The sequence below is a fragment of the Lissotriton helveticus genome, chromosome 9 (genome assembly GCF_964261635.1).
Source record: "Lissotriton helveticus chromosome 9, aLisHel1.1, whole genome shotgun sequence".
Taxonomy (NCBI): Eukaryota; Metazoa; Chordata; class Amphibia; order Caudata; family Salamandridae; genus Lissotriton; species Lissotriton helveticus.
Genome location: NC_136070.1, coordinates 678,164,710 through 678,308,888, shown reverse-complemented (window position 1 = coordinate 678,308,888; position 144,179 = coordinate 678,164,710). Strand labels below are relative to the sequence as shown.

The following is a 144,179-nucleotide window of genomic DNA, read 5'->3' as shown; positions in this document are numbered from 1 at the left end:
CTGAATGTAGAAAAGGAATTTTTATCTCCGTCTTTCTTCACAGGAAATATTAAGAATAACAACAGGACCGGGTAAATCTTTTGTTTTTCACAAAAAGTTTTAATGCCCATTACTGTAACAAATTAAATATCTATTTTCAATTTCACCAGACACACATTCAAAGCCTCTTTCTTTGTTTTCTGGGAGTGGGTCTCCCTTACTCAGTTGCTAACATATCCACTTCTAAATCAGCTGCCTGACTGTGTGCACTTCTAGGTCTTACAGTATTACAGATAGAGATACTACTGCGGCTAAAAACCTCCTCACTCTCTATGGCGTGGGTAGTTGTACCACTAGAACCTGTTTGGGTAGTTTGTAAAAATTAAAGACATGATGTAATCTGCCCTAAACTTTTAGCTATATCTTTGCAACAGTGAGACATTTTTTGCTGGATATGTATGGTGCAGTGACTGAGTATCCTTGTAGCAGTTTCCAATTGTTCCACACTTTTTCCAGCACTGATCAATGAATTTCACCTCATGTGCTATAACTATGCAGATGACACACAAATACTCCTTCAACTGGAATGCCCCAAATACATTAGAAACTCACCAATGTTCAGTTGTCTCAGAGCAGTGGATCAATGAATGACATGGAGCGATCTCAAATTAATTGCTTCCAAAACGGAGTGGCGATTGAAAAAATGATGGCCCACTCACCACATGGCCTGAGGATCTGGGAACACAGCCCAAAGTATCAAAGGAAGTAAGAAAGTTATGACACCCAAGTGGACACACTAGCAAGATCAAGCTTTGTTACTAAAAAAACAATGGGATGCATTTTCCCACACCTGGGATTTCCACACAAGATCCAGGCTACCATCTCTCTCGTTCTGTTTACACTTGATTACGCCAATAGCCTCTACCAAGGATCACATTTAATAACTATGAAAAGGCTACAATGGATTCAGAACTCTGCTGCCAGACTGCTCTTACTTATAAAGTAGAAAGCCCACGTCTCCCCTGCTTTGAAAGCCTTTTTCAGAAAACACCGGATTTATCGAGTCGGAAGGGAGACGCTTTGCGATATTTTGGGCCCGAATGGAAAGATGTATGGTTGATTCAAGGCATCATTGGCTTGATTTTATGAACTAGACAGGTGTTTTCTGAAATAGGGGGAGAGGTTGATTCCCCAAAATAATGCATTTGTGTCATTTTTGTTGGTTTAGATATATGGTGATCTTTTGAAGAATCTGGGAACTTTGAAATATTACGATTCAGACTTATGGCATGAGAAGTGCAAACTAGCATATGAAAGAGGTGAGCATGGAGGTATCCTGATATATATATTTCTTTGTATATATAGAGAAATAGGGGCTTTCATAGTGATGACCATTATTCTTTTGGTTTGCAGCTGAATTTAGAAATATGCCGAGGAGTGTGAGCAGGATTTTGAGCTCACAAGGAATTTGAGCATCTGGGATATGGTGTTTGTTTCGGATTTGAATAAGACTTGACTAAAAGGTGAGCTGATGGGGAATAGAGCTGTATATATTTTGATTCTTATCCCAATAGAGAAACAAAGGTTTTCAATATACTGATAATTACTCCTCTTGCATGCAGTTGGATTGTCGCATACGTTGAAGATAGAGGGCAGAGTTTGGTGCTAAGAGGGAATTCGTTCATCTGGGATATGGTCAAAAAACTTTAGGAAAGTGAATAAATAGGGACTAAAAGGTGAGTTGAGGGTTATTCAGGTATATATGTTTGTAATGGAGTCTAAGTAATAGAGCTATACATATTTATAGCTCTGTAAGCTAATTGAGTACTTATGATATTTGTATTGTTTTGACAGATAAATTACTTTTTGTACTGAGCAGTTGCAGTCAAATAAGGTGCAAGATTAGATAATCGACCAAGTGGATTCAAATTAGTTGAGGGTGAAACTTCTTAGCTTTTGGTTCAGGCAGAGCATCCTTTCACAATGGGTAATGCCTTCTTCATATACACTTATTATAATAATGAGGTATACAAATCTGTTCTCAGAAACACTTAATATAGGGCAGTGGATAGCTAGAGATAAACTAAGACAGAGATCTAATGTTTGGAACCTACCATCCGCTAAAATGAAGGTTTTTTGCTCTGTGCTTTTTCTATTATATAAATGTACCTGTGTTAAGTTGTCTAGATCAACGAAATGTTTGAAGATTGTTATATAGGTAGAGTAGGAATTCAATGCTTTAGTTGATACCATCCGCACTTGTTCAATCATATGTTTGTTATCTGTAATGTACAGTTTGTATGTTTATGGTCGGACTTTGATTTTGTATTCTTTACTCTACAGCCTTGATGATGTCCCAGATGGGGACGAAACGCGTTGGCTGTTAAAAGTATTAACTGTTTTTCAAGTTGGCTGGCATTGATGATTTTACTGAATAAAGAAAAGAACTTGACTTCAGACATCTGGAAGATCTTCTTTTAGACTTTTTATATTGAAATGTGATAGCAATTTGTTGTAACACTAAACGCTCCTTCTGGATTAGAGTGATTGTAGTGATTAGTGGTTGGTGACGGTGAACCACAATAAGTTGAGCGTATTCATGGTAAATTAATAGGTTGCAGATAATTAATAAATAGCTTCCCAGTGCACACAGGGTTGGACCCTCATCGCCTTGCTTAGTTTTGAATGTTCCCCAATGTGTCCATCATCTTTTTATGTAATGTTGTCTTCTATCTCTATATATAAAATGTTTTATAAGTGTAATTAATATGTGTGTAATTTTGAATGACATTAACAGCCTATGTTGCACCGTCAGCCTCTACAGTCTATGATGCACTATTTTGTATTATTTTTAGAAGCCTGATATGTGTTTTATGTTACTGCATTTAGTTACATAAATATGTAACTAAATGGTAACACAATATTTAAATTTGTATTCTTTTAAACTGCTAATACCTCTAAGATTCTCATTGAAGTACAAATTCCAGAATGCAATTTATTGAACATGATATATGTTAACGGACTGAGCACTTACATGAGCGCAAAACAAATGTTAACAATTTCCATATATTGTAATTACCGATATAATCACTAAATTCAAGATCCACCATTTGTATTGTGTTAATTAAAAAAAAAAACAATGTGCCACTGAGAAGATTCTGAGGTATCAGAATTCAGGGGATTTGATTATGAGGGGTGGGGAGTTTGGTGTGTTACACCCCTAATAAATTTCTTTTTTTTTGTAAGTAGTTGAGTACATGTGATTTCAGTCAGGTATGGTGATGTGTCTGTCAGATTTCACCATGTATATTGACAAACACACAGACAAAGTTGAAAGTCTTAATAAGTATTAGTTAGTTTAAAAAATATGTGGTTCCTCTCACTAAGTACACCTACCAATATACATTCCTCACCCTTTTCACTGCCCCTTAAGCCCCTCTCATACGCCCTGCATGTCGTAGAATGCATTTTAACATTACATGCATGTTTGATTGTTGGAAAACCTGAAACGTAACCCCCCCATTTTACTGACCAAGCAACGGCCCTGTCAATATTAGTGATTCCAGATACAGCCTCCTTAGTGAGGGTGCTTTCAATGGCTGCTTCTATTGCTGTTGGTGGTGGTTGACTATAAGATCACCTCCAGTGCCTGCAGCTTCCTGTCTTCGACTGGCCAGTTTTTTCTTTGTTCATTAGTGAATTTCGGTCCACCGCATACAAATTTCAGTAATGCTATGAGTTGTGATGCCCACAGTCCGAGCCTGCTCTTTTTTCGGCTTCAGGCACAGTTAGAGAGGGTTTTTCCAAATAGTTGTTCTGTGTTAGCTACACACTCCTCCACCATGAGAGAAATCTCATCATCAGAGAACTTGTGTTTCTGCTTTCTTGAGGAGTCCTCTGTTTGCTCTTCCTGTGTTGCCATTTTTCCAACAAAAGTAGCTGGGATCCAAACAGGTCTTCACTACAAGCTCCTGTGCTTCAGAATGGAAGTGCAACAATGTATTTCCTGATTGTGATGACATCGGTGTGTGTCTGAGTGCCATTTGTAATTTGTGAACGGTTGAAATCGCTTTTATCGATTGTGTATTTTTAGGAAGTGAATATTAGGAGATCTCTGTTAGGAATATGTGTGTGATCCTACATATCATATACTGAGTTACAAAATGTCAATTCCTAAGAATCACAATATACCATTGAATAAAGTAGACAATAGTCAATTTGGCCCTATGTTCTTAAACTTGCACCAACCTTGAATAAGGATTCTCCCTCAACATGTTGTATGTGATTTCATAGAAAATTAAATTTGCAGAATATGGATACAGAGGAACCATTTTACCTACAATTATTTGCTGACATTTTCAATGTGATGGCATTTGCCGTTTAATAGAACGTAGAATGTTTTTTTGAAGTTCCCTTTTGCATGTGTTTTTTGAAGGTGTAATTCGAAAATGGTCTCCCTTTGATTTTTTGGCAAGATCCCTTCCCCCTTCTCTCCTCCTTTTTTTCCTATGTGACGTCATTGAGTTGTGTTTCACGTTCTTTTTTAAATTGCTCTGTAGGAAGTTACCCCTCTAACCCTCTTTCCTTTGTATTACAACATGTATCCTTATCTTTCTCTCCTCCAACTGCTCCTCATTACTCACCCCTTGTGCATGTTTAAATGGGATACTCAACCCGCTCCTCCACCCATTTTTAATGCTAGTTGTTTACCCAGCTCCTCCTTTTCTCCCTTTCTTGTGGTTCCCATTCCCTTTCCTCATTCATGCACTTAAGCCTTTCCCTACCCTTCTTCTTCTACGTTTGTCTCCTCACCTCTTTTTTCTGTGTTACTTTTTAAACTATGTTTCCTAATCTGGAATCACTGTGGTGACAACATTTGTTTCTTTGGCTAATTGTTTTTTTAGTAAATGAATATGACTTTCAGCAGCTGAACTCTCTGGCGAAAACATGGTAGGTCAACTTGTAATATTGCAAACTTCATATTTCCTGATGGAGCTGGTAACAGGGTTATCAGCCCCAGTGAGAACTGCAGGCGTCTCATACTGACGGCCTTTGTGGGCAGAAAGAGCCTTGTGGTTTCTATAGGGCTAGTCAGTTATTCGATTTCCCTCATCTACCAACTTTCAATCTATCCCTTTTGTCATTGAAAGTCTTGCACTTCCCCTAGTGGGGGATAAGGGGTTCATAGGCATTCTAAAGGTGAAGAAGCTGGTGGACATGGCCATGCCTTTGCTAATGGAGGTTGAATCATTATCCATGTTGGAGATGAAATGGCCAATGAAGACAACTGTGTCAAAGTGAAAGCTGCGTTATAGATATCTGTGGCATACAATGGGTAATGAGAAAGTATTTTCAGATTACAATGCAGTGGATGTGGAAAGAAGTGATGATAGCATTACAGTGGATTTGGTGGAATTGTGAAGACACTCATGTTGTGTGAAAAATGTGCAGTTGATTGTCATGTTACAGGTGAAGTAGATGTTGGAGTTAGCCATAGAAATTGTAAAGAAGGAAGTGGAGATCACAGTGTTGTAGGTGGAGGATTTGTAGGCGGTAGCCAAGCTGTGGGTGAAGCATTTGGTGAATATAGCAATAGTTGTAGAAGGTGTTGAAGATAATTATGGCTGAAAAAGCTCCTAGAGGTAGGAGCCGATGTGGATAGACATATCGTAGGTGAATTTAGTAAAGAATATAGCCAAACATATCAGCAAAGCTCAAAGAATAATGAACAAAGCACATGAATCAGGTTCATCTTGAAATGGATTTTTGATCCCAGCTTTGGAAAGCATTTGGTCACAATTAACTTACATTTGGTCACAATTACTCAGTTTAATCAAGATCCTTGTTCAAAGAAATGATCCCCCTTATACTCAAACTTAAGAAAGATCAAATGATTACTTCCAACTATAGACCACCTTCACTTCTTACCAAGAATTGAAAAAACTCCTTTCAGTTTGTTGGTGATCACGTTGCATATACTAGTGAGGTCAATGGAATGTGGGGAGCAAATCCAGCCTAATCACGATTTATCTAATGCATCGTATGAGGAACACTATTTTGGAAACACAGTGAAAAGAGCTTCTGGTATTAGTAATGAAGACCCTCAGTTAACAGGATAGATCTATCTGCTGGAGTCCTTAAGCTTATTTGGAATCAGGCCCCGTTCTAAGATGAGTATGAACACCTTATCAGGTGTCAAAGGTCTCAGTTATTTTCAACTAGTTTCTCATGAAGCTTTTTCTGTAGAAATGAATGTGAGACAAACTGCACTCTATCTCTGGGTCTCTTTTCTCCAATAATCCCGGTGCACCTGTGTTGAAAAAAGGGTGGCACTACCAACCAGAATATACGATCCTTAAGTATTGCCCGGCGGTGTCGCCTCTTGAACCCATAAAGAAGTTAAACTATTGAAGAGGCAGGCGCTGGAGACTGGAAGGCAGGAAACAAGATTTTTATTCTCTCCGGAGGAGAACACAACGAAACGGACAGAAGGTATCGTTCTGAGGTGCTCTCTCTAAATTTTTGAGGCCTGGCCTCTTATACACTGTTTTATGACTTTATTGCAGATTACATATTCATGTTAAAGCTTTGATGTATGGAAAAGACATTCCCGGAACTCCCCTTTGGGCCCGTTCCCACACACATTTACAGTTGAAGTCCCCACCCTAGTCGCAACAGGAGATGAGTATCGCGCAGCTGGATATTCCGCCGATTCACGGAATGTGGGGGGTTTGATCGGATCTCATGGAGTGGGGGGCTTTGATCAACCCGGGGATCCTTTGATGGGGGAAGCTTTCTATTGTACGGGGAGGGGCAAGGAATGGTATCGGCAGAGCTGGGTGTCGGCCTGGGAACGGGGGAGACAAACGGGCACACGAGGAGAAAAGGGGGTTTGCATCTAAGGGCCGGGGATCATGAAAGGGAAGAAGGGAGGTGTCGCGCTGGGAACAGGATGAGGGCCTGGGGCAGAGCAGCGCTGAAGAGGGGTTTTATGATTCGCGGCAGGTGCAGGCAGGGGGGTTGTCAGTATGCGGGGGATGCCGGCGAAGCTAGGAGGGGGAGAGAGGCGCGCTGGCTCTCGGCGAGAGCAGGGAAACCATGGTGTTCAAAATGGCGGCTGTTTTACGCGCACAAAAAGGTTAAGGAGAGCAAGAGGGCGCCGATAATGTTGACGGTCTCAGCCCAACTTTCAACAGTCCCCCCTTTTCAACATATCTAGCCAACTTGCTTTACTCAATGTCAATTTTCATCAAATTTCTAACTTCGGTATCATACAATGCTCTCATGTGTTCGCTTCCAAAGTCCACAGTTTTGGGAAAAATACAACTCGCACATAAAGAACACATAGGTGGCAGACATTGAATTCCCAAGCACAGGCCACATATTACAACTACGGGAATCATGATAATGGTGAGCAGTCTCCAGCCCCAGCTTTTGACGGTGTCCCAGAACCAACCACCAAGCGACCATTCTTCTTGCTCTTGGTGAACTTCCGAAGAGAGTCTGTGAAGATGTTCGATGGCTTTGTACACTGAGGGTGAGTTGTCCGGTATGTATGTGCAACAGCTGGACCCAATAATGCGGCATGCTCCTCCACGGTCCGCCAGAACCACATCTAGAACGAGGCGGTTCTGAAGAGCCACCAAACGGACCGCTTGGAGCTCGGCAGTGTTGTTGGCAAAGATGCCCGCTGTGATGTTCATGGTCGTCTCGACTGCCTGAGTCAAATGTCGGATGGCACGGCTGTTTGCCATCGGGCCCCAGAGGGGGACGAGTCCTTTCATAGCATCGAGGAACTGCGCCCCTGTTGAGTCGGCTTGTTCAATGTCTTTGGCTCGTTTTTGCCTGTGGTGATTCGCTGGGGCTACATAAGTCGGAGGAAGGACGAAGGAGATGTAGCAAGTGCCCCCCCATCCTTTGGGGAGCCAGGTGTAGGCCTTCGTGCCGCAGATGAAATACATGTTTGGGGATGACACAAAGGAAGGTGGATCCGTGGAATCCAAAGTTCTGGTAAAGCGGCAAGCGCTGCGACCCACCAGCTGTGTCCCAAGTCCTTCTACACACATGTGGCCTGTGACGTTGATGACCGACAGGGCCACAGTCAGAGTGGCAGCCGTTCGTTTCCGCAGATAGGAGAAGGTGGGTCTGGTTGGATTGTTGAACACCTGCATTTCGATTCGTTCTTTAGCCGGGATGTCCATTTGGATCGAGTCGCTGGGGGTCAGCGGGCAGAAGTGTGTCTTTGTCTTGTTTCGCCCGGCCCCGTGAGAAGAATGTGCTGCAGTTCTGCTGGAGGTGGCATTGCCCGTATAGCTTTCTTGCAGGAGGATCAGCCAAGCAAGGCAGGAGCCGTGGACAGAGAAGGGTGAAGGGATGAATGGTATTGAATGTCCAGTGGCATGGGGTAGCAACCCACAGATCCAGCAGTTGGTGGTATTGGTGGCAAGATTGTGCTGGTGAAGTAGCTGCACGAAAGAGTTGTTCCAAAACTCCTTTCGCCTCTCTCTTAGTTGAGGAGAGAGCGAAATTAGATAATGGTCCTTCATGGTGGTAGGCTGAGCAGTGGTTAGGAATGTTTCGTGAGCAGGTGCATGTTCTTCCAAAATCCAGAGCGTGGTCATGAGGAGAAAACAGAAGAGGATTGTGATGAAGAGTGCAATTGTCTTTGAGCTATGGAGTCTGTCTGTTCTCGGATTTCTGTAGTGGGCATTTCCTGCTGTCCCCGTCGGCTTCTTGTTTGGCGCTTCCATCATCTTCTTATCTGGCGCTTCCATCATCTTCGTTTTCAAGGTGCTCGGTAGTGGGCAGGACCACAGACTTAGTTTTAGCTTCTCTCCAGGTAACCCTTGGTAGTTTGGGTCACCGTTCTGAGATCCTTTAACCTAGTCCGTGGCCTACTTAGCCGAAGCTCCCTCCTTTCGACGCAGGAAATACCCTTCTCGAGATGGCACAGTGGGGTCAGGATGTTTTGAAAGTTCAAGTGTCTCAGTATCAGGATAGCAGTTCAACGATGGTCGGTCCTGGTTCAGGAGCTCTTCTTGGGTGTTGACGGTGTCTGTCGTGGCCAGGGCTGGAGAGACCTTTTTGCAGTGATGAGCGTGCAGCCAGTGTTTCTTCCCCTCCACTCGAAGTGCGGTCCGAGTGGTGATCAGCACTTGCCAGGGGCCCGTCCACCGGGGTTCCAAACTCTTTGATCGCTGAAAATTTCGGATCAGCACGAAGTCCCCCGGCTGGATGGCGTGACCCGGACCCCTGGAAGCATCGGGGATGGCCTGCTGCACCTGCTGATAAAGGACAGACAAAGTTTCAGTCAATTTGTACAGATAATCAGACATTAGGACGTCCGGAACGTCATGAATGGGAGTTGGTTTCGGGGCAGACCAGACGCTCATGGGTCGACCGAAGACAACTTCATAAGGGGTTAAGTGATGTCGGGTGGGGGTAGAGCGCATCGATAGCAATGCCAATGGGAGGGCGTCTGGCCATTTCAGGCCCGTGGTAGCCACTATTTTGGCCAGTTTAAGCTTTAGTGTGGCATTGTGTCGTTCGACAAGCCCAGCAGATTGAGGGTGGAAGACTGCGTGGAATTTCTGTTTAATACCCAGCCCATTTAGGATGAGCTGGATAACTTTGGCTACGAAGTGGGGGCCATTATCACTCCATAAAACACGACAGAGGCCATAACGGGGGAAAAACTCCTTTAACAGAACCTTTGCAGTGGCCATAGCGGTGTTGTCACGGGTTGGATATGCTTCCACCCACTTGCTAAATGCGCACACCACGACGAGCACATATTTCAAGCCTTGGCATCTGTCTAGCTGGATGTAGTCCATCTGCAGGACTTCAAATGGGTGGTTTGGGACCCCAAATCCCCCCCGGGGTACTACAGTTCCTTTCCCGGGGTTGTGTTGCAGGCATATTAAGCATTGTTGGACCAGGCGTTTGGCGGAATCTGGGATCTTGTCATTGTGCCAAACCCTGGAGACAAGTTCGATCATGGGGGCTGATCCTATGTGGGCAGGGGAGTGTGCCATGGTTAATATGGGGATCAATTATGAATCAGGTAGCAACCATCAGTTCGTGTCTTTTGTCCGCCAGCAGCCTTCATCGTCTTTCAATCCCACCCGTGTCCATTCAGTCAATTCGTGTTGTGTGCTAGCCGTTTGTATGTCTCTAATTGTGTCCTTGGCGTCAGTCCAGTTTTCTGCTTGTGACCTGGTCACGTACATACGTGTTGTCGTTCTATTTTCAGCTGTCGTTCGGGCGGTGATGTCGGCTAGTGCATTTCCCTGTCCAATAATGTCTGTCACTTTCTTGTGTGCCTGGCATTTGATAACGGCACGTTTGTTGGGGAGGAGGACAGCTTCGATTAAGGCGGAGACTAAATCCCCGTGCAAAATGGGTGTGCCGTGTGAGGTCAAGAATCCTCTCTCCCTCCAGAGGAGCCCAAAATGGTGAACCACCCCGAAGGCATACTGGCTGTCGGTGTAAATGTTCGCTGTGGTTCCTGTTGCCAGGATGCAGGCTCGCGTCAAAGCAATCAGTTCCGCTGCCTGGGCAGATCGCTGGGTGATGCGGGCTGTTTCTACAATAGTTCGAGCCGTGGTGACTGCATAGGCAGCGGAAGTGGTACCATCGGAGAGTTTGATGCAAGAACCGTCCACCCACAGCTCCCCGTCGGGGTCAGGGAAAGCCGTGTCTCTGAGATCGACCCTACTCCTGGTCTGTTCGTCCGTAAGAGTCACGCAGTCATGTACAGGGTGCACATTGGGATCGTTCTCTGGCAAGGGTAACAGAGTTGCCGGGTTCAGTGTGGTGCATCTTTTCAGGGTGATATGGGGCGCAAGCAAGGTCAGTTCGTATCCAGTCAGTCGTGCACTCGTCAAATGTTGCGTCTTGGTCTGGTTCAGGAGGGTGTCGACTGCATGGGGTACCAGTACCGTGAGGGAATTCGAGAGTACAATCCCCTCACTCTGTCGGATAGAGATTGCAGCAGCAGCTACAGCTCGAAGGCAGGCAGGCAAGGCTCTGGCGACAGGGTCAAGAGTGGCAGAGAAGTAAGCGCACGGTCGTTGCTTAGGGCCGATGGCCTGGGTCAGGACAGATAAAGCGCACCCCTCCCTTTCGTGAGTGTAAAGGGAGAAGGGCTTTTTGTAATCAGGGGTACCTAGGACAGGGGCTGAGCAAAGGGCATCTCGCAGTTCTGCGAAGGAAGTTTGACACTCAGGGGTCCAAGGGAGTGGGAAAGGGATGTCTTTGTTTAGCAGAGAAAGCAGTGGTTTTACAACGAGGCTGAAGTTTGGTAACCATTGTCGGCAGAAGGAGGTGAGGCCTAATAGGGAGCGAACCTGCTTCTGGGTCTTAGGGACAGGGGTATCTAGAATGGTTTGGATTCGATCAGGGGTGAGTTTTCTTCCATCTTTGGACAAAAGGTGGCCTAGGTAAGTGACCTGGGGTAGGCAGAATTGCAACTTCTTCTTGGAGACCTTGTGGCCATTTTCCGCAAGGAAGTGCAAGAGTTGAATGGTGGCGGTAACCGCTAGAGGGGTGGTGTCGGCTGCCAAAAGGATGTCATCGACATATTGTACCAACACCACTCCGTCGGGTAACTGGACTTGGTCTAGTTGTCTTTTGAGGGCCTGGCTGTAAATGCTAGGGCTTTCCGTGTAGCCTTGAGGCGCTCGGCAAAACCTATATGAGCGGGCTTTTAGGGTAAAGCCGAAGAGATATCGGCTGTCTGGGTGGATGGGGATGGAGAAGAATGCGTTCTTGAGGTCGATGACGGAAAAGGTGGTGGCAGTGGATGGAATCAAAGTCAGGATGGTGGTGATGTCTGAGACCACAGGGTACTGGGGTACCACCACTTTGTTGATCTCTCGGAGGTCGATGATAAAACGGTATGCTTTCTCATCTCCCTCTCCCTGCTTCTTGATAATGGGCAAGATAGGGCTGTTGCAAACGTTGCTAACTACTTCCTCTACCACTCCTGCGTCTATCAGTGACTGGATAATCATTACCAATGCCTTCTCGCCCTCTGGCGATATCCGATATTGTGGGAGTTTTGGGAGTGTTGCGTCTGGTCGGACAGTAATGTGCACTGGGTCAATTAACATACGCCCTACGTCCGAATCCGCTTTGGCCCACAGATACGGAGGTAGAGTGTCAAGCAGGGACGCGTCAACGTCGGTGATGGAAAACATGTGTCGGGGAGAGCAATGTCTAAGCAGAACGGGGTTGTCGTAAAGAAACACTCGAACTCCATCTTGAGAACACCTGATCGTCGCTCGGAAGTGTTTCAGTAAGTCAAGTCCCATAATGGCGTCAGGGCTATTGGAGGAAAGCAAGAACGTGGTGTCGGTGGTGTTGTTTTCTACGTCAAAGAGAATCGGGGCAGACAAAGGGTTGGTGGAGGGCGTTCCATCGAAACCTGTCGATGTTATGAGTGAGCCAGACAAGGGTGCCCTTGGAATCAGTCGTTTAGATAACGCACTACGTGTTGCGCCAGTGTCTACCAGAAATGGAGACTTGGTACCCAGGACCTTAGCAGTGACATAAGGGCCCTGCTGGTCAACATAGAGCTCGACTGGATCCCTCCCTCGCCCTTGGCTGTCCTATGCAAAGGTGTGAGTGTCGTCATAGTCAGATTGTTGATATTGGTTCTGCCTGGGTCGATCGAACGTATTTGGTCTGCTTGATCTGTCGTTAGTCGCTTCATTTGGGGGCCCTCGTTGTTGTCCCTTAGGTCCCGTTTGCTACATCCCTGGGGTCTTTGTTTCTGATCATTTCCAGAAGAACTGGGCACTGGGATTTCCAATGGCCAGTCCCTTTGCAGAAAGCACACTGGTTTTCTCTAAGGTCTGTGCGTCCACTGTAGGAAGTCAGAGTGCGGTCCTGGGGAAATGTAGTCTTAGGGACGTTTGTCTGGTAGTTTCCCCGGTATTGGTCTCGTCCTATAGTCACCCCTTGCAGTTTGGCAATCATCACCCTCTCTTTTAAGTCCTTCTTCTTTTTCTCTGTCGCCCTATCGTTTTCATTTTTCTGATGCTCATAATATTGGGCCATTTGGAGAATCGCTGTAGGTTTGGAGGCTGCCCAACTACTCTCGCTGGCCTGTAGTTTCTGGGAGATTTCCGATGATAGGCCCTTAACATAATTCTGGACAAACAGATGGTGTCCGGTTGCAGTGGTCATGTCCTGGCCGCTGTAATCGGAGAACACCGTTTCAAACCGGGAGAAGTATTCCGATACATCCTCCTGGGGTCTTTGGCGACAGGCTGTTACTATCGACCAGTCCACTTTCTTTTCTGGGATTAGGGTTTTTAATTTCTCTACGATTTTATCTGGGAGGTCTAGAATGGATTTCAAAGGCTTTTGTCCTGGTCCCCGTTGTTTATCCAGGTCATTGAGTTGTGACCAGGTATGTCCAAACAGCTCAAGGTGGTCGACTTTCCGGATTTGCTTCCACACATCAGCTGGTAGACATAACCCGAAGAACAAGTCGATGTCAGCCAGGGTCATAATCGTTGAGCCCAGGGCTGTACCCAATTCAGTATAGAAGGCAGTGGGGTTTTTACGTAGGTCGGGTAGAGATTTCCGGAATGTCAGTATCTCTTGCCGGTCCCATGGCTGGTAGACCCAGTTGTACACTACCCTTCCCTTCGCATCTTGGTTGTTTGCATCATCGTGAGTCCCTGTACCCCGAGGGGGAACCCAGTAAGGGGCAGCCTCTCGTATCGGCATCATGGTGTTAGATTGCTCGGTTGGTGGTTCGGTCACTACGGAGGTTGCGGATTTAGCTCCCGGCTTTCGTTCAGTGAGGTGGCGGAAAACCTCAAGCGTACGCGTAAGGAGGTCCGACACATCACACTCGCCCTCATCCCCGATATCGACCTTCCGGTACAGAGTCCTTAGGCTCTCGGGACCTTTGTCTCGATATCGGTCCTCGTATGCATTCAAGACATGATAACACAGTCATACGGTAAAATGTCGTCTGTGACTCCCTGTATACGAGCTGAACATATCTGTGATGTACTCTTCATCATCCTTCCTTTCTACCAGTGTCCTTGCTATTTTGTCGATCCCCGCTCGCTCATCTTTGTCTAGTCTGTTTGTTCTTGCAGGGCCAGCCCCTCGAGTCTCATGGTCGTCTAACGTTGTTGTTGATGCGGGTTTTAATACAAGGGGTTCGGCTGGCACAGAGGCCATTGGGGCCGACGCTGTGGCGGTACCTTCGTTTGTACCTGGGGGTGGCGCGTGCTGCGCCGAGGGTTGAGAAGGGGCATATGGAGGGGGCATGTAGATGATAGGAGGACCTAACAGCAGGTCCTCATTGGCTCGTTGTTTCGAGGGTAAATCAGGGTAGAGCATGGAGGGAGTTCTAACCGGACACTGGCTTGGCGTTTCCATTTCTAGTTTCTGTTTAGCTTTCTCTCTTTCCTTTATCTCTTTTTCTAAGTTCTGGGCAGCTAGGTGGGCTGCTTTTCGCAGCTCTTTTTCCAACCTACTCTCAGTTTTCTTTTTACGTTGTTCAGTTTCTTTTCGCCACATGCCGAAACTGTCAAGCATAGTGGGTGTTGTCTTGTTTTTACCCAGGGCGGTTTCTAGCGTTTTTATTTTATCATCATCGAAGGATCCTATCAGGGGCCACTGACTTTCTTGACCCTTTTTCGTATATTTATGCCATAGTTTACTATAGGCTATAGCGGTCAATCCATGCTTCATGAACATGTCCTTATTAGGGGTGCCTTCCAGTGGGGCTGGATGGTCCATCTCTAATAAGCGGTCCGGGCTAAACAGGCTACTAATCAGTGGGGAGAAGACAGACATGACGGCTCGTAACGAGGGACTAAAAAGTCAGCACTGCCTATCTTATCACTAGGTGCAAAGACTGGACAGAATATTTCTATTCTACGTTGTTTGCAGGCAGTGAACACCTCATGGATCAAAATAACAAAAGACCAATAAATAACAATGGGGAGAATGAGTAGGTCCGCAAAGATCTGCGTTACCTACCCTTTTCACTGTCTGCAAAAAGGGTGGTCTCTTCCCTGTTTGCAGACAGGGAATCTCCAGGAAACAATAGTTTTGCGAACAACAGTTCAGTTTCAAGTAATTATTGAGTGGGGGGAGAAAAAATAAGCACGGCTGCTGCCCTACCTATCCTCCACTGCTTGCAAAGAGAGAGCCCGTTGTTTCTCCGTTTGCAGACAGCGAATCTCCAAATAAATAAAAAGAGCAATACTAGTATTTTTTAAACAATCAAGCAATCAAGCAATCATTTCGCAACTTGTCGTGATTACACGACCTTACCCGGACCGCATGGACAGTTTCTTGTCTTCCGAATCCAGCGCCCGATCGTCCTCTATCCTCTGTCGTGGCACTCCTGATGGTTCCCAGTCAGGACCGTAGATCACTCAAGAGAGGTCTGTTCGGAACCAGTGAAGTTCGGATGATCGGCTGTCAGACGAGGGTCTATCGGACAGACGCGTTCCCGATCGTTGCAGTCGTTCACTTTGTCGTCAGGACCTCTCCCACTGGATCCATGGGTCGCTGATGGGCCCCACGCTTGGGACGCCAATTGTTGAAAAAAGGGTGGCACTACCAACCAGAATATACGATCCTTAAGTATTGCCCGGCGGTGTCGCCTCTTGAACCCATAAAGAAGTTAAACTATTGAAGAGGCAGGCGCTGGAGACTGGAAGGCAGGAAACAAGATTTTTATTCTCTCCGGAGGAGAACACAACGAAACGGACAGAAGGTATCGTTCTGAGGTGCTCTCTCTACATTTTTGAGGCCTGGCCTCTTATACACTGTTTTATGACTTTATTGCAGATTACATATTCATGTTAAAGCTTTGATGTATGGAAAAGACATTCCCGGAACTCCCCTTTGGGCCCGTTCCCACACACATTTACAGTTGAAGTCCCCACCCTAGTCGCAACAGGAGATGAGTATCGCGCAGCTGGATATTCCGCCGATTCACGGAATGTGGGGGGTTTGATCGGATCTCATGGAGTGGGGGGCTTTGATCAACCCGGGGATCCTTTGATGGGGGAAGCTTTCTATTGTACGGGGAGGGGCAAGGAATGGTATCGGCAGAGCTGGGTGTCGGCCTGGGAACGGGGGAGACAAACGGGCACACGAGGAGAAAAGGGGGTTTGCATCTAAGGGCCGGGGATCATGAAAGGGAAGAAGGGAGGTGTCGCGCTGGGAACAGGATGAGGGCCTGGGGCAGAGCAGCGCTGAAGAGGGGTTTTATGATTCGCGGCAGGTGCAGGCAGGGGGGTTGTCAGTATGCGGGGGATGCCGGCGAAGCTAGGAGGGGGAGAGAGGCGCGCTGGCTCTCGGCGAGAGCGGGGAAACCATGGTGTTCAAAATGGCAGCTGTTTTACGCGCACAAAAAGGTTAAGGAGAGCAAGAGGGCGCCGATAATGTTGACGGTCTCAGCCCAACTTTCAACACCTGGGTTACTCCTTTTCTATTTTTCAGAGCAAACCTTTTGCTTCAAGGGTTTGCCTTTGGAAAAAAGTGATGCCTGGTCTGCTGCCATGGCAGGTCAGACTGTATGGCAGACGTTATGTTCATTGAAATGGCTCTGCAGTGCCGGAGGATGACATTTCAGTGAAATAACCCAGTAAACTCAGCGTGTAACTTAAAATATGTTGGGCTGACTGTGATTTGTTACCTCTGCTGACCCAGTGTTTAGACAGATAGCATTACTAGGCTGCTACAATCAGCAATTTCCAGGGGTGACTATTAGTTATTAAATCCTGGATTTGCTTCCGTTTACTGAAATGAAAAAACTGTGGCATGAATTAATTTTTTCTTAGGTATAATAAAATATGAGTCTGGTTCCAACCAGTTCAGCCAAGCACTATGGGCGTTCCATTCAATCAAGTTGCAGTCATGAATCATTTGGGAATACAAATTAATTTCAAACTCTAAATTTGCATATCAGTCCTATTTTCTTCATCATCACATCCTATAGCAAATTCCATGATTGCTGCCTTACAAGGTTTCCATCTTCAAGGCTTCAATTCCATTTTCAATTAAAGAAAGCAATATACAAATGAAGGAAATTCAAAACAGGGGAACTCAAAAAATGTGATGATATGAGCTCTCATTTTCAAAGAAAGCATCAGATTTATGACACTTTGTCTTATACTGAGTGGCCCAGTAAGCCTACGTTTTGCACCTGAATCAGGATTACAAGTAGCATACAAATTTCCCTCATTTTTCCACACACAGATTTCTCCAAGTAAACCTAATTAGGTCTCTTGGTTTTATGGTATTTATTTTTTGCCAATTCTGTCTGTATATATCCATATTTATTTTTTGGGGCATTGTATCTGCATTTATCCACATTTATTTGTGTCACAATCAAAAGATGACAGCTAGTATTTTTCCACATTTATTTAAATTGACAATGCACACATGCACTCGGTTGTTAGTACTGATAGTACTGAGGGAAACTCACACTGACTTCAGCTACAACCTAATTGTGCCCAGCTATAAACACCAGGAAGCAACTCAATTCAAATTATGCACTAGACAAGAGATATATCACAGAGGTGAGAGTCCTGAGGAAAGCCGGGGCACTGTCGATTGCCGGCTGAAACATGTCGACACCCTAGCAGAGTTGAGCAGATGGAGTCCCATTATAAGCTCCTCTACCTTGCATCCACTAATTTATTTTTAACCCTGGATAGGGGACCTAATATTAAAATTGTAATAAGGATTCCCTGGGACCAGCTTTTACTACCACTTTGTCCGTACCATTTCTCACCCTTTATTTTTCACTGACTACTCACTGTATGTTGTATTGTCTTCCCCTCCATACTGCTCGACCTCCAGTGTTGGGTAAGGACAGAGGTGTGTTAGCAGCCCTATGATGAAGCATGACACAGCTTGCTGGGTGTGAGGGCAGTTTTAAAAGCAAGGTGCATCTTCCTTTCACTCACTCTAAGAAACCTTTATTTTTATGAAATATTTTTATCTCTCTTCTTTTTGTGATTAAAGAGAAATATCTGCCTGAAAAAAAAGTAACAACATTCAGGAAAAAGCAAACACTCATAGGCAATACAGCTTAAAGCTTTTACACTCATTATTCAGAAATCAGTGAGTGTTTTAGCTTGAAAAGGCAAGGAAATTACTACAGGGTCCAGGAGGGACCCGTTTCAATGCCCATTGCTTACATCCTTAGAAAATGTAGGCAGTATGGTTATAAAGACCACATCCCTGAACACAGAGCCACAGTACACATTTTATAAGCTAAAATAAGGAAAACAGATGATAAGGATCAAATTAAATGTATTCCACTCCAAGCATCAACCAGGTATTGCAGTACCTCTTGTAATGGTGCACTTCCCCTCTTGGGGAAAAAATGTTGTTCAAAGTAAGAGAACAGAGAAGTAGTGCTTCACTGGCAAACTCTGTAAGGTGGCGCTAATGTGTTTGGGAGTGAATAAAACCAATCTGGACACTTTGTGACTACTTTGTCTTGTTTTAGTTAGTTATGCATTTATTGTCCGTATTTTAAACCTTGTTTCTCTCCTCCTGGGGCTGCATTTTGGAATAGAAAATGTCAGTGGGAGGTGGGGTGCGCCATGCACGATAGTGATGCGGCGCCCCCAGCCTCACTTCGATTTGTTGATGGCCGGCGTGCACTTATTAGTGTTTCCGGTCCGTGCGCTCTGGCAAACCGGTTGTGACCGGTGTTGCTCTACCCTACACTAGAGTATAAGAAGGCTGGGGAGCAGAGAGGACGGCTGACCAGGAAACATCCACAGATCCTCCTCAATGGGGATGAGATCAAATGGGAAAACAGCAGCTCCTACCTAGGGGTGACTCTAAACTCAGCTGGAGAAACCACAAAGAGAAGACCTGCCAGAAAGCAGCAGCCAAACTGGCTGCAATATACCCACTCCTGAAGACCAAGTCGATGCCCATGCAGAGCAAGGTGCGAGCAATCACCGCAATAATTCGACCAACTATGACATACGCTTCACCAGTTTGGAGTGGCTGCCACCCGCAGATTCGGGAAGACCTACAGAGACTACAGAGCAAGGCTTTACGGATTGCAGCAGGTGCACCTATGTTCACACGAACAGCAGACCTCCACAGAGACCTAGGCATTGAGATGTTGGACGACCATCTCCTCAAACTCAACAGGAAATTCTACAAAGGATTAGATCAAAAGGAAACCCACTGATCAGGAAACTCGCAGACATCTCTAGAAACCCATTTGACCGCTACCAGCGTCCCATTGAAGCACTAACCTTGCGAAACTGAAACAGCAACACAGCATCCAAAAACTCATCACAGCCTGAAGGCAAACGCCGACAGGTACGCAAAACTAACCGCTGCCAGACGGCATAATCGCCTCGGCAGGCAACCAAAACCCTTTCACTGTCTGATGGCATAATCGCCGCGGCAGGCACCCAAAACTCAACACTATCAGAAGGTACTTGATAGACAAAGACGAGACTCTCTGAGGAAACATGCTGACAATTCGGCAAACTCAATTGACCGCTACCTGTGGCCCATCACTGAGCTGACCATGTGATACAACCTCAACTGTGACAAAGCGTCACACATCAATAAGACAACCTAAACAGCGACTAAAAAATTCAAAATGAATGTGGAGTAATGAGGCTACTGCCTCGGTATCCAAAAAACTCACCACTGTCAGAAGGAATCTGACAGACGAAAACAAGACTGACGCGAGGACGGCCTCTCTTTTTGCCACTCCCCAGCTTGGCAACCGCCCTCAATGGGTCCGGGCCTCCGGCGGAGGCCCCTAACTATACTTTTTCTTTATTTTCCTGCAGATTTTACTGGAGGGACTGGACTGTCTCCGGGACGCTTGTTGGTGGTGGCCAGGGTGCCAACATCGTGCCTTGCAGGGTCCGATCGTCAGCAGAGAGCTGGGGCTCGATGGCAGGACTTGAAGGTGGATGAGCGGTGCTAGGGAGTCCAGTGGGATTTGGCTGTGGAGGCGTAATGCTTCCGACCAGCGTCTGTTTGCGGCCTGGGACAGCGCTGCTGTTTTGGAGTGTGAGACTGGACAACCTGGGATCTTCTTCGCTGCTGGGAACATCGACTATTATCCTACGGTGTGGAGGGTGTAGTAGACTAATTTAGGCATCCAGTAGAGACCTGGCCGCTTTAAGAGACCGACTGTTAGGTCAGTAGATTGGTGCTTGGTGCTGTAAGGCGATTGTTAGGGGCTCTATTCTCGTGTTGGCCTGTATTTGTGTTGCGCACGGACTGTGTTGTCTTGAGGGGTGCGCTTTGAAGAACACCTGGTGTTGTGGGTCTCGGTGTGATGTGAGGCGTCTACAGTCTACAGTTGATCGTTTCCGGAGGAAGAGGAGGAGCGAGGGGTGAATCGAGAGGTGAGAGCGGCGGAGATCAGCGGTCCCAGTGAGCGAAATTCCGTCAGCACGCCCGCCCGGTCCCCCGCTTCATCAAGCCGTGACTAAGCTGCGACTCAGCCCCATTTGTGGCATCATACTACGGGCTCCAGGACCAACAACTTCCCAACTTTCCAACTTCCCTTAAGCCCCACAGCCTCCCGTACTCGCCTCCCATCTCCTGCCTCGATACTGCAGTGGCCCCGCCTCCTCCCCGCTTTGCACCGTCTGGACCTGCGGACATCTACGGGAGAGCAAGGACGTGAGGGCTAAGGCGAGGCGAAGGCTGAGGCGGGGGGCTGAGGTCTGAGGCACGAGGAATCCATCTACAAGCCCAGTGGCGCTTGACTGCTTCTGCAACGCTGCAATTGCTGCTGCATCCCAACTTTGCTTTTTGCTCTTTAACTCTGCCTCAGCATACCTCAGCAACTGGCGTTCCTAAGAGTTCCTGAAAGCTGTACCAGAGTCTTTGAGTCCCAGCCATCCACCATCTATAAGCCACATGAGAGGTGAGAGCTTGGTTGGGCGCACGCGAGCGCGGCTGCCGTTAGAGGCAGCTGCTAAGTAAGAGCCGGGGGGCAGTGAGCCAGGCAGGGCTGACTAGGTCTATCCCTGCCGGAGGCCCGTCGCCGTGTGCCCCGCTCGCCACTCTATTTTTGCTTCTGTTACTTACTATTGCTGCCCATTACTTACTGCCCACTGAGGTCCGCCTTATCTGAAAGGCTTTCCATAAAAAGCTCCTCTGAAGCGACTAAAGTGACTAAAGTGCCAAAAAAGCACCTTTTTAAACGCAGTGCATCAGAGACTTTCAAGATTTTGAAAAAACTGTGGTTGACAAAAGCCTCTTTTGAAGTGACTAAAGTGCCAAAAAAAGCACCTTTTAAACGCAGCGCACCAGAGACCTCAAGATTCTGCAAAAACTGCGGTTGACTATTACACCTCAATTATCACCTTATTCTTTAATCACTTCGTAACCATTTTTTCTGAAGTGACATTGGTTTCCCGACACCTCGCTCACCCGTTACTCCACTATAATGCGCACTAGGAGTAGCTCTCAACCACTAAATACTAACCGCCCTCATAAGTCCGCCAAGCGCCAGAAGTCTAAACTGCTATATCCACAAGAGCCTGGTAGGGGCCCTCAATTACCCCCTCACCAACTGCACTCGGAGCAAGCGGAAGAGGTGGTCTGGAGACCTTTAAAGACCTCACTGGGACGCTTAAAGGGCGAAATTTTTTTACTTAACCAGCCGCAACCAGCTCGCTTGCAGTACTCACCAAAAACTAAAAACAACAGTACTGCTGACATCAGAGAGCACTTTCTTCGGATCAGCAAACTAAACCAAACTGACCCACATTCTCATCAGGGTATCCATGGAAAGCCTCCCCAACACCCCCCAGCGTCGCCTGCTCACCCCGACCCGATGTCCCTTTAACCTGAAATAATCATTCAACGCAAGACCTCAGCTTCTGCTAGTGCACCGAAAAAATCATTTTCAAGGCACCCCATCTATGATGCACTACCTCAATTGCCACCACCAGAGCTCCAACCAACTCGGCTAAGCACAAATAAATCGTTTGGAACTCAATGCCCCTTAGTAGCACCAATTCCATTTGCTCTGCCGCCTACTGAGAGCTTAACCTCCGTCCTAGTATCTAAGAACGAGCCCCCAACTCCCAAGTGGGAGAAAGGAAATTGCAATTATAATGCCGAGAACTCGACATGTGGCAAACATGACTCTATAATCTGGGTCGCTACGCTTCATGCCCCAACCAAAGCAGTAAGGCCCTCGCCATTGAAATCTGGCCTAGCACGCGAAGAGGCGATAAATTCGTTGAAGAGTCCATTGAATGACCTCTCTCAAATCCACAGTTTTGACCTTCCGTCACAGACATCCACTCCACTTCTTAGTGGGGTACCAGACTTCGCCCACGCCAGAAACAGCGATCACCTGATGGCGGCAATCAAAGTAAGCCCACTAAAAGGGCTACCAGCAACCGGCAGTAGTTATAATGCTGACATTAAAGATTACAGTTTTATCTTAAGTCAAAATAAAAACCTTCTAAATGAACAAATCAATACGTCCACCAATTTATCCTCGGCTCACAACTCTGCCATTGCAAACAACCCATTCTCAAAAGTCCCTGGACTCGGAGCCACCCAATCCCAACCCAATTCTGGAATGCTAAAAATTGAGGCACTTCTGTCAGTCACCAACAGAGCCTTGAGCTTTATGACCTGCACGCCGATAAACTTGACACCCAGATATCTATTCTACAATTGGTGGCTGACTCCATAATCGGAATCGATTCAAAACTGGATCAACTAAATTCGCTTATACGAAGAGCCCAAACAAGCATGAACGAAAATCATGCGTCCGAAGCAAATCCGAGCATGGAACCAACTGTAAACGTAACTGCACACCCAAATCAAGGCCATAAAAACTGCTTTTGCGAGCCTTTATTGAACAAACTTAAAACTCTACCAGAAATAATGTCCACGCTAATAGAAGACCTGAGGCTGAAGACCCAAGCCAGACCACATAGTCTTAGTATTCCCTCCACTCACCTTCGAAACTCTAAGGCGTTCAGAACCATGCTCTAACAGCCTATCCTGCCCTACTAACAACTATTCCAGCTCAAAACTGGAACACTCTCCGCTTAAATTGACATTAAATACTCCTTTTGAACAGCTCTCCTTCGCGCCTCCGGTCTCTGTTGGCAATCTATGTTCACAAACACCGAATGTCACAAAATACCCACACAACTCAATACTGAAGCACATCCCTCTACACTATCAAATCACCTTACGCCCGCTACCAAGGTCGAAAACGACCAAAAAGTAAGCACCTACCTATCTAGAAAAAATAAGAAGAAACTGAAGAAACTAAATAAAGCAAAAAAAAGGGCAACGCTCTAACACAATGGCTTGGAACAAACGTGGGCAAGTCCCCAATTGAGCTGATCAATAAGGCAGAAAAATTGGTAGCCTCTCAAAAAGAAAAAAAAGAAAATTTGGAAACTTTATCGAACTGCGCTCAGCCACTAGTAGACCACAAGCCTCCCGGCAATTGTCTAAAGCAAAACAACGGCCCCATAAAACCTTTTGATAACAGCTCCTTGCTTACAATTGTCACAGTACACAAACTCGCCATCAAGGACCAAAGTCCAAAAGAAGGTATAGTGGCGGGTGCCTCCCCATTGACTTGTGTGGGAGAGGAAAAAACCCAGCCCAAAGTTAATGCAAATGCAGACAGTTCTGACAGTAAAATGCCCTGTCCCCAAGAACCTTCATCGAGTGGCGAGCCACCAAGAATGCCTCGCCCTTGAATGACTAAACCAAGCACACAAGCCAACACAGAGTCCCCGGGCATTGACTTTGACGCCTCTAATATCAACCCGGCCTCACTATTTCAGGATCCTTGCCTGGGACAACAACAGTATAGAAAAATATTGCTCTACCCGGAGTATGAATCCCAGGGAAAATGGGATATCTTAAATAGAGGCAATCTCCTCAGGCTATGCCTGCACCTGCCGGGTCTAGAAAGCGTGACCTCAACGGATATTGAGACAGTGTCCTTCATAGACCCTGTCTTAGGACAAAGAAATTAGTCCACACTGGTAACTTTCTTTAACCCAGAACGCGGGGCTACGCTAATGAAGAATAAAAACCAACTGAACGAATGGGGCATCCAGGCTAGCCCTTATATCATCACCAACTACCCGTCCTTCCTAAAAAACCTCTCTGACACAGCTATGTTTGCCAACACCAGACCGGACCAAAAACAAGTAAAGCATTCATCCCAGTCATCTTCGATGTTGCGGGGCCTCCGGCAAGAGTCGAAAACAGTCTCATGGACTGAGAATCCACTGCAAGTAATTGCCACCACAGCTGGCGGCACATGAAAATGCATATTAAGACCTCAAAAATCAGAAGACTGGTCTTGGCTCTCTCAAGTGTTAGGGTAATATACCGATACCTGTGTATGGCCACAAACCTACCCATGAGACGGTCCATCATTTAAATATATGTTCTTGGAATATTCGGGGCCTCACACAGGAGAAAACAGAGCGATTAACCTCAGGTCTGCTGAAAACCTACGAAGTCTTTGCCCTACAAGAAACCTGGGCCCTGGAAAATACCATCTGGGAAGACTTTACTGTATTAGAATCCATCGCCACTCCCTCCAAGGTGGTCGGTCACGCATCCGGGGGAGTGCTGATTGCCATGAAGAACTCCCTGACTATGAAGATAGAAACACTCCATAGCGGGGACAGCGACCATGTCCTTATCAGCATGGAGATCGAGAGTCAGGTAAAGGGGAATTCAAAGCAAAAAATTATCCTTGGTTGCATCTATTTACATCCAACAAAAACGAGGCGCGAGTCCACCTTGAGCACGTTACTCCCAATAATGAACAACCTGGAAGTTCTCTACCCAACTGACCTGTGGCTGATAATGGGTGATTTTAATGCAAATTTAATGGAAATCGATTCTACCCAATCCTCCCAAATAACATCTTTCAATGCAATGTGGGAAATTCCTGAGATAAAATCCCAGTATCAGCGAAAGGACATGAATAGAATAAAGCTGGCAACAAAACTGAACCATCTCGGCCTGCGCATCCTCAATGGAAGGATGGCTACAGATCAACCGGCCGCCTATTCACTCATATCCTCCTCTCGAATGGCCACCCTAGATTACATATGGATATCGCTAATGGCCTTCCATCTGGTGTCCCAATTTTTGGTGACACCGTCTTCAGATAGCGATCACGCCATTTTAACATGCAGCATTGCCATCGGGCCACTACATCGTCCGAATATAAATCCAATAGGGACTGCTTCAGGCCTGCAGAGTGTGCGGTCAGAGAGTAACCAGGATGCAATCTAAAAGGAGGTGGATAAACTTATGACCAGAGGCCCCCAGCTACTTGCATCCAGGCGACAGCCCCCACTTGGATTAGCCATATTGACCAGCTTTAGAGACCTTTTCGCCTCAAAATCGCCAAACCACCTCCATAGGGACACTCCGACTCTGACAACTCTGTCAGTGCAATAACAACATACAAGAACTGCCAAGAGTAAATTAAACAAGCTACAAAGAACAACTGTCTGCACCGAAAATGACCATAAACTTTTGAAGGAGGACATCATGGCTGCGCGGAAAGCCTATAGGATGGAACGCTTTACCCTAAAGAAATTGGAGGATGACCAGCATTGGGTAACAGCCTTTGAGATTATAAAATCTAAAGACCAAAGGAAATTCTGGAATTGGGTCAACAATGCCAGCAAAACCACCAAACCACCTACCGCAACCAACATCTCCCCCGCGGATTGGGAAACTTACGTTAAAATGCTCTACACAGCTCCACATGACCAGATTACTAATAGCCCGGCCTTTCTTGATCAACCAGCCAACCAAGACGAAACCACCACCCTCGTCAACACACTAACGGACGATATAACCGGAACAATAAAGAAAATGCGCTCGGGTGGCGCCCCCGGACCCAATGGAATTTCGACTCAAGTTTTTAAAGCTTCTGCTGGAAAATGGGCCCGGATACTGACACCCCTCTTCAAGGTCGGAATACTGGGCGGCCCCATTCCGGCGTCTTGGCAAGGATCGCTGCTTGTCCCCTTCCATAAGAAAGGAACGCGCTCTAACCCCGATAACTATCGGATGATAGCTCTCTTAGACGTGGACGGGAAGGCATATGCCAGCATTCTTCTGTCTGCACTTATTACGTGGGTGGAAACCAACAACCTAGTTCCCTTCACTCAAACCGGCTTCCAAAGAGGCTGCCACATTGAAGACAACTTGATATGCATTGCTCATCTGATGGAATCCACCCTAGCCGTAAAAGGCAAAACCTTACATCTTGGTTTAATCAATTTCCGAAAAGCCTTCGACTGTGTAAGTCGGCAAAAATTATGGGAAAAACTTGCAAGATGGGGCATTCCACAGTCGTTACTTAAAGCATAAATCGCTTTACATACTGATACCTGGGTCAAAGTGCGAGTTACATCGATTTGGTCGACCTCCAATAAAATCTATACCACTAGAGGTTTAAAGCAAGGGTGTACCCTTGCACCAATGCTTTTTAATCTGTACCTCGCGGACCTTCCCGAATGGTTGTCACGCACTCGTGCTTTCCCTCCAGGAATAGAGTCAAGAAATATCCAAACTCTTCAATATGCAGACAACACCATTCTGCTAGATCAAACCCAGATCGGTCTCCAGAGACTGTTCGATTCCCTCGCCCAGTACTGCAATACGAACATGCTTGAGATAAATGTGACAAAAACCAAGGCAATGATAATATCACCTGGAAGAACCAAAAAGACCAAGTGGTTCATTGAAGGGAAAAGATTGGAAACTGTCACTGCCTACAAGTATTTGGGGGTGTGGATCGACCACAAAGGCAGACCCTCTGTGCATACAACCGAAATGCAGGCAGTTGCCCGTAGTCTGGAAGGAGCCTTTATAAGAACGAAAAGTGCTCTGCACTCTCAAAACCTAGTTCCATTAATAAAACTGATTGCCACAAAACTACTCTCCACTATCTCCTTTGGTGCAATAATATTCAAGGACAAAATGAATAATTGGTTGGACAGAGCACAATCATCTTGTTACCGTAGGGTGTTTAGGCTGCCAAATTCAACTGCCCACGCCCAAATTCGGAAAGAATTTTCGCTGTCCTCCCAGAGGTGGATAATGAGTGCACGCTACATTAACTATTGTCTAAAAACAAAGCATGCTAGCCCCCACTCTTTAAAGAGCTGTCTATGGTTAGTTTTCAGCAACCACAAAGCACCGTGGAACAAATATCTGACATCATGTCTAGAATTCCTCAAAGCAAAGGACATATGGTCATCTCCGTTGCCCATTGCGGCAAAAACAAAACTTCTAACCAAACAAGCAAAAATTCTATCAAGCGACCACGACGAGCAACGGGTCGCCCAGCTCCTTCATGGCCCCTGGGTTTCTAAACTATACACCCAGAAAATTCTTCCGTTATATCTGGCAGCTCCTATGAAAGTACACATAAAACTTCAATTAATTCGATTCCGCTTTGGTTTAATCCCACTGATGGCATACAAATTTGGCCAGGGGTATAGGAAAGAGGCATCGTCACAATGCCGCTTTTGCAAGCAGAAGGAGGAAAATCTTATCAACATATTGTGCATTTGCCAAAAACGCCGAGCCCAAAGAAACTTCTGGTTGCGTCCCATTTGGCTTCTTCATGACATCAGGACCTGCCAGGAAGCACTAGACGCTTGTATGAGGGGAGACTTTCCGCAGTTGGCGGCTCGTTTTGTTAAATTTATTTTAGAAATCAATTCCCTTAATTTGCTTTGTGACCCAGCTTGAGTTTCTTTTCATCTCCCGTTGACACCATTGCATGTTTTTTTATTAATTATTAATTTCTCTGTTTTTAATTGTTCAGTGTATTCTTTCACCCCCAATATGTAACGGTCATTCTAGTGTGTGTATATTGCAATGATTTTAATTAATTGCGCAATAAAAACTTACCTTACCTTACCTTACCTAAGGATATTGATTCAAGCAACTATCAGAGTGCGCTGGTCCGGCAAGTGGAGGCGTGGGCTGGGGGCGCCAAATGCGATCCTCGAGTTTTAAGGGGAGAGGGCCTGCACTTCGCAGCTCTGTGCGGTGGTTGTTGGCGCTTCTCACGGGGCAGTGACCACAGAGCAGGAACACGCGTGAGCCAAATCCAAGGTGATGTCACCGGGCCACGAAGGATCATGGGTAATATGCTTACGTGAAAAAATTACTTGGCCTCGGGCTTGAGGTTCCGTGATTTTCGACTTCGCTTCGTACTCAGCCGCCATTTTGTGTTGCCTTTACTCAGGCCGCACGGCGAACCGAGTGTTTTTGCTTTCCCAGCTGCTATGCGCCTCTTCTGTTAAAAAGTAACCACTTGTCCTTGTTTATGAAACCGATGTCAGGGTCTGGCCGAGTTTGTTAATCCATGTCTAGACTGATTGATCCCTGTCTCAGTTGACTGTTTGGGTCCCACCATTCTTCTTTGACTTTATCTTATTTGACTGGCCTTCGCCATTCTTCCCTTGTATTCTCCTATTTCACAACTATCCTTTGAAACACGCAAATACGTCCTGCCACCTGCAAATTGAATTACATGCACTAGTATTGATTAACTTGAGGGGAGGATAGAACACGAGGACTGAAAGAGGGCGTATTCAAGATACTCGATAGCTTGTTTTCAAACTTTTCCTATTCGTCAGTTCTGTATGTTTTGGGAGTAGACATTGTAAATATGTGTATTATAAAAGATTGTGCGCCACGGAATGAAGTGGCAGTCTCCTAAGAATATACCTTCTGTACTTCTTGGATAACTGTGCTTAGCTGCAGCTAATAAACCTGATTTTCTACGCCTAACAGAGTGTCTCGTGTCTCTGTCTGACAAGGCAGGTGAACCTGGAGATTACAGGCGTGTCCTGCGCCACTCGGCCCATAAGGCCCGGTTCTCCAACTGGCGCCCAACGCAGCGCGACTTCAGTGGTAGCGGTTCAGCCCGAAGGTCGTGAGGAGCCTCGCAAGAAAATTCTGGAGGATTCGCGAACCACGTCAAGCGACCCCTGTATGTCGAAAGTGGAACGAAAGTCTTTTGCAGCGCGGCTACTCCTTTCCGACGGCTGCAGACGACTGCTGCCCTGACTGTCGCCCTGCCTTGGCCCTCTGGTGATGATTGGTATCGCAAGACGTTATACGGACATCTGTTGGCGTACGAAAACACTTAGTTAAGTATTCATGGGTAGCGCCCACTCTTTTGTTTTGTTTTTGTTATTCGACTCATGCATTAGTCGAAGCCAAGGGGTAAGTACATTTGTGCTGTGATCATTGTTGTAACCCCTTGAAGTTTATAAACAGTCCAGTTCGTTACGAAATGCCTGGGCTTAGTAAGTTTAAGACATTTTGCTGTTTTAATTGTACTAGGGATTCCTAGCTAGAGGACTCCGGTTGGAACTCCCACTTATGAGCTCTATTCGAAACATGGTCTTGGTCCTATTATTTTTAATGAAACATGGATCTGATATACGAAGAAAGATGGTGTTTTGCAGTGGCCACAAAATGGTAGCTTTGAGCCTGATATATATGACAACTTAGAAGCAATTTTATTTAAGAGAAAAGCCCGGCCGGCAATGTTTGACTCTTTCCGCCTATGGCGTAAAGAAGCCAAACAGAAAGAAATTAAACAGGCAAAAAGAGATAAGAAAGCACAAGATATGACGATTTTACAGGCTGCCCAGCAGCTTAGGAATGATGAGACTGATAAAATGATTGAAGTCTCAGACAGACAGCATCGTATGGCTATAGATAGATGTTATCCTGTATTGCCTACTCCCCCACAGATTAAAGATCTTGACGAAGATCCCTAAATGTCCCATTTGCTGCGATTGCCTCCACCTTATGTACTAGGTGCTAATGCTCCCCCATTACAACCTGTCGTCCAACAACCTGTGGTTCAACCAGTTGTTCTGGTCCTTCCGCAATTGCCTCTTCCAGTATTTCTGCCTCCTCTACCACCGATTCCCGTTCCTGGGACTCCTATGCCTCAGTCTCCATCCTCGGTTCCTCTTATAACTGTTAGCCCCCCTTCTACTCTGCTTAATACATTGTCTCCCGTTCTATTGTCAGATTCCCCCGCAGCTCGAAGACGGTTGGTTGATACTGTCTCTGGTCTTTTCTCCCCTCTCTTTGGATCTTTTCACTTGACTCCTGCTTTGTCTTGAAGACAATCTCGTAGTCAACTTTCAGGTACTGACGAACGAACTGTGTTGGATAATCTTGCTCGTAAATGGATCACGAGTCGTCCACAGTATAGTGTGCCCGATATCATGAGCACCTTTTCCCAGTGGGATGAGCCTAGACAAAGATATGCTTTTAATGTCATGTGTGACACCCTTGTTAAAGGTTGGGAAGATATGGAATTGGGTCTCGCTCCCCAGAGTCTGTTAGATGTACAGGCTACGTTTGATAAGGGACTTATTGTGGGTTCTGAGGTTGAGAAGGCTGTAAGAACACTGATCGCTTTCCGGTCTTTACTCTCTTCCAAGGCTTCTCTTGAACATGATACTGCAGTTAGTCCAAAAATGAAACATTATCCTATGAGAGAAGTTCCTCCAATATGGAGAGATGCGGTACCAGCCCAGGGTGCTAATCTGGCTATCCCTGCTCATTTCCAGCGTATATGGGTACATGTTCCCTGGAAACGATCTGAGGTTTTGGCACTTAAACAGTCTCTACCGGACCCTCGTAGGAATCCTGCTGGGTATTATAAAGAGCTATCCCAGACTGTTGATGCGTGTGTCATGAATTTGTCCGATATTGATTTGCTCATGGGAAATGTAGTCCCACAAGCATTATGGGCTCGGATTCGTAAGGAGGACCATGATCAAGCTTTAGGTGGTGCGTGAGCTGCCATAATTGCCGCAGACTCAGCACAAGTAGGTGGTGCTAAACCTGATGCTTTGATTACAGAATTGCCCGGTAGGATCATTGCCTTAATGAAAACGAGGATGCCTGCCCTCTGTGTGAACTGGGATAAGTTAGCCGCGTGTAAACAGAAGAAAGATGAGAGTGTCTCCGATTTCTTTACTCGTTTCCAGGAGACGTTCATTGACCATAGTGCTCAAGATATGAGTACTGAGGGTGGACAGCGATTATTTGTGGATAAATTTGTATTTAATTTACTTCCAGACTTATCGCATAAGTTGAAAGACTCTGAGAGTTCGTGGGCCGTTTCATCGTCTGCACAGATATTAGCCACTGCTCAGTACTACGAGAATAGGGATAAGGAAGAAAAGGATAAAGTGGAGAAAAAGACTAAAGAGTTAAAAACAAAGGTTCTTTTGCAACAAGCTTATCCCCCTCATCCTGCTCAGCGTCAGTTGCAACAGCCTCCACAGTTTCAAAGATTGTTACAGAAACCAGCACCTTTTGTTCCACGACCTTTGCATTACAATGACGATTATTGTACTGAAAATGAAAATCAAGATTTTCACACTAGCTAGGACAGCCATGGACAAACCAAGGGAGTGGTATTGGTTCCAGTGGATCAGAATGGGCCTTATGTTAACGTTGTTGCATTGGGTGTTTCAGAGCCATTTCTTTTGGATACTGGTGCAATGAGAAGTTCTATCATTCACTCCAAACTCCCTGGGGCACCTTTGTCTGGCTTAACGAATGTTTCTGTAGGATTCTCTGGCGCCCCAGTTCGCAACCCGGTTTCTTGTCCTTTGCCCATCTCCATTGGTCCTTATGATTTGGAAGACCCGCTCATTTTAACGACTGGTTGCGGTGAGAATTTGTTGGGTTTGGATTTATTGAAACGTCTACATGCAACATTGTATTGTTCCCCTTCTGGTGTTCATCTTACTTTGGGTGATAAATTGATTTCTCCTATGCACTTGTCTAAGGATCAACTATCACTTGAATTGCGTTCACTTCCTTCTACGCTTTGGGCCACGGGTCCGAATGATGTTGGTTTGCTCAAAATTCCACCGTACGTGATTACTGGCAAACCTGATGTTCAATTGCCACGTATTCCTCAGTATAAGATTTCTAACGATGGCGAAAGAGCTCTGCTGGCTATTGTTTATGACTTAGTTCAGAAGGGTGTTGTTGAACAAACGAGAGGAAATATTTGCAATAGTCCTATTCTGCCTGTTCTTAAACGTACTGATCCTTCTAAGCCTCCTGTATACCGTTTTGTGATTGATCTTCGAGAGGTCAACAAAATTGTTGTCCCTCAGTTTCCTGTTGTCCCTGATATTACTGCTTTGCTCACAATGATACCTGCTTTGGCGGTTTGGTTTTCAGTTATTGATCTTAAAAATGCTTTCTTTAGCATTCCTATTGCTGAAGAAAGTAGGGATCTCTTTGGTTTCTCTCTCGGAGGCCGAAGTTTTTGATTTCAACGCGCACCTCAAGGCTATTGTGAGAGTCCCTCCATTTATAGTCAAGCTTTGAAATCTCAGCTTGACGCTTTTTCTTTGCCTCCAGGTGCTACTCTTATTCAGTATGTAGATGATTTGTTAGTGGCTGCTGACTCAGAGGATGTTTGTAAAGACGCAACTGTTTCGCTTTTACATCATTTGTCTGATTTACATCATAAGGTGTCACCTTCTAAGTTACAATATTGCCGCCATGAGGTTACCTATTTAGTTAATCTCTTGTCGAAGGAGGGAAGGCTATTGACCCCAGAACGTATTCATACAATCGCACGAATGTCTGTACCATCCACACAAAAGGAGGTGCGTGCCTTTTTGGGCATTACCTCTTATTGTAGACAGTGGATTCCGAATCTTTCTTTGTTGGCTAAACCTCTGTTAGCACTTACCCTGAAAGATACACCCCAACCTCTTCCTTGGACTGACGAATGTCAGAAGAGTTTTTCTGATTTACGTACTGCCTTGTGTGCTGCTCCTGTGTTGGGTACTCCAGATTATAGTAAGCCTTTCACACTCTACGTGCATGAACAAGAAGGTTGTGCATTGTCAGTTTTAACACAACAATTTGGAGACAAACAAAGGCCATGTGCCTATTTTTCGGCTACACTGGATCCAGTAGCCAAAGCATTGCCTAGTTGTCTCAGAGCAACAGCAGCAGCAGCGATCTCTATTCATCAATCTGCTGGATTGGTATTGGATCACACTCTTGTTGTTATGGTACCACATGCAGTGGACACTCTCTTGAATAGAACGAAAACGCAACATCTTACGAGTGCTGGTTTGTCTGGGTATGAGTTGACGCTTTTAGCTAGTCACATACATATCAAGCGATGCAATGTTTTAAATCCGGCAACATTGTTACCTATCACAGAAGAAAAAGATACACAAGAACAGCATGATTGTTTTCTTCGTACAGAGGAAGAAATGAAAGGTAGAATAGATTTGAAATACACACCACTTGTGGACCCGGATGGGATTCTATGGGTAGATGGGTCGTGTTTCAAGCTTCCTAATGGCGATACGACTGCAGCCTATGCTGTTACCACTTTGCATACAGTAGTAGAAACTGCATGTATTGCACAGAATTCAGCACAAGCAGCTGAGTTGATTGCACTGACGAGAGCGTGTGTGTTGGCAAAAGGAAAGAGAGTGACTGTTTAAACCGATAGCCAATACGCCTTTGGCGTGGCTCATAGCTTCGGTCGTTTGTGGAAGGAAAGAGGATTCTTTACTTCCCATGGGACTAAAATACAGCATGGTCAGTTGGTAACTGACCTTCTTGAATCACTTGCCTTACCTATTCAAATAGCAATTGTGAAGTGCAGTGCACATAAAAGGATCATTGATGATGTGGGTCGTGGGAATGCTTTTGCAGACGAGGTAGCGAAGGAAACAGCGAGAGATGTTAAGAGTCGTAGGTACGTTTCAGGCACTGCAAGATGGGTCAGAGAAGCAGGAATGTGTGAGGACACAGTGGAAAGTGTGAAAATGATTCAAGAAGAGGCAACTGAGAAGGAATTGAGTAAGTGGAGAGAGAGTACGGGAATGTTGGACACGACAGGGTGTTGGACGGAACTGTCAGAACACCAACGTTGGCTGTTACCAGATGCCTATGTACTGCCTGTAGTTACTATGGCGCTTGGTCCAGCTCATATCAGTGCGAATGGAATATGTAAGCTTCTGGCTCCAGTATGGCAGAATGAAGGTATTCCCAAATGAGCTGGAATGTGGTAAAGCATTGTATTGTTTGATTGATGCATAATCCAGGAAAGGGAACCCCAACTCCGGCAGGTCATTTTGCTCCTCCTACGTATCCTTTTGAGGTATTACAAATTGATTACATTCATATGGAACATTACAATAACCTCAAGTATGTTCTGGTGGTGGTCTGTGCCTTTTCCAGATGGATAGAGGCCTACCCCCCAAAGGATAATACTGCCTTGTCCACGGCCAAAGTCCTCTTGAAGGAATTCTTCCCGAGGTTTGGTTTGCCGCACATTGTCTGGAGTGACAATGGAAGTGAATTTGTGGGTCAAATTATGCAGAAGGTGTGTGCGGGTCTTGGTATTAGGCAGAAATTCCTTGCGGCAAACCACCCTCAGTCAGCGGGTTTGGTAGAGTGCTATAATGGCACTCTCAAGCTCAAATTAGCAAAGATTCAGGCCAGCACGGGCCTTGCTTGGCCCGATGCCTTGCCTTTGGCACTTCTCTCTACGAAAACAACTGTACATTCTCGTTTGGGACTTAGTCCTTATGAGGTTGTTTTTGGACGCCCAGCCAATGTTTGGGGAGTCTCTCGACCTAAAAAGTATTCTGATATTCCATAAACGTTGTTGGTTGATTACCTGCATGACCTCACCACTAAATTACGTGTTATTCATCAACAGGTTCAAAACGCTTTGCCGGAGGCTTCCTCAGATCCAGGTCATTCCATCCAACCTGGTGATTTTGTGTGTTTAAAGAACTCTCAGAGGAAAAAGAACCTGGAACCTCGTTGGGGACTGCCGCGACAAGTGCTTCTTGTGACCCGTACAGCAGTGAAGGTCGTTGGGAAGAAAAATTGGGTCCACGGCGTGCACTGTAAGAGGGTACCCTTGCCTTTACCTTACAACCAGTGGGTCCAAGAAGGCGTAGGTGACAGCGAGAGTGAAAAAGTACCCCGATTTGTACCTTTCAGTAGTGCACGCCTGGACTGGACAAGTTCCGAGAAAGAAGATGACGACGTGTTACAAGAAGCTGTACCAACACATTTGAGACTAGACACAACGAATCCAGAGACTTTGTTTCGAGACCAACCGATACCTGGCAAGACACGGTACAACCTAAGACCTAGGTTGCCGAAAGACAATTGAACTTTGTTTTCTCTTCCTTTGGTGACATTTCCCTTTTTCACTATCCATCAAGTTGCAGGGTCACGGTAGGAGTCTTAGGCTGTGACCTGAGTAGTGACATAGGTCTGCAGGACTTGCAGTGTCATAGGACGGCTAATAACCACAACTAAGTGATCTAGGAAGATTACCGTGAGCAACGCCTTAGAGAATGGATAATAAAGTGGAAGGGAATGATAAGAAAGTTACAATGAAAATTAAGTATAAAAAATGTATTGTTTAGTCGATGTGGCGTAGCATTGTGTATTTTAGTATGTTTATGTATGTTATTAGCTTGTGTGGGTTGGATTGTCCACACTATGCAGCAAGCACCTGCTCCAACTTCTGTTTCTTTACCTCTTTCTATTACCACCTCCCTGCATCAGTTCTATACACTCCCAGATCATGAGCAAATTAGGAGAACAGAATACTTCAACAATTCGTTCATCCAGTTGTTACTTCAGCATCAACTGGTAGTCAACACTACTGACTGTTGGGTTTGTGGGCTTATGCCCCATAATGCTGAGAAAGGAATGCCATATGTAGTCCTCCCGTTCTCCTACGAAGGTTCCGCTTGGGCTTATTTGGCTATATTTTCCAATGCATATCAGAATCAACTTCGGTATCCTCCTGGTGATATATATACTGGTGGAGCAGATTATAGTCATAGTCCTTTGATAAAGGGAATAGTGACTATGGCTAAAATTGCCGACATTGGTAAGATTCCTGCTGATGACAAACGAGCATATGATGGTTGGAATGTGACTCGTTACATTACTAGCCTCACTGATAGGGCTAGACAAAGAAGATCTTTACCAATCTGGACCATACCTCATAAAGGTAACTTATGTCTGCAAATAAATGATCAGAATAATAAGAATAAACAGGAAAAGATTGTTTGTTCCCATACATACATCTATTCCCCCTTGATTTCTTCACCGCTAGTACCATCCCAAGGTACATATTTTGTCTGTTATGATAGAGCCTATACATGGCTTCCCGCCTATTTTTCAGAAACATATTATGAGGCTTTCCTTCTTCCACCTACATACACTGCTCCTTCAAGTCATCATAGAAAGAGATATGGCAGAGGGGTTATTGATTCTAAAGACACAGCTGGACAAGAGGGAGGAGACTTTATCAAAGGGTTTCTTCCTTTTTGGGACCCAATGGCCAATAGCAGAAACATTAGACAGCTAGTTCGTGTTGTTCAGGCCACGATAAATGTGACTTCTGGAGCCTTGAGTAATCTGACAGCCGAACTTCAGGCGGACCGTCTTATGACTTTGCAAAACCGAATGGTTTTAGACATTGTCCTTGCAGATAGAGGGGGAGTCTGTAAATTGATTGGGTCTAGTTGCTGCATTTATATTCCTGATAATGCCCCTACAGTATACCAAGCCATTTCTAAGTTACACGTGAAATCCAAGTCTATTCATCAGGACACAGGAGATTGATCTGTGATGGGATGGTTTTGGGGACTACTGTCGATGTGGGGATGGAAAGTGTTAACTTTCCTTGGAATGATTTTAGCCATCATTTTCTCTTGCTGTCTGTGTTTGCAGTGTGGCCCGCCATCTGTGGTCTTTGTGCCACCTTGTGTGTCCCAAAGCCTGTGTCACAGAAAACAGAGAACATTAAGATGATGTTGGAGCAACAGCTCAATGACCTCATGACCATTGACATTGACTCAGACTAACTTGAGTCCTTTGTGTTTTGCCTGAGTAATGGCAAAAGGAGGGCTGAAGTTCCGTGATTTTCGACTTCGCTTCGTACTCAGCCGCCATTTTGTGACAGCCACCATTTTGTGTTGCCTTTACTCAGGCAGCACGGCGAACGGAGTGTTTTTGCTTTCCCAGCTGCTATGCGCCTCTTCTGTTAAAAAGTAACCTCTTGTCCTTGTTTATGAAACCGATGTCAGGGTCTGGCCGAGTTTGTTAATCCGTGTCTAGACTGATTGATCCCTGTCTCAGTTGACTGTTTGGGTCCCACCATTCTTCTTTGACTTTATCTTATTTGCATGGCCTTCGCCATTCTTCCCTTGTATTCTCCTATTTCACAACTATCCTTTGAAACACGCAAATACATCCTGCCACCTGCAAATTGAATTACATGCACTAGTACTGATTAACTTGAGGGGAGGATAGAACACGAGGACTGAAAGAGGGCGTATTCAAGATACTCGATAGCTTGTTTTCAAACTTTTCCTATTCGTCAGTTCTGTATGTTTTGGGAGTAGACATTGTGAATATGTGTATTATAAAAGATTGTGCGCCACGTAATGAAGTGGCAGTCTCCTAAGAATATACCTTCTGTACTTCTTGGATAACTGTGCTTAGCTGCAGCTAATAAACCTGATTTTCTGCGCCTAACAGAGTGTCTCGTGTCTCTGTCTGACAAGGCAGGTGAACCCGGAGATTACAGGCGTGCCCTGCGCCGCTCGGCCCATAAGGCCCGGTTCTCCAGGCTGCGCGTAATTGCAGTGTTCCTGTAACCTGTCTGCGGCGGTTGCCGAATGCGCTAGCACAATGGACGGATTGTTTCGTTTCAATAATGAATGTGGGTGGTGCATGAAATCTTTAAGCAGGCAGGTGCTCTAAATGTTGAGTACCTGCACATTTTTGAATTTTGAATATCAAGCACTGATGCGGTTGAACATGGGCTGCAAGCGCTAGATGCAGTCCTCTAATTTAGAAGGGAGAGTGCCTGCACTTCACAGCGCTACTGCAGGAGTTGGTGCATGTAAAACACAGATCCTGTTGAGCGGAGTTGTAGCCAATACAGCCACGCAGCAAGCGGGTGTCGTGGAGCTGCGCCACATCACTAGTTCTGACAAGGTGGTCTGTTGACTTGGCACCGCTCATGCGGAACTTGGGTGGACCTGCACCGGTGTGGCTGTGCGCTAGTACTGTTAAGTAATTAGAGGCACGGCGTGAATCAGCGGTTAAGCAGTAGATGCACAGAGAGGGGTCGGTGTGGGGGTCTTCTAAAGAGCAGTCCCGCAGTCAATTGCGCATTTTCCAGTATTGGGGCCATTGGGCGAGCGAGCCAAGCCCTTTAGTATGCTGAATGCGCTCTCCTGGCGCACATAGATTCTAGGGCTGTTGGGTGTCCCTTGGCGCCATAAGGCACCAGAGTGCCTGCTCCCATGCTTTGCCATTGACTCACGGCACACTGTGGGCAGCCTGCACCATGCAAACTAGACAGGTCTTCTCCTCCTCAGGCGGTCGATGAATAGGATGGGTACGGTTTGGGCTGCACATTGATTGTGATGGTGTGCGCTGAAGAAGCTGTCACATTGATATTGTGGAAGGGCCCGAATGAAATGGGTTAATGAAATTGGGTGTGACCTTACAAATCATGGCTTGTGGCCTCGGGGTTAAGATGTCTGACTCTCACTGTGAAGGTTGGGTGTTCATTGTCAGGTGTTTCCTTTGCTTATATAAGCAGCAAAAAATGTGTGTAGGGCCCTTTAAGGGCTGAACGTGGCTTGGGGACTGCAATATTAGCAGGTTAGGTGTGCAAGTCCAGGGGTTCCCATGGTTTACATAAGCCGCAATAACTGCTGTGGGGCCTTTGGGGGCTGAACGTGGCCAGGGGACGGCTACATTAATCCCCATGAAGCTAGAGATCTGGGTATCTCGGCAAGGACATTGAACACATGTGACGCTGGGCAAAGTATTTAATATCCGGCGCGACTATGAAGGGTTCCTCATGTAAAGCAACTGGTGTTATGCTAAGCGCTCTCATTTGAAAGCTGTAGTTAAATGTTGCTCAGGTAATGCAACTGGGGTTATGCTAAAGGGCTATCATTTGAAAGTCTGATTTCAATGTTCCCCATGTAATGCAACTGGTGCTATGCTAGGCGCTCTAAATTGAAAGTCTAATTTCGATGATCCTCATGTAATGCAAATGGTGCTATGCTAGGCGCTCTCATTGAAAGTCTAAGTTCAATGTTCCTCATGTAAGGCAACTGGTACTATGCTAGGCTCTCACAATTGAAAGTCAGATTTCAATGTTCCCCATGTAATGCAGCTGGTGCTCTTCTAGGCTCTCACAATTGAAAGTCTGATTTCGATGTAAATTTTAAAAGCCCAGTTTCGGGTCAGGCAGCCATCGCAGGCTGAGGACCATTCATGCTTAAAGTGAGCTTGGGCCAGTTTACAAGAAACACAAGGTATATATTTGGAATATTACCTGTTACTGTTATTGCTGCTCCACGAACAAATCTTTGCTGAAACGAACATACCCTTGCTTGCTAAAGATCTATGACAGCTGGGTTAGCTTGCTCGAATTCTCATTCCACATTTTGTGGTATTACTTACTTGGGGAGTTACGATTAGCGTGACAATGTGTCTGGTTAATCAGAGTGCGAAGAACTCAATGTTACGCACCCATGGTGGGTTTTATTGTTCACATTTGTAAGTGTGCCAGCGGCAGGCCTTTAGTACGAAATGTTTGCCTGTGGCAATTTGCAGCCACTGGAATGGACAAACCATTGATGTTTTTTCAGGTTGAAACATGACTGCCTTACTGTTGAAGTTACGAATGACTGCCCTACTGTTGGCGTCACATCAAGACATTCCAAGCCGTTATGATGTCACATTAATATATTCAAAGTCTTTGATGTCTTGCAAGGCGCTTGCCCCAGTGATGTCACTTAGGTACATTATCAGCACTTATGATTTCACATCAATACGTCCCAGGCCCTATGGCCACACCTTCGAGAGAACCTATGCATGAGTGTGCTGTTACACATATAAATGAGTGGTCTGGGTCAAATAGCATCTATGCACCCATCGCAGGTACACATATGCATTAGAAGCTTGTTATGTCACACAGTGCCTCTGCGCATGTGCGTTAGTACACATATTCATTATATGCCTGTGGTTTATCACACGGTACATATGCACCCTTGTGCTCATACATTTATGCATAATATTAATGTATTGTGTCCCACTGTACCTATGCACCCTTGCGCTTGTACAATCAAGCATTATATGCCTGTGGTTTGTCAGGCAGTACCTCTGCACCCTTGTGCCTCAACACTTATGCATTTAGATGTCCATGTTGTGTCACACAGTACCTAGGCACCATTGGGCCTGTACAATTAAGCATTCTATTCCTGTGTTGTGTCACACTGTACCTATTCCCTGTGGGCTTGGGCACAGTTATGCATTAGATGCCTATGTTGTGTCATACAGTACCTGTGCACCCTGGTGCTTGTTCAAGTTTTCACTGGATACGTGTGTGGTGGCACACAGTACCGAGGCATCCTTTTGCTTGCGCATTAGATGTCCGTGTTGTGTCACACAGCACCTATACACCCCCGGCTGTGGGCGTGGGTGGTAAGGGAGGGTACAGTCTCATGATGTAGTCAATAGGGCTGGCATGTAAACTTTATCTCTTATCCAAAGGCTAAGAGCACTAATCTTCTGTGTTTTATTTTCTTTATGCATGGTTGGATCCATGACTGTGATACCTGGGAAGTGATCCACACCGCAATGACTGCGAGATACCAGGGAGGTGATCCGCACCGCAATGATGGCAAGATGTGGACAAGAAATGAGACCGGAAGATCCGGAACAGGTGTGGCAAGCGGCAGCATTAAATGTGATGAGCAATCAAGAGAAGGGCTCAGAGGTGCCAGCCTGCATGGGTGAGATGCTGCGGCCCATGCACTGTATTGGTTGGGTATATGTATAGACAAACACAATTTGCCGCCAGCTGGGGTATCTTAGCAGTTCGCTGTGTTACAAAGGTATATGTACACCTCAACACCCCTGTCTTGGAATAGTATCCTGTCTTTACGTAACAACTTACAGCGCTTGTACACGCAGGTGCCATCTTAGCGGATGCTGCGAAATGTTGGGATGCTCCGTAGTAGGGGGAATTTTTCCCACTGAAGGGTCCTGGAAACAAGGAGGCAAGCAGATGGTTAGTAGGGGGAGAGGCTTATTCAGAGCCTATCCCAGAACCTCGTGGCCAGGCATATCTTGTTCGCACATTCCTTGGCTATGTTTATGGGAGATTTTGGGGCCTGTGGGGCACTCCCCGTGTAGTCCTCTGAATTGTTTACAATTTTCGGGGTCAGTCGACTATTCTAATATGGCACCAACCATGTTGAGATGGGTGCAGTTACACTAGCAATAAGTCTCATTGTCTGGTGCAACGTGTCTATAGGGCGCGTTGTGCTTCTATCAATTGAGGGCATTAGTGGTTCCCAGATGGTATGTTAATCTCCTTTTAGTGAGCCCAAGTTTAGGGGGACGGGTGCACAGCTGGTACAGAAGTCCCTTAAGGTAGCCTGCCCTGCCAGGAACCTGGCAGTATGCCTGGCACTAGTATTCGATAGAGGCACCCTGAACAGGTCCTGGAACATGTTTGTTATGGGAGGATCTGCCACCGTGGATAGGGGGCAAGAAGAGAGTGGTTTTGGGTTACGAATGTGTTACAGCACCCGGAATGGCGGTTGGGTCAGGTTTATGTCAAACAAAATTGAGCAAGCCCACCTGCCAGTGATGAAGATGACTAGTTCTGCATACAGTGAGTCAGCACAGTAGGTGCATAGTTTAAGGCTCACTTGCCCCGGCGTCATAAGTAAGGATAGGGTCTAAGGTCCCGCATTGTTTTACCATGGACAGGATCTGGTTCGTACACTGCTCTTGACTGGGTAAGGCAGTATTTCTGAACAACTTAGGGGCAAGGAGCCTAGCATGACCTTCTTAGAAGTAGGAAGGGGGAGGCCAGATAGTCTGTCAACTACACTGGCCTGTGGCTGTAAGGTCATGATTGGTGAGAATAGTTTACGGTCCTTAACGAGCATAACCATGGTCAAAAAAGGGACGCCTGAGGGGGACACAGAGGGTCTCTCATGGAACACCAGGGGCAGTTACAGCCGTAAGCTGGAAGGGTGAGGGGGTAGGGAGGTCACGCTTCCAGTAGGCTGGTTGGCCACCTCACACACACATGCGCCCAAGGGCGCAACAACGCATAACTGCAGCAGCCCCTTTTATGGAGTTGAATCTTTAAGGGCATGGGGGGCCCGGTGGAGGTATCCATCCGGTAAGCTGGACCACCTGCGCAAGGATACTCCGGTCACTCTGGTTGGAGGTTGGGACCTAGCTTGAATTTGACCTTGACCTAGGGCCGCCAGTCATTGACCTTGCCGTAGTCTCTAACAGGGATATGCAGAAAGAGAATAAACCCCTAATCCAAAGCAGTGTGGTGCTTGAATTGTTTGCGTTGGAGGTGAAGGGGGGGAGCCCCTAGGGGAGTCAGGTGACTGCCCACCCCAAGGGTTGGGGGTGAAGAGGAGGGGGACTTTATGCAAGTACCAGGCCATATTACCTTTGGCTTGAAAGATGTCGCAGGACAGGTAAAAAGGAGGAAGTAAGGGAGTGAGGACCAAAATTATAGGGGACAGCCAGATAACTGTTGGCACACCCACACAGTGATGCCAGGCTCTGACCACGATTGGTTCAGGGGCACAGCGGCAGCTCAAAAAAGACCCTCATCGGAACAAATTTCCAGAATATCAGAAGCTGGTGTTTTGTGTTTTAATGTAGGCAGGCACCCCCTTAGAATCAGGAAGAGGGTGAGGCAACCCTCTCCTGGAGCACGGCAGTGCAGCAAAATGTGCTATTATTATCCTGTTTCTAAATATGAATACAGACAAAGCAAAACTTGCTTTCTGTCTGTATTTATAAGTAAAAATCAATTTAACCGGAAAACCAGGAACCCTAATGATGCTACATTTTGTGCAGGGCGACCTCACAATGAGTTTTGCAGTTTAGAACTGGGGAAGATCACATTCAGTGCTGGCCACACAATGTGGACAAGCTTTGTAAGTTGCTGTTGCTGAACCTTTGTCCCTGCATAAAGAATAAAATCTTCTGTAATATTTAAAGTCCAATAGATGTGGCTCTAGCTCTACGTCAAATAATGCTTGTTGTGATGTCTTATTTTGTAGCTCAATGAAGCAACAAAACCTACCCAAATTCAAATGGCTCATTTGCGGGATCACCCACCTCTGAATCAAGATCTTCTATGGATTAACGATTTTAAAGTCTTTTTGTATTCCTCCAAAGATAATACTATCATTTGATATTGGGAGATATATCCCAAATTATTAAGCGTCTAATTTAAATTACAATGACATTTATAATTAAGTGATTACATTTGAATTTGGTTAACGAAATATATTGCAGTGTATCTAAAAATCTCTTGTAATGTACTGAGTTTTTTTAATTGCAACTATGGGGTTTAAGAAGTAAGAAGGGAACTGCGCGGTATATTCATCCAACAGATAAAATAAGCTCATATATATATATATATATATATATATATTTATATATATATACATAAATTCAATTTCAAAAACGAAATGAGCGATGTGGCACTCCAGTGGATAGCACAATGGTTTATTGTGCAAGCAAACAACGCGTTTCAACTAAAAGCCTTTGTCAAGTGGTACAATGCACTCTACTGCCTGAAGAAATACACTTCTAAGTTCGTAGGCACTGACAAAATTCTAACCAATTTTGGTAATCATGAAAAATTACCATTTGTACAGCAACCACAAGATTCCATAAAGATCGACTGATGGCATTTCTCTGAATGTAAATACATTCCCTCACAATAATTCATTTAATTAATATAGAATTAATTGCGTTTGTGAAAACGATCTGTTGACAATCAATAATGTTTTCAATGTTCAAAATCAACAGCATTATTTATATTTCTAAATTGAATCGGCAGCAGCATATGAACGAAAGTCATTAATGTTACCACATTAGTGCAATTTAATGCTATAGAGAAATAGGGAAAATAGTGAAGGAATTGCATAATACCCCACAATTAACTGTATTAGTCAAAAGTCACTCAATAATTCATTTGACTTGACTGATGCCAGCTTGCCAAGTCGTACTGTCCTGTATCTATAAATAATGTGAAAGATAGGTAGACAAGCTCCACAGACAATAAAATACTTGTAATTAGATATTGATATTTGCAAGAATCCTCTGAGTTGGAGTAAAAACCTCATATTGGGCCAATGCCCTAGTAAACTGCAAGAGCATTCCTAAAAATAAGCATCTATATGGCTGATATCGAGCTAGTGTTCGTGATAATGGTGGACAAGCTCTACGGGCAAAAAAAAGAGGTGTCATGTTTGCAGATAAATATCAATATTTGCAAGAGCCCTCTAAATTTGAATGGACCATCATTTTGGGCAAGTGTATGCATGATAAACTTCTAAAACATTCCTAATAATAAGCATCCATACAGCCGATAGCGAGCAAATGCTCATGGTAACGGAGAATAGGAAACCCTTTCTGTTACTTCTAAATATTATTACATCAGGATAATGTGATTCCTTCATATTAAAAGTGCTAATGCATGAACTAAAATAATGTGAACAATTATAATGTAAACCATATGCCTATAAGAAAAGGGGTGTGTGAATGGGAAACAGTTAGAACTGAATCAATGTATGGTCCATCAAGACCCAATGTGTGTAGCTAATTCCTCTCCACTTTTCATGCCATTGGGGATCCTAGTATTTAGATCAATTTTGTGTCTTTATTCAAGTGTGCAAAGATGTTCCTCTCTGCCACCACCCCTGGATTTTCCATGCTTCTATCAATGGCAAAGAATAGTATCAAATTTCAATTGCTGGTATGTTTGTCATGAATGTGTCTGGCCACAGGATAACTAAAATCCTGGTTAGTTATCAATCGTAAATGTTAAAGCACTCTCGTTTTTAATAGTAGCTTAGTGCTACCTACATATCTTAAGCCACAAGGACATTCCAATATTTATACAACAAAATCTGTGGTACATGTAATGAATTTGCTCATTTGTTTAGTCTTTCCATTGTAAGCGACATAGCTATTGCGACTTCTGCTGTTTTTACATGCCTTAACAAGAATTGCATTTTTAAAAACCCTTTTGCACTCCTAGCCAGGAAGTGGTAGTGGGCTTTTCTTGATAGCTATGGACTAAACAAATTAGCAAATTCATTTTATGTACTACAGATATTGTTGTATCACAATAGCAGTAAGGTAAGCATGTATTTACTATTCATAACTACACATCTGCGTACCTTGACAATATACAACTAGATCTAGAATTTAAGAATAGTAAACCTATACTTGCCTATATACCTGCCTTCATGATATTGTGGTTAACAATATTTTGGAAACAGTAGTATTACAGCAATATTCTTTGTCCCTTGATAACGTGACATCCATCCAAAATGTCTGCTCTTTTTTTTTTCACGGCCCAGTGGCCAGACTTATTCATGAAAAATACCAAATTGTCATGGAAATTCTAAATTATCAAATACAAACTGGAAGCTATGGTAGAGAATAATTTATTTATTTCACATATTTAAAATAGTGCAATTTGCAACACACGTACGGTGCCATCGAAGTAGAAAAGCAATCAAATAAAGTGCTACAGATAAATAAATACTGCATGATAATCTATATACAATGCTATGAAACCTTGTTTCCATTTTCTCCTCAATCTTGTATTCTGCATCCTCTAAATTAAGAATCAGTCAGGAAAAAAATAAAGGAAAGGGACATTTTTTGCAGTTCATCTCAGAGTTTAGGGGTCATCCACAGCAAATAGTAAAGATTTCCTGGCAGATGTCTCAGCTTCAAGTGTAGTGGACACATCTCCTCCATATCTGCCGATATTTGTGGAAAGCATAACCAGTGTTTCTCCCCCAGGAAAGAGTCCTCTTTGATGCAGTAGCTAACTTTGAGGAAATGTGTGGGGACAATTCCCTTGAAGCCAGGTTGAATTACTTAGACCTCAAATGGATCATGACCATACACCTACAAAATGGGGGTACATTTCCAATCTTAAGTGTCATAAAAACAGTTTTATCTCAGCACATGAGAGACACTTGTATGCTGATCCTCGCCAGGGTGTGATTAATGGACTTGAATGGAGTAGGTGTCATTGAATATGGTTTCTGATTAATAAGAGTACGTTTTTTTGGGACTGGGATTAGTCCTTAGTAAGTCAATTAAGAGGCTGATCTTGAGCAGCTTTCCATTCTGTAGTTGGTTGCCTCCTCCTTTGATTCCAAGCTGGAGTTTGCTGTTCAGTCTTGGAGCCGCTGGAGATGCAACCATTGTTAGTTTTCAGTGGGGTGTTGTGAGCATGTGCACATCTTAGTTACTGGCTTGAGGAGGCAGGAGTGAGTTTGCCATTTCCATAGAGCAGTTTCTAAGCAGGCAGGTCTTTGCAGTTGATGTATGGGAGTTTGACCATAGCTCTGGGATAGTGCTGCTCGGGTAATAGCAGGGTACGAATCTGCCTGGAAGTTTTGGATTTTAACTAAACACCATTACTGTGTGGAGTTTTGAAGAAAGTCCAACATAGATTAGAACATGAAACCTATTAGCAGACCCAAAAGGACTGAAAGGAGCAGGCTGTGCTGTAGATTGAGACTGACATTGGGAATTGCTAGATTAGTGCTGGTGCGGACAGTAGATGCAGTATTGGTGCTACTCGCTGTAGCTGAGGTTACTTTATTGCTGGTGACAGTGCTGCTAGCTGTAGATACAGTTGCATTATGGCTGATGGCGGCGTTGATAGCTGTTGATAACGTTATATCATGGCCAGTGACAGTGCTGCTAGCTGCAGATACAGTTCTGTTGTTGCTGATGGCTGTGTTGCTAGCCGTTGATAACACTATATTTTGGCTGGTGAACGTGTTGACAGATGTAGATAGGGTTGCATTAAAGTGGGTGTCCGCGCTACCAGCTGTTGTTGCTGTTCTGTTGTGGCTGGTATCTATACTGCTAGAAGTAAATGAGGTTTCATTGTGACTAGTGATTGCTGTAAATAAGGATACATTATGGTGGGTGACAGTGTTGCTAGATGTAGGTGAAGGTACACTTGGGGGCATGCCAGGGCTTCTAGCTGTAGATAAAGTTGCATTTAGGTAGGTTCCAGTGTTGATAGCTATAGATAAGGTTATATTAGGGTTGATGAGAGTGCTGCTTGCTGCAGCTAAAGTAACGTTAGGGTGAATGGGAGTGCTGCTAGCTGTAGTGAGAGTTATGTTAGGGTTGTTGACAGCGCTACTAGTTATAGATAGAGTTATTTTAGAATTGTTGACAGCGCTGCTTGCTGTCGTTAGGGTTATGTTAGGGTTGCTGACAGAGCTGCTAGCAGTAGTTTTAGTTACATTAGGGTTGTTGACAGTACTTCTAGCGGTGCTCAGAGTTCTGTTAGGGTTGTTGACAGCGCTACTAGTTATAGATAGAGTTATGTTAGGGTTGTTGACAGTGCTGCTTGCTGTCGTTAGGGTTATTTTAGGGTTGCTGACAGAGCTGCTAGCCGTAGTTTTAGTTACATTAGGGTTGTTGATAGTGCTGCTAGAGGTACTCAGAGTTACGTTAGGGTTGTTGACAGCGGTACTAGCTGTAGTTAGAGTCACGTTGGGGTTGTTGACAGTATTATTAAATGTTGTTAAAGTTATGTTAGTGTTGGAATTGGTGACAGTACTGGCAGCTGTAGATGAGTTTGCATTAGCGTTGGTGACAGTGATGCTAGGTGTAGCTGAAGTTATTGGGTTATTGACAATGTTGCTAGCTGTAGTTAGAGTAACGTTAGGGTTGTTGACAGTGCTGCTTGCTATAGTTTTAGTTATGTTAGGGTTATTGACAGAACTGCTAGCTGTAGTTTTAGTTATGTTAGGGTTGTTGACAGTACTGCTAGCATAACTCAGAGTTACATTAGGGTTGTTGACAGCACTGCTAGCTGTAGTTAGAGTTATGTTACTGTTGTTGACAGAGCTGCTAGCTGTAGTTAGAGTTATATTAGAGTTGTTGACAGTGCTGTTAGCTGTAGTTTTAGTCACATTAGGGTTGTTGACAGTACTGCTAGTAGTACTCAGAGTTACATTAGGAGTGTTGACAGTGCTGCTGGCTGTAGTTAGAGTTATGCTAGGGTTGTTGACAGAGCTGCTAGTTGTAGTCAGAGTTATGTTAGAGTTGTTGACAGTGCTGTTAGCTGTAGTTTTAGTTACGTTAGGGTTGTTGACAGTACTGCTAGCAGAACTCAGAGTTACGTTAGGGTTGCTGACAACACTGCTAGCTGTAGTTAGAGTTATGTTAGTGTTGTTGACAGAGCTGCTAGCAGTAGTTAGAGTTATGTTATAGTTGTTGACAGTGCTGCTACCTGTAGTTTTAGTTACGTTAGGGTGGTTGATAGTACTGCTAGCAGTACTCAGGGTTACATTAGGAGTGTGGACAGTGCTGCTGGCTGTAGTTAGAGTTATGTTAGGGTTGTTGACAGTGCTGTTAGCTGCAGTTTTAGTTACATTAGGGTTGTTGAGAGTACTGCTAGCAGTACTCACAGTTACGTTGGGTTTGCTGGCAGTGCTTCTAGGTGTTGTCAGAGTTACATTGGGGTTGTTGACCATATTGTTAGATGATGTCAAAGTTATGCTAGGGTTGGAGTTGGTGACAGTACTGCCAGCTGTAGATGAGGTTGCATTAGTGTTGGTGATGCTAGCTGAGGCTGAAGTTAAATTTGGGTTATTGACAGTGTTGCTAGCTGTAGTTAAAGTAATGTTAGGGTTGTTGACAGCGCTGCTTGCTGCTGTAGTTTTAGTTATGTTAAGGTTGTTGACAGTACTGCTAGCAGTACTCAGAGTTATGTTCTCGTTGCTGATGGAGCTGCTAGTAGTAGTTAGAGTTATGTTAGAGTTGTTGACAGAGCTGCTAGCTGTAGTTTGAGTTATGTTAGAGTTGTTGACAGAGCTGCTAGCTGTAGTTTGAGATATGTTAGAGTTGTTGACAGAGCTGCTAGCTGTACTTTTAGTTATGTTAGGATTGTTGACAGAGCTGCTAGCTGTAGTTGGAGTTATGTTAGAGTTGTTGACAGTGCTGTTAGCTGTAGTTTTAGTTACATTAGGGTTGTTGACAGTACTGCTAGCAGTACTCATAGTTATGTTAGGGTTGCTGACAGTGCTTTTAGCTGTAGCCAGAGTTACATTGGGGTTGTTGACCATATTGTTAGATGATGTTAAAGTTATGCTAGGGTTGGAGTTGGTGACAGTACTGCCAGCTGTAGATGAGGTTGCATTGGTGTTGGTGATGCTAGCTGTAGCTGAAGTTAAATTTTGGTTATTGACAGTGTTGCTAGCTGTAGTTAAAGTAACGTTAGGGTTGTTTACAGCGCTGCTTGCTGTAGTTTTAGTTATGTTAAGGTTGTTGACAGTACTGCTAGCAGTACTCAGAGTTATGTTATCTTTGTTGATAGAGCTGCTAGTAGTAGTTAGAGTTATGTTAGAGTTGTTGACAGAGCTGCTAGCTGTAGTTTGAGTTATGTTAGAGTTGTTGACAGTGCTGTTAGCTGTAGTTTTAGTTATGTTAGTGTTGTTGACTGTACTGCTAGCAGTACTCAGAGTTATGTTAGGGTTGTTGACAGCACTGCTGGCTGTAGTTAGAATTATGTTAGGGTTGTTGACAGAGCTGCTAGCTGTAGTTGGAGTTATGTTAGAGTTGTTGACAGTGCTGTTAGCTGTAGTTTTAGTTACATTAGGGTTGTTGACAGTACTGCTTGCAGTACTCATAGTTATGTTAGGGTTGCTGACAGTGCTTCTAGCTGTAGCCAGAGTTACATTGGGGATGTTGACAGTATTGTTAGATGATGTTAAAGTTATGTTAGGGTTGGATTTGGTGACAGTACTGGCAGCTGTAGATGACGTTGCATTAGTGTTGGTGACGGTGATGCTAGCTGTAGCTGAAGTTAAATTTGGGTTATTGACAGTGTTGCTAGCTGTAGTTAAAGTAATGTTAGGGTTGTTGACAGCGCTGCTTGCTGCAGTCGTTTTAGTTATGTTAAGGTTGTTGACAGTACTGCTAGCAATGCTCGGAGTTACGTTAGGGTTGTTGATAGAGCTGCTAGCAGTAGTTAGAGTTATGTTAGGGTTGTTGACAGAGCTGCTAGTAGTAGTTCGAGTTATGTCAGAGTTGTTGACAGAGCTGCTAGCTGTAGTTTTAGTTACGTTAGGGTTGTTGACAGTACTGCTAGCAGTACTCAGAGTTATGTTAGGGTTGTTGACAGTGCTGCCAGCTGTATTTAGACTTGTGCCAGGGTTGTTGACAGTGCTGCTAGCTGTAGTTAGAGGTACACTGGGTTTGTTGACAGTGTTGTTAGATGATGTTACAGTTATGTTAGTGTTGGAATTGGTGACAGTACTGCTAGCTGTAGATGAGGTTGCATTAGCGTTGGTGCTAAGGCTGCTAGCTGTAGGAATGGTTGCATTGGGGTTGTTGGGTGTACCGCTAGCTGTACCTAAGGTTATGCTAGGGCTGCTGCTGGGTCTGCTAGTTGTAGCTAGTGTTACATTAGGATTTCTAGGAGTGCTGACAGAGGATGAGACACCAGGGCTACTAGCAGTAGAGATGATTACATTAGGGTTGGTGGTAGATATAGACATTGATACGTAAGCACTTGTAGCACTGGTGGGCACAGCTGTGGATCCTGGTGGCTTTGGGATGGCACTGCTGCACTGAAACCTGCTCACTTTTACAGAAGCATCTGGGTAAAGCGCCTCGACTCCTGCTCTGCAGGTACTCTGAGTGGCGCATCCCCTGAAAGCGGTCTGGAAAGACCCAGAATCTGCAGAAAAGGAGAAATTGAGAGAAAACCTAGATTTAAATATTTTCAGAGCAGAGTTTTTACCACATCCCCTTCCGCCTTGAGAATAATATTGAGCTCTCACAACCCTTACATCTCCTAAAGACACTCTAAGGCTCGTCAGTGAGCTAGGAGTGTGTGGATTACACACAGATATACCCTGAACCAGTTCTATCTGCAAAATAATAGGAAGACACACCAAACCTCAAGGGGCTCAAGTGATTCCCATGGATTAACTGGAGCAATGTGAGGTCCCCAGCTTGATGCACAGGACCATCTAAATATATCTTTCCAGACATCACTTAGCCTGGAAGCATCTGCCCACCCCAAACCAAACATGAGCCAAGTGCATTACCGCTGATTGATTGCACATTCACACTGGGCGTCACTATGTCTTTTGTACTAATATAGTGTACTAACACATGCACATTCACACATTTATACTACATTGCAAAGGCTATTTTATGATCACAGTACAGTTAAACTGGCATGAGAAAAACTTAGTGGCTGACTGACCGTGTATAAGGACTTTACACGGGGAAAACAACTCTCTTACTAGTCACACAGACAATTCACTGTAAATTTACTTTACCATATAAATGTTTACTGTGATTTTACTTTACTGTATAAATGTAACTTTTTACTTTCTAGTTTCACTTCAATAACTTTTTTATAGCAATATATTTGGAAAAATGCCCTTATATGCACATAGTGTAATATGCTATTTAACACCATTGTTGGGAAAGGAAGGCATAATGCTCACATCAAGGCTTGGTCGCTCCTGGACCCCCTCCTCGTCCTCTCAACAATAATTATATATAGCATAATTTATTCTGTGCATCTGCTTATATACTCTCTCTCTCGTCTCTCTCTCTCTCTATATATATATATATATATATATCTATATATATATAGATAGATATATATATATATATACACATACATACATATATATATATATATACACATACATACATATATATATATACACATAGAAAATTAAAATCGAAAAAACACTGACATTTGAGAGTTATGGTTTTATGATGATGTCAGCGATCTAATGTGACATCATTCATCGGATGGCTCCTTATATCCTCAGCATAGCTGCATGAGATATCCTTTGGCATACATTTTGTGTAGCATTCCACATTGGAAAATGGCCACAGCGAGTTTGTCAATTGTTCATTAATCCCTCTAGCAAGTGCTCACACCACCTATTATCTTTTTGGCATCAATCTGAAGCAATTACCTGTTTTTACAATCCCAGCAAAGCGAATACATCTGTTCTCTCCTCCCCTGCAGTCGACGGTTGTGTTGGCATTGCACGAGGCTGCCTTACGCGCATAGCAGGAGGGGCACTGGAAGCCGTTGGCGGTGGTGTTCGTGGGAGGCACTGCAAATTAGTCAGAGCACAGAAGGTCAAGTAATGATTTTCACCTACATCACAGAGTGGATGGAGTCCATTAGTGAAGCACCTTGCCTTTTGGACATGGGCATAGCTTAGTGCCATTTTGTTTTTTGAAAAAACATAACTTGAAGAATGTTGGTCATTTGCTTAATTAGTGCAGTGTTAACTTGAGTCCTGTTGTTTCCTGCCTCCAAGGGGCAAGGAATTAGGTCACTAAACAAAATGTAATATTGTGAAGTTCTTACATTTAAAATTAATATCATGGGCATGTCTCTTTTTGCAATCCTTCTTAGCCTTGAACCCTTTCTACTATAGAATCTTCCCCACAGGAGATGGGTAGCATAATGGAGGTCAAAACTTAGCAGCATGTAGCTGCTGCACCTACCTTCATTACTGACAATCAATTCGGAATAAGACCAAGTTGGAATATCACGTTAGCATGGGTCTGGAAAAATATGTGGTCTCATCAGCCGCGCCCACAGTTTGACAGACAGCCGAGAAACACCTATCCATAGCTATTGGATGTAATACCACAATGTACACACCTATTCCTTCATCCTATGGTACTGAAAACTTTTTAGCATTTTATTACAGGAGCTGATGTTACACTGGACAACTTCACAGGTTGACCACTTAGACAGGTTACGCAAACATAAAACACGCCTTCTAGATACGTGACTGTTGGTTAAGGTACTTACAGTTTAAGGAGCCGGTATTGCACATGTTTTCCCTGCAGCACTTAGAGTAGCTCGTCACACTGAAGTTCCCGGCGGTCACGCTGTATAGTGTGTTGCATGTGCCAGGCCCTTTAAAACACGTCCTCACAAAAGATGGTGTGCTCACCTTGCCTGTGATGAGAAAAAACAGTCAAAGGTGAGAAGATGTCTCCCTTTCCTACCATAATCAAAAAGACGCTGCTATGGCTTCATGCAGGATCAACTAGATTCAGCAAACAGCATGTGCCACAAAGCACTTTATTCGATGAGAATCATATACTGGGCCACTGGAATTTCGCGAAAAAGAAGCACCACCTGATGCAGCAGGGTTGACTAAATTATGCAGCAAGAAAAGGCAAATTATGCAGCATATTCCGTGGCAGTAATGTTTCACTGTTCTGTCATTTTAGCAAAAATTAATACATTATGAGCAAAGATGTCACCTCATTGATACCAAATTAACAACTGAATACTGCAATCGATAATTAAAAGGGGATCATATAACCTTGCAAAGGGTCTACCACTGTGATGTGATTCACCACATGGGACACCTTTTGTAAGTAACTTTTAATCAATTTGAGTTAGTTGCAAATGTTTTTTTGTTGACATCTGCAAGTTTTGCAGCAGATAATAATAATATTGATAATTATATTAATCATAATTCCCATTTGTGAAGCGCAAACATATCACCCCCTTAAGGGTTTCAAGGCGCTGGGGGTCGTCAGTGATATTAAGTGAGCTATTGCCCAGAGTCACATGATGCTAGGCTGAGCTGCCATCTGCGGTAGCACCGTGAGCCCCGCACTCCGGAGTCAGACGCCCTCGCCGCTGCACCACACCTCTCCCTCAATGCAGATGACAAGTAAGGATATCCTGAAATTATGCCAAAATTGATGCGGCCGGATGTCTGCATTTTTTCTGCCTCCTTCTCACTAGCCCATACTCCCCGCATCTACGGAAGCAGAAGTGGAGGATGCTCCTTCACCCACATTACAGCAAAGACCTGGAGCAGCCTCCCAACGCACCTCTGGACCATCACCTCATTTCTGGAATTCCGAATGGTCCTCAAGATCTGGATGTTTGATTAAGCCTCTGGGACCTGCAGTCGCCTGGATGTCCTATTGGGGGATTAGCCGCGCTTTATAGAGCCGGATTGATTCATTGATTGATTTACATTATTCCAGCAGCTCTAACCAATGTTGGACTAGAGCTTTGGGCAATCTAGCACTGCCAGATGGGCCAGCTTGAAAAGGCCAGTGTGTAGACCATTTATTTCAGTCCCGTTGGCTGTGATAGGATCAAAAAACACACCTCATGCACTTGTCTCTCAAAACCGACTCATCCAATCAAATTGAACAATGTCTGGTTGAGAGCATAAGTATAAGGATAAGCCTTTAAGAGTAAACCATAGGAGCGGTGAAAGTGTGTCCAAGTGATAAAACGTAATCTACCCACTGTTCTCACATCATACAAACATGAGCTACGGCTTCGGTAAAATGCCCTGTTAAATCAGACAGAGAACTGATAAAACATTAATGTGCTCACTGGAGTAATTTTACCAAATTCTTGTAGTCGAAAGAGTGAGATCACACAATCTTTGACATCAAGATGTCAGGAAACACAGGAAGCACCATTTTCTGACCTTTGACCTTAAATCCATACCAAGAATTGAAGTTTGAGCAGCCTTAATCCTCAAGAAAAGAAAGGAAACCGATGCAAAAATCCTGGAGTAATTGTAAACTAGTTTGTAAAAATTACAATTTTTACTGAAGAAGATGATGGCTGGGAAGAAGACACAATGAGGGTAGAGGAGTCACAGTAGCAAGCCCTTGCCCTCTCTAAAGGCCTTCAGTGACTGCTGGCATGGTCATCCCTTCCTGACAGAGATCAAGATGTGCAAACAAAAGCCCCCATAGCGTCGTCCCTGTGATGCTCAGGTTTCACCAGCTGCCAATAAATTCATCTGAGACTTCAAGTGGGCCTTATCCAGCACTCACACGAACAGTATGGCAGGCTCTTTTGTGCATCACCCTGGGTTAAAGGAACCAGCTAGTAGAGCAGAGTTCTTCAATCTGTTGCCACCCAACCCGGGGTGGGGGATTTGAACTGATCTGAGGGGAGGATCGCCCGGCTTCGGTAAAGATGAGCATGACCTATGCCCATGAGTAACCAAGACAAACGTCATGCTGAAATAAGTTATTTGGTTTTAGGGAGTGAAAACAGAGTGCCACTGAGCCGCTATGTAAGGGCCATCTGTAATATTTGTGTCACTTATGTCCTGTGGGTGACAAAGTGAAGTGGAATGTGAAATAATGCTTTGGATACTACTACACTTTTAGAGAGACCAACCTACCAAGGGCATGCTCGAAATGATGTATCTGACTGCATTTTTAATAGGGATAAGGAAACATAACTGGAATGTTAAGATGAATGCCAAAAGAAAGAGGGTAGAGGCTATTAGAAACCACACCCAACAAATGAATAGTGTCTCAAGTTATCAAATAGTGCAAGGAACCAAGGAGCACTCCCCTCTATACACCTTAACTAGGAACAAGTCCTACAGTAACATTAAATGCAAAGAAGCTCAGCACTATACAGCATAATATAGGCATATCACATCAAAGTTCAAGACAGTTAGCACACAAAAGACATCCAAATCCAAGGAGTGTGTTTTCTTGAGGTAGTTTCTCTTTACTTTTCATAAAAGGAGTTTTCTTCATTTATCCAAAGGCAAAGAAACATAGCCGTAGCCAACGCCTTTCGTCTCCCAAAGAGACTTGTGAAGCCCTGAAGAACGTTTGAAACCTTTGTAGTAGAGTATTGTTCTGGTAGGTAGGGGGTGCATCCAGCCATATGCTTAGCCTTGAAATCCCCACGCTTCCCTTTTGCTTTTTTCCATGAGATTTTGGAGTAATTAACTTATTGCACAATGCCTATTCAATTTCTTTAGTGTCACAACACTTATTTCAAACAAAATGTCATGCAATTGTCAGGATGGGGGAGCATGAGGCCTGTGAATGCTGTCAGTGAGAAAGTGCTGGTAATTCTCTTTCTGTAGTTGTTTGATACTCAGCTTTCAGGGGGGGTGATCTGACAGTTTCCGGGGCACATGGTTGCTAAAGACCCCCCCCCCACCACCAAATGATGTCCACACCGTGTGTACCCACAGACCACCTCTAGAAGTTCTGTGTCGATGCTCTTGTAAAATCTTGTTGCCTGTTGTGACATTGCTAAGGCCCTGATTCAGACACTGGGAGTAAATTCTGATTTATCTGCAAAGATCAGAAATCTGAATTCTGGGTCAGACAATAAAACCCACCTGTAGTAGCTGTAATTCTCCCAGCCCTGCAATTTTCCTCTGACAAAGTCTGCCTGGTCAAACCTTCTAAAATGTATTAGTTACAAATGCCTGGAAAAGAGCCTAAACTTGCAAGATTTGGGCCAAAACTCAGAACAGGAGACAACAACTGACTCTATAAATGTCTCCCCCTGCGCTATTGGTATTTATGGGGTATGGGAAATGGCACACCTTGCTCTAACAGGGCCCAACTTGTTTACTCTCACGATACTGTATGTACACAGTCTGGATACACAGAGAGGCAACCGCAGCTCCATATTTCCAGGCTGTGATGTATGTTACATTCGCTCCCACCAATAACAAAATTGATTTTTACTGGTCTACAGCATCCCATGTACGGATGTTAGCTTTTGGGTTGCACTAGCTTACTATATTTATGCTTAAATTATGTCTCACCATTATTTATTTATTTCGTGCAGTTCTGATTTTTGATGGTCATCATGCCCATACCTGGACTCATCAGATGGGTGTTCCTTTTAAAAAAATGTACAACTTGTTAAAATCTTACATGCTTCCCCTGAGCACGAGTGCAAACTAACCTACACAGTTTGCCCATCTAAAATGTGTTTACACCACTGAATGAATTTTTACACATTTCTGAATTTCGCAGGTGCGATATTTTCCCACAGTAGGCTGGTCCATGCAGGAAATGCCTTACAGGAGATATTTCCTTCTGGAACCAGTCTCCAGAAACTATTTTGTGTATGCTCATACAGCCATTCCCACACAAGATGCTGACAAGTGGGTTTTGCAAAATGTATGCATCATTTTTACAAAATTTCACTTAAAATGTGTTCCACACTCGTATCTATGCCTCCTGTAAAGTAAGATAACTATATATAAGTTGTGTAGGTGCATAGAGAAGTTGAGGAGGGAGGGATGTACTGATAGGGAACGCAATGAACAGGAAGCTATAGGTAATTGATTATGTATTCAGGTGTTAAACTGATCTATGCATTCAGAAGTGCTTGCTTCGACAGTGTTGATGTGTTAAAATTGTACAAAATCACAACAGCACTGCCACAAAACATGCTGCATTATATAGAAAGTTAAAATGAGCTTTTTTTGCTGCATAATTCAGTCAACCCTGATGTATAATTTAGTCCTTTATTACTGTAAAATGCTATCATGATTTTGTAGATGGCTCGCCATTCAGTCTATGGGCATGAACATCCTTGCATTACAAAAGGGCTGCATTCTGACATCCCTTTGTGTTTTAGGAGATGTCCTTATGCATTATTTCTCGTCACCCGCAGCTGTAATTAGTTTCACTCTTGAGGATGTAGAATCTTCACTCCTGAAGAGGTTCGGAACTGTTCCGCATACTCTACATTCATTCTCTGCCAGCCTTTCAAAGAGCTCTGAACACTTGGCTGTTTAGCAGGGCTTAATTAAAAAACCAAAAGTGCAGTAGCCCACAGATTCTCTTAGAAGCCAGCTGCTGGTGCTCCCGAATGCTGGGGCTTTGGACTAACGAGGCGGCTTGATCTTCATTCCATCTCATGCCTCTCTCTTTCACCACCCTCCACTTCTCGTCTCTTTATCTCACTCTTGCAGGTTAGAGTTTCTTCCTGCTGGCTTCCTTCATCACTGCTTTGTAATGTTTCTCTTCATCCTTCTTACTTCTCTGTCTCAAAGTCTGATGATGAAAAATAGGTCCTGATCACTAAGACTGAGTGCTGGTGCCCACCACCGGTGCCAACTGAGCTATCCTTTTTGGAGGCAACTGTTACTCGTCTTTCTTGATTTAAGCCTGAGTCTGCATCAAAACCCTGTCTGTGGATGCTTGCTCAAACAAAAGCTGATTAACATAAATTGACGTAGGATTAGTTTACGATGAGCCAAATAGTTTGTTCAGCGAGTGGTATCCACTATTGAACGTCAGACGTGTGTAGAAAAAGACTGCGGACGTTAACGCAGAAGAAGGGCTTCCAGTGGTCCACTTCCCCTGTCCAGGACCCGTGTACGTGGGATGCATTGATTGGCTGTTTTCTGTATGCATGTACATGTGTATGTATGTATATGGCATTTCTATCGTGCAAACCTAGCCAAAAGGCGGCGGATCATCGTACAAGGTCAGACATAAATCTTCAAGTGAGAGAACCTGGAGGAATATATGAGTTTTCCACGAAGACAAGTTCCACGCATGGCATTACCACGCGAACTTTAGTTCGCATGTGTCTTTACCTCGCAGCATTTGACAACGCATGTTTTTACTCCGCAAAAATAACGTTACGAAACATCTCACGTCCCATTTAAATTTACATAACGATGCTGATAGGCTACATGCAGTACGAAGGAAAAGATCGATGTTTTAAACAATTAAAAACAACAGATTCCCTTACATTTTATTCTTCTTTTTTTCATAATGCGCTTAAATGATACCTTAATTAACAAAGTTTAGATTCTTATCTGACCCCTGTACGTCTTTCCCCATCAGCCCTTTCTTCCACCGACCATGGAAACAAGCGTCAAAACACGTCTATCAAAATTGATAAAGGACTTCAATTATGACGTACACGTCTCCTTGTTGGTGAGGCTATTACCTTGTTCGTTTTGAGGCATTGTAGAGGGTTTTTTTAAAAGTTTTCTTCTTATTTATTTATTATTATCCGCTTGTTTTTTTTTGTGGGGGGAGACCCCCCAACCCCCCCTAGCCCCCGCCCCCCAACTCCCCCCTAGCCCCCCCCAGCCCCTAAATCCCCCCCCCAAGCCCACGCAGATCGTACAGGCAGAACGACAGGAAGGAATACCACTCGCGTGGTAAAGACGGACGTTGAAGGCATACGCGTGGAAAAGACCTTTGCGTGGTGAGTGACGCGTGGTAAATGTTATGCGGGGTAATTCCTTCGTAGTAAATGATGTTTCCCAACCTGGAGCTAGGCTGAGGATGGTTAATGCTTTTCTCCTCAGGGTTCTGAGTGGTATTACAGCGGCGGCTGGTGCAGGTAAGCCCGACAGGGCAGAGGAAGTTGACAGACGACAGAATAGGGAAAATTACAGTAGCGGCCCGTGGAGAGAGTACTGCGGGAAGGTGGGGGTAGTAAACTATGGAATACGGCCCAACAGAGGTAAGTAAACAAATAAATAAATAAAACGAAGTTCATTGCTCGCGCTGCAGTGCGAAATCCTATTCCGTCATCTGTTGATTTCCCCGCCCCGCTTATCTGCATCGGCCACAACGGTGTTATTAACGAGAACTCAAGCTTCGCTCTCAATGTATGGTTGATGTCATTCAGAAGTCTCCCAAGTAGATGCCCCCTCACACACCGGGCTCACATGCCACCATGCTTGGAGCCTGTCTTTACTGAAACATAGTCACTGAACACCTCCTCACACTGTGACCCAGCTCTTGACACTGAACTCGTGAACTGTCCCTGTTTTTACTTTTCTTATTTTTCAGACCACTACTTGTATTCATCTTACAATATTTCAATCATTTTAAGTAATAATACTGCAGGGACAAAGCTGTGCTAAAAGGTTCCATGGTCCATCCTGCTGAGGAATGGTGAAAATGATGTATATGAACTGTCTCTTATTGAAGAAACTAAATATTAAACATGAAGCAATGAAAAGTATGCTCCTTTAGCTGATCTAAAAAAAATATATACACGAAGACGTTATTGGCGAATACTAACTTTATTATAACTGTATTAACATGTTTTACATAACACTTATGCAGTTTGTAAATGTTCGAAAACAACATCTATTAATATGACTCATTTTAATGGTTCTCAGTTTATCCACCTCATTGGAATGTATGTCTGAGTTTGCCACAGTAGGGTTTAAACTCGTGGCGTGCAAATCACAGTAGGCGTCAGTATCGACGTTTCACTCACTGAGTCATCTTGTTTTCTCCTTTTCAATTTGTAGAGGCAACGTCATGATAAATTGAATATATTGATTAACAATTATTAGTGAATCGTCATCGAGTGGTCTTTCGCCTTGGTAATCTCCGTTTAAGACTCTCGCCGAAACAGTCGTGAGAAAGCTAGCTTTTCGTTTAGGGAATAAGATTTTAAAATATTCGCTGTCGAGAATGATCCATGTTGGCATGTTTTTAGAGTTCAATACGCCCCTTATAATGCTGGTAGGATAAAGGATGCTTCGGTAACCGGGGCAACCAGGCCATGTTGGAGCCTGGAGAATGGGCGGTTTGGAAAAGTGTTTGTTATACGAAAAATATAGATGCTGAGCCAAAAGGTTCAGCAGTGCAGATTTCGCAAAAAAATCTAAAATAAAACAAGTAAACAAAAACCCACATCCCCAAAAATGAAATTAATTTCTCATTGATGGTGAATAGACTAGGCATAAGTAAGTTTAAATTTGTTTTTAAATATAAATCAGTAAATCACTATTATTTTCAAGCTTTATATGTTAGTCTTAAAATATTATGAATGCAGGCTGAGGCAAAATTGCTACATTAAAAAGGAATTCAGATGGCTTTACTGAAATGATTATTCAGACACAAACTGTGAGCACCTGCGGAATCTCAAAACATGAACAAATGTCTGCTATTTTCAGCTGGAAAGGTGGCTGCTCAAAAAGGGAGGGGAAGCAGCAATAAATGCCCACCCCCATGCAGGCCGGGGTTTTATTCTGTGATTTTTAAGTACCACTGCTTAATTTGGAGGTTGCAGTGCTGAGCACCAATACGCATTATTGGAAACCAGGGTTTATTTATGTTCATTATAATCTGAGCCAGAACAGAAGTGAAAGGCTGAAATGGACATAGAAAGAGGAAAAGTGAGTGTGGATAACAGTGACAAAGGGAGAAAGTGGAGATGAAAAGCAATCTGCAAGTACGAGATAAAGAGACAAGAAGTGTAGATGGTGGAAGAAAGACGTACAAGGTAGAAACAAGACTAGGCAGCGTCAGAATTTGGCAACCCAGACATTTGGCAGTGTTAGGATTCTAAGAAAAAGTTTAGCCTCCCACCTTTATCTTTTTATTTCTTAATACACTAAGCAACGTTAATTACCTTCTTTAAAAGAGTTGGAACTCTCTAATTAGATGTAGACTCTCCAACGGTCAAGTTCTGGAACAATCTTTCTGGGCTGAAGGAGCGACCCAGGGCTGGATTGAGCAAAGCAGCAAATGCCTGCAACTGGAAAGCATAGCTGCCAACTCACATGGTCGCACCGTGTGACACACAATATCGGCTCCCTTCACACGGTCTCCGATGAAGAGCCAATATCACACGGTAGCAGGGAAAATGGGCTGAAAACCACTACAAACTGTTTTTCCAGCTCGTTTTCCGAGGCTTTGAACTGCCGACGTCCATTAACCTCCCTGGTGCGCGCACGTCCAACGGCCGACGCGGCCGCACCCGTTTCTTCGAACGTTCAGCACTGGCGCTGAACGTTCGAAGCAGCAAACGGGTTAAAGGGTGTGAAAACAACCCACAACATCAGCACCAGCCTCAGCAAGCTTTTTTATTATTTTGTAGGAGGGTGCTTGGGGGCAGGTGGGGTTCAGAAGTGCCTCCTAGGTAATTATCAGATCGAGGCCCCGCCCCCTTCAAAGCCTCACCTCCTCCTCTCACTGATGAGACTGTTCTTCAAGTTGGCAGGTATGGGAAAGACTTATTCACCTTTACAGAAACAGCCCTCAGGGCTTTAACTGGAATGAAAAAACTAAGGGGTCTCTCAAAGGGGCATGGCGATGTAATTAAGGGTGTGGTTCAAAAATATACAAGGCAAAAATCTGTGCTTAGCGCAGCGTGTTGCCGACTGGTATTTTGCTGCTTCTGTCATTGCATAGAGATATACACTGCAACAAGTAACAATGCACCTGCAACAAGTCAGGGCTATTGGCTTTGCCAATGGTTGGTAGTTGCGTAAGATAAATAAGCAACAACTATGGCTTCGTTGTATAGAATATTGAAAATTCTTCGGTTCTGTAATTATTTGACTGTGAAAGAAATATGAGGAGTCTCTTTGACATTAGCAAAGGCAGTGAATGGTGTTCCTGTTGCTAGAGATAAGGTGTTTTCTCATCCTGAGGATGAGGTTAAATATGGAGAGCCAGATAGAGACCCGTCTCAGCACCTGCTTTTCAAAACTGCCGGTGATCAGCACCGGCAGGACCCGGCCCACTTAAAGCCCTACGAGCCCTAAAAATGAGGGCTCCCAGCCACGCTTCTCGGTAAGATATTTTCTGACTACACGGATTTTCCCACTTGTGCTTGGATTTACTACTGAATAAACATATTAACTCCCACCTAAAATCTTGTGTACTCACAAATGAAAGGTATCATCACCTCAAAGGTGAAGGTGTCGATTACACCGTCTAATTAAAAGACGAGGGCGAGGCTAAGTTCAGCAAATAAGAGAAACACCTCAATTCCACACCCTCCTAACAAAAAAGAAAAGACTGTAACTGAACGAGAAAAAATGTGGTATAAAAGTAGCAACAGCTGCAACTGCATAACCACACTCAGACTGTGACACCCAAAAAATATAAAATGTAATGAAAAGCATGTTTAACTAACCCGCCCCAACAGAAACAAACACTCATAAAGCGATTCACAGTGAAAAAAGGGAGTAGAGACACAGAAACGAGCGAATAAAAGTATTTACTCGAGCCAAACAAGCACGAAAAAAACAAGGGACTCAGGAATATTGACAACGAATGCCCGCCCGAATCAAAGAGCAGTAAGAGGTTAAATGAAAACCTCCTGGAACATTACTTCCATTGCTATTGAAGCAAAATTGTTGATATGCACCTGCACAAACTGCATAAAAGCACAGATGCCATCGTCACCAACCCACGCCCTGAGGCTTGCACGAAGGAGAGAATTGTGCATTACTCCAGGGCAGACAACCTGCCGAGACACCTCAACCTCATTGACAAACAACTGAAACTGCACGCATGCTTAGACAAGACATCAGGAAGAGAAGGGGGCGAAGCCACAGGGGAGGAGGGTTCATTTGAAGGTCAACAGTGTGACTGCATGACCATCAGGGTCCACAGAGGTTACAAGGGGTTTGCGAATTTCACCTTAATTTCATGTGACAAATTTACACCAAATAGCGCAAAATTATGCAAAATTGGCATTTTGTGCTATATTTTAGTGCAAAATGTATCCTTGGGTCCGTTTTAGACGCAAGAATGCGTTCTGAGCTTAAACGAAGTGAAAAAAGTGCTGTGTGCAGCAACCTCTCGAATTTGTTTATTCGAATTTGTTTATTCGAATTTGTTCATTCGCCTTTTCCCCGTGATCCACAAATAGGATGTTACAAGGCCTCGGGAGAAATTTCCGTTATGCTGGCGCAATCCTGTGTAATTTCTGCCATTTACTGTTCTTGTTCCTCAAAATTCAGGAAATTAAACCATTATGCCACATAGCGTAGTTTCAAGTCAGTTCGATTCGAGCCAGTGGCTTAGCTAAACCTTTTGTTGCCCGTGGCAGTCCCTGTGTTTGCCACCCCGCGGCAGCTCCATGTAAGAGAGCTTGCCGCCCTCCGACAGCCGCAGGTAGGAGCAGGAGGGGAGGCCGCCGCCTCCACAACTCATGCCGCCCCCCTTGCTATGCCACTAGTTTGAGCCCCTTTATCTCACTCTTGCAGGTTCCTGCTTTCTCCCATGTGATGATTTGCCGTCTTTCTCTTCCACCATCTTTCCGGTTGCTGTGTTTTTCTTCCTCTTGCTAGGTAAATATCTGATGCGAAAAAATAAGTGCCAGTCCCCAAAAATAAGTGCTGGTGGTCCCCACTGTCAGTGACCAGCTAAAATTAGGCAATTGCTCAGTGGCGTAGCAGGGGGAGGGGGGCAGTGTGCCCCTGGTGGCACGAGCCAAACGCAGGAACTGTTGCCACCCCCTCTTACCTGTGGCTGTTGGGGGGTGGCAAATCTCTGATCGCCACGGGCGGTCAAAGGTCTAGCTAAGCCATTACAACTGCCCACATCAATCCACATAAAAGCACACTACAAGTCAGGCTAGGTGAAGCTGCTATGGGCACTGAGATACTCTGGCACTGACTCCCCAAAGAGAACAACAGGAAAGTAAACAGGCATAGAGCAACCATCTGTCTATAAGGCACTATGGCAAGTCACATGATGCAGCCGTTGTCACCATCTATAGTGTGTGCGCCCATACAAAGTTCCACATACAGGAAATATGTCCTACTCTAGTTGTGTACACAGACACACACAACACTGTTCCTCAGTAAACTTCTGTAACCACTGATGACTCCCACACCACCTCTACCAAGGAGTGTGACTCAATTTAAATAGGATGAATGTAAATGCAGGACGGTGATGACTTCCAAGGATTTGAGTGTGATGATTGTTGTGGAATAATAACACTAAAATTGGTAACTTTTTCAAGGTTTTATAAAGTATGGTGGAAATCTATCATTTAATCAGTGATTTATGACAAGCAGGTTTTTGTTGGATGGCTCATGCAAGTGCGACTCTATCATTTTGTGTAAAAATGCTGAATGTTTCTGGGCATATTTTAATAATGTGAATCAGTATTAGAGCCTTAAAAAAGCAACACAGAACGCCTCAGCAGGCATATGGGCTGTTCAGCTGTTGCGATGAAGATGTCTATGGATTATTGTGAAACAAATGAAAAGTTTGAAGAAAAGAAGAAAGTGATACTTGGAACGTTCGGCCATGATATTGATGCTTTCAAATTTGTTTTTCAGCATTCAGGTGCACCTGTGTATCTGCCCTGATCTTGGTGTTGTTGCTGGTGTAACTTTACGCTATCTAAAACTCATGCCACTATACACACCCCGGTTGCATTCTGCTCTCAGTTGACTTGCATTGATCATGCAGGCAGTGGTGCCGGCGTGCAACTGCACTGTATGTATGCACATATGTACATGCTATTTCTATAGTGCATACCATGTCAAATGTCAGCCGAGCAGTGGACGGGGTCGCTATCATCGAAATCTCTTCTTGTGTGACAGCACAGGCAACTTGTGTCTAGCCCGATCACCGATCTCCCTTTGGCATGCCTGTTGGCCATCGCTCTCTGGGTGGTGGTGTTGTGGCATCACTCAGCACATCAAATCTCTTAGCAAGAATATCACTTATACGTGAATTAGTAGTGCCCGTGATATTAAAGCCTGTCCCTCGACCTCTGCCATCTCCATCACCCACAATGCCATTATTCACCTCATGCATATATCCTGCTCCCACACCTGCAGCCAATCAGCTCGAAATTTGCTAATTCTAGGTCTCAGTATTAGATTTGCTTAGTTCTAAGCCAGTTTGTATGCTTTTTCCTCTGCTGTTTAGTGGCCATTAAGAATTTGTAAGCTTAACTGCTGGTCTATTCAACGAGGAAATCCTTCTTGCGGGAAACTGAAATGATCTACTTGGATCCTGGTCCCAGGTACATGCTGCTTGTGGGATCGGATGGAACTCATCGACGAAGATGCACATCTGGGTCAGCGAAGATGATAAAAATATAATGGCGTGGCAACATGCCATTAACAAATACATTATGAAATGGCCCAGGGTAGAGTTGCTGAGATGCATTCTAATAATTGAAGTCAGTCATAGTTGGCTTCACTTTGTGAGCTTGATATGACGTGTGGCAGGATGTAGGAGGCAGCTCTGGAAAAAAAAGATTACACCTTCTTCTCGACTAGCTCCATGCTGTTGAATTGCCACTATCAATGGAGGACGCGTCTGCAAGCGGACCGGCAAAGCATGCCAGATTTTTCCCTCTCGCATTGCTGTTCCATCATCCTGCACAGATGGGAAGTGCCATGCATCTGCCCCCCAAGGACACAGTTCTTTCAAAATGTGGACACTATGCCCAGCATGCAATGTCCCGATGTCCTACCTTCAGGCTTCACTCTGAGTGTCTAGGTCGTTCTTCCCCACATCCAGCATCTATTTATTAAATAATACTAACACAAGAAACATGACGTCTGCTCTTCTGATTGGGCCCTTCTTGCGTGTGCTGCACTGCAAGGAATTAGCGAGCCCCTGTACACATGGTGAAGCCCTCAACCCAACGCTCCCTACCTTTGCCCTCTGATGTGATGGTGGGAACAGTATTACACATTTAAGGCAAATCCAACAGAGTCTGGGCACCCTGGCTGCAGGTGAGGGCACTCTGTAAGGCCACAGTAGGAGGAGAAGCGGGGAGTTAAGTGATGTCTACTTCTACCACACTTCCCTGGTGCTCCAAACTCTCCCTGAGGGCCTCACATTCTGCTCTCACTGCTGTTGTTCAGCAATGTACAACAGAGCAAGATGGCCGCCTGCAGGTCTTGGTAGAAAGGCAAGAGGAGAATGGTAGTGGTCCGAATTGCTTGGGCGAGGTTGGGGAACTGGTTAGCAGGAGTAACATCTTTTCATGCGTGGCAGAACTTCTTATAAAAGCTGTTGGAGATGTTGGTCTGCAACAAGCACTCCAGAGATTCACTTGGACATGTGGTTTAAACGGTGCTAGATTCAGGTGACATGGCCATAGTGGAGCCCCTGAACTGACTACCATATCCCTAATTATGCTGCCCAACAGTTCTATAACTTAAAGTCTTTCCCAGTTCGCCCTAGGCTGAAAGCTGAAAGGGGAACAACAGGCAGAGTGGTGAAGTATGTAGAATCTTCTCCATACCTACCAAAGTTGAAAACATTTTCTTTGTGTGAATCTTTGGAAAGAAGCGCTGGAGCCTTGGAGGGCCGAGGATCGGAGAGCATCACTGTCTGAGCACCCACCACGGTGCCTTGGATGGGGCAAAGGCATTGAGATTTGAGACTGACTCTGCCAGAGATGCTACTCCGAGCCGCCTCCTCCAAAACACAAACATAAGCTTCTAATGCCACCTCCAATGATCATGGGGAGTTAGTAAAACGTGAAATGGTGCACAAATGTGAAGAGACTCCACACACAAGCTGAAAACCTACTCTCTGTGGGGGCTTCCAGCTCACCATGTGTTCACCATAGGATAGTGTCTCTTTACTAGGTAATGAAGAGTGTCGATGTTGTGTTAACAACTATGGCACACGGTGAGTCATCTACTGTGTATCTCTGATGTAAGGAGAAGAGACAGACTAGGGATGTATGTAGACCATAGACTCAATAAAAGCGTAAGGTACCATACAGGGCCAGAAAACGCCAGTGTTGAGGTCGAACACCAGAAGCAACCACTATAATAAGATTCCACTGTCTGCTTCCAGAGATGTGTGCACGTTTTGAGTTTTTAAAGGGATTTCTCAACTCCAACTGAACCACTGGTTTAATAAAATAAAATAGGATATGTCTTACGAAAAAAGTTCGCAAAATGCTTCATTCATACCCTAAGATGTCGCTATACGAGTCTAATTCTTTTATCTAAACATTTGGAATCCTTCAACAATCCATGCTCTTGGTTTACAAGGTCGGGAATCTACATCTGAATGTCATATGCGTACTTTGCTGTGATACTGTTGGTTAGCAGGGAAAGCGAGAGAATTTGTCTTTTGAAATAAACTGTTCTGGCCATGGCATTCCATCTAGTGCATTTTGTTAACAATCCAAAAGCGTTCTATAATATTTGCCACATAGCCCACTTACCTGCTGTGCTGATTAAGGTCATTACCTCCACCCAGCTGGCAGAGGACTTCCCGCCCTGCCTAGACACTGATGCTAGCCTGGTAGGGATCTCTGTGATGCAAGTGCATCCACTGGAGGGCTGGATGTAGCTGTGTGGGTTGCCATGTTGAGACCGCCCATTACATATTCATATTTACTTTTCAGGGTCATCCTTAAAATTAAGGGTTTTGTCTATAATACATTTTTTTATAAAAATACAAAAAAAGCAAATGCCCAGATGCGCAGGGAGGTTTCTCTCTATGCATGGAGTCTTTGGAATCAACCGAAAGGACAATCTTAAAACTGCAGACCGCGTGATAAATGAAAAGCAGTTACCAGTGGGGGACTGGTCACCACCTTTATTTATTTATTTAACGATTTGTAGAGCGCCTGGTGACCCGGAGGCATCCCTGCGCTATAAGTACTTGCGTTGGCCAAAAGAGGGAAAGAGGTCCTATTTGGGAAAGAGAAGGGTTTTAAGCTGTTTGCGGAAGCGTAGGTAGCAGGGTTCCAGCCGCATGATCCATTGGTGGCTCCAGGGGCAGTAAGTCAGCCGTTCTCCCGTTCCAAATGAACTGTGAACCATGAGTTTGGGGGGCCTGAGAATTTACCCCCTCCCTGTGCTCTTGACACGGGGTCTAAACACGAATCTTCTATTCTGCTGAGGCAACCTTGTGTTGTTTTTCTGCTGAGTCTACTTTTTTATTGAAGAAACTCTCTAGAGAAATTCATATCTACTCCAAACACAACATAGGTACTTCAACAATAGCTCTGTTGTTTGTCCTTCGCATAAATATATGTAGGCTAGTTATTAAAATGGAAAATAAATTAACAGAGGTGCCTTGATAATACATTTACTGTACCTACCTGCTAGGGCTTATCTGCCTGTTAATACTGTATCCGCCTACTAATGCTGCAACTCCGAAGATGGGGGATCTATTCATACTGGTTCAATGCTATCCCTAAATGCATTCCTAAATGATATCCCTAAATTTATAGATTAGGGCGCTCGGCTGTGTGTGTGTGGCATTCGTGGCAGATTCTTGCTCAGGAACATGACCAGGTTGAGAGTATCTAAATAAATAAAAATATAGGGCTGCCTTGCAGGGAGCCAGCAGGATTCTTTAACCCAGTATCCCACAAACAATCCTACTCTAGGCTTGTACCAAGTTCGCCCAGGTTATTCACCGGCTCTGAGGCCTGATCTCATGCGCATGCGCAGGGAATGATTCACTCATATAAAGTTCTGATGATTCGCTTCTGAGCGGATGCCAAGAAAGCTTTCCCATTTTTAATAGTGTCCATCTCACCATTTTAGCCGAGAGGCGAGATTTTCACTTGTTTACTCTGTGATCATCCATTTGGATGCTCACAGTGACACAATGTCAAAATATCTAAGTAAGTGGGAAGCGGAAGAGGTGGGGGAATGAAAAAGCACCATATTGTGCCCTCTTTTGGGAGAAAGGAATGGGGGTGAAGTTGGTGAGCATATTAAAGTGAGCGGTGTCTTTCCAACTAATGTAATGTTTTATTTGATATAATATGCCGAGAGCCTTCTATATATCTTTTCATTATTCCTCATTTATCCCTCTTTAGCAAGACAAACCTGGCCTTTCTAGCTATAGCTTATAAAAGAGCAGATATGTACAGCTTTCTATACTTAAATAACCCTTCTGCCAAATTTTGGAACACCCTTTCTAGGTCTGGTGTTAGCTATGATTTGACAAAACAAATACTTTTGATATGCTTACCTAGAGGGGCTTTGAGTCAGCCCTCCTCATCTATGGGTCTGCAGTAGTGTCTTTCACATTTTGCTTCCGCACCCACAACAAACAGCATGGGGCAGCCCACTTCGGCCATTGGTTCCTTTCTGTGTGAGTGATGGCATTCAGCCCAAGTACAATGCCATCACCCACAAAGAAAGTAGTCCCTTTCAATGCCAGGGGCTGGAGTGCCAATGTGCTTTCTTAACAAAATATAATCCCCATTCTTATTAAAATGTTATAGTATTAATATTTACAAAAACATTACAAAACATCTTGGAAAAGCCAACAGGCGGGCAGCCAACGCCAGAACTATTGACTTAGGAAGTGCTTGTTTTCTATTGTGATAAAGTGGGTTGGTGAACTCGTAGCATTCTGGTTGTTCATAAACTCTTTTGCCCTATCTCCCAATTTCAGGAGAAGCTTTTAATTTTACCGTATTCCCATGTTTTCAATGTAACCTTGAAACATGCAGACCTCTTTATTAAATCCTAGTTTCATCAGTGGATCAAAAATTGAGTGATTGCAAATAAAGTAAAGCTATACAATCTGGTATCTCCACTTACAAATATGATTAATGTTAAAAAATGTAATCGAAACAGAACCTGACCCCCAACCCCCTTATCACATTATGCTGTTGGTACTGTTTCAACCTGACGCCTCCCACACACAATAAATTACTCGGCGAGGTTAAGATACGTACTCCTACTGAAATAAAAAATGTTCTTTGTAAGGCTGACTGCTGTTTAACCCTATTTTTTAAATTAAGAAACTCACACACAAATACAGACATTGCAGCAGGTAGCAGTCACTGTGCCTCGTGTATTATCTCACTGGAATTACAGCCTATAACCAGGACCAATGACATTAGGCGATTTTCGGATAAATATGGATTTACCGCATTTGCCACATAATCCATCATCTGCAGATTTTAACAAAAAAATTGTTTCTAGCTCAAATGGTTCAAATGTTGCAAAAAACATGGCAACACGTGTTTTTTGGGCACTGGGAGGCCCTTTTGCAAATATTCACTAAGTATCCTTCAGTTGCTTACTACTGTTTTTTGGGTGTTAAATGAATACAAATAAGGTGGAATTATTTTCCCAGGCTGTATTACCATTTTTTAAAATGACAAAATAATGCTATCACAATATGTGCCGCATTCTCTGGATAATTTGGGTTTTCTTAACACAAAATTTAGTAAACCCAACTGCATAATTTGGTCCTCCTCTGCCGCATAATTCCAGTGGGCCTGCCTATAACCCGCACTTAATTCACCTCCCCAATAGCAGCTTTTCCGATGCTCTTTTTAGAGACAGACACAGCTCACATTTTTTAAAGATAATACAGAGGATTCCGAAATTGTTCTTTTTCTCTTTGTCCGCCATTATCTTCCTCCATCCGAACCTATAACCTCCCAAGACCTATTGACCACACCCACAGCAATCAAACTTTTATCAGGGCTAAACCAGCCTGGCAAAAATGCTCTCAGCTGCCCTGCAGTCGTGGCTGGTACTGAACGAGGGTGTGGTTGAAAAAAATAACTATCACTTACCTTGTAAGGTCGCCAACTCTCCTCCATCGTCGTCTCTCGTCCACTTTGGTCCGGTCAGAACAGGAAGCACAAAGGCTCCCCTAAGTCAATCACAACGCTGCTGTTAGCAGTGTTGTGATTGGTCTGAGCGCCGTGGTTCATCGCTCAGACAGGCACTGGGGGCCTTTGCATGTTCCCCACCAGGATGTGCATTACAGGCTGGTGGGAAACATGCTAAGAGTGCACAACTGTTTTGCCGGCCCAAGAGAGCTGGCCAAACAGTCATGCGCACTTAAATGCACAGGTTTCCTCCCCCCTGCTGGCTGTGACACAGTCAAGCCCCGTCCCAAAACCTGCCTTAGCACGGAAAAACAAAATGATAACAACATCATGTTGATATCATTTTATTTTTATTTTTTTACACTGCTGAAAAGCAGTGGGGTGACACATCTCCGCCTTAGCAGATGAGCCGCCACTGCAGCCTTGTTCCTTCCTATCCTCGCAGAAATTCTCTCTTTCCATCCATCCGTTCTCCCACTCTACATCTCTCCTGTCTTTCTTCTCCCTGTCTGATCACTTTCTGTCTGTCTTCCCCTTCCTCTGTCTCATGAAGCCTCCCATGCCTACTGCAATTAACCTAAGGGTGCCTGGGGCAAGTGACAGAGCCACCAGGAGTGGCCCTGGGAATTCAAAACATGTTTCCAGTGCCTTCAGCCCACCAGGGAAATACCCGGTGGAATAAAAGGCCTCTCCGGCCCTGACTTAGGGTAAAGGCCCACATGCAAACTGAATTATTAGACTCCCTCAACAAAACTCCCTAAGATACGCCTGTCACTGTATTGTAGCACTTATATAGTTCCTCATATCCCATTGTGGGGCGCCGAAGTGCAACAGCAGACAGATAGCGAGCAATACTGTGGGGTAACTGAATGCATGGTTGACGCACTGTCGTACATCATGGCAACCACACAACTTTCATCATTATCAGTGAACTATTTCGCTACTTTGGTAGTTCTTCATCTTGTCTTCAGCATGTTTGATTTCCTTGTACATATTTCGTCACAAAATTAAATTCCATGAAGTGTATTTACCGAGTGTGGTCCTCGTGCGAAAGATGGCGCAGCTCTTCTCCGAAGGCTGACAGACGCTTTTCACACCGATGCATCCGTTGTAACCGGAACACGCCTTGCACACCAGAGTGCTCCCTGCAAAAGTTCGAAAGAAAGAAATCGTTAACATTTACAAATAGAATCTGTGAAGTAGAAAGCTTTTCGGCAGCTCTCCACGTGGGTCTATGAAGCCCACTGCTGAGCTAGTACCACGTGCTGTCACTTACTGCCGCCAAACAGTACAAGTAGGTGCCCTCTTAGTCTACCATCACCCTGAGACAACAGACCCTTCAAATATCTGATCTACCTGGCGTGAAACCCTTTGAGTGTCCCTCCTGCCTGTTGATGGGGTTTTCCAAACCACATTGCACATGGAAGTGAGGCACTTCAAAGGGACCTGGAGGTGGGCACTTCAAGCTTCAATATATGTGGAGGTGGGCACTTTCAAGAAACCTGTACCTGCAGATGTGGCACTTCTAACCTCCCTGCACCTGGAGGTGGAGCACTTCAAGCCTCCATGCACGTGGAAGTGAGGCACTTCAAAGCGACCTGGAGGTGGGCACTTTCAAGAAACCTGTACCTGCAGATGTGGCACTTCTAACCTCCCTGCACCTGGAGGTGGAGCACTTCAAGCCTCCAGGCACGTGGAAGTGAGGCCCTTCAAAGAGACCTGGAGGTGGGCACTTCAAGCCTCCATGTATGTGGGGTGGGCACTTTCAAGAAACCTGTACCAGTAGGTGGTACACTTCAAATCTCCCTGCACCGGGAGGTAAATTCCTTCAAACAACATGCACCTGGAGGTGGAGCACTTCGAGCCTCTCTGCATGTGGAGGTGAGGCACTTCAAGCCTCCATGTACGTGGAGGTGGGCACTTTAAAGCAACCTGCACCAGTAGGTGGTACACTTCAAACCTCCCTGCACCGGGAGGCAAAACCTTTCAAACAACATGCACCTGGAGGTGGGGCACTTCGAGCCTGTCTGCATGTGGAGGTGAGGCACTTCAAGCCTCCATGTACGTGGAGGTGGGGTACTTCAAAGCAACCTGAAATTTAAGCAGAGGCTTCGAAACCCCTTCCCGCTGAGGTGGGGCCTTTCCAACCTCACCGCATGTTGAGGTGGGGCTCTTCAAAGTGCATGCACCTCGAGGGGGCCCACTTCCAAACCTTGCAGCGCCTGCAGGTGAGGCTCTACAAACCTCTCTGTGCCTGGAGGTGGAACCTTCAGAGCCTCCTGCACAGATAGGTGGTTCCCTTTGAAACCTCTGCACCTGGAGGTGGAAACCTCCAAACCTTCTTGGACCTTGTGGTGGTGACCGTAAAACCTTTCTGCACCAGGAGGTGAGGCCTTCATACCTTTTTGCACCTGGAGATGGGACCCTTATACCCTCTGCAACTGGAGTTGGGACCCATCAAAGCAACATGCGCCTTGAGGTGGTCTCCTTCGAATGCTTACGTCATTTGGCGGCCCTACTAACCTTCTTACATGTGGATAAGGGACCCTCTGACTCGCTCACCCGCTCAAAGTAAGATCCATGTCAATTCCGTCACCCGAGGTAGGGTCCTTTCAATTTCCATTCAGCCAGATCTGGACACTTTAAATCATTTTCCATCAAGTGGCAAGACCCTTAGAATCACTAACCACATGTCGGTGAGACATTTGCATTCTGGTGGAGGACACTGACAATCTTGATAGTTATGTAACCAACTGGATCTGAATGGGCTTGGGTGAAATTTTGATTATAATAGCATAATTAGTGTAATTCTGGGAATTCTGTGTTATGCTTTTTATGTGAAATGCCTGAAATTAAGCTATTGTACCACATTGTGTAATTAAGCTGCGTTCATATTAAAAGTGTAGCGCCGGAGATCAGAAACTAAGTGAATGGCCAGATCCCACCTGTCACCGATGTTACTTGTGTTTTTTAGAAATTTTATTTAGCACAAAATGCATCCTCGTGCCTCAAAAGCAAATTCCGCAAATGTCCTGCACTCCAATCTATTATATGTCTGCAACTGCATATTTATCCCCCTGAAGTGAGCGGGCCTGGTCAAAAACCCACCACCCACTTGCAACAGAGGTCCAACCATGCATAGAAAATGTCAGTCATTTCACAAGCGCATGTGTCAACTCTCTTAATTACTGATACACCCCCAGGTTACAACTGAGGACTTCAAACGCTCCAAGCCTTAAAGAAGCCTGCTTTAAAAAGGTAGAAAAATAGTTCCTCAAAAACTGGGCCCATCTTCCGAGCTAAAGTGGTCTTGATGCTGCGGTTATTTTTCTACTTTCCTTTTATAGGACTGTACACGTCAAACGTGAAAGCAAGCGCAGGGCGACATTCCCAAATATAGCAGCAAGAGCTGGGTTAATTATGTCTGCGAGCACATCTGCTCGTGTTAACACCTCTGATGTGTGCTCACTAGAAGCCGCGCGCGTTCTCACTGAATAAAATGTGCAGCTGGCGAAGAAGAGCTCGAAGAAACGTTGCCGCAGTTAATTCTGTCTCGACCTGGAAACGCACAAGCTTTAAGGTCGAACGGTGTCGGGCTGTATATGTCAAGGAACCGACTATAGACTCACAAGGTTAGGGCCTCAAGTCCAAACTCAGAGGCCAAGGCATGGCTTCGTTTGTATTGCTGGTTGCAGGAAGTGGGCACCTGCAGCCATTTTGGACAAGCACTTAATCAAGAATGAGATAAAGAGCCAGGAAGTGTAGTTTGGTTGCAAGCAGAGGCAAGAGCAACACTAGGCACTTGCCATTCAACAGTGCTGTTGGTGAGCCCCAAAAAACGAACTATATATATATTTTTTTTCCCCCCTCTCCCGGCTCAATTTCGCTTAGACCCTGGCGCTTCACATCCGGTGCGTGTTTCAAAGCAGAGCCAAGCCATCAATAATTATCCACACTAATCCTTATGATTAAGGAAACCTCACTAACAGAGTTGAACTTCTCCAATTAGTTTATTTTACAAAGTATCCAGTTTGAGGAACAACCGACGTGTTTCGTATATATATATATATGTATATATATATATAGCAGCTCGATCTCCCCCAAAAAATCCCAGCCGGGTTTAGAAAAGATACAGCACTCTCGGGTTTCCAGTTTATCAGCAATAAGAGGGTTTATTAAACAGACGCGTTTCGGGAGTAAACTCCCCTCGTCACGAGGGGAGTTTACTCCCGAAACGCGTCTGTTTAATAAACCCTCTTATTGCTGATAAACTGGAAACCCGAGAGTGCTGTATCTTTTCTAAACCCGGCTGGGATTTTTTGGGGGAGATCGAGCTGCTGTTAAACGTCGCGGGGCACCACCGCGCAAAACGGCACCCGCTGCTCGAGTGACTCGTTGTTGGTGCTTGTTTGGAGCCTGGATTATATATATATATATATATATATATATATATATATATATATATATATATATATATATATATATATTATGTTGCAAATAACTTTGTCACTGACGTATCTCCGCGAAACTTTCTATAAAGGTGCTACTTTTTGGCTATTACACCCATGGATAGTTTAAGGGTGATCCGTCAAGCCGGGCCTGAGAAAAAAGGGGGTCCCAAAATGCAAAATTCCCATACATGTTCCATTGACTTCTTTAGACTAGGCTACAGCAAAAACTGCTGAACGGAATGACACCAAATTTGGTAGGAGGCTATATCGTGGTCCGCAAATTGTACTTTCTCTGATTTGGTGTAATACAGTTCAGTAGCTTAAAAAAAAATGAAGGCACACAAATAATTGTAAATCTGGACGATTGGGTCTGCATGAGTCTCTTGAAACTCTCCTGGGAGCGGCAATTTAAAATAGATTCAGACTCCGATGGGAGCGAGTGCTCTGATTGGCTGTCAGCAACATGAGAAAATATTGCTTGCAGTCCTTACAGAACTCGGGGTCTAAGTTACTTGCTCTGAAGTTAAAAAAATAATAATATAAGGGGGTAGGTTAGGAATACACTGACCCCTAGGTCGCATGGGGGGGACCCCGAGGGATCCCCCCGGCCCAAAAATAAAAAATAAATAAGCGAAAAATGCAATGCTCCAGAGGGACCCCCGCAGGATCAAGAAAAGACAAAAAAACTAAAAGAGAGCTGGGTTGCATTCACTATGTTTATGCTCCAGGGAGCCCACCCCTGAGACTGCATTAATAAAGGGGAGGGTCTATTGCATGGCCTTTTTACCTGGGTCTCGAGAGGTCCCATACCCCAGGGCCGTACATATCACTTAAAAGGGAAGAAAGCTGCGCAGCCCCCCCCCCCCTCCGAGCTTCTTTAGGCCCTGGAGACCCCATATCCCAGGTCCATTTGTTCTTTAATCAAAGGGGAGAGGGCTGGGGGGCCCACTCCTCAAGCCTTGCATTCCCCAGGGCCATTTCTAAAAGTAAAGCAGAGGGGTGGTGCACGGCCCCTAGCGATTATCGGCCCAGGAACCCCATCCCCCAGGATCACTCCTTTAAATAAAGGGTTGGGGGACCACACAGCCTTCTTCCATGAGCCATTATTAGCCCAGGGGACAACTTTATCAGGGGCCATCACACTTAAAGGTGGGTGACCTGGTGCCCACCCAGGGCACCCACCATATAGTTACCTGGGGCTGTGGGGGAGTCCCAAAGCCCCACCTCCCCAGCTAGCTCCCTGCATGCAGCTCCCGCTGGGCTGGAGTAGTCTTTTAACTGATATGTACGGCCCTGGGGTATGGGGTCCCTAGGGCATGAAGAGGCTCGGGAAGATGAACTGTGTGTTCTCTCCCTTTTAATGAAATAAAAGGTTTGGGGATGGGCTCTCCAGGGACAGGCTCTATGACCAACCTCCCCACCGCGCATAGCCAGAGCCTGCGGTTGCATGTAGTTTGGCGTTAGCTACCTTTGGAGGGATGGCCAAAAGGATGGGCCGCAAGCCAGGCCTTGTGGCCAACCCCCTGTCATGTTGTTATCTGCCTGCGGGGGTTGACCATGCCAGGCCCTGTGGCAAACCCTCACCTAGCCAATTGGGGCTGGTTGCCTTACGGGGTTGGCCACAGGGCTTGACTGCAGGATTTGTGGCCAGCCTCCCATTGCACATGGGTGAAGAACATGCACTGTGTGGGCTTGTCTGCATATAGGCGGTTGGCTGCGAGTGGTCTAGGGTCAATGTGGCACATTACACATGCTTACTATACCCAAGGGAGTTCTTTCTGTGATGACATTAGTGATGTCTCATATTCTTCTAAGCTATTTTGCACGTCTTCAGAGCTCTAATGCTATACCCTTTTATAGAGCAATGTGTACAGAAGAAGTTTGGATGATCTCATCAGTGACGCGATTGATTATGTAATAGAACAATGTCTCAACTGGACAATATATAAAAACAAGACAGTTCAGAACAGTAATGTAAATCACAATTGGGGAGTGGAAAAAAGAGAGGGAGACCACAACGTAATAGTAAGGTAAGTGAAAACAAACTATAATTAGTAGTTAAGAGGCACTGCAGTACATAAATACATAATGACCATAACACACAGGGTAGGCACTGGGCATGTAAGTGAGAGAGTGGGGCGGCGCAGTGACACAGGGGTGTGAAGTACAGCGTGAACAGCGAAAGAATTACAATAAAGTTAAAGTGGTCAAAATTGGACGTTATATACAGTGTTTTTTTACAAAGTATTCAGGTAAATAGATTGACCACAACAGCGCCTGAGTTCTAGGCTGGTTAGTCGACGGCGTTCCAACCTGAATGATTGCAAGTCATCATCAGGACAATGGCCATACAGTTTAGGGTAGTGCTCAAGCTAAGAGAGGAATGATTCAAAGTAGTTCAAGTCCAGCGGGACACCGAGCGTATATCTAGATGCAAAGCGGATCCAGGAGGGTAAGACCCGTATTGGAGGAATCTGGGCAAGCCGTGGAAATGTAGAAATGTGTGTGTGTGTGTATATATATATATATATATATATATATATATAAATATATATATATAAATATATATATGACAGCTTCCAATCTACACCACTTCCGTTCACTCGTGTGCGGGTGCTTTATAGCGGGTGATGCTCCCGCAATAATAACTGCTCCCAACTTCGTGCCGGTTACTCACAAAGAAAAGCACTCGTGGTGGCGAGTCCCAAGGATTTTATTTGGGGCTCACGGTGTCCAGACGCGTTTCGGCTGACGCCTTTTTAGAAAAAGGCATCAGCGAAACGCGTCTGGACACCGTGAGCCCTGAATAAAATCCTTGGGACTCGCCACCACGAGTGCTTTTCTTTGTGAGTAACCGGCACGAAGTTGGAAGCAGTTATATATGTATATATACATACAAATATATAAATATATATACAATTTAAGTGCTGTAAGGAAATCACTCTTATTACCTTGTTTTTGTAAAAAAAATATTTGGTGTTACATACAAAGGAGGCACCTGGAAATGTTGGAGCAAGGTAACCTACTGTCACAGTAATCACGTCCTTCTGAGACTGGGATTTTGAGATAAGTGAGTTTTGGGGGTTCAAGAAAAACTCTGCTAAGGATGCCAAAGTACAGATCAGTCACTCTCATCGCCCAGGCTGTGCCAAGGTAAGTAGTCTACAGCCCTTCACTTTAACCATATGGCATTGTTCCCTATTGGTAATTTTCATGCACCACGAGTGCCAGTTGTTCAGCTTCTAGGCGCAGTTATGTTAGTGTGGTTGGTAATAAGTAGAATTAAAGATAAGCACACCGTAACATCGATAGATAATGACATTGACATTAATGATAAAAAGTGAACAGCTTAGCACCTAAAAAGGCAAAAAGGTAATCTCTCTGAATAGCAAGGGAGTTACATTTGAATTAAATGGGGAAACGATAAGTGTAAAAATTTAAAGAAAAAGCCACAGGTGGAATGGCAGAGAAGTATATTGATTTTTTCATGTTTGTCACATGAGAAGGAGTTACTTCAGGTTTTTTGGTCAGTCTATGATCCTAGTTTCATCCCTGCCCTTGTCATGACTGATCAATTTGTGGTGAGTGATGGTGCACAGTGGGGTGGCAGGGTGGTGAATCAAAGACTGCTGGTGAAAATTGATACCTGGTTCACAAAAATAAGTGATTGTGTTGGGTACCTGCAAGCACCGACACCCCCTGAAAAGCATTAACGCTAACATTTTCCCAGGACCCTTTACTCTATTTGAGATAATGCATTAGTTCCAATAATGTAATTGTTCAACTGTTATGCTTAAATATCCTCTTTGGCATCTAGGCATGAAACTCCACTACAGCTGCCAATCGTGACTAAGGGGGTTTAAAAATGCGGCACTTGCTTCCCTGTATATAAATAAAATATGTGACAAATTACATGTTTTTTGTGTGTTTTATAAAGCGTGAACTTTACTAGACCCGAAGGTGTCAGAGCGCTTTGCTTTGCATGAGCACCAGTTACGTCACACAAGAACAAATTCATTTTTGGTAGGCAAGGGGAGATTAAGTGATTTGCCCAGAATCACAGGATGTTGAGCATCCCTGCCCAGGATGGAATGCGATGCCACACCTCCGAGGTTGAACGCTCTAGCCGTCAGGTCACACCCGCTCCTCTGAAATTGGCATGTTCTATTGAACTGAAAAATCTGAAAAAATTAGGCTTTTTTAAAAAAAAACTTTAATCCACCCCCTCCCCCTCCAATTCGATAGCAGAGCTGCTAGTGCTATGCAGCCTGGGTATTTGGCACCCAACCTTCGATAGGCTAGATGTGAGCTTCTGAACTAAACTTTGGACTCCGGGACTTATTCTTTTACAAATTAAGCTCTGTAAAAATTGGATCTACACAAGAATTGTAATTTAACAGATTTGCAATGTCTGTAATCTGACAGAAAGCTCCGCTGACTAGGATGATAAACTGTGTAGGAGGGACAGCTATGCTGCCTGAGACGTACATTTTTAATATCTCTCTATCAAGAGGAATATCTTTGCTGTCAGTTTGGTTTATTAAACCGCAATGCTGCCTCAAGCCCGAGACTGTAAACTAGATTTTAACTTTTCAATGGTAAATTCATATTATTGTAGTTTCGTAATGTTTCAACTTCAGTTGTCGCGCACGTATTTGCCATAATATTGTAATAATGGTAAGCAATCAAACAATAAAGCTATGTACTAGTGTAAACTATATTAACCGAGGGATAATTCTGCTTTCTGGGCCTGAGACTACACATCATCAGGGCAGAGGGGTAGCTCTGCCTGCTAATTATTCTTGTGCGTGTCGGCGGTGGAGGTAGATGGGTTGTAGGGGGGAGGCTACTTCAGTGAGACGAACTTTCGAGACTGTTTTTGGAGCTCTTGAGTTGGAAACCTGGCAAGACTTTTGGAAACCAGGGTTCGAGCCTCGGGGTCGCGTCAACATCCTGTGATTCTGAGCAAATCAAAGATCTCCCCGTGCCTGAATGTGTAATGTAAATACGGTGCTCATGTTAAGCGCTCCAATACCTTCGGGTCGAGTTCGCGCTATATAAATATGCAAAAAAAAAAGGGCTTACACAGCCATTCATCCTAAAAGGGTGGGTAAACTGACTAACTCAAAGGACTCTGCTTTTATTTTAAGAGTTGTTGGCTCCTTGCCAATCATGCATGTAGGTAAAAAAACTCCACCGGAAACACATTTAAACTTTAAAATAAGAATGCGTAATTGCCAAATACACCAGACGGAGAAGAGAAGGAAATACAAATAAAACCGCAAACTAATAATCGACGAATAAATGAAGGATAAATGTGAGGGTTTACATAATAGTTCACATGCCCAGTAATATCATCCAATTATTGGCTATTAGTAATACCTGCCTATGACAGCGCTTAGAAGCGGCGAAATTTAGCGCCATATAAAAAAGAGCTTCTGTTATTGCAGCTTCCTGGCCCGCATAAAGCAGTGCTGGAGCAGAGCTGGAGCAGTGGCGAGACTTACCTCCGGACACCAGCGAGGAGATGAGGCAGAGGTAGATGAAAGTCCTCATGGCGGCGGCGGCAGGTGCGGTGCACACAAGCTTTGTCAGGTGCCTCCGGATTCCAACCGTTTTATTTAAAGAAGGTGGGTCCAGGAATAGAGGTTTCACTCAGAGGGTGGAGTTCTTTGGGTGCTGCTGTCACGTTCAACATGACTACACCCGCCCGGGGCCTAATCTCCGACCCTTTGTAATCCTGGCTTCCAATAATTGTTTCCTCGATGTGTCGTCTGTAAATAGAACTGAAACAGGTTTTTGAGGCAGTCACGTCAGGCCCCATAAAGTGACGTCTCAGACCATCCCTACTGGGGATGACTTCTGACTTGACGTCCCCAGATGTTCGCATCTGGATGGGTGTGGCTAGGCAGGTGTGTAGGTAGTGACGCAACTGAAATGTTGAGAAAGCGACTTCAAGGCGCACGAACCGGAGTACTGGACCCACTTGAAATGTCGGCTGAGAGACATATAGACTCAGTCGGACTTAGACCGGAAATAGGACCAAGTACAAAAAGGACTGGACCGGAAATAGGCCCAGGTACAAAAAGACTGGGCCAGTAAATAGCCTCGGGTACCCCCTAAAAAGAGTCTCCCATTGGTGAATGAGTGCAGGGAAAGAAAAGCACAGACGAGTCTTTCCCTGGTGGAATTCGTGGCTTGAACAGGGCATGGGTGGGGATCACAAGGTTACAGTTTTTCATATGCCAATATTAGGATGGGTTGCAGGCTTGGCAGGAGGGGCGCAAGTCTTGGGGGTGACAGAACCCTGGCAGGCTCTTACACACCGTGGTGGTGGGGGGGGAGAGAAGAACAGGGCACAGGAGGAAAAACCAGGGGTGGTGCCTTGTCGGGTAAGGATGGAATGAGAAAGAATATTTGGGGTTGGAAGTGATGTGAGAAGTAATTGGATGCGGGACGTTGGGGTATCGTTGTCTTAGGTTATAAGTTGACTTTAATGTTTAATAAAGTTATTGATGTGCAACCAGGTCCTAATAAATTGGACTTTCACACTAGTCATGGGTCACGGAGTGTTTATTGTAGCACGATCAGAGAGCTGAAAAAGTGGGCCACATTTGAAAATCGGAGCAGTTTTGAACTTGTAAAAGGCAGCTTTAGGTGTTTTGCGAGGTATGGGGGCAGGCCCGGTTCCAGGAGTTGGGGTCTGGGAGGGCCATGAAGAAGCACGGGTGGGCCATAACGGTGAATGGGGTTGTCCAGAGACTCCCAGGTGTCTGAGAGCTGGGTCTAGACATGCTGGATGGTCCTGAACGGGTGATCTGCACACCATGCCAATTGCCAGGCTCTGTCTGCTTGTTTAAACTGTGCATTACTAGAGGTTTAAACCTTTGGGCTTGATCTTTTTTGCTCTCCACCTCACCCTCCTTTCTCTCCATCTCACCTTCCTCTCTCCTGACTTCCTCCTCCTTTGTCTCCACTTCACCCTGCTGTCCCACTCACCTCACCCTTAACTGCGTTCCACCTCCCTCTATTCACATCATTCTACTGTCTCGCCACCTTATCCACCTGTTCCCGTGCTGTGCCCTTCTCTTTCTCCACTTCACTCATATTTCTCTTACCTCACTCTCCTCTCTTTCCCCTTATCCTACTTTCTCTCCTGGCTCGCCGTCCTCCCACTGTGCATTATCTTACTCTTGCTGCACTTTTCCACTGCATCCTTCTCTCTCCATCTCACCCTTCTCTCTTCCTCCCCTTCTCTATCTTCCTCCCCTCTTCTCCGTCCCTCCCCCTCCTCTCACCCTTGCTCACCCTCCTCTGTCTCTCCAGCTCGCCCTCCTTCTCAGGTCCACCTTTTTTGCTCACGATCCTCCCTTCTGCCTCCTCCCTCTCGCCCTTCCATCTGTCTGCCTCACATTCCCCTCTCTCCACCTCACCATTCTCTCTATCTGCTAAGGACCTGACAGGTAATAACAGCGCTATAATGATGGCCTCTAGAATTATGCAACACAGAAGGACCAAATTATGCAGCAGAGTTGGCTACATTTTGCAGCCTAATGCGAGGTGGTATCACTTTATTATTTTGACTTTTTTTTTTACATGTCAACAGTGTCTGGAAAAATGGCGTTACTTCATTAGTACCAGGTTAAAATGCAAGTACAGCTATAAGCAGCCAAAAGGTGACGAGTAAACCTTTGTGAAGGGCCTTCCACTGTGCAGCAACGTATGATCACGTTTTTAGTACCTTTTGATCTATTAAAGGTATCTTTTTTGATAAAGTCTGCAAATTATTGAGCAGATGATGGATTATGTGGCAAATGTGACAAATCATAATTGAGCATGAACCTCTGTGGTTGCAGAATCGCATAATTCCAGGGACCCTCACTATAATCCATTTCTGTCTGTTCATGTGACAAAATAAAATTATTTGTTGGAAGAGAATAAATGCACAGTCACCGGCGCTCCAAAAGGGGGTGGGTTTAGATCCTTCTATTTAAGTTAGCGAGCTCCGCCTTCTGCAAGCACCTCAGGAGATTGGTACTAGGCAGGACAGAGGCAGCCCACGCAGCCACGGCTCGTGCAGGGCGTTACACCGGGTGGTGACGTCAGGCAGAGGAGGGGCAGGGTGGGGGGTTGTAAAATGCGGGATATAGACGATGTCAGGTAAGTACCGAAAAAAAAAAACCTAATTTCGTTGCACGCGCTGCATCACATTTGGCGATGCAGCGCGGGTACTGAAATTCGTTTTTTTTTTTCCGGTACTTACCTGACATCGTCTATATCCCGCATTTTACAACGCCCCTCCTCTGCCTGACGTCACCGCCCGGTGTAACGCACTGCACGAGCCGTGGCTGGGCCCACGTTGCTTGTACTACCGTGGAGTTATTGCCAGTGCTTTTCTTTGTATAATAGGTGTGTGCACTGCTCCTTCCCATTCTCTATCTGGATTGTATTAGTGAAACTTGACAAGTCTTTTCACTTAAGAGTGAAAACGTTGCCATTGTCAGTGTTTTATTGCAACAGCATTCCGCATAATTATGGATTTGCCTCATTTGCCACATAAACCATCATCTGCTGCATAATTTGCAGATTTTAACAGAAGAATTGTATAGCGCAAACGGATCAAAAGTTCCTAAAACAACAGTGACGTGTTGCTGCGCAGTGAAAGGCCTTTTGCAAAGGATGACTAATCACCTTTCAGTTTCCCATTTCAGTATTTTATTGTTAAACTGGTACAGAAGATGTGTAACCTTTGCCAAGACAGTGTTGAAGTATAACAATGTGAAAGTAAAGAAGTAAAATTATCACAAAATGTAACGCATTACGCAATGTAATTTGCCTTTCATTGCCGCATAATGTAGTCAATCCTGCAGCCTAATTTGATTTTCCCCGGCCACATAATTCCAGAGGCCCCAGTGATAAGTTAAGAATAGCAGTCATTTAGGTGCCAATGCTAGTAGTTTTGTTTTTCAACCACCATGAATGGCTCTGGTTATTCCTATATATGTTTTGTATATTTAAGGATTCTATATTCATTATTGCATTTCTGTATTCTATATATTACAAGTCACAGGAAAGCTTTATCAATTATATAGTATGTGATTGACAGTACCCTTTTCCTATTCTCTTTTTTCTTTTCCTCTCTTTTCTATTGCCTCTCTCCTTTTCTTCCTTCTCCTTTTTCCTTTCTTTTCTTACCTTTTTTTCTCTTATTTTCCCATCCAAAAAAAAAATCTAAATCAAAAATGCTATTTTAAGTATGGTACTTTGTGATTTTATTTTCCTTGTACATTTATTATCTTCTAGTAATTTATAATGTATTAGATTATGCTCCTTTTTCCTTCATAAGTAATTTTACATGTCACCAGGTGGATTTGTTACTATTCTTAGTATTATATATTTGTACCATGTTTTCTCTCTGTGCTGAATAAAGCTTTCTCAACAAAAAAAAGAAAAGAATAGCAGTCATAGCGAAAAGAAAGAAACCAAACCACTAATTAGAGATATATCCTGCTTGTGGGCACATTTTCAATGACTTTTCTTGAAATGGCAAATCCTTCCCACTGTTTTCTGCCATAAAACTGGTTTTATCTCTGAATTACTGTGTCACGGGAGCTTTCGGTCTCCATGGTGTGTGGGTGTCTCACGTGCTCCTTCTATTTACACTTACACAGTAATAGCACTCACCCCCTGTGACCTCATCCCTGTCCCCAGTCACTTATGGTAGACCAAGGCATTGGCATTCTACATGAAAGCTGCACATTTACGCTTTGATAGCCAGGCTTCAGGCCTGTGTTTTTTTTCCATTAAGTAAAAGAAAAAATTCTTCTTTTCGACTTTCAAATAGTCTGTGTGTGGGCCAGGGGCAATTTTGGGAGGGCCTGGCCCACCCTCCAGAACTGGGCATGCATGGGAGACTGCATGCATTTGTACTTATTGCAGGCAATGTTTGTGCCTGTCTCGCTGTCTCATTTTTATTACAATAGACAAGGATCTGAATTTCGAAGTGATTGATCAGTATAGGTGTTCTACAATGTTTAGATTACTGCATGTAATCAATAAAACCCTGCCTTCATCGCTAAATCAGATAGAAGACACATGGTCCAAGATCTAATACTTTCGCGCATCGACTGTTGCAATTCCCTTCTCAGACCTCTTATCTGTCATCTTCATGTTTTACAGAATGCAGCCGCTACATTGGTGCTACAACGCGATCAAAACAACAAATGTGTCTTAACCACGCATTCCTTTACCTTTACCTCTTTCTGATACTGGCTTCCTGTGGAAAAAAGATGTTTGTTCAAAGCGCTTTGCCTCTGCCACAAAGCTATTCACAGCAATAGACAAGTGATGTTCATGAACTCCTTTTCACTACATACACTTACACAGAGGCGGCTCCTCCGCTGTGGCGGACGAGCGTCGCCCCATTGCTTTCTCGCAGTGCAAAAAGCCAAAACATAAAATGGTAATAACTTTTAGTTATTACCATGTTATTTTTGCTTTGTGGGTGGCCCGGTGGGCGGGGCTGCTCTGCTCTCCGAGCAGGGCAGGGGAGAGGTGGTGTGCCCACTCCTGAGTGCGCAAAGACTGTTTGGTCAGACCACTCCAGCCGCCAAAACCAATCATGCACAGTTTTCCCTTCTCCATGCAGTCTACAATGCAGCCTGCATGGAGAACATGCCCACCCCTCTAGCCCCTGGCTGAGTGCTGTGTTATGGTGCTCCAGACCAATCATAAAGTTGCTTGCAGAGTTGGGATGGACTTATGGGAGGGAGCCTGGCTGCCTGCTTCCTGTTCCTTGCAAAACAACAGTTGATGGACAGAATGCAGAACAATGTCATACATTCACCCCAGTACAGAGATCTGGGCCTAAATCCATCTTTTTTTTGCACTCCACACCACCCCAGTTCAGACATGGCCATATGCAAATCAGCCTTGACCGTGTGCCTCATGGGAACAGTCCAGCCCAAACTGCCAAGCCATGTCTTTCCTGGACCGGAATCAAGCATCCTAGGACCGGTTACTGGCTATCAGCCGTCTTCAGCCAGGATAGCTTGAATCCAGTGGTATGGAGAGCATGGGACTCACGTCTGAGCATACCCATCCCACTCGTGGTGACAAATGCAAAACAACAGTTGATGGACAGAATGCAGAACAGTGTCATACATTCACCCCAGTACAGAGATCTGGTCCTAAATCCATTGTTCTTTTTGCACTCCACACCATGCCAGTTCAGACATGGCCATATGCAAATCAGCCTTGACCCTGTGCCTCATGGGAACAGTCCAGCCCGAACTGCCAAGCCATGTCTTTCCTGGACCGGAATCAAGCATCCTAGGACCGGTTTCTGGCTATCAGCCGTCTTCAGCCAGGATAGCTTGACTCCAGTGGTGTGGAGAGCATGGGACTCTCGTCTGAGCATACCCATCCCACTCGGGGTGACAAATGCAAAACAACAGTTGATGGACAGAATGCAGAACAATGTCATACATTCACCCCAGTACAGAGATCTGGGCCTAAATCCATCGTTTTTTTTGCACTCCACACCACCCCAGTTCAGACATGGCCACATGCAAATCAGCCATGACCCTGTGCCTCATGGGAACAGTCCAGCCCGAACTGCCAAGCCATGTCTTTCCTGGACCGGAATCAAGCATCCTAGGACCGGTTTCTGGCTATCAGCCGTCATCAGCCAGGATAGCTTGACTCCAGTGGTGTGGAGAGCATGGGACTCACATCTGAGCATACCCATCCCACTCGGGGTGACAAATGCAAAACAACAGTTGATGGACAGAATGCAGAACAATGTCATACATTCACCCCAGTACAGAGATCTGGGCCTAAATCCATTGTTTTTTTTGCACTCCACACCACGCCAGTTCAGACATGGCCATATGCAAATCAGCCTTGACCCTATGCCTCATGGGAACAGTCCAGCCCGAACTGCCAAGCCATGTCTTTCCTGGACCGGAATCAAGCATCCTAGGACCGGTTTCCGGCTATCAGCCGTCTTCAGCCAGGATAGCTTGACTCCAGTGGTGTGGAGAGCATGGGACTCACGTCTGAGCATACCCATCCCACTCGGGGTGACAAATGCAAAACAACAGTTGATGGAGAGAATGCAGAACAATGTCATACATTCATCCCAGTACAGAGATCTGGGCCTAAATCCATCTTTTTTTTTGCACTCCACACCACCCAAGTTCAGACATGGCCATATGCAAATCAGCCTTGACCCTGTGCCTCATGGGAACAGTCCAGCCCGAACTGCCAAGCCATGTCTTTCCTGGACCGGAATCAAGCATCCTAGGACCGGTTTCTGGCTATCAGCCGTCTTCAGCCAGGATAGCTTGACTCCAGTGGTGTGGAGAGCATGGGACTCACGTCTGAGCATACCCATCCCACTCGGGGTGACAAATGCAAAACAACAGTTGATGGACAGAATGCAGAACAATGTCATACATTCACCCCAGTACAGAGATCTGGGCCTAAACCCATTGTTTCTTTTGCACTCCACACCACCCCAGTTCAGACATGGCCATATGCAAATCAGCCTTGACCCTATGCCTCATGGGAACAGTCCAGCCCGAACTGCCAAGCCATGTCTTTCCTGGACCGGAATCAAGCATCCTAGGACCGGTTTCCGGCTATCAGCCGTCTTCAGCCAGGATAGCTTGACTCCAGTGGTGTGGAGAGCATGGGACTCACGTCTGAGCACACCCATCCCACTCGGGGTGACAAATGCAAAACAACAGTTGATGGAGAGAATGCAGAACAATGTCATACATTCACCCCAGTACAGAGATCTGGGCCTAAATTCATAGTTTTTTTTGCACTCCACACCATCCCAGTTCAGACATGGCCATGTGCAAATCAGCCTTGACCCTGTGCCTCATGGGAACAGTCCAGCCCGAACTGCCAAGCCATGTCTTTCCTGGACCGGAATCAAGCATCCTAGGACCAGTTTCTGGCTATCAGCCGTCTTCAGCCAGGATAGCTTGACTCCAGTGGTTTGGAGAGCATGGGACTCAATTCAATTCAATTCAATTCAAAGAATCTTTATTCGGTGATTAAAAAACACCATAAAAGCACACACATATATACATGAATAAAAAGTCATTAAACATTTTCAAGATCCTTATACAAAGTATTAGTGTTAACATGGAACACCAACAGAATAAATATAACAGTTTTAAAAATGTAAAATCAAAGACTTTTTATTCGTCTTGTGGTAAATAAATAATTAATTACCGGTACTATTTTTGAATATATTAACAATAACAGATAGCTCAATAAATAAGAGGCAGGATCCGATGTATCCGAGTTGAACAGGCTTTATTCAGGCAAAAGGGAAGGGACTGGAACGGGACAGCCTGAAATAAAATAGGAAGGAAGGAAGGCAGCTGCACCATTTCATTAACAGTGCAGTGTATATATAGTAAGACATTTCAAATACATTACATACAGTAGGCGTAACTAGTGACAAGCGTAAGATAAGAACACATGGGCGAAAACAGAAGGCGTGTACAGGGCATGCACTGAGACATGTGATGTGAAACGTCATAGAAGTGTCATGAATGGGCGGAAACATGGAGGGGGCTACCTGAGAGCAGCTGGGACCTTTAACCTAGTGGTGCGCGCAAACGGGCAATGACGTGTTACCAGGGAGAACTGGGGCTATGACTTCTGCACTAGAAGAGGAGACTAAAGTCTGCGGTGTCAGGACGACATGTACCTATAGCATATCTGGTATCTGGTGTTTGGAGTACATGTTGATAGAATCTAAAAGTTATCAGGGCAAGGCTACTTGACACTAAGGCTGGTGCATGCATATATTCTACATGTATTGCGTGTGCTAGGAATATTCTATGAATATTAATACAGTATTTCTCTTACATGGAGACAGAAAGACTAGACTATAGCTGAACTGTTTATGCGGTTCAGTAGCTTAGGAATGTGAAGACGAGAGGCTGGACTGATAACTGGAAGCATAACATATTCCTGGCAGACAGGCAGGCAGAGCCAGGCCGGGCACCGCGCTGCTTGGCAGGAAGTAAGTGAAGGGTCAGGGATGCAGGTGGGGGCTGCATCGCTCCTCGGAGTGGGTTCAGGAGACTGGAGCTTGAATCTGGTGTCCGGGCCCCTTTTGAGGCCTAGAAACGGGGACAATGCGGGGAATATAACGTGCATAATGTACAACGTTGGCAACATAGGCCTAATACTCGTTGCTTTCACGAGAACTGGATACTGGCATACTAGAGTTGGACACAACTATAATTGCGTCTTAAATCGATCATAGGGGGATATATGCATATCGATCATGCACATATAACATAGGATGGGGAACACGTAGGCACATATAACAAGGCAAAATTCAATTTTCCTCATTCCCTCCTTGTGCCCTACGTTTCCATCAGGAAACATCAATATTCATGATACCATCTATCTGTTCATATAGCATCATTTGCTCGTCTCGAATTGTCTTGGAACGGGACTTAGGACTAGGAATACAAGAGGTAGCACACAAGCCGCAAATCGCAGGGCCACATTGTAAACAGAGGCAGCAACTGAATATGATCATTACTGCTATACCTAGGAATGACAATACTTTCCATCCCCAGGCAGATATGATACTCCAGAGCCAACCGGACCATGTCCAGGTGCCTGGATTCTGGTGTAACTGATGGGCAATATTATGAAGTCTGGTTATAGCTGAATAAACAGACGGCGCGTTATTAGGAATGAAAATGCAGCAACTAGATCCGATGACTCTACAAGCTCCTCCTCTATCGGCCAGTATGACGTCAAGAACGAGACGATTTTGGAGCACGACAAATCTAATGGCAGATTGCTCTTCGGTTAAATTACCTAGAGCGGAAGTAGTCTCATTCACTACTGCTTCAAGGGTTCTGGTTAGCCTACGTATTAACTTACTATTCTGGACAGGACCTATAAAGAAAAAGAAACCTTTATTGAAATCTTGATATTGTTCTAGGGCAGTTTCAGTTTGATCGACAATTGGGGACTCAGTCTCCCTTCTATGTCTAACGTGTACTAGATGTGTGTTTCTGTGATAATCAGATGGGGCTAGAAAAACTGGTGGCAGTAGGAAGGCAATATAACATGTTCCATCCCAATCTAGGGGCAGACGAACATATGCGGTCTGACCACAAACAAAATAAGAATGACGTGAGGCTTTGTAAATAGATTTCCCACTGTCACTATACTCGACCACAGTAGTACAATCACTATGTCCTACATGTGCAGAACCATTCTTTCTGACACATAATTCGCCTTTAACTGGTAGAACTGAAATAGCAGGCAAATCTGGAGTAGTATCGGACTGAACATTCAAAACCATGAAATTCGAGGAATAATTACCTAGATCATATACTTCATTTTCTAGATCTAACCCTGTTCTATGGGAAAGACCTTCCTTGTCTGGGAAACATGTTCGATTCAGAAGGGACATATCAGTTAGGGATGACGTTAACATGGACCATGCTCCACACGAACCATTATGTGAAAAAGGATAAGGAAAGAGTGGCAGAACTCCCTTCGGTGTCTGGAAAGGGGGAAGTCGACCACACACCCAACAATTAGTGGCATTGCTGGTCTGGTGTGAATAGTGCAGCATTCGGATAAAAGTATTATTACGCATAGCAAGACGATAGGATAACTCGTGAGGAGGCAGGTCACTAAATGTGTGCTCTACTGTAACATTAGAAAACATATGTACATGTGAAATAGGAAAACATAAATGCAAAGCATAACTTATGCATGTAACCATAAGACTTAAAAATAATAAAAAGAACAGAGTAGCTATACATCGACTGCAAATATTCTTTCGATAGCGTATTCTCTTAGAGTTTTGACTAACTCTCTCACTGTGTGGGTCTGTCTTATACATGTCAGGAACCTGTCTAACCGTTTCACCCGAGAGGGACTTAGACAATTAAACTGGCTGACTTACTAGACCTCAACTTGGATTTATACTCCTGCTGCGGAGTTTTCTCTAACAAGGGAAGTTTAGATTCAGTGTCTGGGCAGTCCTTGAGAACGGGGCAGTCCTTGAGAAAAGTTTTAGCTTTGAGTCCATGGAATTTCTTGACGTGGCTGGCGTGTAGCCACCCTTTCCGGTTTTCAATCTTCACTGCTGTCCGGGTGGTGAGGAGAACGAGGCGGGGCTCCTTCCAGCGGGGCTCCAGCGGACTTGAACGATCAAAATTTCGGATCAGCACGAAATCCCCCGGAACGACCTCGTGCGGTTTCACGTCGGTGTTGTTTGGAAATGCAGCGGCAACCTGTGAACAACAAGATTGTAGTGCAGACATCAAGGAGGCAAGGTAATCTGTCAGCATATTACTATCAACATCGGTAATGGTACGGGGTCTAGGTGTACCCCACATATTGGGGGGACGTCCAAACACTATCTCATACGGGGACAGACCTGAACGGGAGTGAGCGACCATTCTCATATAGAAAAGGGCGACTGGCAGTGCTACTATCCAATCTACACCTTTCTCTGCACACACTTTAGCAATGCGGATTTTCAGAGTCTGGTTATGTCTCTCTACAAGACCGGCTGCTTCAGGATGGCGTACGCAATGGAACTTCCACTGGTACCCTAACAGAAGGGAAACTTGTTTCATGAGCTCAGATGAGAATGGCTGGCCGTTATCTGAATACACGACCCTAGGCAATCCATAGCGGGGGAAATACTCACGAACCAACTGCTTGGCAGTGGTCGCAGCTGTGTAATCTGGAACTGGATATGCTTCTGTCCACCTGGACAAAGCGCATACGACTACGAGGACATACTTGAAACCTCGACATCGCTCCATCTGAATATAATCCATCTGGAGGACTTCAAAAGGGTGGTCGGGAGGATGGAATCCACCTTGTTCCACCGGGACACCTTTACCTGGATTAAACTGACAACAGATCATGCAGGTACGCACTTTCTGCTTGGCTGCTGCTCGTAAATGCTTGTTGAACCAAATGTTCTGGATACTGTCTAACATGGCTTTTTCTCCTAAGTGTGCTGGACTATGTGCGGTGTTAATAATGACTTGAACCATAGAGTCGGGGAGAAACCATGTGGCTTTTCCCTTCGTCAACCATCCTTGATCTGTCTGGACCCCTCCTTGTTCAGACCAATTCTTGATTTCTTCTGGAGTGGCATGTAACTGTATATCTATTACATCTTGTGTAGGGTCCTTAACTGTCATACAAGTAGTCTGATCTGGAATGTGTGTCGGTGTCGTGTTAACTGGAATGTCTGGAGTCTGGGCTGTAAGCTTGGCTGTTCGATCTGCTAGATCGTTACCTTGGGAAATGATGTCAGTGACTTTCGTATGTGCCTTGCACTTCATGATGGCAATGGCTTTCGGTAAATGTATTGCATCTAACAGAGCTTGAATGAGGGGGCCATGCTGAATCTTGGTTTCATGAGAAGTCATAAAACCTCTTTCTTGCCAGAGCACTCCAAAGTCGTGTACGACTCCGAATGCATAACGTGAATCTTTGTATATATTTACTTTCAGGTTCTTGGCTCGTATGCAGGCTTGGGTCAGAGCGACTAGCTCTGCTGCTTGAGCAGACAGGGTGTCAATACGATGTGTTTCTATAACTTCGGTTTCAGTAGTCACTGCATACGCGGCTACTAGTTCTCCTGTACTTGTTCTCATACATGAACCATCCACATAAAGTGTCAGGTCGGGATCAGGTAATGCAATGTCTGTCAAGTCTTGTCTTGGCTTTGTCATAGTGTTAACAACTTCCACACAGTCATGTGTGGCAGGATTAGAGGTAACTGACGGTAACAATGTAGCTGGATTTAAAATGTTGCAGCGTCTGATTTCTATGTGTGGCTGAAACAGTGTCAGTTCATAACCTGTTAAACGTGCAATTGTCAAGTGCTGAGTCTGTGTTCGGTTTAAAAGAACTTCCACGGAGTGCGGAACTTGTACTGTCAGGGAGTGTCCTAACACTATGGAATCACTTTGTCTGATAGCTAGAGCTGTGGCTGCAACTGACTTGAGGCACGCAGGCAGAGCCTGGGCTACTGGATCTAATGTGCTAGAAAAATAAGCACAGGGCTTGTATTGTCCTGCTTGATCTTGTGTGAGAACAGATAATGCAGTACCATCACGTTCAGTAACAAAAAGTGTAAAAGGCTTACTGTAGTTCGGTGTTGCTAGAACAGGTGCATTACATAAAGCTTTCTTTAACTCATTGAAAACAAGTGTATGTTCCTGGGTCCAAAGGAGGACAGTCGATACGGCTGCCTCTTGTGTCGTTAACTGTATCAGTGGCTTGGCTAGAAATGCGTACTGAGGAATCCATTGTCTGCAGTAAGAAGTGAGGCCGATAAAAGCTCGCACCTCCTTCTGAGTCTTGGGCTGTGGAAGACGTGCTATTAACTGGATACGGTCTGGTGTCAACTGCCTACCCCTCTTGGACAGTAAGTGTCCTAAGTATACCACTTGCTGGACACAGAATTGCAACTTGGAAGGGGACACCTTGTGCCCCATCTCGGCCAGAAAATACAGGACTGTAAGTGACGCACGTTCGCAGTCACGTTCAGAACGGGCTGTGATCAGTAGATCATCGACATACTGGAGCAGGGCAGTGTCAGTTGGCATGTGAATATTGTCTAGTTGTCTTTTAAGTGCTTGACTGTAAATGCTAGGACTTTCTGTGAATCCTTGAGGAGCTCGTGTGAATTTATAGCTTCTTCCATTTAAACAGAAACCGAAAAGGAACTGGCTGTCTGGATGAATAGGGACACTAAAGAATGCGTTCTTGAGATCGATAACTGTAAAGAACGTGGCTTCAGAATCAATGGCTGTCAAGAGTGAGGAAATATCAGGGACCACTGGGTACTGGGGTATGATACATTTATTAAGTTCTCGAAGGTCAATCACTAATCGATAAACTGGAGGTGCATTTGGATCAGTACGTATCAGGACTGGAATGATAGGAGAATTACATACATTGGAGTCAGTTTCTACAACCACTCCTTGAGCAATGAGTTCGTCAATAATTTTGGATAAGGCTGCTACAGCCTCAGGTGGCAATTTGTACTGTCGGATTCGCGGTAATACAACACCTTGCTTCAGAGTGACACGATGGGGTGTGATATGCATACAACCTACATCAGTTGGACCTTGCGCCCATAAATGCTGCGGTACATTCAATAATCTTGGATCAAAATCACGTAATACATAATGACCTTTAAAATCACGCAGAAACAAACGGACCCCTTCTGGGGAGCAGCATATGACTGCTCCTAATTCTTTAAGAGTCTTTATGCCTAACAGATTCTCTGGACAAGATTTCGTGAGTAACAAGTCTGTAGTTCGGGACAATGGACCGACTTCTAGAGTAACTGGTTTCGATATTTCATTAACAATAGGCTTTCCTGAAAATCCAAGGGAAACATTTCTAGAGCCTGAGAGCGGAGCCCCTGGAACCTCGTCATGACTGATGGTAGTCCTACTTGCCCCTGTATCAATCAGAAACTTTCTGTCTTTCCCTAATACTTGACTGTGTACATAGGGACCCTCTTGATCTACAGGAATCTCGATGAGAGGCAAGCCTACCTCCCTCTCTAGGCTGTTTCATGAATACGGCTGATAATCTGGATACTCTGACTGTGCATACTGGTACATCTGCTGTGTAACGTGTTGTGTTGCAGCGATAGGCTGCGGTACTGTAACTGTCTGTTGTGCATTCTGCGGTGGCTGGGAAGTCTGTGAAACTTGTTCTTGTCTATGCGGACGTGGTCTCTCTTTAGTCTTCCCAGTAGCTATGTTGTGTTTCAGAACTGCACATTCGTTTATAAAATGACCTGGCTGTTTACAGTAATTGCATGTCCCTTTAACGGGAGTTGCAGGATGACTGGCTTGATTCGGACCCCTCTTTTGACTGTCTTGTGGAACAGATTGTGCAACTAGTACTTTCATTTTTGTGTCTTTCATACGTCTCTTTTCGTGTTCCTGCTCTTCCCTGATTCTGTTCTGGTGGTACTGGAGCATCTGGAGCATCTGTGACGGAGTATTAGCTTGCCAGGTACTTTCGACTTTCAGTACTCGATTTTTAACTTGTGGACTTGAATTCTCGACTAGTTTGGTAACAAAAAGATGAGAATACGACTCACTACTTGTTTTCAGACCACTATTAATAATGAAACATTTCTCAAATCTAGAATAAAAATCACTAGTATCTTCGTCTTGTTTCTGTTTACAGGCTGAGATGGCATCCCAATCTTCCTTTTTCGTGGCTAGTAATCTTGGCAAGACTTGTATTAACAATTCGGGCAAAGCTTTAGCTTTATCCCCAAGACCGGTACCTGGTACTCGTGTATTATCTTCAGTTTCTAATGCTGTCCAATCTATCTTTTTCTCTCCCACCTCCCATTCTTTTTCTTTGAGTTTTTCATATATGCCCGCAGGCAACAGGACTTTTAACATTTTAATGATATCAGGATACGTGTATTCTCCCATACGGAGCATGTCCTTTAATTCACGGTGAAACCCTGCTGGATCTTTATCATGACAGGGAATTACCTTTTTCATTTCTAAGAGTTCTATTTTCGTGATAGGGGTGTAAACAAATACTCGTTCTAGACTACCATCTTCTCCCTTAACTGGATGCACTTCCCGTAACGGATTCTGTCTGTCTATGTAGAATGATTTTCTTTCTGGGGGCGAGACGTGAACAAAATGTGGATTCAGAAACGTTCGGTACTTGTGGCGCTGTTCTAGAATGACACTAATTAAATCGGTACCTAGACCTTTCCATTTGTTTTGGAGTAACTCGTTCAGTACATCATGTAGAGGACCTGGATCGGAATGCTGTTCCTCATACAGTGTAATGAGGTGCTGAATCATATATGTGCCCACCAGACGTTGCTCGGCTGGGGGCAGTTTCAGAAACGTTTGTGCCACTATTTCGTCTGGAAAAGTGGTAGAATCACTAGTCCATCGGACTGCTGATCGGGCGAGTTCTTGTTCATGCATTGTACTAAGCTCGCTATAACCTATTCGTGATTTCAGAATTTGATCGGTGGCCTGGAATACTTGCTCAAGAGAACACTGTTCTGGTGCAGGAGGAGGAAAAGCTTTCTTGTAATCTAGGTGTGAATGTCGGTCGGAAAATCTAGTTCTACCTACATACGCTATTCTGGAGGGATTCTCGCTGTCTACCTCTTCACTGGAAGAGTCATTCTCTTTCTCGGTTTCTCGTTTTGCTTCCTCTTTCTGGTGTATACGTATTATTTCCTTACGAATTTTCTTGTACATACTCTCTACACTACCTTGTGTCTTGTGTTTTCCATCGGCTATATTGTCACTCCACCTGGTCAGGACTTTCATCTCGTCCTGGTCTTTATCTGGATAATCTTGTTCTCTTATTAAACAGTTAATCAAGAACTTTAAAATCATAAGTTGAACCTCGGCTTTCCTTTGTGACATAGCTTCGTGAATACTTTCTGGATTCTCTCCTGTACGGATGAAACGATATATTCTGTTCAGATGTTCCTTCATATCGGGCAGGGTGATCAAAAAGCTGGCCACCCGTCTTAAACGTACTGAATATAAGATCATGTGATCTTCGCCTGGAACTGGATCATATATACAGTCAGTAAGAAGTCGCTTGAGATCTGTGTATGTCGCCACTTTTGGCGTACGCTGTAACGCTGTAACGCTACGTCGTGCAGCGTCAGACGTTTCGGTTGAGGCGGGGTGCGAGGAGCACTTCCCCCCGCGGCTCCTAAACTAGAATCGTCGGTGAATACTGTACGGGCTGGTAGAGTGACTGGCATAACGGGTACATTTACTGTGGGCTGGTCCGGGGGTGCTGGAATATGAACTTGACCCCCGGGAACAGTAGTTGGCGGGACAGGAATTACATTATTAACGGGAGCAGGCGGAACAGGATTTGCATAGGCTGGGACTGTGTCGTCCAAATAGGACGAAAGAAATATGTCAGCTGCGGTCGGTTTATGACGTAGCTTAATCGGGACCATTGGCGGCGGTAAATTACAGGGTGCTTCCGGGGTTGCCTTTGGCAAGCCCTCGGCAAGAAGAGGATACATACCTTTAATAAGGGCATTTCTCTGTCGGTCTGACTGTTCTGCTCTAACTCGTTCACCTTCTTCTATTAATTCCCTTTCTTGGGCTCTTTCTGCGGATTCCCTACTTAATTCTGTTTTTCTGAATTCTTTTTCGGTTCTTTTATGAGATTCTTTGCGCCATAACTCGATGGCATCTTTCTGGGACTGTCTGGCTTTCTTTTTCCATAATGCTTCTTCTACTCGCATGATGCACTCGGCATCCCATGTACCTGATACGGGCCATCTATATTTCTCTTCTAGTTCCTTAGTATAGTCCGCCCATAAGTCTAGATATATTATGGCATCTAGGCCATGCTTGTGATACATAAAATGTCCTGGACTGTCCCTAGGAGGGACAGGAACTGCTTCTTCGAGTAACCCTTTTCTGGTCTTTAACTGACGTAATTTCGAGAACAGAGGCATTTCGGTAATACACTTGGAACACAATACACAATAATCACAGTAATAATATGGCAAACAGAACACTCATACCACGACATAAAAATACATTGATAACAGTTCGAACAGAATACTACCTGATACACTGAAAACAGAACACATGAATTTCTCGAGAACGAAACTTACTAGAATTACTGGATGCACTGCTAAAACAGTACAGAACATACCGGTCCCATAAAGAGACACGTCGGACCGTATCCACCTAGGTGAATACTTCGGACTGGATCTGTGTACCCAAACCCAACGGACCAGGAACAAACTAATGATCCTGTCTAGATACTTCCCCCGCAACGGTACTCACCGGGAAGCAGAAACTGGAAGGCCTCGGACTGGACTGGACTGCTACGACGTCGGACTACTACATACTTCGGAAACTTCGGAAACAGGTGGGCCTCCGGATACTTCGGACCTTGCTCTCTCGGCTTGGGCTCTGGTCGGGACGAAACGCATTCCACACCGCTTCGTCTGGATGCCGGACCGCAGTCTCCGTCTCCTCCGTGGGCCTGAGGGAGACTTGAAGCAGAAATATCTGCCGGTGCGCAGTAGAGTTCCGTCACGGCTGCAGAGGGTCAGGGGACCTGCGTACATCGCCAGCGCGTGAGGAAGGGGCTCGTCCCTATTCGGGCGCCATTTATGTGGTAAATAAATAATTAATTACCGGTACTATTTTTGAATATATTAACAATAACAGATAGCTCAATAAATAAGAGGCAGGATCCGATGTATCCGAGTTGAACAGGCTTTATTCAGGCAAAAGGGAAGGGACTGGAACGGGACAGCCTGAAATAAAATAGGAAGGAAGGAAGGCAGCTGCACCATTTCATTAACAGTGCAGTGTATATATAGTAAGACATTTCAAATACATTACATACAGTAGGCGTAACTAGTGACAAGCGTAAGATAAGAACACATGGGCAGAAACAGAAGGCGTGTACAGGGCGTGCACTGAGACATGTGATGTGAAACGTCATAGAAGTGTCATGAATGGGCGGAAACATGGAGGGGGCTACCTGAGAGCAGCTGGGACCTTTAACCTAGTGGTGCGCGCAAACGGGCAATGACGTGTTACCAGGGAGAACTGGGGCTATGACTTCTGCACTAGAAGAGGAGACTAAAGTCTGCGGTGTCAGGACGACATGTACCTATAGCATATCTGGTATCTGGTGTTTGGAGTACATGTTGATAGAATCTAAAAGTTATCAGGGCAAAGGCTACTTGACACTAAGGCTGGTGCATGCATATATTCTACATGTATTGCGTGTGCTAGGAATATTCTATGAATATTAATACAGTATTTCTCTTACATGGAGACAGAAAGACTAGACTATAGCTGAACTGTTTATGCGGTTCAGTAGCTTAGGAATGTGAAGACGAGAGGCTGGACTGATAACTGGAAGCATAACATATTCCTGGCAGACAGGCAGGCAGAGCCAGGCCGGGCACCGCGCTGCTTGGCAGGAAGTAAGTGAAGGGTCAGGGATGCAGGTGGGGGCTGCATCGCTCCTCGGAGTGGGTTCAGGAGACTGGAGCTTGAATCTGGTGTCCGGGCCCCTTTTGAGGCCTAGAAACGGGGACAATGCGGGGAATATAACGTGCATAATGTACAACGTTGGCAACATAGGCCTAATACTCGTTGCTTTCACGAGAACTGGATACTGGCATACTAGAGTTGGACACAACTATAATTGCGTCTTAAATCGATCATAGGGGGATATATGCATATCGATCATGCACATATAACATAGGATGGGGAACACGTAGGCACATATAACAAGGCAAAATTCAATTTTCCTCAGTCTCCCCTGGTTAGCCTTAAACGGACCGCTACCTTAATAAAATTCATTATACAGCACAAAGTTAAGGGGTCCGATGCTTTTTGTAAAAAGACTAATGCCTCCCTGGCATGTTCCTGTTTAGCTTTTTTTAAAACATGTACAAGAAATCTGCGCCTGGGTATTGTAAAAAAAGGACAGAGTAAAACAAAGTGAAGGGAATCCTGCGGAGACCTGTTGTCGCAGCCGCAGGGTCCCTTCTGCTCAATTGATGCTGTAAATCCTGCTGGTGATGCCAACATGAATGGGAGTAAATTCAGTCTGAAACGGCACATCAGGAATCTGTCCTGTGCATTATGCATAAGGTACAGATAAGGCTCCATACCCTCCACGCTCTTCACCAAGGTGTGGGCCCTTACTGACTGCTTAAACCCTTCAGCCTCAGCTCTGCGTTGGCTTTTCCGCTCTAGAAAGGTTTTCCTTACTTGCATCTTATGCTGGGCTACAATTGTTGTGGGGTTAGTGAAGAGATTTCCAAAGCCTAATTCCTCTAGGGTGTTCTTTACATAGTTGAGCCAGGGAATGCGCATACATTTATCCCTCTCTAAACAGTCCAATAGGATCTCTCTGCTAAGAGACGCATCAGGATTAGCCCAGATTTTTAACCAGGCCACAATTGGCCTAAGTTTTACCAAGTCATCTAGGTATGGCCTCCCTAATTCCCTATGTGCTACAATTCCAGCAGTACTTGAGGGTACCCTCAGGATGGATTTCAGATATTTGTTTTCTTCCCGTTGGATTCTTGTAGTGTTCGCAAAGCCCCATACTTCTGCCCCGTAGATTACTTTGGAGCATGATACGGAGCTGTACAAATTCATCACCTGTTCCGGGCTCCATCTGCCTAGCCTCCTGCCGTAGCTAGCTATTGGCCCGTTAGAGGCAATCATTTTACTACAGCGCTCCTCCACCAGGGAATTAAACTGTAAGGCGCCATCAAAGGTTACACCGAGATAAGAAAACGTTTTAACCTCTTCTACTGTGTGGCTGCCTATTGTATAGGTAAATTTAGAGGAAGTTTTTTTACCAGCCAGGAGCACATACGATTTACCCAGGTTAACAGAGAGATCCAAAGCACCCATGAACTTAACAAATCCATCAATCAGGATTTGTAAGCTCCTGGGTGTACGTGCAATCAGGACCGCGTCATCTGCATAAAGCAGAACAGGAATATGACGCGGCCCCACCCTTGGAGAATCTGCCTTTAGACCTAACAAAAACTGCTCCAAATTGTTAATGTAAAGGGAGAACAAAAAAGGGGCGAGAATGCAGCCTTGTCTGACTCCACTCATACAGGGAAAAGAGTCGGTTAATCCCCCCTCCCTGTTAAATCGAACCTTAGCCGTGGTGTCACTATGCAGTTCCCTTAGAATATTAATTAAACCGCTCTCAATCCCCATACTTGACATCATGTCCCACAATTTCTCCCTGTTAACGTGATCAAATGCCGCTGCCAAATCCATGAATCCCATGTAAATCGATTCATCACTGGCCAGGGTATATTTGGCAGTCAGCATATACAGGTTCAGGCATTGATCACTAGTGGACCTCCCTGTCCTGAATCCGTATTGGGTGTCCGAGAAGATGTTATTTTCATCGGTCCACTCGGCCAGTCTGTTGAGGATCACCCTGCCCAGTAGTTTAGCCGATACGTCAATCAGGGAGATAGGGCGATAGCACTTGGGATCGTCCCTATTGCCCTTCTTGAAAATTGGCACAATGATCGCTTTGGACCAGGACGGTGGGAGACCACAAGTGATTGCAGTATTTATAACCCTGGTCATTAAAGGTGCCCAGAGTTCTATGCTGCTCAAAAACAAGTCAGGAGGAATTCCGTCAGGGCCCGGGGCTTTGTTTGTGGTCAGACCCTCTATCCCCGCAGTAATCTCTTTAATGGCAAATACAACCGATGATGCCTGAGTTGGGGTTACAGATAGCTTTGCAGGAGTACCAGGCTCATGGTTATATAGACCCCCAAAATGAGTAACCCACTGTTCTGGGAGGATGGTCGACCCTATCTCCGGGGTATCGTTTTCCTGGAAGGTCGGTTTATTGATAATTCTCCAGAAACCCGCTAAATCCTTTCTTTCCCCTGCTTCTCTTAGTTCTGCCCATGCTTCTGCCTGCAAGGCAAGTTTCCTCCTCTTGGTCTCTTTTTTATATTTTTCCCTACACACCTTAATTTTTTGAGGCTCCCTTGGTTTAGATTTAAGGCAGCTTTTCAACTCCCTCAGTGCTTTGGAGCAATCTTTATCAAACCACCGAGGGTTATCGTGGTTCCTTGTAGGTGCACTAGTTTTAAGTAGGCCATCGATCAGGTTAGCAATCTGACCGAATGCTTCCAGTAACCTTGAACCATGGACTTCTATGTCTAGACAGTCATTGATGGCAGATTTGCCCATGTCTACCAGGGCTTTGTAAAACTTTTCCCCATCTATTTTGGACCATTTTAATCTCCTGCCTTGATCTGTTACCCTCTCCGTAATTATACGGTGATCTCTGGTTCTAGAGCCCGCCCTATACATTAGCTCCAGAACGAGTGGGTTATGGTCGCTAAAACTGCTCCATTCTATCCCTACACTAATTATCTTATTTAGCAGGGATCTCGAGGCCAAGATATAATCTATGACGGATGTGCATCCCCTGCCCTTAAATGTAGGTGGGAGTGTACCATCCTTCTGTGTGCCTATCATGTTAATAGTATGCTCAAGATCATACTTGAGCCGGAGCGTGCTAAAAGCTGACCCTGTCGGCGTATGGGAAAAATGCGGCCCCTTCTCCATGGGACATTGGGACCAGTCTGTGTTTGTTTAGACCAATGCCGGACAAAGATGGCAGTTAAAATCTCCCATGACTAGCAACGCATATGATTGCCCCTTTTTCTGGACTATTATTTCCTGACCCAGCCTATAATCCAGTTCAGCTACTAGTGTGGTATGGTTTCCCGCTATCTCGTTGTTATAGATGTTGAAAACAGTAAATCTTAGCCCCTTCCCGAGGAACCGGACTGCCTGGATCCCATGGGAGTTCCAATCTGGGGCAGACCAGCTACCCGGCAGGTCTAGATCTATATAAATTGATAATCCACCCATGGCTCTCCCTGATCTGGATTTTTGCGCGGGTACAAAGAAACACTTATACCCCTGTAAGTGATAGTTATTCACCGGGGCCCATGTCTCCTGCACGCAGATTACATGGAATTTTCTGATATAATCCAGCCACTCTTTGTTATTAAATTTGCCTGCCAAACCTGCTGTGTTCCAAGAGATCAATCTCAGTGCCTCACCACTCTGTTCTGGTCCCTCATGAGGCCTTGTTCGTAGCTCCCACTCCAATTCTTGCGAGTCCAGCCCTTGTCCCCCTCCTATACATTCAATATCCATAGCCCTGGGTCCATCTAGTGCAAACTTCCCGACACAACTCGATGGAATTTGCTGTACCAGGGGACTATGCTCCTCAATCTCCTCTACCAGAGCTCCTTTTTCTCCGTCTCCCAAAGGGACATTATCCGTTTGTCAATCCACACCCTCAAGGCCATTCAGACAATTAAACCGATTGAAAGAGTGAAAGGATGGCTCTGGGCGGGCAAACAGTGGCCTGGGGTTAGATTCGTAATGTCTCCCCCTCCGACCAACCCTCTCCCAGTTGTCATAGGTTTGGAGAGGATGTACAGAAGCGGGGATGGGGGGAAAGAAGAAAGACACATGGAGGGTTTGGATGGTAGAATCCCTAGATCTATTCTTTCCTAGGCATATGTGAGAGACAGTACCAGCATCCCTGAAGCTCACCAATATGCAATCCCCTGTTATAGATTTATATGTTCTCCCCACCCATGGCACCCTTCTGACCATTATAATTTCGTTATTTAGGTGTACCGGGAGGGGTCTGTTTGTATTAAGCCACTTGATTACCCTGCTTTTTAGGGAACAAAAGTCCTCAGGTTCACCTACTTCAAGTGGGGGGACGCCCGCCATAACTACAGTAAAATCATTTGACTCCGGGGGTAAATTAGCTCTACGTGGTCTAGATGGAAGCTGCATTAAGGGAGTCAGTGTAGTGCTGTCTACGGGCTGTACCGGGGGGACGGGGTCTACAGGAGGAATGGGCCTATTAGAATTAAAAGGCTTAGTTGGTGCATAATTGGTCCTCGAGGGTTGTGGGGGGGCCGCAGCATTCGCGGCCTGTAGGGGGGCTGAGCTCAGTGCACTATTTGGGGGTTGATGCGGGGCCGGTGGAGTGGGAATGAGCTCCGGTGATCTTCCTTGGTGGCCAGCCGAGATTTTCATGCTACTTAATGTAGCCTCCAGGATGGTAAGTCTAATCTCGACCTTTTTGATACTCTCGCTAATTGGTAATAATAATGACCTAAGCAGGAATTCCAGGTTACCAAGTGGGGCAACCGAAAGGGGGACATTAGCAATATTATTTCCTAGGTCATTTATCAAGCTTTCCTGCACCGTAGGTTTGGAGTGTAGTTCATCCACTTGCATCACAGTCGGTATTAAGGGTTTTGATGACCTCCCAAAATCAGAATGAGGGATTTTAGATTTATGTTTGCCCTGGGCTCCCTTCGACTTTCTCCTACGTTTGTTAGGGGGGGGGCCATGTACTACTTGTACTCCTTGTACGGTGGCTGGCTTAGATATAGCTTTCCTAGCTTTCGGAGCTAGGAGGGGTTGAGAGACTAGATCAATAGTCACCCTACTAGGGCTTGGGCTGATGGCTGGAATTAAACTCGTGGGTAGAACAGATGGGGAGATCATACCATCCCTCAACAAGAATGGGACATCATCTGTTGAGGTCGACTCTTCACTAGGCGTGGTGGGATATTCTCCAAGGGGTCTGTTTTTCAGGTTATCTATAGAGCGTCTCCGCTCTGCCCTTAGCCGAGTTAAGGTACTCTCCTTGTCCCCATCCCCCACAGCCCGGGGAAAATAGTTCTCTAAGGTCCTATTTTTAGCTCCTCCCTGCTTCATGGGGGTACCCTCCCTTACCGGGGACGGCATTTCAACAGATGTTTAATAATAGTCCCTAAGGAGATATGGCAGCAAATTGGACCAGGGTTCAAGTAACCAAATCAAGAGAGTAGGCCCAGCCCGGCCTACTCCGGCCTATGACGGCCTTAGACGGTCCCGCCCTTGTCCCGGGCTTCTCCCGGGTACGCTCCCGCTCGCTCCCGCGCAGCGTCTCCTACCACTCCTATTATGGGGAGGAGGTGCTCAGGGGCGGGACAAACAGGGAGAGCGACCAGGTGCAGGTGATGACAGCACAGGAACTCCTGGGCAATGGAGTCCCTGTACCTCGCCTGGCGCTCGCAGCCCTGTTGTCCGCCTCCAGTCCAGAGAGTTGGTCCACAGAAAAGCGAAGCAGCCGCCCAGGCACAGGGGCGGAGCGGGACCCGCGCAGCGGGTACCGAGAGGTCTCCAGCAAAGAGGAAGCAGTCTCGGAGGGCACACTGACACGCAGAGGGCTCTCCCGCCTCCAGCCAACAAACAGCAAGTGTCTCCCACTGACCGTTGGTTCACAAGCACCTTTAACTCGGCGCTCAGGGGCGGGACAAACAGGGAGAGCGACCAGGTGCAGGTGATGACAGCGCAGGGACTCCTGGGCAATGGAGTCCCTGTACCTCACCTGGCGCTCGCAGCCCTGTTGTCCGCCTCCAGTCCAGAGAGTTGGTCCACAGAAAAGCGAAGCAGCCGCCCAGGCACAGGGGCGAAGCGGGACCCGCGCAGCGGGTACCGAGAGGTCTCCAGCAAAGAAGAAGCAGTCTCGGAGGGCACACTGACACGCAGAGGGCTCTCCCGCCTCCAGCCAACAAACAGCAAGAGCATGGGACTCATGTCTGAGCATACCCATCCCACTCGGGGTGACAAATGCAAAACAACAGTTGATGGACAGAATGCAGAACAATGTCATACATTCACCCCAGTACAGAGATCTGGGCCTAAATCCATCTTTTTTTGGCACTCCACACCACCCCAGTTTAGACATGGCCATATGCAAATCAGCCTTGACCCTGTGCGTCATGGGAACAGTCCAGCCCGAACTGCCAAGCCATGTCTTTCCTGGACCGGAATCAAGCATCCTAGGACCTGTTTCTGGCTATCAGCCATCTTCAGCCAGGATAGCTTGACTCCAGTGGTATGGAGAGCATGGGACTCACGTCTGAGCATACCCATCCCACTCGAGGTGACAAATGCAAAACAACAGTTGATGGGCAGAATGCAGAACAATGTCATACATTCACCCCAGTACAGAGATCTGGGCCTAAATCCATTGTTGTTTTTATGCACTCCACACCACCCCAGCTCAGACATGGCCATATGCAAATCAGCCTTGACCCAGTGCCTCCTGGGAACAGTCCAGCCCGAACTGCCAAGCCATGTCTTTCCTGGACCGGAATCAAGCATCCTAGGACCGGTTTCTGGCTATCAGCCGTCTTCAGCCAGGATAGCTTGACTCCAGTGGTGTGGAGAGCATGGGACTCACGTCTGAGCATACCCATCCCACTCGGGGTGACAAATGCAAAACAACAGTTGATGGACAAGGCTGATTTGCATATGGCCATGTGTGAATTGGGGTGGTGTGGTGAGCAAAAAAATGATGGATTTAGGCCCAGATCTCTGTACTGGGGTGAATGTATGACACTGTTCTGCATTCTGTCCATCAACTGTTGTTTTTGTATTTGTCACCCCGAGTGGGACGGTTATGCTCAGACGTGAGTCCCATGCTCTCCACACCACTGGAGTCAGGCTATCCTGGCTGAAGACGGCTGATAGCCAGAAACCGGTGCTAGGATGCTTGATTCCGGTCCAAGGAAGACATGGCTTGGCAGTTCGGGCTGGACTGTTCTCATGAGGCACAGGGTCAAGGATGATTTGCATATGGCCATGTCTGAATTGGGGTGGTGTGGTGCGCAAAAAAACTATGGATTTAGGCCCAGATCTCTGTACTGGGCTGAATGTATGACATTGTTCTGCATTCTGTCCATCACTGTTGTTTTTGCATTTGTCACCCCGAGTGGGACGGGTATGCTCAGACGTGAGTCCCGTGCTCTCCACACCACTGGAGTCAAGCTATCCTGGCTGAATATGGCTGATATCCAGAAACCGCTCCTAGGATGCTTGACTCCGGTCGAAGGAAGACATGGCTTGGCAGTTCGGGCTGGACTGTTCCCACGAGGCACAGGGTCAAGGCTGATTTGCATATGGCCATGTCTGAATTGGGGTGGTGTGGTGAGCAAAAAAACTATGGATTTAGGCCCAGATCTCTGTACTTGGGTGAATGTATGGCATTGTTTTGCATTCTGTCCATCAACTGTTGTTTTTGCATTTGCTTCCTGTTTCTGTCAGCGGCAGGAGAGCAGGAGCCAAAGAGACGCAGGACTCGGCCTCAAGGTACATTTTTAGTTAAAAAAAAAAATTATGACACCCTCTGCATGACCTCACCGCGACCTCTCTTCCCTGCGTGATCCCCGCACCTGCCCCCCCAACCCGTGGCCAAGCCGGCCGCAACTGTACTTACAAAAGTACTGCTATCCACTAATGGAGGCTTTATTGTCTACCCCAAATTCAGGAAAGTCAAGTGGTGGGAGGTTTGAGGAGCAGGGTTAGCTTGCCGTCAGGTGGTCACCAACCACTGGCACAATTCTCGAAAGCTCTTACCTTAGCCTTTCGGTTACTACCAAATCTGCTGCTATTCAGAAAACATGAAAAAATCATTTTCATTTGGATCTAACATGGACAATTAGCAATTTAGTTTCACTGACTTTTGCAGAACAGTCTGGCTAGGTAGTGAGAGTGGTGAGGATGCTCTTTTCCTCTAGCAGCGTGACACTTCTTAGGAAGTGGCTGTTTGCACTATTGAAATGCTAGAAAATAAAAATGAAAAAATATATATGTAAATCAACAACAAACACTAGCCCACCAGACCATAAAACAAGCCCACGAATAGCCAAAAAGCAGCAACACACTGACCTGTCAAGGTAGCCTTTCTGGAACTGCCAGAATGCTCTATAGGCCGGTCCAACCTCTCATACAGAATGAGCTGGTCTCTTGTGCTAGGGAAGCTTGCACTGCTGCTACCCATGCTGTATGTGTACTGTATTTGCGAGTGTAACCTGCAGAAAAACAGCGCTGACCAATAGCGCGTGTAACTGGAATTCAACTCCCTCTGAGGCGGAAAGCCGGAGGAGATACTTACACCCATTTTAAAAATTGTATAAATTTGTGTTTATTGTGTTTTTTAAACTCACTACCTGCACAAGAAGCCTTCTCTGAGCAAAACCGCCAGGCAGGCTCGTCACCTTCAGCGGAATCAGCGCTGTTTGGTGTCATTGTTTTTGCCACGAACGCCATCGCCTCAGACGCGAGGCCACGCCCCCTGTCAGGCCACGCCCACAAATCCCGCCTTTAAAACAGCGCTGACCAATAGCGCGTGTAACTGGAATTCAACTCCCTCTGAGGCGGAAAGCCGGAGGAGATACTTACACCCATTTTAAAAATTGTATAAATTTGTGTTTATTGTGTTTTTTAAACTCACTACCTGCACAAGAAGCCTTCTCTGAGCAAAACCACCAGGCAGGCTCGTCACCTTCAGCGGAATCAGCGCTGTTTGGTGTCATTGTTTTTGCCACGAACGCCATCGCCTCAGACGCGAGGCCACGCCCCCTGTCAGGCCACGCCCACAAATCCCGCCTTTAAAACAGCGCTGACCAATAGCGCGTGTAACTGGAATTCAACTCCCTCTGAGGCGGAAAGCCGGAGGAGATACTTACACCCATTTTAAAAATTGTATAAATTTGTGTTTATTGTGTTTTTTAAACTCACTACCTGCACAAGAAGCCTTCTCTGAGCAAAACGGCCAGGCAGGCTCGTCACCTTCAGCGGAATCAGCGCTGTTTGGTGTCAATGTTTTTGCCACGAACGCCATCGCCTCAGACGCGAGGCCACGCCCCCTGTCAGGCCACGCCCACAATCACCCTACCTAAATGTGCCTCCAGCGCAAGCGCAGCGGACGAGCGCAGCGGGAGCGCCTAAGGCAAGCCCGTCTGCGCCCGTCCGCGCCAAGACCGCGACAGGCGCAGGAAACTCTGGACCTGAGCCTCCTATGATAAGTTATCAAGCCAGCTCTCTATTGAACCTACGCAGCGGTATTAACTGTGCCTGCAGAGTTGCCATCAATACCATCAAGGGGCCTTTCAGCTGCAAGTTATGCAGATGGACCTTCTCCCCTGGCACGACTCTGGCCCCTCAAATAAATTCTAGGGATGACAATTCATCTTTTATCGGAGGGTTGATTAATGCACGATCCATGGCCTGCCACAACCAAGACATTAAAGACCTTATCCAGGAATTAAACCTTGACTGTCTTCTCGTTACGGAGACCTGGCTCACGGATAACAGTAATCCTGACTTAGCCACTGCTCTTCCACAAGGATACTCCATATTCAGACAAGACAGATTGAAGGGGAGAGGTGGAGGAGTAGCCCTACTGCTATGCAACTCCTTCAAATGTCACACCTTCATCATTGACTCATTAAAAGGAGCGGAATCCTTGGGATTCACTATTAAACTCAATGAGTCCACCTCCTTTTCTGGAGGACTTGTCTACCGCCCCCCAGGTACCGCTACCAAATTCCTAGACTTCCTTAGCGACACCCTTGGCCAGCTCCTAACCAGATATTCTCATGTCACCCTGTTAGGCGACTTCAACCTGCACCTCGACTCTACAGGGGATGCGCAGACACTTAACTTCCATCAAACTTTGGAAATTTTCAACCTCCAGCAAAAAGTTAAACAACCTACCCACCTTGCGGGACACACTCTAGACGGAGTCTGTACTAACTTCCCCCTTCTAGAAACCTATACCCCTGTCCCACAAATCTGGACAGACCATAACCTGATCCCGTTTCTTATTAGAACACCGCAGTCCAAAAACACATCCAAACCTAGTTCATCCCCAGAGAACCATGTCAACTGGAAAAAGGTAGAAGATTCTTTCAAAATCAAACCAACCTTTGAGACCTATATCCCCAGCATGAGTGGCAACGTGGAACAAGACTCCCAACTCTTCCACAACTGGATACTACAGGAAATCAAAGTACGTGCTCCACCCAAGCGCATTAGAAAAACGGACACCATAGGCAAAAGGAACGCCCCCTGGTTTACGCCAGAAGTAGGCAAGGCTCATCTGCTTTGCAAAAAAGGGGAACGCAAATGGCGAAAAACATATGATAGTATGGACAGAAACTCCTATGTCCAACTAAGGAAAAGCTATCACTCCATCATAAAAAGCGCCAAAAAAGAGTTCTACACCATAGCCATTAATGAGGCCAAGCAAAAGCAAAAAACCCTGTTTGCAATAGTGAAGTCCTTCACTCATCCTAAAGCCTTACAGGCCGAAATACCTCCCTCTCAAGATCTCTGCAATCGAATAGCAGACTTCTTTGAAGAGAAAATCAATCTCATTCAGAAAGACTTTCCCCCATACCAAACCCCCCAGCCCCCCTTCACTCAGGAACAAGAAGGTAAAACAACTGGATACCTAAAGACCTTTTCACAGGTCTCTCTAGCACAGACCAGGGAAGTCATTCTAGCATGTAATTCAGGAGCCCCTTCTGATTCCTGCCCTCCCAGAATCCTTCACCAATTGATTGATACCGTTAATCCTATCATCAACACAATAGTGAATACCTCCCTCAGCACTGGCATTGTTCCGAGTGCATGGAAACAAGGTATTGTCAAGCCTTTAATGAAAAAACCTAACAAATCCCCTTCTGACTTGACCAACCTCCGTCCAATCTCCCTTCTCCCAGTTTTGGGGAAAATCACTGAGGAAATGGTCTATAGGGAGCTCAAAAACCATCTTGAAACCAATAACATCCTCCACCCCCAACAATCAGGCTTCCGCCCCCAGCACTCGTCTGAAACAGCCTTGATCGAACTGACTGACTCAATAAAACTGTTACAGGACCAAAGAAAGAACGCCGTATTGATCTTGTTGCACCTCACAGCAGCGTTCGACACCATCTCCGACCTTATACTCCTGGACAGACTTAGGGACATCGGCATCTCCGACCTGGCATTGGACTGGATAACATCGTTCCTAACAGAAAGATCGCAAACCATCACACTAGGACCTTTCAGTTCTGCAGAGAAAAAGATTCGATCGGGAGTGCCGCAAGGCGCCATTCTTAGCCCCTTGCTTTTTAATATCTACCTTATTCCCCTGATCTCCCTGATCGAATCATTCGGCATCACTGTTACATCATACGCCGACGATACCCAACTTATCGTCCCACTAGAGGATAACTCTACGACTGCCGAACATAATCTGAAAAACTGCCTGAAAGATGTCTTTCTATGGATGGAAACAAACCACCTTAAGTGTAACTCAAGTAAGACAGAAATCCTCCCTATGGGGAAAAATGTCAACTTCAGTCCTCATCTATGGTGGTCAGAGGATTCCATAGCCCCCCCTCAGACCGTCACAGCCGCACGCAACCTTGGAGTCACCTTCGATACTGATCTCTCCTTCGATCTGCACATCAGGAAGGTGGCAGGAAGCTGTTTCGGAATCATTAAATCCCTCAAAAAAATTTTCGACTTCCTACCAACGGAAGCTAGAAAGGCGGTAGCTGTGGCACTAATCCTTTCGCGCATAGACTACTGTAACAGTCTGATGGCTGGTGTGAAAAAAGCCTCACTCAAAAAACTGCAAAGCGTTCAGCATGCGGCTGCCAGACTGGTGCTCAAACTTCCCAGGAGGTCTTCAGCCTCTACTGCTCTGAGAAGCCTCCACTGGTTGCCCTTACACAAGAGAATCCTTTTTAAGATCCTAATTGTTACATTCCGAGCATTTAACCACACTGGCCCTCAATATCTAATCAGACGCTACCCCCATTACAACCCCCAGAGGATTTTGAGATTATCCAACAATAACCTACTAAAAGTAGCTAATTTCAACTTAAAAACTAAAGGGGGTAAAACACTTACCCACCTATCCTCCAAAGCATGGAACTCTATGCCTCAGCATTTGAGATCCCTCACCAAGGAAATCCACTTCAGGAAACAATTAAAAACATGGATCTACAGTCTATCTGACGAGTATGTGCTGCATGCCATCTAATCCTGCCTTCTTTCGACCTCTCACTCATTTTCCAGTTAGCGCCAGGATGCTCCTTCCGGAGCGACAGTTGCGCTCTACAAATACCAAATACAAATACAAATACTGCTGGTCTTAGTGCTGTTTCTGTTTAACGTGTGTGGGTGAAGCCTGCAGTGTTGCTCTCGGTACTTTATCCGTTGTTTTGGAGTGAGTGACACTTGTCTTGCTGGTGTTTATCTGTTCAGTGTGAGGGTGAATACTGCATTACTGCTCGCTGTGCTTTATTATCAGTTCTGCGCGTGTGGACGAAGCTTTCACTGTTTCTTTCCATGATGTATCCATTCTATGTGTCAATGAAGTGTGCAGAGCTCTTTTCTGTGCTGTAGTTCTTAATGGGTGGGAGTGACACGTGCACTACAGCTTTCAGTTCTTTATGTGTTTTATGTGAGTGCTCGTGAAGATAGCTCTGCTGGCCTCAGTAGTTGATCTGTTCTGTGTGTGCAGGCGAAGCTTACACTGTTGTTGCTTTCACTGTATGCATTCTGGGTGTGAGGGAATCTGACAGTGTGGATACCTGTGCAGTTATGCTGTGTGGATCAAGCATCTGGAAAGTGTACTGCAACTTATGTTCTACTTGGTGTTAATAGAAATGTGGGTGGTACTGGTGTTGCCTCTGAGGTACTTGTTCTGTGTATGAGGACGCCTATAGTTCGGCAGTATTGTTGTAGCTCTTCTTTTTGAAGAAGAACCGTGTTCAGTGTTACCCCTGCTGTGGGTACTGCCGGCATTTGAGGGAAGATTGCACAAATACTGCCTGTGATGGACATTTTCTATGACAAGGAAGCTTAGCTCCACTCTACGGATTCTTGGTTTGCTGCTGTCCGAGCTGTGACTCTTCTGTGTAAAAGGGATGATTTTACTGGTACTGCTGGTGGGTCTGTGGACTTTGAGCCATGTTTATTTTGCAGATGGACATTTCACCGCCTGCACTGCAGCTTCTATTTATATAGCGCTGCAGTTGAAGGTGGCAAAATGCGTATGTGCAGGGTGGGGAGGAGAGTGGGGTCACAAGGGGGCATCCCCGTAACAAAAAAAGAAAAAAAAGGGAAATTACAGCAGGGAAACACCAGCATCGAGAATGTGTCAGTCGAGAATGTGTTGGTGTTTGGCCCACGGCGAAATGTCCGCAAACCCAGCTGGTGCTGAACCTATCCTGTGTGAAGGAAGTTTTAACCTCTTCTACCTCATTGTTCCTTTTCCATGTGTGAGATATTAGACTGCTGCAGGTCATCGCAGTACCCAATCTGTCTGAACAGGGCTGGCTTTGTGCCTGGTGCGACAATGTTTGTTGGCGCCCTCCAATGACCTCCTACTCCACAGATTTCCTTACTCCCACCCTTTAACAGTGCCCTTCAAGCCTCCATTTTTTTATTTTTTTTTTATTTTTTTTTTCCATAACCACTCTTTCTCATGCATTTCTTCTGTTTTATAGCATCACCTATACCAGTGAAGGGTGTCAGAGTGCTTTACAACACTTACACATTACACAGAGATAACGAATCATAAGAGTGTAAATCAGTGTATAGGAAATGCTACATCAGACAGAAGACTACAAAGTGTAGGAGTCACAAGTCATCCCTACCGGTTGACAGTATAGTTTAAGAGTGCCTGGTGTGGAGAAGCACAAACTAAAAATTTGAAAGGTAACATCATGGTTGAGGGTCGGCTTTACTAATGACAATTGATTTCTACCCAGGTAAATCATTTTTGCAACATTAGGATAATGACTAGGCTTGGGAGGTGAACTACACTCCACTTGCAGAGTTTGCAGAGTTTTCCGCACTTCGCGTTATGCGGAGATCGAGGAGTTCCCCAAAACTCCGTTGAGTTTTTTTCTTCGCTCGCCTTCACCAACGCCAAGTTGGTGAGCGCCAGTGAGGAAAATCAACTTCCTGGTGAGATTTTTCCTCCTGCACGATCGTCAGCATCAAGGAGTATGATCGAGTAAAAGGAGTAAAACGATTGAAGCATTTTGAACAGCACTGCAATTTTGCAAATTAGCTGAGCGACTGGGCTGGGTGTGAAATGTTGCCCCCTTCAGCATGGTGAATTATCAGTGTGCCAACAGGGCAAGGCACAATGCCCAGTGAGCTCACACGTTTCGATGACTTTGGATGAAGCGGATCAATTCAAGATTAAACAGTGTGCATCCCGTACTCACAGATGTTGTAACTGGTTTACGCACCGATACGTCACTTCCGTTATTTGCAGAGGATTACCGGCGAAATACAGTGTCCTTATGCTTTGAATGCTTATCTGTTATTTCGGGGAACTCTTTTTTATTTGCTTCATGCTTGTGTCAGTGCATGTTCAGCTTTAGTGCCCATCTGTACCATCCCCTCGACCACCACCCGTCCGCGCTGTGCTTGCAGTCCTTATCTTAGGTATGCGCCACGCCCACTGATTTATTTTCATCTCCCCGATTTGGTGCCCTCTCTCCTCCCACCACCACTTGTAGTGTGCGCTCTAGCTTTCCGTCGCGGCACGTGTGATGCAACACGTCGCGACGGGAAGCGGTGATAACAGCGCATGCGCGAACGGACGTTCGCGCCCCGAGAGTGTCCGGAGCGGCAACGTTGGTGTATGCTCAGCGCTCTTTCTGCTGAGTGAACACAAATATAATAAACCAGTCTGTGACACCTATCCTGGGTCCTGGTCATTATTTGTTGTGGAACACACGACATTACAGTGGCGACGAGGAGTGGGATCTCCCACAGGCACCCCCCTCAACAGGAAAAGTCGAGGAGAGAGGGAAGGAAGACCAGAGAACATCACAGACTCAAGCTAGAACCTTGTCTAAGGCAAACCTAAGGCTTGAGGAGCAGAAAGAGCGTGGCAGAAGCGTGCAAGAGAGGGCCACACCCAACCAGTGCCCTAGAGCCAGAGGGCAGGAGGAACTGGCATATAAAGCAAGGTAGGAGGGCAGCACAGGCCCGATAAGGCCCTGGTGGAAGGAGGAGACAGTGGATTAGGGAGAGGAAGAGAACCCCGTCCCGACACGGAACAAGAGGAAAGTATCAGCGCGCCATGCAGTCCCAGGAACCGGGTAGAAATCGTCAGCGCGCCTGGCAGCCCCAGAAATCAAAGGGAAGAACCAGAGCGACAGGCAAAAATGAGCACCCAGGCGACCTCGCTCACAGCACTGATTCCATTTCTGCCCAAACCAGGCGAACTCCAGATGAAGTGGGAGGACTGGAAGGAATACTTCAAAAACTACCTTGAAGCATTAGAAGATGAAAGCGGTGAAGAGTTCTCGTGTGCAAGGAGAAAACGAATATTGCTACATAACCTAGGCCCTGAAGGAATCAGAGTGTTCAAGAACATAGAGCCAGCGCCCCGGCAAGCGCCTGACGACGATGTGTTCAAACACGCCCTGGAAGACCTAGACACGCACTTTCGCCCAGCGGTATGTGTCTCCGTCGATCGCTTCAACTTTCAACAGAGAAAACAAGGTGAAGGAGAGCCCATTGAGGACTACGTCGCAGCTCTAAGGCGGCTAGCTGTAACATGCAATTATGGAACACTCCAAGATGACTTTATAAAGGATCAGATCGTGATGCACACTACAAATAAAGCCGTACAGGACAAGTTGTGGGCACACGGCGAAGCGACACTTAAGGAGGTAATTGCGATGGTGAAGAAAGCGGAGCTATCGAAACGTTGCGCTGAGGCGGCGAAAGGTGAGAATGTGCAGAGAGTGATGGTCAACAAAGTGGATGACGCCGAAGCGTCAGGAAGAAACAAAATGGCGCCAAGTGAGAGCAGAGGAACCAGCAAATGGGCGGGAAAACCGGGGCAAGCAGGGAAACAAGTAGGGGACAGTAAATCCGCATGCTACAGGTGCGGAAGTATGAACCACGCGGCCCAAGACAAGCGCTGCCCGGCTTTCCGTGCCAAATGCATGTACTGCGGCCTGGTGGGCCATTACGAAAAGGTGTGTTGGCGGAAAGGGAAGAAGTCGAGGGTGAACTTCATTGCACAGACTCACCCAGACGTGGAAACGGGGGAGGTATCGGATGAAGACGATCGGGTACTATGCATCGAAGAACAAGTGATGGGAATTGACAACAAGTGCTCTGATAAACCGCGTGCAGACATGCTGATCGGGGGAGTGAAGATAAGAATTGCAATAGACTCGGGGTCTCCGTATACCATAGTCCAGAGGTCGGTATGGGAAGAAGAGTTTAAGCCCATTCTGGGTTCCAAACTGGAACCACCGGACATACGTCCGATCTCGTACACGGAAAACCCCATCCCCATGGTAGGCTACCGGAGCCTGAAATTTGAATTCAGAGGGAGATCTGCAGTGTGCAAACTGTACATAGCTGAGAAAGGCCCCTTTGTACTAGGATGGCGAGATCAGGGAGATCTTGGAATCAAACTGGATCCGGGAGGGGCAGAAAAAGTGTTGCTGACGGACTGCAGTAAATGGCCAGACGCGGCGAAAGTGAGAAGAGACTTCCCCAAAGTGTTCGGGGGGAAGGTAGGCAAATTGGAGAAGTTCATGCACAAGATAGTGCTCAAGGAGAACTCCCAGCCGGTGTCCCACAAGGTCCGCAACATACCCATTGCGGTAAAAGAAGCGGTACGTCTTGAACTGCACAGACTGGAGGAACAAGGGATCATCGAACCTATCGACAGTTCGAAGTGGTTGGCGCCCCTGGTGGTTGCCAGAAAACCTAACGGCAAGGTGCGTTTGTGTGTGGACCTGCGCGAATTGAACAAGTGCCTCGTGGTGGAAAGATTTCCCTTGCCAAGGATCGAAGAAATGTTAGCCAAAACGCGAGGAGTCAAGTGGTTTTCCACGGTGGACCTCACGTCCGCCTATCATCAAATAGACTTGCACCCATCCAGCCGGAGACTCACGTCATTCATCACGCCCCACGGATGCCATAGGTTCCGCAGGATGCCCTTTGGGCTAGCATCCGCCGCAGCGGTGTTCCAGAAGCTGATGCACCGCCTGTTTAAGGATGTCGATGGCATCCAGTACTTCCAAGATGACATCCTGGTCATGGGGATGGACAAGGAGGACCATAACAAGAAACTATACAAGGTACTGGGGGTGCTACAGGAGAAAGGCCTGACGGCGGAATGGGAAAAGTGTAAACTGGGCATGACAACCATCACGTACCTGAGGCACGAAATAGGCGGACAAGGGATCACCCCCAAGAAAGGTAATGTAAAAGCCATCTGTGATGCCAGAGCTCCAATCAACAAAGAGGAAGTGAAGTCATTCCTCGGCATGGCGGAGTACTATAGCAGGTTCGTCCAGCACTTTGCCACAAAAACCCACAAACTGAGGCAACTGGTCAGGGAAAAGACGGCGTTCCTGTGGGACGAGGAAGCACAAAAGGAATTTGAAGAGTTGAAAATGAACATCAGCCTAGCTGTGCCACTGCACGGGCACGATCCCACAGGGCAAACGATCTTGACTACGGATGCCAGCGAGAAGGGGCTAGGAGCAGTACTGGCGCAGGAGAGAGAAGATCATACAGTGGAAACCTTGAGTTTTGCGTCCAGAGCGTTGTCCTCCACAGAACAAAAGTATAGCGTAATCGAAAAAGAAATGCTAGCCGTAACATGGGCCATGGGGAAGTTCCGACAGTTCCTGTGGGGGACGAGATTCCGTTTGCAGACCGACCACATGCCACTGGTCAAGGTGCTGACCTCGAGTGGACACGACACGGCCACTCCGCGCATAGCCAAGATGACCCTATAGCTTTTGGACTACAGGTATGACGTAGTATACATTCCTGGCACGCGTAATAAAGTGGCGGATTATCTCAGCAGGGCCGCAGCCATGGAAGAAGCACCTACTTCTGAACTGGAGAATGAGGAGATGGTAGCGGTGATGGAGGACACGGAAAGAGCCATCAGCAGGCAGGAGTGGGCACAAGCTTATGAAACAGATGAAGACTTGCAGGAAGTCAAAGACTGCCTCATTAAAGGGTGGCCAGAAAAGAAGAGACTGAGGGAAGTGATCCGAAAATTTTAAGAGGTGCGAGAAGAATTGTCAGTGAGTGACTCCGGCATCTTCTTGTATCGAGGGGACAAAGTAGTTCCCCCCAAATCATTGGTCGCAACCCTCCTGTGTCAGCTGCATGAAGGTCACTTAGGCATCGTCAAAACCAAAGGGAGAGTTAAACAAATGTACTGGTGGCCGGGAATGGATATCCAAGTGGAGAGACATGTGAGAGACTGCGCCCAGTGCCAATGCGCTGACAAGACATTGAAACCATTAAGGCCAGCGCGGGGTAGATTTGAACGCCCGTGTAATCCATGGGAAGATGTGTCAGTTGACATTCTGGGTCCACTGTTGGATAACCAAGGGACAGCGAAGTACTTGTGTGTCATGGTGGACAAATATTCCAAGTGGCCGGAAGTTCATGTGCAAGAGGAAATGGAGTCAGACACCGTGATAACATTTCTCACCTCTGTGTTCCTAAGAGAAGGGATTCCGAGAACCATTCTGACAGACAATGGCCCACAGTTCACATCAGAGAAATGGATCAGATACACAGAGAGAAATGGAATCAAATCCCAGCATACTTCAGTGTACCACCCTGCGAGCAATGGACAGGTAGGAAGGTTCAACCGGGTCCTCATGGGTTCCATCCAAGCTGCCATAATGAAGGGCAAGGACTGGGAAGCAGAAATCCAGAGCATGATGTGGGCATACAGGATCACTCCCACTTCGACCGGCTACAGCCCCTTCCAAATCTTAAGGGGCAGGCACCCCTTTACTAAGGACAATGTGATTTGGAGAGAAAAAACTGTCACCAGCAAATGGTCCCCGGCGTTAGTCCAGCATAACCTGGAGAAGGCGCAGAGGGTGTACACTGAGCACTACAACCGGAGAAGGAACGTGAGAGAAGCGGATCTGAAAAAAGGAGAATGGCTGAGAGTAAAGTTGGCAGTGCTGAAAAGGAAAGGACAAAGTAAGTACAGCCCACCCCTACAAGTGGAAGAAGTGTATAATCGAGCTGCGTTACTCAGTGATGGGAAAGTGTGGTCCCAAGATCGTATGGCGAAGATAAACAAAATCGTAAGATGGCCTACAGAGGAAAGAAGCAATCACTCCGCCCTTACACAAGAGGATGGTGTGGAAGGTGCAGCTGCAGGAAACGACCGCCAAGAAAACGAAGGAGAACAAGTAGGGAGAGAAGAGCCAGAAATACTGAATGAAGGAGAGACAATAGCCGAAAGGGGTGTCACGCCCCAGAGAAATGAACCAGGTAGGCAGAGAGATGCAGCGGTGAGTCATGCACCAGAAGGAGCCCGTGAAGCCATCTCCCCGGTAAGGTGCACACGTGCAGGAAGAAGGGTGGTCAGACCTACACGCTTTAGAGACTTTATATTGGAAGACTGTTGAACTTTAAACCTTGTTATTATGTGTATGAAAAAAAGGAGATATGTAGTGTGCGCTCTAGCTTTCCGTCGCAGCACGTGTGACGCAACACGTCGCGACGGGAAGCGGTGATAACTACGCAGGCGCGAACGGACGTTCGCGCCACGAGAGTGTCCGGAGCGGCAACGTTGATGTACGCTCGGCGCTCTTTCTGCTGAGTGAACGCAAATATAATAAACAAGTTTGTGACACCTATCCTGGGTCCTGGTCATCATTTGTTGTGGAACACACGACATTACACCACTTCCTGCCAGTTGCCTGTCTCGGCTCTCAGTGGTTGCATCGCCAGTGTAGAGAGGAAAGGCAGTGTCATATAGCAAGAACTGGACCTCACGGTTTCAGAGCGCTTTATTTGACCACCAGTTACATTACAGACGGACACATTCAATTTACAGCCATGGTCAATGCCAAGACTCAAACGTGGTTCCCCAGCTTCACGGTTCACCGCTTTGGCCATTAGGCCACATCTGATTGCTACTTCCGCCTCTCACGTTCCTCCCACTTTTCTCCTGACATGGTAACGTCCATCATTGGCTTCACACGGGGTAGAGCAGTGACAATGGGTCACAGTGGCAGGGTTATTTGCTCGCTTTCTTGGGCTGCTTGACCCATATCAATAGCTTCGCTAAGCAGCCATGTACCCTGTTTTTGACTGCAACCACGTGAAATGCCTTTTGTGCCATTCCTAAACCCTCGAACCTGTCCAAGACTGAGGGCCCAAAAGCAAATACCTTCTAAACTCTCCCCCAACTTCTTTGCCTCAGCTGCTTGCGCACTTCATTTGCTAGGACCTTCAGGAAAGTGGGTCTGTTTGCATAGATCCTAAGGCAAGACTAACTAATGTATTTCCTATTCTCTCTGTGATAGTTGCCCTTACTTTTCTATGCCGTCACCCCGGAACGAGATCTCAGGGCTTCATACCACATTACCAAGGGGCAAGTTCACTCTTTAGGGCCTAGGGCAAGATCGATCTTGCATTCATTTTATGCCCAGATGCCATGCAAGCTGGACCAGAAGGTATCTAAGTGCTTTACATGACAACCAGTTGCATTACAGATGGACATATTCAATTCACAGCCAACGCCAAGACTCAAACATGGTTTCCCAGAATCAAGGTCCACCTCTCTGGCCATTACGGCACATCCGATCGCTGCTCCCTCCTCTCTTGTTCCTCCCACTTCCCCCTCACATAGCTCTATCCATCATTGGCTACACATGGGTAAGGGAGAGACAACGGGTCATTACTGCAGCGTGGTTTGCTCACTCTCTTGAGGTGCCCAACCCATATCCATAGCGCTGGCTTGTTATTTCAAGCTTTCCAGTCAGTTTTTCCCAACCTTGTGCTGCCACAGACTGCCCTTGTCTAATGAACATGCCGGTCTTTGTAAGCTGGAATTCGACGGTCTTGTGTACTGTACTACACACCCTGCCATGGAGTTTGGGACCTCGTGGGTGGGGACACAGAGCTATAGCACTTTCCAGTTGCCACAGAAGTAACCACTATCCTGTACCTCCAGGCAAACAGATGTGTGTCTGTTTTTGAGTATGTGTTTCTGTGTCTGTGAGCATGTGTATATTTCCAACTGTGCGTGCCTTTGCCTCTCTGTCTAATTTATCACATGATCTGAGCGGAGTGCTCTTGTTACTTGTTGACACCGGGTGACTCCTGGTGTCAGTGGTTCTGTAACATCTGTTACATGTTTGCTACTTCATGTTTGCTGGGAAGAAACAGTTTCTTTTCATGAGGAAAGGTCAGATATTATGAAGTACAGGGAGGGCTAGAACATTGCTGAAATGACAGCTCACATCAGGCATGCCTTAGTGCCTCCATCCAGATGTGATATTACAGTGGTAATAGTTTATCCAAAAGCACCACCACAATTTAACAGTCTTGGTCTGTTGGAACAACAGGTCCAAGGAGTAGTTGATACACACCATAACCGTATAAAGGAATTCGGCCTTTGGCTCGCATCTCTATATGGTTATGGAATTCCTCAGTGACTTTCAATATCCTTATAATGTACAGTAGGGGGTCCTTTCTCCCTTATATAATTTGCCTCAATCATTTTGTGATCTAGGTTGTAACTCTGGTACCCAGTATATGAATTATGGGGCTCATTAGGATGGCGGGCGGACCTGAGTCCGCCTGTCATCCCCACGGTGTTGGGACCGGCTGCCAGAAATGCAGTGGTCCCGCACCGCGAATTAGGATGCCATCGTAATGAGCCCCTATGATTTCACCTTGGTAATGCCCGTGTATTTACTATTTACTGAGATCAGAGCAGGCCAAGGCCCTTAGTACTAGTGTCGCAGGGATTAGTTTATATTTATTGCACTGATAAAATCCAACTCCATGGAGTTGACATTTATTGGGTGGGTTACACACCACTCATTTATGAGTTTTTTGGGGAATAACATATGAGTTTGGTGCTAACTGCACCAAAATCTGTATGTTACAGTAAATACTGTGCATTTTGCCCCTGATAATTATTCTCAGGTATGGCAAGATAATGTTTAACACAAAATTCTTAATTGTCATATATGCAGTAGCAGGAGTTACCACACATAGCAAATTAACAGGACTGCTTGTAATGAAAAACTTAGAGTATTTCACCTCTTTGGAACTCTTTGCCAGTTTCTTAATTTATAATTTCCTTCATTTAATGCGAATTCATAAGACTTATATCTCATCACTACTGCCTCATTCTAGAATTGTATGTGTCTCAGAGCTTATCCAGGGACGTATGGCTACTTCTTGTGATATAAACATAAAACAATATAGCAACTTTTCTTCAACATTGCTACGATTACTGTTAACAATACTCCTTACCAGGTTTTTGGAGGTTGTTGTAAGTTTTATCTGTTTGAAAAAAAAAAGAATTAATTCAGTTTTAATTTGACATCATGCCAGAATTGTACACATTAATATATGGATCAATGTTCCTCTGCAGCTTATATATAAACAACACACATTTTAATTATTATGTTGTGTACTGTAATATATCATTTCCATTTGCATTTTTTCAGTGGCTCATTACATTTATTTTCATTAATGTAATCACCAATTGGATTTCTCCAGTTATTAGTCAAGTTTCTAAGAGCTATTAGTCAATATTATCTTAGTATTATTTTGATAGTAAAATGTTGTAGTATTGGGAGGTTTATCTAGATGTAATATACTGTTTAGGAACTGCTTCTTTGACTACAATTTCCTAAATATTGGTGTTCCCAGTCCCAGAGCTGAAATAAAAACATAGTGGATGATATTGAAAGTCTTGTATATTTTTCATACAACATCACCTGGCATTAAAAACGTTTTGGTACCCAGAGGATTCACTTATTTATACATGTACACTCTTTTAAATTTCTTCTACCATTACTGCTTTTGGAAAGCTTCAGACAATAATGGATTATCCCGGAGTGTGAAATAGTGTGTAAAATCTTCCCTACCTATGGTAATCCAAATCTGAGGTGTGTGAAGGCGCACTTTGAATTATATTTTAGTATTATAAATTTAGAGTGAGAAATTGTACAGAATTCCCAACAACTCCCTGTCATTGATAATCTTGGTGCTTCTCTAATATTAGCTGCAGTAATGTAATGAATGCATCAATTAATTTAATTGCAGAATCATAATTTTACATGTCAACATTCGGTAGGATCAACCCTCCTTTGAGTTTGGGGTTTATGAGTTTAGCATTCAGGAGTCTAAGTTTTTACATATTGCACATGAACTGACTGTTACAAGATTTATAGCAAAAGATATGGGAAGGATAGAACTTTAAGATACATAAGCGCTCAAATGACAGTGAACCAAATATGTCCAGATAGTCAACTAAGGGAGCCTGAAGGAAAATTGAGAAAAACTCAAAAAACAAGCAGAGAGGATCAATATCTGTATTAGTAGGGTCACATGAGTTTGTGAGTCTCAAAAGTGCATTAAAATATGTAATTCAGCTATTGAAGCAACATCTACCCCCCCCCGCTAGTTAGGTGAATTTAAATTAGCTTCTTAAGAACTACTCAGCTTAATAGGGACCTAACCTTGTGAAAAAAAGTCAGAATTAGAGCCTTATTGAATTTGAGTTAACTTTTCCACTATACCTCCAAAGGCAGGAACTCTCCAAAGGCACAGATCAGCAATGGTGGAAATTAAAATAGTTCACACCTAAAAAAAATTGATACTAAGGCTTTGCATGAACTTTCTTAATAATGTAAAATTGTTGATGGAGACAATTCAAAGTTGACTTGACTTATGAGAAAGCAGAATAACATTTAAGTATTTGTCTAAATCTAAACAAACTAAGAAATAAAGTAGTACTGCAATTGTGTGAAAGCATTACATTTATTCATTAGAGAATCTATTGTGGATTTAGAAGGTAGATCTTGTCTTCCGATGTCAGTCATCGCCATGCAACCCTACATTGAAAAATTAAGGGGTGGATCTTATGAGGTAGGGCACATTCCAGTACTGCATAATTTATAAATAACAGTTTAAACGAAGTAGGTCACTTAAATGTTGGTTTATAAAAACACTTGAGTAGCAATTGAGAAACACATTGGACTGAAAAGAATCAAAATATACAGCACATCCATATGAATAACTTACACATTCAATCATGGAAGGTGTTCGACCTGGCATCTTTGGTGTGAGTCCCCCTTCCATTTTCACAGTTTGCCTCCTCTGTTTTGATATGCTTTTGTTGTTTTTATGCTTTGGGCACTGTGCCACTGCTAATCAGTGCTCCAGTGCAAGTGCTCCCTATGTTAAATGTATGTACTAATTGATTATTCCATGATTGGGTTATTTGATTTATCTGTCAGCCCCTAGTACAGTGCACCATGTGTGCCCAGGGCTTGTAAATCAAATGCTGCTGGTGGGCTTGCAGCACTGGCTGTGCCACCCACAGAAGCAGCTTGTAAAGTGTGTCGCAGGCCTGCCATTGCAAGGCCTATGTGCAGTCTAGCACTGCCATGTCGACTTGGCCAAGTGCACCCACTTAACAGTCCCTAAACTTTCCCTTTGTTTCATATTAGACACCCCTTTGGTAGGCCCAAGGGCAGCGTGCATTGTAAGTATAAGGCAGGACATGCTCTGATGTGTGTAGCATGTTCTAATAGTGAATTACTGCCATTTTCGTTTTTCACTATTGAAGGCTACCTGTTCTCCATAGGCCAGAATGGGCAGTTAGATTATTACATTTTTAGAATCCTAACTGACTCAGGGAACATGATAGAAATTCGATTTTTGTATGCCTGAACTCAGAATAATAAAATACATCTTTTAGTAAAGTTGGTTTTAATATTCTGTGTTTGAAAATACCACTTTTAGAAAGTAGGTACTTTCTTGCCTAACTGTCCAGGTCTGCCTCTGCTCGGTTGTGTATTCCTTGTCTGGGTTTGTGAGTGACAGGGCTGGGGATTCCAGGAGACATGCTGGGACAGCCCGGTGGTGAACAGAGAGATCTGCATCTAGATGGGAGGGAGGAGTTGCACCTGGGACCTGAATAGGGCTGTGCCTTCCCTCTACAATGCTGGCTCCACCTCCTGTGGCTTGTCTGATGTCTCTGCCCTGCACCGTGGAAGGAGAGGAGGAATCATGTCAACAGAGTGCTCCAGAGCTGTATCTTCCCTCCCCTGTGCTGGCTCTACCTCCTATCGCGGCTGATGTCTCTGCCCTGCACTGTGAAAGGAAGAAGAGAGTCATGTAAACAAAGTGCTCAGGAACTGGTTTGGACTAGGCAGAGGCCTCTCTGCCTTCAGAGAACAAAGGATTTTGGGGTATAAATATTGGGACCCTCATCCCCAGAAATTAGATCACTTCTGGAACAAGAAACCTTTTGCCAAGGAGAAGAACCAAGGAAGCTGCAGGAGTTTTACTGCCCCTCTGCCAGTGTGCTGTTTGCTGGGTTGGCCTGCAGTGGTTGCTTCATTGCCAAGGAAAAGGAGAAGGAACTTTGTAAGGACTTTCATCTACGGAATATTCTCCAAGTGCTTGAACTGTGCTTGTGTCATATACTGATCAGAAGGTAACTAACCTCAGAATGCCGGATACAGCAGGAGCGATGTCTGATGCTTGTTTTCTACCTCCCCTGCCGTGAAACACCTCTTGCGAGAAATGTATACAACTCCAATAAGTGTATCACAGCCGGGGGAAGGGGAAAAGTGGATAAAAAACACATAAAGTAGATGCAGTGTAAACCAGCAGGTCTGGTTGTAGAAGATGTTAAGAATCACTCCTTCAAACACAGAAACCCTGCAAGAACAAGAGAACAGGTCATGCACACATACACCCTCTACTGTCTGTAGAAATCAAATTATGTGTGCAAGAACGCTTACTTTCAAACACTGCTGCTGTTGCTTAAAAGATAAATCACAAAAATAGAAAAATAAACAAAATAGAAAAGAAATATCACAAAAGTAATTCTACTTGCAGAAGTAGTTCGTAATTACTGTAAGGAGAGGGAATGGCCCCAGTGTCCTTTGATAAAATACTTATCTGAACTCGATTCTTCAAGCTGTTTAGCAGCAGATAATAACATCTTGAACAATGGTGGCCATAGTCTCGACTCCCAAGAATTGCAGTGTTCTCCGTGAACACACGTTCCAATGAGGCACACGAAGCCCAGCTAATCCCGCGCGGCATGCGCGTCTCTAACTACAGCCCATTTCCTTTTCAGGCACAAACAAGCGCCTCCATAACGATTCGGTCTTCGCGTTTGCAAAATACACGCGCAACCGTCTAAAGTCTCCTGCACCCTGAGGACTTCAGTCTTTCTGCTCGTCAGAGCTCCGATATCCAGCGCGGCATCCTCTTCAGCAGTAAAGGGAGAAAAAGAACTCCAAGGATCAGGAGTATCCAAAACACTATTCCCTCACGGTATCCACAATGATCAGGTGACAAGCACCCGTATCAGGGAAAACAGCACCTTTGTACCATGGAAAGAGAAGACAGAGTGGGGAATACTGACCCTATGACTTCTGGGACATGTAGTCCAACAGGCATACATCACACATACAGGGCAGAATGTGACAGAACCCCCTCTCTACGACCGATGTCCCGGCGGTCCACCAGGTTTTCCCGGAAACCGTGCGTGGAAACGCCGCAGCACTGCCGGGCAGCGCAGATTGGAGCGGGGTTCCCAGGAGCGATTCTTTAGGGCCAAACCCCTTCCAATCCACCAGGTACAACACTCTCCCTCTCATGTACTTAGAATCAAGGACAGCCCTCACCTCATACTCCAGCTCCCCTTCCACTACAAAGGGACAAGGTTTCGAAGACAGCCTAACACCAGGATTACAAGGTTTCAATAATGAAACATGGAACACAGGATGAATGTGCCAAGAAGAAGGAAGAGCTAGTCTCATCGCCACAGGGTTAATAATACTTTGGATAGCATAATGCCCTACAAATTTAGGCTGCAATCTAGTATTTCCCTTAAACTTCAGGTGTTTTGTACTAAGCCACACCTTGTCCCCTATTTGATAGGAAGGCTCTTCTTGTCTCTTTCTGTCAGCATAACGTTTGTCTCTATCTCGGGATTCACTCAGATGTTGCTTCGCTTCCCTTAGAACAGTTCTAAGATGTTCATGGTGACCCTGTATTGTAGGGTGAGAGGAAGTAATAGGTTGTGTCATGGGCAACATATTAGGGTGATATCCGTTTAGGCAAAAGAAGGGGGAACATCCCAAGGAAGAGTGAGTGGCATTATTATATGCAAATTCGGCAGTCCATAATAGCGTACTCCAGTCTTCACTATGTTGGATTGTGAAACATCTAAGATATTGTTCCAAAGTTTGGTACAACCTCTCCGTTTTACCGTCTGTTTGAGGGTGATAACTCGCAGACAGACGAGCGTCAATCTTCATGCTGGAGCAAAGAGCCTTCCAAAACCCAGATGTAAATTCCGTACCCCTGTCAGTAATCAGAATTGAAGGCAGTCCATGTAATTTTACCACATGTTGCAAGAATATAGCAGCTAATTCTCCCGAGGTTGGTAATTTACTCAGTGCTACAAAATGCCCCATCTTTGTTAGATGATCAATAACAACAAGAATGGTGGTATAACTTCTGGAGATGGGCATTTCGACGATAAAATCCATAGAAACCGTGTGCCACGGAACAGGGGGTACAGGGATTGGCCGTAATAACCCTACAGGGGATTGATGGCTGGTTTTGGCTTGAGCACAAACTGAGCATTCAGTGACATATTCCATTGTGTCCTTCTTCATCGACACCCACCAAAAATAACGAGATAAAGTCTGCAATGTTTTTTGTTGCCCCAAATGGCCCCCTAATGGTGAGTCATGAGTCCACTGTAGTACTAACAGCCGTAAAGGACCCGTTGGAATATAGAGCTGCTTATCATAAAATAACAAATCCTCTTTCGTACAACGATGCTCAGGATCCTCATCCAACCATGCCTGTACATCAGCGACGTCGCATTGTTCTTTCACCTCATCCAAGAAGCTTTCAGTTGTTATCACAGCTACGGCATCGGTTTGGAACAGAGCTTTGTGTAAAATCGAAGGAAGTTCGTCATTCATCAAAAGGGAATCAACATTAGGCTCCTGTCTAGACAAGGCATCCGCCTTCCCATTCTGAAGTCCCGGTCTGTATTTGATAACAAAATCAAAATCGGCAAAAAACAGGGACCATCGGAGTTGCCTAGGGGTTAAGGCCTTCGCACTTTTTAAAAACAGGAGATTACGATGGCCCGTAAAAATCTCGACTGTATGTTTGGCCCCCATCAAATGGTGTCTCCATTCTTCACATGCTCGTTTAGTGCGAGCAATTCCTTATCGGAAATGCTATAGTTGATTTCTGAGGGCGTCAACTTCTTAGAATAGTATGCCACTGGATGAATTTGCCCAGTCTCAGGATGCCGTTGGGAAAGAACTCCACCCAATGCATAGTACGATGCGTCTGTCTCTAACACAAATGGTTGGTCCGGGTCAGGATGTCTCAAAATAGGAGCACTGGTAAAACACCTTTTCAACGTCTGAAAGGCTGCTTCCGCTGCATCATTCCAAAGAAATGGAGTTCCCTTTCGCAAAAGCAACGTCATAGGTTGTATGATGGAAGAGAATCCCTGGATGAATCTCCTATAAAAATTGGAGAATCCAAGGAAGCTTTGCAGGCTTTTCACAGAGACAGGAGATTGCCACTCGATAATAGCATCGATTTTCTGTTGATCCATACATATACCTCCTGGACCGATTACATACCCCAAAAACTCCACTTCTCTGGCGTGAAACAAACTCTTCTCAAGCTTGGCAAACAGCATATGTTGCTGCAGACGTTGTAACACCGCCTTCACGTCTTGTACATGCCGATCTTCCGTCCTGGAGTATATTAATATATCATCAATATAGACGATGCAGGATACATCCAGCAATCCTCTTAGCACGTCATCCATAAAAAAACTGGAAGGCGGCGGGGGCATTGCACAGGCCGAAAAGCATAACTCAGCATTCGTACAACCCATATCTAGTACGGAAAGCTGTTTTCCACTCATCCCCTCTTTTAATCCTTACCAGGTGGTATGCTCCTCTTAGATCTAATTTCGTGAACATCTTGGCTCCTTTTCTCTCCAGTAAACGGTGATCCAACTGGACGGTGAGATCTATAAGTTCATCACAATTGTCAGGCATTTGAACAACCTGTGCCAAGACATCTTTTAATTCACTGCGCAGTCCTTGATATAACAATGAAGTACGCTTCTTCAATGGCCACTCAGTCTCTATAACCAATCGATTGAAATTAGTGATGTAGGTTAAAAGGTCTTGTGGTACTTGTCTCAACGTAATAAGTTCCCTATCTAATGACAACGAATGAGCCTTCCTATCAAAAAATGTTCTCATCTCCTCACAAAAGTTATCAAAATGCAACAGAACGGGGTTGTTCCTTTCTATCAACGGAAAGGACCAAGTGGCAGCGTTGCCCCCCAAGTAGGACATGACAAACGCTGTTTTTGACTGGTCATTTGGAAAAACAGCAGGCTTACACATAAAGTGCAATTTACACTGCCCCAAAAAGATGCCAAACTTTTTTGGGTCCCCATAATACCTTTCGGGAGGAGAGAGAAGCAATTGAAGTGGCTGAATGACCTGGATAGAAGAAGGACTAGCTCCCCCACTCTGAACCTGTGTGTAGTCCCTTGCTGCAGGAGGAGGAAGTGTCCAGTTTCTAATATAGGAACCCCTTGTGTTCCTGAAGGACTACCCCTAGAAAGTCCAGCAACCTCCTGCCTCATGGTGACCAATTCATTACGCATTTCGGTGTTTTCCCCTCTAAAGGCGTCTACTTCCAAGCGGAGGGACGTTAATGATTCCAACACAGTTTGAAAAACGGTGTTAGTATCCATCGCTCAGGCTGTAATATACCGTGGGCTTGTCACTCTGTCATATACTGATCAGAAGGTAACTAACCTCAGAATGTCGGATACAGCAGGAGCGATGTCTGATGCTTGTTTCCTACCTCCCCTGACGTGAAACACCTCTCGCGAGAAATGTATACAACTCCAATAAGTGTATCACATCCAGGGGAAGGGGAAAAGTGGATAAAAAAACCATAAAGTAGATGCAGTGTAAATCAGCAGGTCTGGTTGCAAAAGATGTTAAGAATCACTCCTTCAAACACAGAAACCCTGCAAGAACAGGAGAACAGGTCATGCACACATACACCCTCTACTGTCTATAGAAATCAAATTATGTGTGCAAGAACGCTTACTTTCAAACACTGCTGCTGTTGCTTATAAGATAAATCACAAAAATAGAAAAATAAACAAAATAGAAAAGAAATATCACAAAAGTAAGTAGTTCGTAATTACTGTAAGGAGAGGGAATGGCCCCAGTGTCCTTTGATAAAGTACTTATCTGAACTCGATTCTTCAAGCTGTTTAGCAGCAGAAAATAACATCTTGAACAATGGTGGCCATAGTCTCGACTCCCAAGAATTGCAGTGTTCTCCATGAACACACGTTCCAATGAGGCACACGAAGCCTAACTAATCCCGCGTGGCATGCGCGTCTCTAACTACAGCCTATTTCCTTTTCAGGCACAAACAAGCGCCTCCATAACGATTCGGTCTACGCGTTTGCAAAATACACGCGCAACCGTCTAAAGTTTCCTGCACCCTGAGGACTTCAGTCTTTCTGCTCGTCAGAGCTCCGATATCCAGCGCGGCATGCGCTTCAGCAGTAAAGGGAGAAAAAGAACTCCAAGGATCAGGAGCATCCAAAACACTAGTCCCTCACGGTATCCACAATGATCAGGTGACAAGCACCCGTATCAGTGAAAACAGCGCCTTTGTACCATAGAAAGAGAAGACAGAGTGGGGAATACTGACCCTATGACTTCTGGGACATGTAGTCCAACAGGCATACATCACACATACAGGGCAGAATGTGACAGCTTGCCTCCTGCTGAAGTCTCAGGGACAAAAGACTTCACCTCCAGCTCCCCACTGAATTTCCTTGCTGGGAATTCTGACTCCAGACACTTGCGTGCTGCATCGAGAAGAAGCGTGTCGCCGCCGCAGCTGAAATCGTCGCATCGCCAGAGAAGCGAGCCTTCGCCGCATCTCCTTGGAAGCGTGTGTTCATCGAAGCTGCCTGCTGTCGCATCATCCGGAGAAGCGTGACCCCATCGTGAGAGTCGCCATCACATCACGGGAGAAGCGTGTCGCAGGGCCTGGCGCACTCTAAAAGTACAGAGTCGTCACAAGTCTGCCAGGGCGTCATCGCATCGTCATCGCATCGCCGCATCAAGGGCGCCATCTTTTCACATCGTAACCGGATCATCGCATTGAATCAAGGCGCCATCTTGCGCACCGCAACGGGCCCGCAGGCCCGGAATCTACGCATCACCTCCGCACCGGTAAGGATCACGACGCATCCCCTACTCTGCGCAAGCATTGAGGCATGAAGCATCATCTCCCCCGAATCACGGAACCGACGCATCTCCCCTTTTGCGAGCCTTTTGCTTACTTTGCGTTACGCATCCAGGCACTTTGTTGAGAACTTTGTCGCATTTACCATCAACTTGAACTAAGCAACTTTAATCATCTTTTAAGCAATCTTAAGTGTCGTATTGCGGATTTTTGTTGTTTGTGGTCTTGTGTTTAAGTCTATATAAAGAATACTTATTTTGATAAAATCTGAGTTGTGTCCATCTGTGGTGTTTTCAGTGCATTACTGTGTATATTCACAAATGCTTAACACACTGTCTCTGAGATAAGCCTGTCTGCTCGTGCCAAGCTACCAAGGGGGTGAGCAAGGGTTATTAAGGAGTGCAATCCCCTTATACTGACTTAGAAGTAAGGGTCCCTATTTGGACAAAGGTGAATACCATTGCCAACTAGAGACCCCCAAATCTAACAGAAGGTTATTGGGAGAAAGGTTGCGAGCAATAGATGGATAATTCCACAAATGATTAAAGAAAGTAAAGGTACAAACAGTCCTGCTGGAACCCCACTTATAAGAAATAGTACTTTTTAACTCTGCAAAACACAAAGCATACTTTTACATAGACTATTTCTTTACATCTCAAGAGCTGAGTTCTGTTTTAAATTCTTTTATTTGAGTCAAATCAATGTCAAACCATGCAAATGTAAACAATAAATAAGATGAGTATGGTACATTAACATACAAGCAAGACAGACTGAAATATAATTATTACTTATGTAACCATGGCAGCTATTTCTCACAGAATAGATGTGTTTATGCTATTCAGCAGAAATTCCTCTAGTGTAGAAGAAAATAATCACAGGACCTGACAACAATATATGCAAAGAGCAGACAGCTTTGAATCAGACCTTCACTTTGAACTCAAATAAAGGTAAATTATAGAAAGGAGAGAGAGGCATTTGAATGAGGTAAAAAGGTGGGATGAGTGAAGTCACTAAAAAGTAGAAGTAAACGAGTGCAAAATATGATAATCAAAAAACGAAAGGCCCATTGAATCAAAAAGGAATAAAAAGTCAAAAAAATATATTGTAAGTGTTTTTTTGAATATTTATCAGTTCTTAAATACTGACTCCATAGGGGTAACCAAAGAGGGCTTAGAGCAATACTTGCCGTATACTAAGATTAGGCATATTGATGAAGCTGAGGACATAACACCGGCTGACGTTCAAGAGACTATTTCAACTTGGGCAAATAACTAAGAACCTGGCCTCAATGGCTACTTAACAAAACGAACATACAAATTGTTGGGGTGGGACTGCTCCATGCATGGTAAGTTGCTTGTCCATAGTGGCCCAACTGCATTTGAATCTGGTACCCTGCCTGTTTACTATTCCATTGACACACTCATCTACCATGTTTTCTATGGCCAAGTCCATAGTAATTCCAAGGTCTGGGACCTGTTCTGTGACCTGGAGTGGTGAAGTGCACCAAGCTTGCCTTGATGGCAAGGGAATAATGTCCATGTTGTGGATTGGTGACATGAAGTGGTGGTGGCCGCATACTAACTTGTTGTGTGTTGCTAACACCGAACAGTCCTTTTTTCTAGTTCAAGTGGCGTGATCTGACTACTGGCCTCATGTGTAATAATGCTCTGCTTGAATATAACACCCAAACACTTATGGTGACATCCCTTGTTGTATGTCGAGTGTACGTGTGCGAGGTGTAAAATAGTGACATGACTCTGTAGGTCGGTTTTTATTGTTCCTAGTTTGATGTGGCACAATATGGATAATGGAGTACATCTTCCCCAGACAATGGAAGTGTATTGTCTGCATTCTGGAGCTTAATGGAAGAGGCCCAGACACAGAAGTTAGAAGGATAGACGTCACTACCTTTAGACATTCTAAGAGGACCTTTTGGCAGGAAATTTCTCATTAGCCCTTCCAAAGCACTGCATTTTGGTGGATGTTTGGGTTATGCGAGTGAGTTAGCAAATGTTGGTATTAAAGCTGAGGTAGTTTCTAACTTTTTTCTTTCACTGAGTGCTACTTTAGAGAGGCTGATGACAGCCAAATGCAGAGTGTTTAAAAGTAATTTTGCTCATGTTCTGGGAAACGTCTGTTTGGAGGTGGCATCCTCACTACCTGCTGTGAAAGCCTTCACCTCGTAGAAGGATTGTGTCTGCACTGTATAAATGAAGTTTGAAATTGAACCACCTCAAATCAGTTTCTGGAATCAATATTCTCTGTCTGGAAACACCAGAATAATGGTGGACACAAATCATCCCACTTTGTTTCAGGTCTAAGTTCTGAAAGGAGAAAGTGCTCTACAGAGTACTCAAAGAGGTGGTGGGATGCAGGCTGGGGTGTGCCTGAGAGCCAGCCTACCAAATGATTGCTTAGTGTCTAGAATCCTGCCTTCTCAGAGAAGGAAGGGGAGTGGGTGGCTCTGCAGGAGAGAGAAGCCCAGTTCTGTTGCCAGTGTATGGAGTACACAGAAGAGCCAAGTTGGGATGAGGCGTGTAACGCAGTGCCCTTCTGTCAGAAACGCGGACCATACCTCCGTGAAGGTTGCACCACAACTACGGGGCTGAGGCGCATTCTCACCAACATAAAAAACAGCCAGGCCTCAATGAGAGATTGAGTGGCTGTAGTGCTTGTCCGCACTAGTGCTTTTCCAGGATTCAAACTGAATTGACATACAGATCCCCGAATACCCACATTTAGTGAATGCTTCCATAAATAAATTAATATTAGTGAACCCGCACCTCTACTGATTCCCACCTGTGAGTTTTCCTTTACTGCTAGGTCACTTCAGTTGTGCGAAAAGTGAAACCATGGCGCTAGAAGACTGAAGCATTTGCACCAGGACACTGTGGTTGCTCTGGGAACTTTTGGAAATGGTTGGATCTTCATAGAAGTTTGTAAAACCTTTTAGCAGAACCCCCAATACCTCGTCTAATGTTTCGTTTTGCTTTTCTATCAAAATACTTTTATTTTGTACTAAGAAAAGTAGTAGGCAGGGCAGTATGTGACTGCTCTACTTTGCTACCAGTGAGAGTCAAGTGCTTAGTGGGTTTGCATAGCCATACTAGGACAGACCCTGGGACATCAGAGGCAAACAACCCCAACCAGATGGCTGTGGCCCAACAACCTCTGTCTCCTCATTGATCTCTCCAAATAGGGTCCTTCAAAATCATACCCTCAATATTGGCAAAACTCTTCACTTATACCCTGCATAAAGGAAGGATTCCATAATCAGAGACTTCATCAACTATCTGCATGTTTCTCAAGGCAGGCAAGCAAAAAGATAACTATCGGTCATGCTATCCAATATCTATATTGAATATAGATTCTAAAATATTCTGCTCCATACTGTGAACATATCCTAAATGCTTGTTACCAATTTTTTTAGGGAAGAAAAGCATGGGCTCATAGTGATCAAAGTGGTGCACTCTCATGTAATAATAACTTAACAATACACAATTAGCTATCATTGTATCAATATAATTCTACCTGAAAGTCAGGAAATCACATATATTGCTATATATTCGTGCTGAAATGGAAACTTCTGTGGTTGTTGATGCAAATCACGGGTTATCCTTTATTATTTATAAAATGCATCCTTACATTCTATCAAACTCCTGCAGCATCAGTTATCGTAAATTATCACTATAACATATAGTTACACCATCACCCCTTAGGGTAAATATGGTATTCAAAGTCGATAACAGTGTCTCCAGTCCAGCCCTCTTCACCTACAAATCATCATGCTCAGTCTAATTAGTGCAATTGAAGCATAGAAAGACTACAACAGCCAGAATGCATTAAGGGAAAGTTCAGGACTGGAGCTAAAGGTTGTAATTTCCTAGAAGTTGCTGGTCCCCCTTTCTGCTATACCACAAAATGCTTAAATCGTGGTGTCTTCTTAAATTGGAAGAACAAGAGGGGAATATGTAGTGTGAAATTAAAGAACCAAAAAATAGTAATGTGTGGAGAAAAACATCATATAATCAGTTTTAAGCAAATCAAATTAAAATGCAGTAGGTACAGTTGAGCTGTAAAAAGCTGAGAGCTTCTATTTTTCCTGTAATGAGCTACAGAGAGCAAAAAATAAAGATGTTTCCATAAATCTCTTCTTTGTGATAATCAGTGTTTTTTTAGGAAAACAGATCATAAGAATGAACAGTGTTTAACCCCTTGTACGCCTTCCGATGTCACGGTGGGCGTGTATGGAGGACGGCCAAGGCCTTCCGATTCTCGTCCACTAATTAATTCACCCGCACAGCGCAAAAATGTGCGCAGTATGCAAGGGGTTAAAGTGCAGCTGTATTGATGCTCAGTGACCTGCCTTTCACCGTTGCTGCTGGCCCATGTAGCATGCATCATGACATCACAACTTAGATTTAATAAGTTATTCCATTTGAGCATCTAAATCATTTTCTAACTAAAGGTGATGAAAGATGTAACAACTTCAGTATAATAAGCAAATTAGAGACAAGTTTTCCTGCCTTGTAATATATATGGAATGGTGCGAGTCATAATATCGAGTTTTTTATTTCGACTGGACAGAATATCGAGTAAAAAATATAGAATGGACATAATATCGACTAGACATAATATAGACAACAAAAATATCGACTAGAAAAAATTAATATCGAATAGAATGGACATAATATCGAATCAAAAATATAGAATGGACATAATATCGACTAGACATAATATAGACAACAAAAATATCGAATTTAAGGTAAGTTAATATTATTTTTTATTTTTTGTGTAATATAAATCTGTAGCGGGTTGTGGGTTTATAGGAGAATAGGGTGGGAAGTAATTTAATTATAATTAATTAAATATGTTAATTTATTTATTGATATTAATTTAGAATTAATTGTTAATTAATTAATAATTGGTAATTAATTAAAATATAATTGGTAATTAATTATAATTGATTAGTTTATAAATATTTTAATTTTAGTAATTTATTTTCTGTAGCGGGTAGTGGGTTTATAGGGGAATAGGGTGGGAAGTAATTTAATTATAATTAATTAAATGTGTTAATTTATTTATTGATATTTATTTAGAATAAATTGTTAATTAATTATTAATTGGTAATTAATTAAAATATAATTGGTAATTAATTATAATTGATAAATATGTTAATTTTATTAAATTATTTTCTGTAGCGGGTTGTGGGTTTATAGGGGAATAGGGTGGGAAGTAATTTAATTATAATTAATTAAATATGTTAATTTATTTATTGTTAATTATTTTGAATTAATTGTTAATTAAATAATAATTGGTAAATACCTAAAATATAATTTGTAAATAATTGTAATTGATTAATTGATAATTATGTTAATTTCATTAAATTATTTTCTGTAGCGGGTTGTGGGTTTATAGGGGACTAGGGTGGGAAGTCATTTAATTATAATTAATTAAATATGTAATTTATTTATTGGTATTTATTTAGAATTAATTGTTAATTACATTTTAATAGGTAATTAATTAAAATATAATTGGTAATTAAAATTAATTGATTAATTTTTAAATTGTAAATTAATTTATTGTTAATAGGTAATTAATTAGTATTAGTAGGTAATTTTTATGCTTAAATAATTTTAATTTTAATTTATAAATAATTATTTAATATATTTTATACAATTGTAAAATATTTTAATTATTTTGTAATTGGTATTACTAGTTACGTTATTTATATTTAGATATGAATTATTTACTTTCCCTACTATTGCACTCACTGGAGTTGGAATAGTAATTTTTACCCCTACACTATCCAACACTTTCCCTTCTGTTGCACTCTCTGGAGTTTCCAATAGTAATTTTAACCCCTACGCTATCCAACTCTTTCCCTACTGTTGCACTCTCTGGAGTTGGAATAGTAATTTTAACCCCTACGCTATCCAACGCTTTCCCTACTGTTGCACTCTCTGGAGTGGGAGTAGTCATTTTTACCCCTACGCTATCCAACGCTTTCCCTACTGTTGCACTCTCTGGAGTGGGAATAGTAATTTTTACCCCTACGCTATCCAACGCTTTCCCTACTGTTGCACTCTCTGGAGTGGGAATAGTAATTTTTACCCCTACGCTATCCAACGCTTTCCCTACTGTTGCACTCGCTGAAGTGGGAATAGTAATTTTTACCCCTACGCTATCCAACTCTTTCCCTACTGTTGCACTCTCGGGAGTGGGAATAGTAACTTTAACCTCTACGCTATCCAACGCTTTCCCTACTGTTTCACTCTATGGAGTGGGAATAGTAATTTTTACCCACTAGGCTATCTAACTCTTTCCCTACTGTTGCACTCTCTGGAGTTGGAACAGTAATTTTAACCCCTACGCTATCCAACGGTTTCCCTACTGTTGCACTCTCTGGAGTGGGAATAGTAATTTTTACTCCTACGCTATCCTACGCTTTCCCTACTGTTGCACTCTCTGGAGTGGGAATAGTAATTTTTACCCCTACGCTATCCAACGTTTTCCCTACTGTTGCACTCTCTGGAGTGGGAATAGTATTTTTTACCCCTATGCTATCCAACGCTTTCCATACTGTTGCACTCTCTGGAGTGGGAATAGTAATTTTTACCCCTATGCTATCCAACGCTTTCCCTACTGTTGCACTCGCTGGAGTGGGAATAGTAATTTTAACCCCTACGCTATCCAACACTTTCCCTACTGTTGCACTCTCTGGAGTGGGAATTGTAACTTTTCTCCCTACGCTATCCAAATCTTTCCCTACTGTTGCACTCTCTGGAGTTGGAATAGTAATTTTAACCCCTACGCTATTCAACGCTTTCCCTACTGTTGCACTCTCTGGAGTGGGAATAGTAAATTTTACCTCTACGCTATCCTACGCTTTCCCTACTGTTGCACTCTCTGGAGTGGGAATAGTAATTTTTACCCCTACGCTATCCAACGTTTTCCCTACTGTTGCACTCTCTGGAGTGGGAATAGTAATTTTTACCCCTACGCTATCCAACGCTTTCCCTTCTGTTGCACTCACTGGAGACGTTACAGTAAATTTAAACCTCTTGCTATCCTACGGTAAAAATATTGTATATGTTTTGTTAATAATATGTATATATATATGTATTAAAAATATATATATTTGTTTAAGTTATATTATTTTTTTTTTAATGTTATGTTTATTTAAGTATTTTAAATAAGTTAAAAATAATTTTATTTATTATTATATTACTTTTAAATTACTTTTAAGACATTTAAAAAATGTGATATTTTGACAGTCTATATTTTTTACACTCGATATTTTGGAGTCGATATTTTTGTACTTACCTGTTTGAAGATAGGAAGTCGATATTTTGTAGTCGATATTTTGACCTCGATATTTTGTCATCTCGATATTGTGATTGTCGATATTCTGTCAGTGATCCATATGGAATAAAGTGTCCCCTGCCATACATTATAAGTCTACTGCTAGTCACCAAGGCGTTCTCTGACCAAATAGAGGAACGAGGCTGAATGCCAGGTACCTTTATAAGGTCCTGGAACTCTGAGGTGACTTACAATATTCTTCTCGTACGGCAGCGGGTAGTTTATTTCTCACAATACGTGCATTGATCACCCTTCCCTAAACTTCTTAAATCCTTGGTATCTTTCATATGAAAGAGATAGTATGGTTACTGACATGACAGATAAAAGTAGAATCTGTCGAGTGAAATTAAATGCACCAAAAACATTTAGTATTTACTGTAAAATATATTAGAATCAGGTAATGTAGGTTAGGTATATGTAAGCTGGCTAGCTTAGAATGTGTAGAAACATGCAGAGATACTACCCATGCTGCAAAGACCAATAGCATGCCAAAATATAAACAATTTGCAATAGATATCTTCTTTCTGTTGATCCTTCTTCATGTGAGAAAACAGATCAGGAGAACAAAAGCCGGTCCAGTTTTCATTGTTTAAACAACAGCTGCAATTATGGTCTGTGACTCACCTTTTTGCGTTGCCTCTGGCAGGAGCCATTATCATGTCACAACTCCACTGTAATAATCTATTACAGTTGAGCTGCGTCATTTTTGTGTTGATAACTGATGAGGGACATCACTCAAATGTAATAAGGAAATTAGAGACAGGCTTTCAAACTGAGATTGCAGATATGCATGTATTTTATAGAGATTTGCAGATGGGCGACAGTGAATCATAGGGATGTTTTTCACTGAGGGGTTCTGAGTGACATCCAATAGACAACAGGAATGAAAGTCAGTGACAATAATGAAATACTGTGACCAGCCCTATCATTCTATATGGATGACTTCCTAATATTCAGGCAATCACAGGACCAATAATTCAGTAATTCAATCAATAATTTCAGAAGTAGCATATTATTGCATGAATTAAGCTAAAACGGGGATTTTGACTGCAATCTACCGGTGACCTATAATGCCCAAGTGCAATCCCATGAAAATACCTTTACTGAGGTTGTAAACAAACTGAAAAGAATTTCAAAATTTTTAGTAGAACTTGTTAGGACAGATGGCTATTCAATGACACAAAGATTTTTGTATTCTCCCAAAACAGGAAATCAGCAAGTAGAAATGTAATGATGAATGCCATAAGTCCGCGTTCTTTAAATGTTTTTGCTCTAAACACCCCTAAATTAAATTTTTCTAAGTCGGGTTCCACCTCAAAACTTTATAGCAAGGATCAGGGAAGCAGAAGGGGAGGGTGAACGCAAAGGTGGGTCTTTTCGGATCATTTCAGAAATAATCTTCTTGGTGCTCATCATCCACACTAAGGGCATGATTACGAGCCTGCCGGTTATTACAACTAGGGCGGTCCGACTGCCATTGCACCGCAGTGGCGGTCGTGCGGTCAAAATATGCTTGGCGAGACCGCCGTGGTCCTGACAAGCATATTACGAGTTTCCTCTCTGCCTCAGTTTTCATGGCGGTGCCTATTTCATTAAAACCATGGCAGAGAGGAAGCAAAGGGCCCCTACAAAGTCCCCTGTTGCCTCAGGGCCATGGGGTGCATGTAGGGGGCACAAGGTGTGCTCCCCTGTGTGCATGCACCCCAGTACCTGCACAACATGGACTGCACTAGTCCATTCCATGCAGGTACTGCCTTTGACATTACCATGAAGGTGCCCATTTTATAGGCACCACCATGGGACCGTCAAAGAACTGCCCACCAGTGACAAAAAAGTTGTAATCTGGCGGGCGGTGTGCGCACAGGTTTGGCTATGCGGGAGCCGGGCATCGCCAAACTTGTAATCAGGCCCTAAATGTGAGACTTAGAAAACAGCAAATGCATCAAAGAAAAGCATACATTGGCAGATCACTGCTCTCCATAATTGGGGTGTTGTTAATTCCTCACACACTTGTGCCCCAATGCAACTGCACCAGCTGAACTAATGATAGCCATGGCTCTGAGTATCAGGCTGTCTCCTTTGCCTCTTTCATTCTTTGCCCACCATGCCTTAACATCATTCCAAACTTGAAAAGGCACTCTATCTCTTTCAGAAAAAAAATGAGCTCTGATATGTTGACCATCTCTTAGCATTGAGAGTACCCTCTGTCCTAATTATGGCATGGAAAATGAGCCACTATGCCCCTTATGCAAAGTATGGAAGTCATAATTGTGATGCAGTACCATTGCATCTGCTTTACTAATGATAGCTACTCCTTGAGAAGATGCTGTCTCCTCTGTACTTTGTTAGCCCCTTCGATGCTCATGACGAGCTCAGCTCGTCATGACCACACCCATTAACATTATGGCCCAGCACAGGAGAAGGATCTGTCAAGCAGCCAAGGTGTTAAAAACATAAATCCCTATCTTGTCCTGCCCAGTCCCTGCCATCTATCTGAGGCCCAAACTAAAGTCTCTTCTCTGCTTCAAGTTTCCGGTCCGTGCTACCACACCTACAGCTACAGGATGCAGCAGGGTGCACTGGGCACTAATGCAAGCAAAGAAGGATTATAAAACAGGTGTAATGCGGATTAGTTGGACTTCACACTCCTGGGCCCTGATAAACTGCCCTTCACAAAAGGAACTACAGAGGGAAATAACGCATGTCGCCCTCCACTCAAAACTCAATGATCATAAACAAAACCTGCTATAAATCGGGATAAACATCATTAGCATCTCCAAAACCAGATCTTGGTTCAACTGCTTCAGTAACAGCTTGTAAATGCTGTACACACTGGGTGCTCCTATCCCTTACTTAAAAAGATTTCTCAAATGTGTCTATCTCCTGTAAAAATTAGGTACGTTTCTCACACCCAAACTTTTTAACATCTTATCCAACAAAAAAAGTGTGAAGGAAGTGAAGGCACGTCACGGAAACACCACCATGGGAGCTACTGACAGATTCTCATCAGTGTGCTCCGATTATCATCGTTGGCAACCTCCGCAACCAAAAAATGAAAATGTGCACAAATGAATTGAAAGTGTGAAAAAGGTCAAATATGCACCCCCAAAGGTATTAGTGCACATATCAACCCTGCCCCCTACTGTTAAAGCAAAACGTTTTTCTTGCTTCTACAACATAAAAACGAGCTTAACAGTCACTAGCACTACTGCCAATTTTAATCGCTACTGTGTGTTTGCTCACTTTAACCCCTTAAGTGCTGCGCACGTTCAGCGGCCGACGGCACCACTACCTCCGTAGTGCTGCCGTCGACCGTTGAACGTTCGAACTGCGCAATGGAACGTCCAGCACTGGAGCTGGACATTCCATAGCAGCTATGAGGTTAAAACCAAGACCTACTGTCGCACTCCATCAGTTCATTATGGGAAGCCAACATGTTTCATTGCCATTTACCAAATTTCTGGCAATTTCTTCAGGGCTAGGGGTCAATCCTGGCCACACTGTGAGTTCAATAATGTACCCGGTGGTTGCCCACACCTTGCATACCAGCAGCCACCTTTCAAGGTATGTGTACGCGTCCACAATACCCCCAATGTACTTACTACGGTTGCTCTCTGTCAGCCGTCCTTTAGTTAGCGTCTGGCTTAATGACTCCTCGCTGTTTATCCCGATTCATAGCAGGTTTTGTCCCTGATAAACTGAACCAGCAGTGTCTGTTTAATGCTACAGACCTGCAAAGAAGGTTGTTTCCTCTGCCTTCTCTTCTCGTCATCAGTCCTAGTACTTAATTTGTAATAGAATGAGTGCCGGTGCCAAAGCTCTGGGCAGGCGGTGCTTTTAAATGTCAGTGTACTGAATACCAACGTTGTTTTGTCTTGATTCAACCTTATGGCTCCTCCATCCACTATCCACTATCAGACACTCAATGCCCCTTTATCTCACTTGTGCAAGTTCCTGCTTTCTTCCTTTGCAACAGTTTTCCATCTTTCTACTTCTTTTCAATTTTTGTGTTTTTCCCCTCGTACTCGCAGCCAATGTCTGATGAGCTAAAATAAGTGCTGATCCCCAAATATGAGGGTTAGCCGGCCCAACTGGCAACGACCGGCTCAAATTAAGCACTGTCTGAAGCCCAAAGTAGCTTTTGTGGTAAAAGAAATTTAAAAGCCCTACAGCTAACCTGCCTGTTGCTTGGGCCCTGTTCCCTGCACAGCAAGGGTGAACTGAATCTTACTTCTAGCAAGGAAAGTGGTTTCCCACTCCCCTTTTTGGTAGTAAGACAGCATATTTGGTTTTCATTGGCCCCTCACAACAATGTCTCAGTGTCACTGCTCCTGCTGCACTACTGGTAGTGAAGGCTCGCTCTTTAAATTAAAAATTTTAAAGTAATGAGCCGCCATATCACTTCATCTTACCTGGTGCATCTCACTGTCTTTCTATTTTTGTAAAAAAAGAAAAATAGCCCCCACGTAGCGCCCCTCCTCTGTGCCATCTCCTTGACGCCATCTATGGTTATGGCTCCTTTCCTCCTTCTCCTGGGTCATTACTCTGAGACTCCAGGGGTCCGGATAATCCGGGCTCTTCCTCTAAATACGTGCTTGCCGGCTTCCTTCCTGCCAACCGACATACACACCTGAAAAGACATCTATCAAAAGACAATCGAAAGAAGTGAGCGGCATATTAGGCGAGCAGCGTGCCTGCGCTTTTTTACAATTTACAAAAACAGTTCTCATACTTTTTGTTGAATAACAACTGAGCCTGACCAGTGAGGGAAGGCGGGCTCCTGGCTGTGAAGTGGAGGAAGGGACAGATAACTAAAGAAGAGACAGGCCTGCTCACCAGGTGCCTGCAGGGCCGGACTGGGAACCACGACCGACCCTGGCATAGTGCTCGACCGCCCTCCCACTGGGGGGGGGGGACTGGAGGTGCCGCCAAGCTCTTTGCCGAGGCCGGTTTTCAGCCGATTTTGTTACAGGGCCCTGTAACAAAAACGGCCCCCTGGGACCCCAAACCGGCCCCCACCCGTGCGGCGCACCGGGGAAATGCCCAGTGCCCGCTATGGCCAGTCCGGCCCTGGGTGCCTGCTACCTGAAAGATATGTATATGTGTACTGTTGGTTAAACAGCCAATGTAAAGGGTGCTTGGGAGCCAGTATAGACTTTGATGGAGACCCTT

The 144,179-nt window shown here is 44.8% G+C and overlaps 1 protein-coding gene across 1 annotated transcript; it reads right to left on the bottom strand.

Moving 5' to 3' along the window:
- Window positions 1–45,638: 45,638 nt before the first annotated feature.
- On the bottom strand, window positions 45,639–108,261 carry LOC144783239 (uncharacterized). The gene is made up of 5 exons (XM_078662321.1): window positions 108,150–108,261; window positions 72,349–72,462; window positions 53,042–53,191; window positions 52,185–52,328; window positions 45,639–50,917 (listed from the first exon to the last, which is right to left on the bottom strand). The coding sequence occupies exons 1-5, from the start codon at window positions 108,259–108,261 to the stop codon at window positions 46,662–46,664; spliced, it is 4,776 nt and encodes a 1,591-aa protein (XP_078518447.1). The 3' UTR covers window positions 45,639–46,661.
- Between the last annotated feature and the right edge of the window lie 35,918 nt (window positions 108,262–144,179).

Coding starts and splice junctions, on each gene's coding strand:
- LOC144783239 (XM_078662321.1), bottom strand. CDS start 108,261: ATGGGTAGCAGCAGTGCAAGCTTCCCTAGCACAAGAGACCAGCTCATT. Junction 52,329..53,041: donor CAATACCGGCTCCTTAAACT/GTAAGTACCTTA, acceptor ACTAATTTGCAG/TGCCTCCCACGAACACCACC. Junction 50,918..52,184: donor TGCTGGGATTGTAAAAACAG/GTAATTGCTTCA, acceptor CCTTTTCTGCAG/ATTCTGGGTCTTTCCAGACC.